Source organism: Trachemys scripta, chromosome 8, assembly GCF_013100865.1.
Source record: "Trachemys scripta elegans isolate TJP31775 chromosome 8, CAS_Tse_1.0, whole genome shotgun sequence".
Lineage (NCBI taxonomy): Eukaryota > Metazoa > Chordata > Testudines > Emydidae > Trachemys > Trachemys scripta.
In genome coordinates this window covers 65,901,861-66,046,039 of record NC_048305.1, presented here as the reverse complement: position 1 = coordinate 66,046,039, position 144,179 = coordinate 65,901,861, and positions in this window count along the sequence as shown.

Here is a 144,179-nt window from a genome sequence, read left to right as displayed (position 1 = left end):
CTGATTTGTGTCAGTTTGGAGTAGCAGGAAACACAATCAGTCCTGCATAGGAGGTGGAGGAGCACCCTTCAGAGGGCACCAGTGCAAGGATGAACCTTGCCCTGATTGTTTAGCTATAATGGCAGAGTGAAAAATGGAATTTAGGTTTCATGACTCCCACTTCCTTGCTCTAACCAATAGACTTTGCGGCCTCTGTTATCCACCACTTCCCCCCAACCTCTTGATTCAGCAAAATTGGGCTAGAAAATCTCATAAGAAAAGACTTTTTTGTGAGATTTTTTTCAGCACTTAGGATTCAGTTCTAGCTGGGAATACCATGGAAGCAGCCTATTTAATAATATTTTGATTTTTTCCTTTTTCTAATCAAACTGGAAATGAAATCTCCTATCAGTGTATTATAGAGCCTCATAAAGATATTCTAAAATGTTAGGTGTATGTGTATTTTTTTAACCAGTTTGCCCCAAATTGTTACATCTATATAAAAAAAACCCCAAATGGACTTAATATATATATGGCTCAATTTCAGATTTGCGTTGAGTGAAAAACTGATTAAATATGTTTTCCACCTGAGACTCAGGGCTGGCAGAGATGAGTAGGATTCAGTGACATCAGGTTATTAACTTTGATCAGATTTATGATAGTAAATAACAGGAAGGGACTTTTTTTTTTTCTAATCAGGATCAGTTAATAAAATTCTTGAAAATAGCATACCCAGGAAAGGTTATTAGTCAGTAGCTGAACAGCTCTGGAAATGTCCATGAGAAAGATGGTCAAATCATTTCTTTAAAGTTTTGTAGTAATGCACTTATGCTGGATAAACAGACAAGATAATTTTAAATACAAAGTGGTGAGCGTTCATAGCAATTTGAGAAAACAGTGAAGAAATTTGCCAAGGTCAAATACTGCTGAATACAGTATTTTGATCATCCCAATCTAATACCTAACTCTTCACTGGCTATCTGAAAAAACAGGATAAAATTCAAAGCTCTTCAGAAAATGGTCCAAGTTAGCCGAGGAAGCCTGTTTGTGTCAGATGTGCTTTGATCATAGTGTCTCATGAGAGTGACATTCCCCTGGAACTGTCAAATTCAAGAATGAAACTCGTGAGTCCAAGAGACTGAGCATTCTCAGTAACTAGCCCTCAAAACTGGAACACAGTCCTGGGTGAGATGATGATGAACATCAGGACTATAAGTGAAAAGGTCCATTGCTTATTCCCACCATACCTTTTAAAATAAATGAAAGAAAATACTGAAAACACAAAACACTCCATAACATAGTCCAGTCTCTCCTGATAGGAGTGAAGTGAATGAGAGGAAGAAATATCTCTGTGTGTGCAGGTCCACCCATTGTCTGTGTTCAAAGAGATGTAGACTCCAAATCTCTGAAAAATGCTTTCATCTACTCTGGTTTTGGGTTCTTCATAGATGTAGCCCCAGTTTTGGCTCTGAGATTTAATTCAGCCTACTCTCAGGGACAAATTTTCAAAGGCATCTTCTAACATTTCATCCATAAATTTTAGTTTTTGCACTTGGAAGAACTGGGATTCTCCAAGTAAATGGTGCTTGTGCATAAAAACTGCTGAAAATTCTTACTTACAATAAATAGTCAGGCAAGGGTCTTTTAAAGGCCTTTTATGAAAAATTAGCATTTCAGATCCTCATTTGTTGTCTAGTGAAGCGACGACTCACTGGTGTGCGCCTCCTGCTGGTCTTCTTGGGAATTAGCTTGTCCAGCACTCTGAGTGCCCTCTGCTGGCCAATGTCTCGCTTGCCTCAGGCCCCCGTGTCCCTCCCGGACACCGGTGCCCCTTACCTTGGGGTTCTGCCCCTTGGCAGTGCCTCCACACTCTGGGTCTCCCCGCCCAGGGGAACCACCAACCCTCTACCCTCACCTTGCCTCAGTGGCTACTGCCTGTCATCGTCTAGCCCCCATTCACTGGGGCAGATTGCAGTCTGTAATGGCCACTCATCATTGGCAAGGGGGTGGGACCAGCTGCCTCTGCCTATTCCCAGGCTGCACCTCGGTAGCCCCAGTGCCTGCAGCCTGGGGGTTTACCAGGCTGGAGCTCCCTGTCTCCCTTTGTCCTTCCCTAGCACTGCTCCACCTCAGGTACCTTGCTCCCAGGCAGCTAGCGCTTCCCACTCTAGGGCTAGAGTGAGACTTCCTTGTCTCCTGGCCTCACAGTCCTTTTATCCACAGTCCTTTACCTATGGCTGCTTCCCCAATCAGCCTAGCTTGGCTGCTTTTAACCCCTGTTCTGCAGGAGTGGGGCAGCCGCCCCACTACATTGTCCTGCTCAGATCAGATTATTAACCTAGGAAACATCTAGATTAAATTTCTAGTCCAACATATTGATGGTAGTAGTGGGCTATACTCTTTTTTAGTTTGTTCTGTTTTCTTCAAGTCAGAAGAGTAACTTATCTGGAAAATTTGCTAGAGTCTTTTGTGGCTGCATTCAATTTTGATTATTATGATTTTTTTGAGACTTGGGCATCAAGGGCCTGACACAAAGCACAGTTAAGTTATTGGGCATTGCAGCAGGTCCCAAAGCATATTTTTTTGTCTCCAGGCATTGCTGTAAACTCTCAGAACCCAACCCTGTAGTGTAATGAAATCCACACTGCAAGACAAAATAACTTAGGGTATGTCTACATGGAGATAAAAACCCAATGGCACTGAATCTCAGCCTAGGTCAGCTGACTTAGGCTTGCAGGGTTATAAAATTGCAGTGTAGATATTCAGACTTAGGGTGGAGCCCAGGACCCTCTCTTGTTACAGGGTCTCAGAGCCTGGGCTCCAGCCCACGCTCGAATGTCTACAGTGCAATTTTATAGCCCTACCGCCTGAGTCAGCTGTCCTGGGCCAGCCACAACTATACCGTGGGTCTTTTATTGCAATATGGAGGAGGACAATGAATTGAAAAGTGGCTGTGTTAAGAGATGGCCTTTGGAGAATTGCAGGACCTCTTACCTGGGGCTGACAGATGAAGAGACAGAGAGAGGGAGAACCAAAATGGATGCTACACCAGCATGGCTAGGTAGAATCCCCATGCTGCCCAATCTGAACTCTGCTTTCATCGTTGCTTCTCTGTGCTAACCTAAGGACTTCCCCATGCTGTGTTCCAGTTGACTAATAAACCTAACACTGTTTTGAGAAGGCTGCCTGGTGCTACTTGCTGAGGTACATCAATCCCAGGAGAGGGAAAAAAGTCTCTGACCAAGAGTCTCAGTTGGACTTGCTGGGCAGAGCTCGCAGTGTGAAAAAAGAGTGCTGGAGTCGGGAGGCTCAGTGGAGGTGCCGAGGCCATCTGGTCTACCCTTGCAGAAGAGTGGGACTCCTTGAGGTTTAAAAGCTGGGGCATAACACAGATCCGATGTGAATCCATGACAGCATCCATATATCTTGCATCTCTTGTTACGGGTACCAGATATGTTACCAACAAATCTTTTACTGTATTATTTTTTTAAAAACATCCTGATTCAGATGTTTGGTGAAGGGTTATTAGCACTGTGGTACTGGGTTTTGCTTGGTCAAGTTATTGTCTTGCTATTTTTAGAAACAAATCTGCTTGCACTGTGCACCATAGTTTGGCACTTAGATGAGTTTGAGGTAAGCAGATAATCAATCATATCTAGATAATAGACATCAGTGATATTGCTTTGCAAGGTTTACACTCTTTGATTTATGCTAGTGGATTGTTTTTTTATGGGACCTTTAGAATATTTGTGACTGAATAATGCTTTTATGACCAAGCCACAAAGACAAAGTCATTATTTCTTTTAAAATTGTCAATCAACAGTTTGATTAAATTTGTGCTTATTTTGAGAGCAATTGGGCTGCATGCCATCAGGCTTAGTAAGGGCAATGCACAAAGATATTTCAAAAGGAATAAGAATACTGGGCCTGATTCTCCATTACCCTGCACCATGTGCACCATTTGCATCAGATGCAGAGGGGATGTAAAAAGCTACCAAATCATAATGGTAGCATTTTACATCCACTCTGCACTCACTTTGCTCTGGTGTAAATGACTACATAAAGCACAGGCAATGGAGTTTCAGGCCCCTTGTCTACAAAGTATCAAGAAATATTCAGCTAAGTCATTTAAATTAATCTGCTTTACTAATCTTCAAGTGTACAGTTTTGTTTAAAAACCTTTAATTTGCAAAAACAGAATAGTATCTTGGCTTTAATAAAAGGTCCAATTTTAACCCCACGGCAGTGCAAATCAGGAGTAACTCAGCTTGTGTCAATGGACTTACATAGATGAAAAAAAGATGTATAATGAGGTGGTAAAAACCACCCATCCACAGTCTTTATATAGCTGCACAAATACGCACGGACACTTCAGCCTGAAATAATTACTACTGGGTTGAAATAAGCACTGTAGAATAATAGAAATGTAGGGAGGACCTTTCTCAAGGTCCCTTCCAGCAAGTCCAGCTCTCTGTGCTATGGCAGGACCAAGTAAACCTAGACTATCTCTGACAGGTGTTTGTCTAACATGTTCTTAAAAACCTCCAATGGTGGTGTGATAGGGTTTGCAGACCCCACACGGAACCAGAGCATGGCATGGAGCAGCACTACTACTTCAATACCTGCAGGACATGCTGCAGGTGGAGGAACAATTTAAAAAGGGCACTGGTAGCCCAGTCAGAGAGGGACAGGGCCAGTTCTAGTTTTTTTGCCACCCCAAGCAAAAAATTTGCCAACCCAAGCTCCGAGAGCACATCTGCCCAAGCAAAAAAAAAAAAAAAGAATGGCCAGAATGCCGCCCCTAGAATTGTGCTGCCCCAAGCATGTGCTTGCTTTCCTGTTGCCTAGAGCCGGTCCTGGAGAGGGAAAGGAGTTACAGGCTGTACTTGGAAGTGATGCTGCTGCCTGGACCTGCAGCTTTGGTAAGGCCACGTTGGGAGCAGTATATCTATATTCCTCCCCATCCTCTGGAGCCAAGAACCCACAAAAGGCCCTGAAAAATGGGACAGTGATGAAGCAGGTACTACTAGGACTGTGCCCATGCCCCAAATGGCGAAGCCCCAACCCGGTAGGAAGTGGCCTCAGGGGGAGTGGATCTTGGAGTGGGCCAATGAGTGGTCTGAACACTGCAACACCGCTTTAGGGCCCCGGGTTGGGAACCTGGTGGAGTCGGAAGGCCTGGGTCCCCCACCACTCTGTCAGAAGAAAGAACCCAAGTGGGGAAGAGAGGATACAAAGGAGAGAGTGAGGCCATTGTATGTGACCTGTGAAGCCACTATCTTACCACTAGGCCAGCTGGCTATCTGACTTGCTACTGGCTCCACAGCCTGTTTTGGAAGTCTGTTCCAGTACTTAACTATCTTTATAGTTGTAAAGTTTTTCCTAATATCTAAACTAAATCTCCCTTGCTGCAGAGTGAGCAGATTACTTTTGTCCTACTTTCATTGTTCATGGAGAACAATTCATCAGCATCCTCTTTATAACAGCCCTTAGCATATTTGATGCCTGTTATTAGGTCTTCTCACAGTCTTTTTGTCTCAAGACTAAATAGTGCCAGTTTTTTAATCCTTTCCTCATAGGTCAGGTTTTCGAAATCTTTTATTATTTTTGTTGGTCTTCTCTGGATTCTCTCCACATCTTTCCTAAAGTGTGGAGCTAGAACTGAACACGGTGCTCCAGCTGAGACCTCAACAGGAACAGCTCCAGCTGATTAGACAGGAACAATTACCTCCTGTGTCTTACCTAAAATACTCCTGTTAATACACTTGACCCCTATCTGGAACACCCTCTTGCTGTAGGCCATGGCATGACAGGCATGCATGCCTCAGTTCCCTCCTTCATATTCCCCAGAAATAGTCCATAGCATCTTCCCAAGTATAAATATCCTTGTGGGGTTCATTTATTACCTATCCCTCATGCACATAAATCATAGTCCAGAATCTCCCCAGTATAGTTCAAACAGTTCATATAGCCCCGGTGTCCCTCACCATGCCCTGGCTCAGCCCTCTCCTGTCCTTGTACCAGGACAGCCATTCCAGCCCTTCCAATTGGTTCCTGGCCAATGGGAGCTGCGGGAACGTGCTGGGGGCGGGAGCAGTGTGCGGAGCCACCTCCCCCCCTTCTCCTGGGGCCGCAGAGACGTGCCAGCAGCCAGCTGCTTCCGGGAGCAGCATGGGGCCACAGCAGGCAGCCAGCCTGTCTGAGCCCTCCTGTGCCACTGGACTTTTAGTGGCCTGGAGATAGCGATCAACTGACCAAGGCTCCAGGATCGACCAGTCAATCGCGATTGATGGGTTGGTGACTGCTGCTTTAACCTATTCTTTCCGTTTTGGCCTGTGTTCCTTTCCCCATGTTGTTAATATTAATTGTGTTTAAATAATTAGCCACAATTTACCTTTTAAGTGAACACTGAAGCAAAATAGGCATTAAACACCTCAGCTTTCTTGATGTCCTCTATTATTAGCTCGCCTTCCCTGCAATTCCATGTATTTAAAGAACCTCCTCTTATTGCCTTTTGTGTCCCTTGCTAGGTGTAACTCATCTTCTGCTTAGTCTTTTTGATTTTGTCCCTGCGTGTTTGTGCTATTCTTTTGTACTCCTCCTTAACAATTTGACCAAGTTTCCATTGTTTTTGTAGGATTCCTTTTTGATTTTCACGGCATTAAAGTGCTCTTGATTGAGCCATATTGGCTTCTTATTCTACTTCCTATCTATCCTTGGCACTAAACTTTGTAGCAAGTGTTGGCATGATCATGCATTAAATATGTCCAAATAAATATGAAGTTTGAGACTTTCAAATCTGTCTAGTAGGCTTGGATGCCTAAAGAGAGTTTTCAAAGGTACAAATGGGAGTTAGGTGCCTAGCTGCTATTTGTGCCTTTGAAAATCTCCCCCGTCCCCAATTCTCATTAATTTTCAAGTTTTTTTCTTTTATGAAACCTCTTAGAACAAACACTCAGTCATTTTTAGATAGCATATAATTTTCTAGACCACATGCTTTGTGTGCAAAATGGTTAAAACCTGTAGAAAATGGAGGTTTGGATAAGTAGGGGATCAGTGTAAGGTGCATGTGGATATGAGGAAGCAATGACCTAGTTTCTGATAATTGAAGTTTGGACTGATGGGGTTGGCCTGTACTGATAAGATAAAGATATTCATTACAAATGAAACAGTGAAGGTTCTTCAGTCTATTGTTTATAATCAAAATTAGCAAATTTTGACTATATCTTTGAGGAAGACTGCAGTGAAGTATGAAGAGGACAACATGTTCCTTGATGCTATGCAGAGAAGGCATCATAATGAAAATTATCTAACTGCTATATAAACTAGTGTTTCTTCTTTAATCTAACAGTAGACATGCTATTCTGATGCCCTTCTATTGTTTAGATTGATAATTCTGGTCCTCACAAACTGTACATTGCTTCATTCAATTGAGGAGCATCCTTCCTAAACAAGAAAATTCTAGGAAAAAACAACATAATTCTGATATTTTGCTAAGAATTACTGATAACCTTCAGTTGAAAGAAAATAGGATCGCAGCATTATGGCATTTAGCTTTGCACGGCTCTGAATCCAAAGCATTTACAGCAGAGCTTGGCGAGTCTGCATATTTTGTTCCTTCCCAGTCACTGAAGAACAGTCTACCAGTAATTCCATGTGCTTCTTTTCAAAATCTTGGTAATTTAACCCGTGGATTAGAATTTCCTCTGTCCCTCCCTACTGTCTTAAACTATGTCCCTGTATTTAGGATTCTATGATCAAAGACTCGATGTAGGAAGAATAGGCTTTTTTTAAAAAAAAACATACTGTTATGCTGTGAAAAATGTTGGTTTTTCTTCTGGTTTCCGATATTGCCTCTCTTGCTGTGTTATGTGGAAAGGAGGTAAAGGATTAAGTAATGGGAAGAATATTTTGGGATAATGAAGAGGAGTACAATAATTTAAAATTTGTGACAATAAAGGAACAATGTAGCAAAGTACAATGTAATTACTGCTTGCATTCTTGAGGTGCAGCTCCATCCTCAGGTATGTTACATGTGTCATGGTAACCAAACAGGTGGTGAGAACGACACATTCTCACATGGAGCCCCAGACCGATGGGAGACATGCATTTGCAAGAATGCAGCAAAACTGCAACTGGAAAAGCAAGGTAAAGATAGGGAGGGCACTAGAAATCTAATATACAACTGCTACTACTTAGCTAATAGACACTGAGCCACAAAACAAAAATCTTATTAGGAATAACTAAGGATATAATATATACAAAGGACGTAACAATAAATAAAAATACAAGGAATGGGATACTACCCAGTATCAATGCAATCTCTACCAAGAAGAATCCTAGTCACTGAGTACTGTAATCAACAACACATGATATGAAAACAGTATACTAGAAAGACTCTCAAAGGTACTAGAAGTTGCCATATGCACGCACCTTTGATCCACGTAGTCTTTGACCTTTCTTGTTGCAATGATGAACCTGGGACCCAGTTTGAAAATATAGATGCCTAAAGTTAGCCACCTAAATAAGAGGCCCATTTTTCAGAAGTGCTGAGCATCTGCAACTCTCCAGTGAAATCAATGAGAACTATGGGTGCTCTGCACTCCTAAAAACCAGGAAAGTTTTTATGTAGGAGCCTAAACATGGATTGAGGCTTTTCTGTACTTGGAAATTTACTGCACTAGCTATTCCAGAATAGTTTATTTTGGTATAAGCGCCTGTGTGGACACTCTTATTTCAGAATAACATGGGGAGTGATTTGGAATAGCTATTTCAATTAATTTCAAATGTAGACAAGCCCTTAGGTGCCTAGCTTTAGGTATCAAGGTCGGAAAACTGTGGCTAAGCACATGGGTGCTTCCTAACCCACTCAGGCAATTAGCATAGTGCCTCGGGCATGGATTTTGTTATTATCCATAACACTATTGCAGCTTGCACAGCTTCAACTGTGAATGCTGATATTTAATTCATTCAGTTTTTCAGCGAGAGAGAGAAATTTCTGAATCAGGCTGTGCCCCTCCCACTTATGTTGTCTCAGTTTTGAAAGAACAGAGAGTGAAAAAGCTTGGGGGACCAACTATTGATTATGAACTTTGACAGATTTATTGCCAGCACTATCACAGAACATTCCCAGTTGAACAGCAGGGACTGAGATAGATCAAATGTGCAGCCTATGTACATAACAGCTATATTAGATAGCCCTGACTATCCTTAATGGTTCACTGGAATGCTCTCTGCATTTTAAAAATAGTAATGGTAGGAACTGCTTGGGATCCCTAACTATTTCCTTGCAATCTGTCCATTCCCAAATTTATGACTGTGAACCATTTAACTATAGTTTGAATCCAGTGCCTCCTTGCCAAACCACATCTGTATGCTGGATATTATAAGGATGAGTAATATGTCACTGCAGGACATTGCATCAGCTTTAGTAGCTCTATTCCAAACCAATTCTCCATGATCACACAGGCACATTTTTATATTTGAATATAACCTCCCTGAACTCCTTAATTACCTCATTAGCACATTGTTACAATAAAAACAAAAAATCACTGGGGAACTTTGTGCTTGTGAAAAGTGCTAGATTGGCAGACCTGCTTCTGAATTCCTCCATTTATCCACAGGATGGGTACAATACAGCCAATGGTTGTGCAAGCTTCCCCACGTGTGTTCTTCAACTCTGACCTGGAAGGAACCACCTCTAGGCACATCAGTGCTGAATCTTCTCATGATCATTCAGTTCTTGGCCTTACTGCTGAAACTTAACACCATTACCACTTAGTGCCAACTGCAGTGTTGGCTTTTCTGTTACGGAGACCAGTTCATTGGGAACTGGACAAACACCATATTTATTTTCCATAGCTACTGAATAGCCATAAGAAGGTAACATCTTTAGGTAATTACTGACCTGGGCTGGAACTGAATTGGTAGTATTTCCTGTAAGAAAGAGGTGTATTATTAAAGGCACTCAGGTCCATTTCTTTTTGAATGTCCATTAATTTTTGATGCTTCAGTTTCCAGGTTCTTAACTTGATTTTCAAAGGTACTAAGCCCCATATATTTCCATTGAAGTTAAATTGGAATTGTGGAAGCTCAACACCTTTGAACATTGCTCTGTATCTCTTGGACATCTAAAATCAGAGGCATCCAAAATTAGTGGACACTTGAAAATTTAGGCTTGATTGGTATTATCCCAATAAAATTCACTTTGAATGGCAAGAAATGCCATCCAACACAGCGGGAACTTAAATGCTCCACCGTGATACCATTGGGTCTGTCACTGATAAATTAAAAAAGAAAATAAAAAATGTCCAATTTACAAACAGAAATTGGATATCTTCATCCTATACACACTTAAATATCAGCATAGTATTTGAGAAGGAATCAAAGACCTCAGATAAGCTGACCTCCCCCCCAGAATGCATCATTCTCTGATATCAAGGGCTGCTGAAAAACTGTACTGCAGCAGTGAGATGGCTCAAGGACACGGGACAAGATGTTCTCAGAACTTATGGTCTGTTCCCGAGCCAAGGTGGCACAGCAGACCCAGTGGAGGGAGAACATGTCGCAATACCTGCGATCACACAACGAACGGGACAGATGGCAGCAGGAAGACCAGCAGGCGACTCAAACGTTGCTTGGACTAATGAGGGAGCAAACGGACACGCTCCATCGCCTTGTAGATGTTCTGCAGGACCGGAGGCAGGAGGACAGAGCCCCGCTGCAGTCTATCGCTAACTGCCCTCCCCCGCCACAAAGTCCCATCCCCCCCTCACCCAAAGTCCCAAGAAGGAGGGGAGGCAGGGGCTGTGAAAACAGTCACTCCACCCCTGCAGACTACTCAAGTAACAGAAGGCTCTCATTCCCAAAGATTTGATACGTCCTTTCCTTCCCTCCAAATGCACCTCACCCAACCCCCCGTCCCAGTTTCATCCCCTAACTGTGTAGTTCTTAATAAAAAATACGTTTCTGTTAATTACTGTCTCCATCATGTTCTTTTAGAGGACAGTGTGTTTGAAGGGAGGGAAGGGGGTTGGTAATTGGAGAGGACAGTCACCTTTACCAGGGTACAGACACGGGGGCAGGTTCAGCAGAAGGTCACACACACATTGCAGTCAATAGGCACACTGGTCAGTCTGGGAGGTGGTTTTCATGTTCTGTGTGGGGGGGGCTATGTGAATTTGTGGCGGGGGAGGGCGGTTACAGATTTTATGCAGCGGTCCTTAGCCTGGATGACAGAGCCACGCAGCAGGGAATCTGTAACCGCCCTCCCCCGCCACAAAGTCACATAGCCCCCACAGACAGAGTCCCGAAAAGGAGGGGTGGCAGGCTCTGTTGAAACAACCAGTCCACCACTGCGGACCACTCTAGGAGCAGGAGCCTGTCATTCCTCGAGTTTAGAAGCGTCCTTTCCATCACTAAACCCGCTCCCCACCACGGTCTGTGTCCCAGTTTCAACCCTTTACCGCAAAATCCTTAATAAAGAAAATGGTGTTAATGAACAAAGTTTCATTTATTTTATTTTTAAAGGTGTGTTGGCAGGTGGGGAAGGGAGTTGGTAACTGGAGAGGATAGTCAACATTAACTGGGTAAAGAAACGGGGGCAGGTTCAGCTTCTGTTTAAACAAACGTAATAGTCATAGGTTACCCTGGTCACTCTGGAACCTAGCTTTCAAAGCTTCCCGGATGCACAGCGCATCCCGCTGGGCTCTTCTAATCGCCTGGGTGTCTGGTTGGGCGTAATCAGCAGCCAGGCGATTTGCCTCAACCTCCCACCCTGCCATAAACGTCTCCCCCTGCTCTCACAGAGATTGCGGAGCACACAGCAAGCTGCAATAACAATGGGGATATTGGTTTCGCTGAGCTCAGAGTGAGTCAGTAAGCTTCTCCATCTCCCCTTCAGACATCCAAAAGCACACTCCACCACCATTCTGCACTTGCTCAGCCGGTAGTTGAAGAGTTCTTTTTCACTGTCCAGGGTACCTGTATAGGGCTTCATGAGCCAGGGCATTAGCGGGTAGGCTGGGTCCCCGAGGATCACTATAGGCATCTCCACATCCCCAACAGTTATTTTGTGGTCCAGGAAGTAAATACCTTCCTGCAGCCGTCTAAACAGACCAGAGTTCCTGAAAACGCGAGCGTCATGAACCTTGCCCGGCCATCCAACGTTGATGTTGGTAAAACATCCCCTATGGTCCACCAGTGCTTGCAGCACCATTGAAAAGTAGCCCTTTCGGTTAATGTACTGGCTGGCCTGGTGGTCCAGTCCCAGGATAGGGATGTGAGTTCCATCTATAGCCCCACCGCAGTTTGGGAATCCCATCGCAGCGAAGCTATCTATGATCACCTGCACGTTTCCCAGGGTCACTACCTTTGAGAGCAGTAGCGCAACGATTGCGTTGGCTACTTGCATCACAGCAACCCCCACGGTAGATTTGCCCACTCCAAATTGGTTCGTGACTGACCGGTAGCTGTCTGGCGTTGCAAGCTTCCAGAGGGCTATGACCACTCGCTTCTGGACAGTCAGGGCTGCTCACATCTGGGTGCCCTTGCGCTTCAGGGCAGAGGACAGCAACTCACAAAGTTCCAGGAAAGTTCCCTTACGCATCCGAAAGTTTCGCAGCCACTGTGATTCATCCCAGACCTGCAGCACTATGCAGTCCCACCAGTCCGTACTTGTTTCCCGGGCCCAGATCGCTGTTCCACAGCATCAACATGACCCATTGCCACCATGATGTCCATGGCGCGGGGTCCCGTGCTTTGTGAGAGGTCTGTGCCCCTCTCATACTTAATGTCCTCACTGCGCTGCTGTAGCCTCCTTGCCCGATTTCTCAGCATCTGCCTCTGAAAAAGGTGGATGATAAGGTGCGAGGTGATGACAATGGCCATAACTGCAGCGATGATCACAGCGGGCTCCATGCTCACGGTGCTGTGGCGTCCGCGCTGTCAACCACCTGAAAAGTGCGCGAACTGATTGCCCGTCGGCGCTTTCACAGAGGGAGGGCGGGAGTGAGGGTTGAATGACGACAGTTACCCAAAACCACCCTCGACACATTTTTTGCCCCAGCAGGCATTGGGGGCTCGACCCAGAATTCCAATGGGCAGCGGGGACTGCGGGAACTGTGGGATAGCTACCCACAGTGCACTGCTTCCAATGTCGACGCTTGCCCCGTTAGTGTGGACTCACAAAGTCGAATTACTGTCCTTAATGTGGATACACACGTTCGACTTTGTAATATTGGTTCCACAAATTCGCTTTAAGTAAAATTGAACTACTTTCGTAGTGTAGACATACCCTTAGAGTCACTCTGTGACTTAAGCCAACATAACAAGAAAACAATAGTAATGACTTGGCTAACCATGGGGAGGAGATCTATGACCTTTCATAGTTTCTCGAGCCTTGTGCAGATTTTAAGACAAATCAGGTCCTATAATGTTGATTTAATCAGGTATCAAGAGGGACTCTCTGGTTTATGACATCAACAGGGGGAAAAAAGGAAAAATGTCTGGCTCTTTGGAATTTAACAACATTTTATGTCACTATTGAGACCATGTAGAATGGCAGAAAATGCTTTCTTTTGGTACTATAAAAAGCCCCATCAGTCAGAGCCGTTTGAGAAGGAAGAAGAGTTTAATGAATACCGTACAATGCTACCACCATACTAAGAAATCAGAAATTTTAAACTGAAATACATATTTTTTAGGGAAACATTTTATTGTTGTGGCATGTCTTATGCACTATATTTGTCATAGAGAGCTGTTCTCCATTCAGACCCTTCACCATAGTTTGTCCATGTGAAATGTCAGCTTGAGAAAGAAAAATGTGACATTACACACACATGGAGGAGACTAGATGCCAGCTGCTTACCAAGCTAAGGACAAAAGGAAAACTCATGACTCAGACAATGCTTTTAAAACTACTGAGATAACAAACTGGAATTCCTAAAATGCAGGATGTCCTGCTGCAAGCAGCAATGTTAAGAAAAAGGTGGAAGGAAGCAGGATAATCCCAAAGAGAACCATTCACAAAAAACTTGTCTTCAAGTCCAAATCCTATAGCCAAACATCCAAGTAAATACATAGAAAAGAAACTAGCTTCACAGTCAAATCTATCCCACCTCTTGTTTTAAAAGGGACAATGCCAAGCCTGGCAGTCTCAAAATATGACCTGAATTTGCTCTTTGAATAATTCAGTGTGTGTGTTTTAAATGCTTCAGTAACACTCCCCCCCAAATAATTATTAAAACAAAATTAAACAGCAGCAGACAAGTGCTTGTGACTGGACCAGCCATTACACAGGATTAACACTCATTTCAAGTTTCTAAACAAACTGTAAACATACATACAAAAACTGTCTCTAAAGATGAATGAAAAATAGCTGGGATCTGTTCCTACCCTTTGAAGTCAATAGGAATGTTGTCCTTGACATTGGTGGCAGCACAATCAGGCTTGTCGACTGATTTTTAAAATAAATATTTTAACTCAGACTTCTTCTTATTTTTGCTAAAAATCTGTTCATTTTATTTTCTTCTCATTCTCCAAACCGGCCTCCTGCCTCTGTTTATTTGTCTGGTTGCAAGGCCTCTGAGTCAGATACTGTCTTTTTTGTTGTTTGCTTCTACAGCACCTAGTGCAGTGGGTTCCTGATCCTTCAGTCAGGTCCCCAGATGCTATCATAATAGAAATAATAAATAACAGCTGATTTTAGAGCATGTGAATATGCTGGATTGATGATATTTGGAGAATTAACTACTTAGTTTTCCAGCAAAATTTCCCCTTATCATCCCATCAAGCTGTTTCATACCTCATCTCTTGATCTAGATAGATCATTTTTCTGAATAAATGAGGCTGATTTAGTTGCCAGGCCATCGGTCTCTTCTGCCATTTGTGGTGCCAATGCTAACAGTGTTTTTTGTGATGCAGAATGTGATGTGAATATAAACTCGACACAGACTACCACTTCATGGTGCATGGGTGGGTCACCAAGCAGCCAACAGATCATAACTTTCAGCTAATATCAGTTTGGGCTGCATTCAAACTAGTGATTTAGAGAAGAAAGCCTCCATATTCCATTATCATTTATCAGTCCCTGAGTCATTCAATTCTTTCAGTAGTGTTCCCTCAAAATGTTCACTTTTAATTAGTGATTACAAATTTGTTAAAGGACCATACAAGGGCTTTTGTGCCACCTTCATTGTTAGCCTTTGTTTGTTGTCTTGATACCCCATTAGTGATGGAGAAAAGTGTGGATAATATGGAAGCTGGCGAAGATGTTATTTTAAAAACATGGATTTTGTGCTATTAAATCAATAGGCATGCTAAATAATGTATCCATATAGAATTTAAACACTAAAGCAAAGTACCTAACAGCAGGCAGTTCAAACACTGCAATCAGGTATGCCTGCAGTGTTCTCACTAGCAATTGCCTGAAAAATACTTAGGGCCAATGTAGAATGGGATGTTTAAAGAATCGGCTAAAGTTCAGAAATTTGGGAATTTTGGTTAGCCCGTTGCTTTTAGAAAGCAATTCTTCATTAAGTTATTAATTAAGCTTGTTTAGGTGGAGATGCAACTTCCTGGTTTGGGAAATACTTAAAGGATTCCCTCTAACACAAGTAGATTGCATATTTGAACAAACATGAGATTTTTTGGGGAGAAATAGCATAGGATGGCACGAATGCTTCTTTAAATATACATATGAAAGACAACACAGAATCATTATGTAGCTCAGAACAGAATACAGAACAACAATTTGTTTGTAGCCTCAATGGACTAAAATACCGTCAAAATGTGGCAGAATATTAATTGTTTTTTTGTGAGTTCAGTAATTGTCTTCATTCATATTAATCTATTGGAAGCAGGTTTCCTCCAGCAGGCTTACTGATGTTCCCTTTATTTTGTGTGTGTGTGTGTGTGTGTGTGTGTGTATGTGTGTAATAGATATGGTAGACTTTTTTTGTTGGTTGAAGAGACTAGAATAATTTGGAAAAATATCTGGCTAAAGAAAAAATCCTGGAGTATTTTTAAGAGTCCTTTCAGTGTTCTTCTCAAATACCAAATGACAATTAGAAGGGCCTAATCCTTAGGATCTGCCTTAGAGAAGGGCAGTGTGGAATGCCAAAGTTCCTACCTTGTGATTAAATAAGCACTGCTAATAAAATTGCATTTAAGTTTCCATATGTAGAAATTATTGAAACCTACAAAGTTTCTCTGCCCTGTTATTTATGTGACTGAATCGTTACTGATGGAGCTGTTCATGTAACTCTTTACACACACCTAATAGAAAAGTGTGCAAAAAGCAGCTAGCAATTAAAATACTTCGCTATTTGTAGTTAAGGAAATTGAGTTATATTAGAATTTTTTTTAAAACTCTCCTATTTCTGATTACATGTTTTCTTATTTATTCTATACATGCAGAAAAGTAAAATAATCCATAGAGCATCAGTCATCCTACAGGCCTCATTTCCTCTGCAAGTGCTACCATTTTTTAGATTTTTCTCTACAACTTCACTTTGATAAGTATATAATAATGTTTAATGTATTTTCCAATTAAACCAGATGCAACAATGACTTTGCAATTGTATTCTCTCAACATATTTAACATACTAATGTGTTTTGCAAGATATAATAGGCACCTTCAGCATACAGAAAATGTATTTTAGCATCAAATAGCTGGAAAATTATTTCAGTTGATTACTAGACCTGTACTGTTCATGTCATATCCAGGTTGCAGCCACATATTTATTATATGCTGTGGGCCAGATCCTCAACTGGTGTAATTTACATAGCTTCATTGACTTCAGCTGAGCTATGCCTATTTACACCTGTCTTGCCCATGTTTAAGGGGTTTATAACTAGAGTGGATGAGTGATGTGTTCTCAACAAAACCTGATGCCATGTGAAACTTGCCATGATTCAGGTTCTGCTAAGCACTCAGCCATCAGAGCAGGTCTGTCAAAAAGTGTGGAAAGACTCATGATCCTTTCAAGTGAATCTGGGCTGATTTAATGTATGATGGTGCTCTAAAATCATGCAAAATTAGCATAGTTTCAATGCAAAAACAGATTAAATGTGCTGGTTTCAGATGAGATTTGCTTTTAGGTTTTTGGTCCATTTGAACATGAAAACAATGTAAAATCATATAATCTTATCTAAATTCATGCAGAACTTACTTGAAAAAATGTTCACATACTCATGCAAAATCAAATCTTTGATACTTTCACACAACTCTTATCATTATAATTCATCAAAAACATGCTCCTAGTCAGAATTCTGGTCTATTAAAACTCTTCCTAAAGGCATAGCTTTTTATCTAATAATAATAATAATTAATAAATCTCTCCAGCCTTTTAAAAGGTATTCTGGTTGGACTGTGCTAATATAAGTTTGACATAATATCAAATAAGCAGGGCTGACTCTTCATCCTTAATTCACCCTTTTGTGCATGGCTATTGTAGGGACTCTTGGAATATAGTCACTAAAAGCACAGTGGGATGGGTTCAGGGAGGACTGTAAACTTTAACTGTGGATGTCTTCACTTTTAGTCCCTGCTCCAACAAAGTACTTAAGGCTAGGCTTAACTTAAATGAATAAGTAGTCTTCCTAACTTGAATGGGCCTACTTATATGCTTAAAATTAAACACATTTAAGCACATTGCTGGATTGAGGCCTTGCCTGGCATGTGATATTACATTACATGTAGTTTTCCTGTATCTATATACTCTTTTATAATTTTTTATTTCATACAGATAATTTTTTTTACAATCTTATTTCTTTAACAGATGTTCATTTGAACTGCTTCCATTACAACTATATTTTCATTAATGACCAATGGCTTGACCTCTGAGGGTTCTACTGAAATGTCGTAAAAGCTTCTGGGACCAATTGTGCACTTCCTTAGTTAGTCATGCAGTGACTTCAGTGGGAGTTTTGCTTGTGTATGGAAATGCCATATGATGTCCCATGTAACCTATTTATCGTGCTTCTAAGTATGAGCTTCATACTTTTAGTTATGTAAAAATCTTATTACTCTTGTCATGACAGCTCCTAGACCATTTACTTATTCACTATATTGTCTTTAAAGGGGAAAATATTCTCCTTACATGCCTTTAAATGTCTAAGGAGAAAACATTGTGACATATATGAGATGTGCTTATGTATGATGAGATGGTACACTGTAGGAGGACCCTGTCAAACATTACTCTGCTTCTCAGAAAGGCATGGAAGTAGAAGCTCAGGCAATGTAAGGCAAATATTAGTATTGAATTGACTCAGTGAGTTGTATATTTTTCATACATTGCCTGGGCTTCAGGGTTGAAGTATGGAACATTTTCAGAGTATTTTAAATGGCTCGTGTGCTTTTATGAAGACTAGGTGATCTCTGTTCCAGATAATCTTTCCTTACCCAGTAATCATTTTGTGTATGAGAGGTACTTTTAGGGTCACGTAGTCTACGTTTTTCAGGTGCAAGGCAGACAGGATACTGCTCCTCACCCCTATTGACATTGTGGAGATGTGGGGAACTAGCCTAAGAAAAGAGGGATTGCTATTCTGCATCAGACCAGTGGTCCATCTGGTCCAGTAACCTGTCTCAGAAAGTGCCTAATGCTTGCTGCTTCAGAAGAAGGTGCAAGCAACTCTTTGCAGTGTGCAGTCATGGGATAACCTTCTCCCAGGGAAAGCTTTATCCTATCCTCAATTAGTTAGGCTTGGTCTACACATAAAAGTTATGTCAGCATACTTTCGCTAGTTAGGGATGTGAAGAAAACACCTCCCTGACTGACAGCTATGTGGACAAAACCCTCAGTGCAGACACAGCTCTGTCGATGGAAGAGGACTTCTGTCGATGTAGGTAATCGTGTCTGTGGAGGTGGAGGTCCTACACTGACAGAAAAACTCCTTCTGACAGTGCAGGCTGCATCTACACTAAGAGGCTATGCCAACATATGATCTGTGGTATAGACATAGCCTTAGAGAGTGGCTTATGCCACTGGTATTATGGTGGCTTATGTAACAGGTATTTCAACTAGCTGTTCTGTCATTTTAAAATGAGCTGCTGGTATGGAGATGCACTCAAAAAAAAAATCACAGCTGGATAATTAGACTATGGCAGTTGAAGTATTTTATGTACTTAAAACCAAAGTGTAATTGAACTTTAAAGAATTTACACTACTGCTCTTATTAATATGTTAATTTATTTTTTAAAAATACAATGATTTTTAAATAACTTCTCATTAGCTAGGTTTCATTTATGATGGGGCTTTATTGATTGTTTGATAGTGAAGCTGTATAGCATTCAGTATGTGTGAAGTGATTTTATAAATCATTCAGCCACCAACCGTAATAATAATGGGTAAACACCTGAGGTCCAGTTAGTGATCTTTTGTGAAAATACCTGCATAGGGCCAGGAAATATGATAAGGTTCCCCCATCACTATTTCCTCTGTATTCTTATCAGAAACCTTGGATCTGGCTCAAAAGCTCAGCAGCGCTGGGAATCTGCATGGGGCAAGGGGCATGCACAGAGAAGCCCTGTGATGCTGCATAGTTTCTGGGCCCTCTCTAGCTCTGGCCCTGCTCCATGGAAGGCATCTGGTGCTACCAATGAGGGCCAGACACATTTTCTCCTCCTTCCCAAACACCAGAGAAAAGGGTGGCAGAAAGCTGGTGGAGCCTGAGGCTCCACATTGGAGAAACCCTTTTGGGAGGTGGAGCAACAGAAGCAATTGACGGTAAATCTAGTTGGTAAGTTCCTTAAGCCTAACAGCTCTGGACACTTTAATTGCCTTTTTTGAAAAACTGGGAAATTAAAAACCCAAATCATATGTCATTGAACTGTTCAGCATTCAAATGTAAACACTCAAAAGGCAGGACATTTTAAAATTAAGGGATGAAATACTAGCCCTACTGAAGTCAAAGGGAGTTTTGTCATTGATTTCAATGGAGTCAGGATTTCATCCCAAATCCTATAGTAACCTCCACATGTTCATGTTATATGTACTTTAGATTGCAAGGTGGCTCTTCAGATGTGTATATTGATGTTTATGCTGGTAAAATATGCAGGCTGGCAACATGGTTGAGTTAACTTTGCTGTTAGTTCAAATCATAACATTTTAGTAATGTTATATGTTTGTAGTGTAAGGTTAAGATTTATCTCATATACCTAATTTAAACAGATTGTTTTACTACTGTATTTGTATTACAACAGTGCATGGAATGCTAGGTGCTGTATAAATGCATTGTGAGAGGCTGGCTCTGGCTTAAAGAGCTTACAGGCTAAAGAGTAGGAAGAGAAACAGCAGTGAAATAACTTGCTCAAGGTCACACAGTAGGTTAGTTAGTTAGTTACAGAGCCAGGAATAGAAGCAGGTCTTCTGATTTCTATGCTAGTATCCTAGCCACTAGATCACACCATCACCTACCTGTTGCTGGTGTTAGCCCAATGGCCTAACATCCTTGATCCTGAAAAATCTCACCTGTTCTGTAAACAGAAACTCAACCTTCTTCTTCTTTCCTATCACTTTCCTATTTGGGATTGGTGACTTTTACAGCCTTCTTCCAAAACTCATGATCATATGCCAGGCTGTTGTACAGATTGGTCTCTCTGAAGTCCACTGATAACTGCTCCGTTTACCGAGACTTTGGTCTCTGTCAGGTCATCTTGCATCTGTGATCATTGCAAGAGCATCCTACCAATATAGCTCTCAGGTCTCTGCTGGATAGGCCCATACCAACATAGCTTAACCTCCCCCAATTTGTCCTCAATTGGAGCAACCCACATTAGGCCTCTTAAAACTTCATTTTGTTTCCTAACATGGAGTGTCCTACCATTTGACCACCTGAACGTCTTCATTTCCAAGGTGGAGAACAAATTGATTTTTTTTCTAGTGGCTGGCCAAGTCTCTGTTCTGTACATTAGGAGGGGTTAAATTACAGTTTTATATACACCCTGCCTTTTAATTTTATTGTCATGTTCTTGTCACAAAGAACTGGAGTCAGCTCCCACCATTTGTACCATTAGTATGATGCTGGACATTACTCAAAAGGGCACCATTGTCAACAACTACTGATCCTAGGTATTTAAATTCTTTCACTTGTCTAAGCTCTCTGCCTGTGATATCCTTTATAGTGAGGCCTTCTCCCTCAATTATCATAGCCTTTATCTTCCCAACATTCATTCTAAGTCCAGCCTGCTCAAAACTATGTTGACACTGTTTAAAGTTGGCTTGCAGTGTCTCCTAGCAAACAACGTGTTCCAAGCTGGCTCCCTTTGTATATTCTCACTTATCACCTCCATGACAATTGCAAATAAAAAAGGGCTCAATAAAGACTCCTAATGCAGGCCAACATTTACTGAAAATTCTCTATTAGTTTTGACTATGGTAGTCACTCCATCATGCATATTCTGGATAAGATGGACATATCCTTCTGTCATACCTCTCCATCGCAAACTCCACCAAACTAATTCTTTTGGCACATGATTCTTATGCCTACTCCAGTCCACAAAGACCATGCCCTGCTGCTGTCTCTTTTTCTCTGAAATTCTCTGAGGATTCATAAGCCAAATATGGCATTAGTTATGCACCTTCCTAGAATGAATCCATACTGACCCTTCCAAATTTCAAATACTCCATGCAGACACCTTTCAATAATTTTCTCCCATACTTGTATAGCACGTGATGTTAGCTACATTCGATTATACTTAGGGCACAATGTAATATCTCCTTTATGTATGAAAATAGGCACCATAAAGCTTTTACGTCATTCATCTGACATTTTTCTCTTTTTTAAGCATATGATTGAATGGACTTGTAGATACTTGATGCCTTCCCTTCCCAGTGACTTCAGCTTATCCAAATTATCTGGCCCAGATGCTTTCTCCTTTTTCATTGTCCTAAGTGCCTCTGCAATCTTTTTCTCCTATATATAGTCTATATGTAGTCATATATAGGACTATTATCTAGACCACCCCTGACAGGTGTTTGTCCAACCTGCTCTTAAAAATCCCCAATGATGGAGATTCCACAACCTCCCTAGGCAATTTATTCCAGTCCTTAATCACTCTGACAGTTAGGAGGTTTTTCCTAATGTCCAACCTAAACCCATCCTTGCTGCAATTTAAGCTCATTACTTCTTGTCCTATCCTCAGAGGTCAAGAACAATTTTCCTCCCTCCTCCTTGTAACAACCTTTTATGTACTTGAAAACTGTTATCATGTCCCCTGTCAGTCTTCTCTTCTCCAGACTAAACAAGCCCATTTTTTTCAATCTTCCCCCATAGATCATGTTTTCTAGACCTTTAATCATTTTTGTTGCTCTTCTCTGAACTTTCTCCAATTTGTCCACATCTTTCCTGAAATGTGGTGTCCAGAACTGGACACAATACTCCAGTTGAGGCTAATCAGTGCGGAGTAGAGTGGAAGAATTACTTCTTGTGTCTTGCTTACAATACTCCCACTAATACATCCCAGAATTATGTCTGCTTTTTTTGCAACAGTGTTACACTGTTGACTCATATTTAGCTTGTGATCCACTATGACCCCAGATCCCTTTCCGCAGTACTCCTTCCTAGGCAGTCATTTCCCATTTGTTCCTTCCTAAGTGGAGTACTTTGCATTTGTCCTTATTGAATTTCATCCTATTTACTTCAGACCATTTCTCCAGTTTGTCCAGATAATTTTGAATGTTAATACTATCTTCCAAAGCACTTGCAACCCTTCCCAGCTTGGTATCATCCACAAACTTTATAAGTGTACTCTCTATGCCATTATCTAAATCATTGATGAAGATATTGAACAGAACCAGACCCAGAACCGATCCCTGCGGGACCCCACTCGATATGCCCTTCCAGCATGACTGTGAACCACTGATAACTACTCGCTGGGAACAATTTTCCAACCAGTTATGCACCCAACTTATAATAGCCCATCTAGGTTGTATTTCCTTAGTTTGTTTATGAGAAGGTCATGCGAGACAGTATCAAAAGCCTTACTAAAGTCAAAAATAATCACGCCAAACTTTGTTCATTGATTCACTATTTGTTTGCAATATACTATACTCATTTTCTAATGTAAGCAAACTCATTCACATGCCTTGTCATTTTCTCTTTTGTTTTGATGAGTCTTTAGATGATCATTTCTCACTCATAACCTCCTCCTTTATCCTGTCACAATACTTCTTTTGGTCTCCTGTTTTCAATCATATCACTGCTCAAGCCACTGGCCTGCCATTTTTCTGAAAGTTACCTTTTATTCCGCCAGCTGTGGTGCATACCCATTTACTGTATGGATACCACTCTCCTGCTGAGAGATTTCATCAACTTGTCCACAACTGTACTCTTCCCAGCACAGCTTAATTGTTATATGTTGATCTGACATTCTTGTAACCTCTATCACGTGCCTCTGGATAACTCCAACACTATTTCAGGAGGTCGACCTCCCCAGGTAGTAGATTTTTTTATCCTTCCAGCAGCATCTTGGCTTTTTCCATTTGGTCTCCTGTACACAAATCACGTTTACTCTTCTCTTTAAGACCTCACTTAGTTCTAAACTTCTTCCAGTCAACATTCCTGTGTTCCAACTTGCATATCTGTTTATTCACTCACTTCTTTAACTTTAGCAGTCCTTGCCCATTAGCAACAGTCGGGCAAGGCTGGTGCCCTCTTGACATGGACATCAGTTCACAGGAGCATATCTATTGGATGAACTTTACAGGTTGGTTGTCCAAGCCTGACACCTCTGGTTTGAAATCAGAGTTTTCCTTCTCTTAGATGAACTGCCTGCTGAAGCTGATGAACCTCACCTGCCCCAGCAAGACTTATTTCAAAGTTGTCTTTATTTTCCTTGACAACCTTGTCATAGGGTCTATGTGGCATTTTACATAGAGGTGGCCACATATCAGCTACTCCACCACTCTCCTGCTGGGAGATTTCATTAACTTGTCCACAACTGCTTATTGAATATTCAGTTGTCCTAAATATCCATAAGACACTTCCCTGTTTGCCACTTGGGAATGCACCTGATGGGAGCTGGTTGTTCCTTCACAGGACAGAAACTCAGCCTTATTCAGTGGAATTCACTCTGAAGGAGAGGCGCTTGCCAGCAGGACAGGTGGCATATTAAAGCTCCAGGATTGGCTAAGAAAGAAGCAGAACAGAACACATGTCAGGCCACAGCTAGTCCCATGTGCACACATTACCAGATAATGATGAATACAATCGAAGTGAACACTGTAATATTACTAGGAGCCAGTCAGAGTAGCACGGTACATGGCCATAAATTTGAAATGACAGTTATAACAGTCATCTCCTCAACAATTACACACTGGATGACTCTGAAAATGACCGTAAGCTCATTTGAAATGGCCTTATCACACAGTATTAGAGAAAGAAGAGAAAAATGAAATGAGGGAAACAAGGACAGCTGTTTCTGCTTCACCTTTTCCCATGTTGTGATCAAGTGTTCTTGAAGCTTGCATGGGTGTGCAGAGTGGAAGGTGTGTGTAAAGAGCATTTTGTGCACCAATAGTTCTTGTACAATGGCTTAGCGCAATCATCATCCCTGCATTCAGGGAAATGCAAGGGCTGTTCCTTCCTATTGGCCAAAAGGAAGCAACCTACTCCAAATGGGACAGAAGGTGATTGGGTGGAGGCAAGGCCATGGCCACACTGGCCAAGGCACACAGAGGGGTGAACACTACACCAGCATAAGGGACGCTGGGGCATATGTGCTCCTTTTATATGCCACATGAGTTACACTCCTTTCTAGAGTTCCCGCTGGGGCAGTGCAGCTCCATTCACCCCCAGCGTGGGCCAGTGCCTATCAGGCACAATTTGGCTCAGTATTTCCAAAACTGAAGGGAATTGCACCCCTGGCATGAACTTGATTCTAGTTAGCTGTGTGCATTCTTTTAAACATCTCTTTATTAATGGTCAAAACATCACCAGCACAAATTAATTTGGCATTGTTCACAGCCTTTGGCAGAAAGGCCAGGCAAGAAATAAATGGTGATTCTGGCAGGTCCAGGAAAAAAGGTCCGTCCAGATCAGAGTTGGGGAACATTGGTGGGGCTGATTATGGAAGCTTATAGTGTTCAGTGGGCTGGTGGGCTGTCAACCTGAAAACTTTCATGATGCCTAGTGTAACAGCGTCACCTTCCTGGTCTGCTGTATTGGGTCAGCTGCTGCCTTGGTTTCTTCCTCTTGACTCCTCAGTAACTTCACATAGGCTTTCATGTGTCAAATAACATACCTTATTTGGGTCTGCTTTATTACATAACAAAGTTCATAGGAAAACAGAACTCCCTGCTGAGGCTTTCCTTCACCCTACGCTCCAGCTTCTCTAGCTGGTACTGTGCCTTAGAGCTAAGCAGAGTCTGTGTGTACTGCAGCTCACATAGTTTAAAACCAAACTAGATATAGATATTTTAAACGGGGCATATGTGGCACTTAGTCTGGTAAACATTTGATACACTTGTTGCACTTCAAAAAAAACAACAACCAAACACTGAGGTCAAAATTTGCCCTTTTGCTCCCTGTCAAGCAGTTCTCAAGACTTTCTACGTGGAGTCTTTCTGGCTCTCCTCTTCTGTGCGCCACAGGCTTCTGCTTTATCTCCTCTTCTCCCCCAGAAGGCCTGATTTAGCCGCATGATGTGCCTGGTATGTGACATTACATCATTCTTGCCACCTGGGGAGGCGTGACAGTTGGGACCCAACTCCCCTGAAAAGGCCAGCTACTGTGTGACAACTAGTCACTAACGTATTCATATAGGGTGAAATCTTGGCCAATCTAAAATCAATGGCAAAATTCCCATTGACTGCAATGGGGCCAGGATTTCATCATTGTATCAGAACCCTGACCCGGAGGCTTCATCATCTGGCAGCAAGAGAGGAGTTCAGTCTCCATGCTCAGCCTATCAATGGCCTCTGATAAGAGTGCCAATAAGGGGGCTAATCAGTGTAGGATTAACCCTCCTCATTCCCCTCTGGCCTATTCTAGTCAAAGCATGAGGAAATAAACTTGTTCCCACCCTTGTAGACTTCCTACCATGCTGGTGCTGTTATCTGACAGACAAAATATCAAGTATACACCCAATGCACTGAATACAACGTTCACGTGTTTGGAGCACTGCTTTGATGATATTCTCAGTGACGTTTCTGGGGTCGGTATTTCCTAGAATGATTTGATTTAGGCGGTTCGTCATGCTACAGACCCAGCTCTTTTTAGAGCTGTTCACCCTGTTGACATGTGCAAGGTTATGCAAAAATCACAAGTTTTGTTTCATGAAAGCTTGCATGAAAATTGTCACCATTTAATTTTACAGAATTTTATACCACCCGAATTTTGCTTTATTCAAATTTTCAACAAAATGGTGTTGTCCACTTTGAAAATGCACACTGCTGCCATGGTTTTAATGCAAATGTCATATTTGTTAGAAACAGACATTTTTGCTTGAAAACTGATCTATTTTCTCTTTTGAATAGCACATTACAGCTTTACAATGCATATAACTCAGCAATGTCTTTTCAAAATATAGAGCCCGTTCTGCAACATGCTGTAGCAAATTTTTACTAAATATAGGCCAATTAAATTCATAATATTTTTTTAATTGTGTCATTTTCAATTTTGTATTCGAAATTTTGCACACCTTTAGTCGGGTGGTTGTGGGCTTATGTCTGATAAGTATACTGTTCATTTCTTAGAAATGTAAAGAACTGTGGCCATTTTTTTCATACTTGTACGCCTAAAGCTAAACATCTAAAGCAATGTACAGGCATTTGGCAGGCTGCACTGTGCATTTTGAAAATCAGTCCAGTTATTCACGAGCTTAAATATGGATTTATTTGTCTAAGAGTAGGACTCCAACTTTGCAAATTTTGACCTCAGTGTTTGATATTTTTTTTTTTTTTGAAGTGCAACAAGTATATCAAATGTTTACCAGACTAAGTGCCACATATGCCCCGTTTAAAATATCTATATCTAGTTTGGTTTTAAACTGCTTTTTTTCTGCATCAAATGTTGGCTCATTGTTGAACTATCTAAGTGATGTTATTTTGATTAGTAGGATTTTTATGTCAACTATGGGCAAAAATGTTTGTAGGTGGATACATAATTTTTGACAAACCTCAGGAGAAACATTTCTTTAGACATAGTACCAACAGCAGCGAGTTCCAGTATTCCATGGCATTTTTGCTTGAGGTTAGCTCTTTATCTGAAAACTCACTGGACCTTTGATCACTGGGCCACTGGACCTCTAATCTTCTTGCTTGTTTTAATGTTTTGTTTCCTTTTCACTGCACTTGCATGGACACACCAACCCATTTGGTACTTTTCCCCAGAATATTTCTTTTTTTCTTTCCTTTTTTTTTAATGTCAGTCTGTCACTATGAATTGATTAGAAGTGTGGTGCATTGGGAAGCACTCTCCATTTATTTCAGGAAGCATGGGTTCAAGTTTGACTTGGGACACAAGTGAAATGAGTCTGGTGTTGTCTCAGTCTAATGCCACAAACCATATTTGCTGATATCAGAAAATCACTGCTACATGGTTTTGGAAGACTAGCGGTCACAAAATTCACATGCAACTACTATTCCAGGGCGATGTGTTCAAGGTCTGAATGGAGGTAAATGTTCAAGGTCTGAATGGTGGAGTGGGAAGCTAACACTTGCTCACACTAACAATTCATCCAGTTCAACATCAAATATTGTTGAAAAGAAAAGAGGACCAAATCTAACTGTGGTGTAAAGGGCTGCATTTCACTGATCCCATTGGCATTGTGCTCTTATAGAACCAAATTCAGCCTGGGTGTGAAGTGGGTTCATATAAAACAAATAAGGATATTGAAGAAGGCAATTTGTATACATGATACTGGTATTAAAGGTCCTTTTATGAAGCCAATTAAGTCCTGGTGTAAGTAGATGCAATGAGGTTAATAGCATTCAGCCTACTTATACCAGGGAAGAATTTAGCTCTGTAAAAGAACCTTTAGGAAATGTATATTGTATACAAACTTCCTTCTTCAACATTACACATTTTTTTTTTCTTTTCCCCTTTAAACAAGTCTCTCTCTTTCTCATACCAGCAGATGATCTTCAGTTATATACAGGAGCTCCTATCCCCTGGGTTGCTATGCAACAAAATGCATTCTATCTGCATCCTTTCTGTGCTGTATCCCGTTTCCGTTCAACAACTCAAAATAACAAGCGTAGTGCTTTAAACATGTTACTTCCTCTTTTTTACAGAGTTGAATATCTATCAAGTATCTTCCTGGGCTTCCTATCTCTTCCTGTTACAGCCTTGAAAAAAATGTGTTTGCCCTACATTGATTTTCCTCATCACTTCCTATTTACACTGTCCTGTTAGTGCTAAGCCAGGCAAAACATACATAAATGAGTCACGCAGCTGCTGGCCCATTAAAAGAAAATGGTGTCAGCCAATTGTGTGATGTTTGAAACTAAGATTCTTCATTGTTGTCAGGTGTGGGGTTCCTGTTTGTCCCTTTTATCAAGGGTTTGTTTCCCTACTGATACCAGAATGTTGAAAACAATCTTTTTCCTTTTTTTAATGTACTGGACTTACGAAAGAGAAAAATATTAGTCTCTAACATCACACTAAGGGACAGGAGAATGCGGTGGAAACAGCATGACTTGCTTTGGTGTAGGATGAGGACAAAATTCTTTTTTTTGTTCCATTGTAAATCTTGCAAAATTTTTTGTTTCCTCAAGAGTGCCTTTCATTTAGTGCTTGCTACACCACTGTTTGCGATCATGTTTTATCATGTGTTAGTATTCTAAAATGCTTGTTCCTGGTTTGCATTTAGAATCATGTTAGTTAATACATGTGTGACAATTCTCAGGGTACCCAGCACTGAGAGTCATCTTGTTATTCCTTTTTCCAGCAAGAGGAAATCTTTCTTGTGGTACCTGAGTGTCAGCTCTGTAGCACCACCAGCCCTTCAGGCCACTCAAGCACTTCCTTCTGGGTTATGACAGCCATAACTTTGACTTGCAGGTTAACATAAGTGCACCCCAGTTCCTGAGTCCATCTGAAGCATTCCCCTGTGAAAGCCAGCCCCGGACACTGGCAACTCACAGAAATTCTGGATCCTCTGCACATCAAGGTGCAGTGTACCCCAGTTTTCCAGTTTAACCTTAAGGCACTGCTCCTGTAAACCACTAAGCACTTGTGAGCAGTTATCATAAGACAGAAGTAGGTTTATTTAAGAAAGAATAAAGATTTAATAAGAAGCAATGGGAAACAACTGTTTACAACACAAAACAAAATTGTAAATATGGGTCTACACTTATCAATAGTTCTATTCTATGTTATATAATAGTCTCCCCCCACCCCAATTTTAGTCTGTTGCAGAGACGGCTGTTTTCACAAGACCCAGGATCCATACATTGATGAAAGCCCTCTGCTCCTGAAGGGGATTCATCAGTGACTGGGTACAGAATGCTTCTCTGACCTCTGTGTTATATTGAAAACAACCTTTCCTATTCACAGATAGGGTGAGCCCCTGCCTTGTTGTAATGTTCCTCTTTCATCTCCACTATGGCTTTGATTGTTTGTAGTTGTCTCTGCTTGTTTTCAATTGATAGTCTTGGGAGGGAGCAAGGCTAGATAATTGAGCCTTGCATTACCTCAGTGGCTAAACAGGGTGGGTGACAGCTCACCCTTGTCCAAATATGTTATCACCAAGACACACAACTCCTGGTGATTCATTTTTACCCTAAGCCCATAGACCATACTTTCAATATAAATACATTATTCCTTCAATATTACCCATACCTACCTCTCACAGTGATTATGAATCTGGAAAGTTATGAGCTTTCTGCATATACCTTCCATGTTACTCTTTATGGATAAATATCTTGTAAGACGTGTTTTCTGTAGTGACTTTGTCAGTCTGAGTAGAGAGTTGTTTGCAAAGAACAAGAGAACCTGTGCCATGGGGTCTGTGTGTCACGACATATTTAAACACAATTGCATTATAGTGTGCTCTTCGGATGAACTTAAGTCCCACAATGGCTTTGTGTTGGCCCTCTGCATAGGAGTGAATTTCACCATTAGAGAACCTCCATTTAGCACAGATCATCCAGCTGGTGAAGTAGGTTTAGAACACTTACTTTTTGCAAAAGAGAGAGAGAGAGTTCCCATTTATTGACACCATTTGTCAGCATTGCCAGTTACAGACAATTCAGGCTATATTTTTGTTATATAGGAAACTATTTCAATTCTTCTGGATTTTCATGATTACTGTTCAGAGGACTTTTATATACCCAGATATGTCAATTTCTTTAGCAGCCTGTTTTCAACATGCTAAAAATTTATGCTTATGGAGCAGCAATGTATACAATGGAATATTTTTCAAATGGAAAGTTTAAAATGTCATAATGTCATTTAAAACAGGGTTTAAAGATTACATGTATCTAGAGCACTTGATTACCATGTGCAGAATGATTTCGCTGATTCTAAAAGCAACGTGCTATCACCAATAAGTTTCTACACAAATCTGAAAAATTCTTTCATTATATCCAGTTGTTTTTCAATAGACCAAGAGGAGATTCAGGGTGCTGTTTTTCGGAAATCCAACTGTTTACTCTATAATTTTCTGATTCTACCCTTTCCAGTATTCCAGCTTTGGTTCTTTGCATGCATTTGAGTATGATTTGCTTCCACCTTGTTTGTGTGTGGGGTTTTATATCATCCTGATTAGTAAATTCATACGAAGTCAGTACATCAGAAAAGGCAAATACAGTACAGTGGTTCTCATATATCTATGCGGATCTCCATCTAAGGAAAATTCTGATCACACACATTTAAGTTTATCATAAAAGTGGGTTACTGTTATACCCTTCTCTTCTTTCTTATCACAATTCTTTACTGTGACAATGGTACATTTTTTTTTATCAGATTGTGTTCTTATCAGAGTCTAACAAGCAAAGAAAAAGGCAAGAGAAAAAAAATACTATTTTCACACAATTCTAACAGAAGCAGAGACCAGAACAATACTGAAGACTGTCTCTTCTAGTATTGTGCTATGTCATTCTCGGCAAGATTAGCAGGGATGTTAAAACATGGCAAATGACAATAATTAAGGGACCTTGAAAACACATTGTGTAGCTAGGATCATCATTTTACATGTTTTCTTTAAAATGGCAAATCGGTAATTGCAAATCCGCTTGTCAACATTTAAAAGATAGGTTAGATTTACAACAGGCATTAAAGTTAATGGGGAGTTTAGTCTGAGTTACAGCTGGAGGATCAGACTCTAAGTGAAATGATTGAATTAGATATTTTTGCCTGTTGAAATATAACTTTTTGCCATAGCTTTTGCAGTATTTGGGTTTTTGGACTCTGTCGCTCTCTCTCTTCCAACTTAGGTTGTTCCACAAGGACACAGTCAAGCTTGGAGCATCACTGCAGTGCTATTGGAGCATCTCAGGTAGCCACAATTGTTCCTGCTACCCCTTTGCCCCAGGGGGTTAGTAATTTGGTACTGGTTTATGCCAGTACCAAATTACTATCCCCTTCACACAAGCTCAGCTGCACCCATGCCTTGCTCTTCCCAGCCCACTCCCTATCCACCTACTCTGGAGGAAAGGAAGTATCAGGTGTGCAGTGCCCATTTATCCTGCACACATGCATCCAAGGTTTAAATAGCCTGTGCATATACTTATTGCCCCTTACATTTCTGCATTGACTCACAGTCCAACCCGAAATCTAGTCCTTAGTAAAAACACCATTGAAGCATATAAACGCCTATAGGCCTTAATGAAAATCAATAATTTTGACAGAATAAAGGCAGCATGTACATGTGGTGGGTGTGTTTAAATTGTGGGGCCACAGGTTCTCTTTCCCCCTTATTTTCACTGTTACCCAAATCCCCAAAAGTGAATGAAATAGAATGAGTTGCAACTTGCCATAGAAATAAAATAATAAATGATGATGACTTTATATTGTGCATTTTTCAGAAATATTTTGGGCCATCAATGACACACATTAAAAACATTCTAAAATGAAGATATGCGATAATTGTTTTTTTTAAAAATGGATCCTCATAAAACCTTAAATAAAGTTAATAAACACAGCATGAGTCTTTTGATTCACAAGATGTAGGAAATATTGGGTGATATTCTATGGTCTGTAGTATGCAGGAAATCAGACTAGATGATCACAATGGTTCTTTCTAGCTGTAATGAACCTGTTCATTAAAAACACAGGTGGGGAAGAGATGGATGGTTATAAAGAACCCGGAAAATGATACTTAAAGTAATTTCTAATCTGACAAAGAAGGAGCTGAATGGATGTTGTGGGAGCAAATTCTACCTATGAGGAGTCATCACAGCAAAGGTAATATCTCTAGCTGATCTCAGATGTGCTGGCAGATCCCCACAGTCAGGGTGGTGTCCTACTCCCTCTACAGGACAAGATGCAAAATGGAGGTCTAGCTTGGGGCTATACCATTTAACAAACCACAGTGCCTACTGAGGCCTTAGTCCTACAAGCTGCTTCATTTAGGAAGATGACCCATGTACCCAAATAAAGCTCCAGATGGGATCCATACACGAAGCAGCTAGAAGAATTAGGGCTTTAAAGGCAATGAGCCAGGACATGGGCAACCAGAGCAAAGAATGCCTGCAGGTGTAATGTAATCATCGTGGCTTGAAGCAATGAGCAAGTTTGCTGCTGCATTCTGAACAGGCTGCAAGCATTGAAGATGCACTAGGAAAAGCTCTACGATGAACCATTGTGTCAATTGTATCAAAAGCCATGGACAGTACTGTCATGAAAAAAAAAATGGAGAACCAAGGCCTGCAGGAGATCTTTCATGCCCCGACTGGCACCATCTCAACTCCAAAGGGACCTACTGGAACTGAAACAGGATGTCACTGATGTCTATGTGCAGCAGGAATTTGCCACCAGACAATTTGTAAGGAATGAGGCCTTGTCTACACTTGCAGTGACGCAGTATGCGTAGCTGCATTCCACAGTGAAAAGCAGGCTGCGTCCACACTGTGTGCAGTGTAGCTCCAAGTGGCAGAGGAAGGCAATGGAAAAAGTGCTGGCAATGTATCATCATTACTACAGAATAATGGAAGTGCTGGTTGTGGGCATATTCAAGCTTTTCTTACTAAGATACTTCCTCTTAAACATATTCAATCTATTCATTTTCTGTTTAGAATAACTCATTTTCAAAAAAAGAGTTGTCAAGTCTTTATTAATAATTAGTAAAGCAGTACAGTGAACATATATTAGGGACTCTGCAACTAATTAATTTTTTGAAAAGAAATGGGAGTGCTGGGTTCCGTTGATGAATCTCGCAGCCAGTGAATGCAGAAATAGGGGGGGAAACAACATAGATTAGCACCTCATCAGTTCCCTTGTGGCAATGAAAGTCCATGTTTCCTGGCCTGGAAAAAAGGGTTTTCTTTAATGCTTTCCCTAGAAATTTCCTGATGCAATTGTTTTGCATCTGATCCTTTTTTAATTGTACAGATCCTTTTTCCTGAAGAAGAATATTATTTTTTTATAGAAAGCTTGACACTACTGTTGAAAATGGAGTCTGGCAAGTGAGATCTATTGTAGCTCTTACTAACGGCAATGAGCCATTTGTAATTTTGGAATTCTCACAATCTACTTTCGCAGTTAAGTTATTTTGGAAAGGTCAGTTTGCTGAGCTGAACGGAGGTCAAGTGAGCTTCTGCAAGGAAAAGGAGTGTTTGCTCTAGCTCTAGCCCTAGCTAGTTAGATAAATGAATTAAAATCTTAACCAGCAAGAAACCCATTAGGGAAAAAAAAATCTGAGCTGGGACTCTGTTGTCAGAGGAGAGCTCTTTCTGAAAGGAAACATTAGACATTTGCTGATATGCCCAGTGATATTTTATGTAGCAGTGAAAGGTTTACCAGCCCATCATTTATGGGCTTACTTTGTTACCAGTGCTGATAATCCATTACTAATTAGAAATGTGATTGGACAATAGGCAGGAACCACAGATGCTTGTACCTGGAAAAGGCAACTATTCATAGTTAATAGAAAGTCATCCACAAAGTAAAATTGTCTTGGGAGACACTCAGGAAAATTAATCCAAGTTATAACAAAAAGGTAGAATTAAAAGTGGATTAGTTAAAATGCATTGAACCCCTTTGTGGACATTCTCATTCAGAACTAAAGTGCCCTTAACTGGGTTTAGCTTATTCATAAGCTTTTGGATCACCAGTGAACACAAATCTGAGAAAACGAGACTATAGCCAAGTACAGGCCTTTCATACTGTATGTTGTGCCTTCATTACTGTGCGTCTGGGTGTGCTACAGATAGCAGCTGGTGAAATGCCTATCACTCTTAGAATGAGCTCCTAGACTTAATCTCTTGGGCCAAAGTACTTGGTAATAGCGAATATGGCAGCATGAAGCACATATATAATGTTAGTTGAGTATTAAGTGAAGGCTGAATAGGAGAAAAAAAATATCAAAATTCCCCAGGCAAATAGGGTACAGAAGTAGATAAAGATCTTAATGAAAAGAAAGGATTGAAAGAGACCAAAATCTATAACCATGGGAAAATACTGTATCACAGGAAACCATCCCCAACCCCACTCAAGGTAGACATGGAATTATATAAAAAATAAAAGGAGAAGACTGATAAATAGACAAGATATAGCAAATCAACATATTTGTGATAAGTGGGGACACTATTGCCAAATATGTACAGATGGCTCCAAAGAGGAAGGTACAGGGAACAACTTTCTGCATGTCTTCAGTGGGACTCAAGAAAGCCGTTAAGTCTAACTAACTCTGTAGCTCTCTTTATGGCTGAGCTAACAGGGATTATGCTAGCACTAAACTGAATTTTAGATGTGCGGCCAGGTGCCGTGGCCTTCCTGTCTGAATCCTTATGAGGGCTGCAGGCAATTTACAGTGGCAAGTCTGACAGCAAAAATGATATTCTTAATGAAATATTACTGCTAAAAACTGACCTGGCGCAATTGGATATAATTATAGTAATACCATGGATCCCAGAGCATGTAGGAATAGCAAGCAATGAAGTGGTGGACAAAAGTGCTCTTAAACATGAACAAGTTGACCTAGGAATTCCCTTAAGCAAACTGGAATGTAAACACCTAATCAAAAATGAGCTAAGGAAGGAATGGCAAGAACTGTGGTTAAACGAAACAAAGGAGAAAAAATGACGAGAAGTATGTCCAAAGTTGACAATGTGGCTATGATCCAATGTCCAGAGAAGAAGAGTGCAGTGGCTCTATTTAGAATTCTAACAGGGCATTGTGAATTAAATAGTATTTATTTCTAACTAACATGAACACAGATTGATTATGGGTAATATGTGAGGTCCAGGAAATGATGATATCTTTTTGGGATTGTAAAGGCTGTACCAGTGAAAGGAGGAGTTTAGATAGCAAATTCAGAGGCTATAAAGTAACAAAATTGTCCTTGCAACATCTATCAAGAATACAAGGAATAGGGGCCCAATAAAAAAGCTCTTCTGCAATTCTTTAAGAATACCAGGAAAGGAGCGAAACTCTAAGTCATGAACTAGATACAGAGTTCAGTGCCTGGTGGTCATAGACTCGGGAAGCGAGTCGGCTTATGCCACAAAAGTGAAGAAGAAGTTGAAGGAAGAAGATCCAGGAGAGAGGGAGCGCGCTGTCATGCTCATTTGCCACAGGAACAGAACTGGTCCCTTTGGTGGGCTTGGAAAGGTGGCAAGATTCAGTGAGAGATGCAGCAGAGGCTTATCTCCTTTGGAAATAAATCATTAGGAAGGAGCGTAGTCTCTGGTGGGAGGAGGCCCCGTGTTAGGGCCTACAATAGGTGGAAGAGCTGCATAGGAAGCAGAGCAGGCTCCAGTGGGATGGAGCCCTGAGGTAGGGTTTGTAAGTGACAGCTGAAGATTTCCGTAGCCCACCGGGGCAGAAGAATAATTTGGATTTACAAGGAAGGGGTTTGTACTTTGTGGCTTAGCCAGAAAGTCGAGCTACAGAAAACCTGGGGAGAGGCAGGAAGACAGAGGTGGTGCTGGAGCTGAGGATACCGGCAACATTACACACAGTTGCAAGGCGGAGCTTCAAGGGTGAGTACACCATCTCACAGTCCCATCCCACCTAAGAGGTGATAAAATGCTATCCTGTCATTTCGTTAATATATGATTTGCAGTAATTGTTTTCTGGTAGACTTGGTAGTGTATGTGTATGTGCGTCCATTGGGACTTAATTTTTTGGAACATTGCTTGCTATTGAACATATGCCTGACTTCCAATATATTACTGATCATTTTCAGTGAAAACATAGGTTTGCAGGGGGAAGATTGTACAACCAGACCTTAATACAGATGTCAATTACATCAAAGTGTTCCAACAGAACTACTAGCTTTATTACTGATGCCGTAATAGAAGACAGCTAACCACAGTAATTAGCAAAGTAATCAATTTCAGCACTATGTAGATTTTTAGCAAGTCCAAAGAAGCTGCACTCGATTCACATCACACTGATCCTTTGCTTGAGAAATGAAGCTATGTTAGGTCTCCTCCTCTGCCTGTTTGTCACTTGGGTTGATCATTTGCATAAGTTAAAAAAAAATCATTGTAGGATTTTCTACTAACTCTTATAGTGCAGCTAGAATGATGCTCAGATCTGTGTCAACATACCGCACTTTTTAAAAAGCCTAAACAAAACTGATAAAGTCAGGACAAATTCTAGCTTGTTCTGCAGGGATATGCACACCAGAAACACCCTGGCTAGGAAGGCAACCACAGAGCAAAAACTGTATTCTGGCTCCCATCCAAAACCATGGAAATGTGACTCTGCAGGTCCGCAGTGAATGTGCCCCTGATCATTTTATCATGAGTTGATTGTTAAAGGCACATTCATTTTTTGGTGTGTGGAATACATCCCTAACCCTGACTTGACTGTGATGGACCTAGCAGGTCCCAAGCAGCTCCAAGCCATGCAAATTACCCCCGCCCCATTTCCCCAGGAATGTTTTTTTAAGGGGGGGGGGGGGGGGTAGCATGGGGTTGCAGGCAGCCTGAACAGGACTAATGTGAATAGTGCAGCAAGAAAGGGGGTAAAAGCCTCTACCAGGTTGTTGGCTCCTCTGAGAGGCAGAGCATCCTCAAGAGCTGTGAAATCAGTGGACTTTCTACGTGCTCAGCACCTCCCAGGAGTGCTCAGCATGTTGCAGTAAGGAGTCCTTAAGAGCAGTGCTGCATACACTGTTACCACAGTGACTTGGCCCATTGCTGTAGAATATTATAATATTTTTGTATGAAGAAGACTTACTAATTGTTAGTTTAAATTATACTATTGTAAAAGCAATATAGCTGTATAAGTGTATTGTATCGCAGCCCAGGGTGGAATGAAAGACTCCTTGCTTGCAAGGATATATTTAAAAATATTTCTAATCTAAGCTCTATTCAAGGCCCTCACAAGGGACAGATAACTTAATATTGACATAGCCTTAAATATATTGAAAAGATATAAATCAGAGTAATGAGATTCACAAACCCTTTAATATTAATAGGGAAACCTTTTGGGAAGCACAGTGTAAAATCAAAGAAAAAAAATGAGCCTAAGATGTAAGTGATGATGTTAGTTAAATGAATAAAATTTTTTGGATATTTTGTTTCAGTGCTTTCTCAGGTCCGAGTGAACCATTACATTCCTTTTGAAAAAGTGCTTAAGCCATCACAAGCAACCAGATGACAAATTTTAGGAGAAACTAGTCATATTCATTTCTGAAACCCTCCTGGTAAACTTAATTGGAATTATTTCTTTTGTGCATCAGGGAATCAGGAAAGCACCATGAAGCCTTTCTTTCAAAAATTCTCTTTAAAATCAATAAACGAATTCTACACTGAATTTCAAGACAATAAAACTTTATTAGCAAGAAGAATATGCATATTCTTGTTCATTTGTCACACTACTATAGTTAAGGGTCAGTCAGCATTTCCTTTATAAACACCAATAATTTTACAGGGGATTCAGATACACACATAAAAATGCACTCCAGGCTGAAATTTAACAAAAGGGGCTCTTGGACTATTCTTTCTCTCCTCATGCCAGGTCTCAACATTAAATCTGTTTGGACATTTCACAACTTTAAGAGAAAACAGCCATTGAAGGTGCTGTTTTGCACTCTTGGAACCATGTACCACCCACGATCCACTGGCAGAATTCCCAGTGAAGACATTGATGACAACAACAGAACTCTTTATCTCCCCCATCCTCACATTTCCCCCTCTTGTCCCTTCTCCATCACAGTAGAGAATTCCATAATTCTTTCCTTTCCTCAGTGCTGTCTTTAACTTCTCACTCACTTAGCTCCCACATCCAAGCGATTGCTAAATCTTGTATCTTACTCCTTTGCAACATATCCCGAACCCATTCCTATTGGCAAATACTTGGTCATGGCTTGATAATCTCCCTTCTGGAGGATGTGAAGTGAACTTCACTGGTCCATACCTGGTTTATATGGATCCTGGCACGCTGGCACATCTGTGCTGCTCAGCATATTCAGGGGCAGAACCAAGATTCTACCCATTCCCTTCCCCATTTCATCCCCTCCTGCCCATCTGTGCAATGCTTCGTTGCATCTCTGCAGACTCTGGTTCTCTGCATGTGCTGTGCTGTGGCACCTTAGGCCCCTGGCACAATAGCTGGGCCATTGTTTAGTCTGGGCTGAGTCATAGCCCTGTTCTACACTACAAGTTTAGGTCAAATTTAGCAGCCTTAGGTCAATTTACCCCTGCACCCATCCACATAACCAAGCCTGTTTTGTTGACTTAAAGGACTCTTAAAATTGATTTCAGCAAGGGGGTTAGCACTAAAATGGACCTTGCTGGGTTGAATTTGGGAAAGTGTGGATGCAATTCGACAGTATTGGCCTCCGGGAACTATCCCACAGTGCTCCACTGTGACCACTCTGGACAGCACTCTTAATTCAGATGCACTGGCCAGGTAGACAGGAAAAGCCCTGGAAACTTTTGAATTTCATTTCCTGTTTGGCCAGCGTGGAGAGCTGATCAGCACAGGTGACCATGCAGACCTCATCAGCACAGATGACCATGGAGACCCAGAATCACAAAAGAGCTCCAGCATGGACCGAATGGGAGATACTGGATCTGATCGCTGAATGGGGAGAAGAATCTGTGCAGGCAGAACTCCGTTCCAAAAGACAAAATGCCAATATATTTGCCAAAATCTCCGAGGGCATGATGAACAGAGGCTACAACAGGGACACACAGCAGTTCCACGTGAAAGTTAAGGAGCTGAGGCAAGTCTACCAAAAAACAAAGGATGCAAACGGTCACTCTGGGTCAGAGCCCCATACATGCCGGTTTTATGATGAGCTGCATGCAATTCTGGAGTTCTCCCCACCACTACCCCACCACTGTCCGTGGACACCTGCAAGGGGGGAGTCTCACGCAACAGGGATGAGGAGTTTGAAGACGATGATGATGAAGAGGTTGAGGATAGCGCACAGCAGGCAAGCAGAGAATCCCTTCTCCCCAGCAGCCAGGAACTGTTCATCACCCTGGAGTCAATACCCTCTCAACCTTCCCATGACGGGCTTCCAGACCATGAAGCTGGAGACGGAACCTCTGGAGAGTATACCTTTGTAAATATAATACAGGATTTAAAAGCAAGCGTGTTTAATGATTAATTTACCACACCAAGCCAGTAGCAAGTAGTCTGGAATCATTGCAGAACAAAACTTTGCAGCGAATGGACCCGGGTTTTGGCTGTTTGCCTTTGGCTGAAAATAAATCTTCACAGCTGTTAGCCATGTGGTGGGGGGTGGGTTGGGATTAAGCAATCATCTCAGAGAATTGGATGTGGTGGGGGGATTTGGATTGTGCTGCAGCACATGTACCCTAAAACTGCAGCCCCTCCTTTTAAATGGCCAACCCAACGGGCTTTGCTTGGAATGGGAAAGGAGAGCGCTGCTGTTTGAAACCGTTCCCACATGTTATGAAGGTTGAAGAAGCTGAAACCCTTTGCCTAACCATGGCTGCCTGCAAGCTGAATTCTGTTGCCCAGCCGAGCATGTGTGATGTCTCACACCAATCTGGCAGGCACTCAGTATAAGAGGCAAAATGCGACCTTGTAGCAAAAGCACATGTGCTATGTAATGTGAATCACTTGATTCAGTGTGAAATAGTCTTCCCTTTGTTCTCTAAAATGTATCTTTTTAAATACTACTCTCCCTTTTTTTCCTTCTGCAGCTGCAAATGTTTCTATGCTCCCCCTATCATCTCTGTCCCAAAGGCTAGCGCAGATTAGAAGGCGAAAAAAACGTACTCACAATGAGATGTTCTCAAAGCTCATGCAGTCCTCCTGCATTGAAAGAGCTCAGCAAAATGTGTGGAGGCAAACAATGGCAGAGTCCAGGAAAGCATTAAATGAACTTGATGAGAGGAGGGAGGAGCACACTGAGACGAGGCAGGGTGCAATGCTAAGGCTAATGGGGGAGCAAACTGACATGCTCAGGCGGCTGGTGGAGCTGCAGGAAAGGCAGCAGGAGCACAGACCACTGTTGCAGCCCCTGTATAACTGCCTGCCCTCATCCCCAAGATCCATATCCTCCTCACCCAGATGCCCAAGAATGCGGGGGGAGGGTGGGTGAGAGGCTGTGGGCACCCAGCCACTCTATCCCAGAGGATTGCCCAAGAAACAGAAGGCTGGCATTCAATAAGTTTTGAACTGTAGTGTGGCTTTGTCCTTCCCTCCTCCCCTCATCCACCACCCCACCCGGTGGTTCCCTCCTCACCCACCCCTCCTGGGCTACCTTGCGAGTTTGTCCCCTATTTGTGTGATGAATTAATAAAGAATGCATGATTTTGAAACAATAATGACTTTATTGCCTCTGAAAGCGGTGATTGAAGGGGGGAGATCGATTGGCTTACAGGGAAGTAGAGTCAACCAAGGGGGCGGGTTTTCATCAAGGAGAAACAAAGAGAACTGTCACACTGTAGTCTGGCCAGTCATGAAACTGGTTTTCAAAGCTTCTCTGATGTGCAGGGCGCCCTGCTGTGCTCTTCTAATCACCCTGGTGTCTGGCTGTGCGTAATCAGCCACCAGTCGATTTGCCTCAACCTCCCACCCCACCATAAATTTCTCCCCCTTACTCTCACAGATATTGTGGCGCACACAGCAAGCAGCAATAACAATGGGAATATTGGCAAAAAGAACAGGAGTCCTTGTGGCACCTTAGAGACTAACAAATTAATTCGAGCATAAGCTTTCGTGGGCTACAGCCCACTTCTTCGGATGCATATAGAGTGGAACATATATTGAGGAGATATATATACACACACACAGAGAGCATGAACAGGTGGGAGTTGTCTTACCAACTCTGAGAGGCCAATTAAGTAAGAGAAAAAAACTTTTGAAGTGATAATCAAGATAGCCCAGTACAGACAGTTTGATAAGAAGTGTGAGAACACTTACAAGGGGAGATAGAGTCAGTGTTTGTAATGGCTCAGCTGTTGGTTTCACTGAGGTCTAATCTAGTCAGTAAACTGCGCCAGCGAGCTTTTAAACATCCAAATGCACATTCTACCACCATTCTGCACTTGCTCAGCCTATAGTTGATCTGCTCCTTACTACTGTCCAGGGTGCCTTTGTATGGCTTCATGAGCCATGGCATTAAGTGGTAGGCTGGGTCCCCAAGGATAACTATAGGCATTTCAACATCCCCAATGGTAATTTTCTGGTCTGGGAAGTAAATTCCTTCCTGCAGCTGTTCAAACAGACCAGCGTTCCTGAAGATGTGAGCGTCATGCAACTTTCCCGGCCATCCCACGTTGATGTTGGTGAAACATCCCTTGTGATCCACCAGGGCTTGCAGCACCGTTGAAAAGTACCCCTTGCGGTTTATGTACTGGCTGCCAAGGTGGTCCAGTCCCAAGATAGGGATATACGTTCCATCTATCGCCCCCACCACAGTTAGGGAATCCCATTGCAGCAAAGCCATCCACAATGACCTGCCCATTTCCCAGAGTCACTACCTTTGATAGCAGCAGCTCAGTGATTGTGTTGGCTACTTGGATCACAGCCCCCACGGTAGATTTACCCACTCCAAATTGATTCCCGACTGACCGTAGCTGTCTGGTGTTGCAAGCTTCCAGAGGACTATCGCCACATGCTTCTCAACTGTGAGGGCTGCTCTCATCTCATTCTTGCACTTCAGGGCAGGGGAAAGCAAGTCACAAAGTTCCATGAAAGTGCCCTTACACATCCGAAAATTTCACAGAGACGAGGAATCATCCCAGACCTGCAACACTATGCGGTCCCACCAGTCTGTGCTTGTTTCCTGGGCCCAGAATTGGAGTTCCACGGTATGAACCTGCCCCATTACCACCATGATGTCCAAATTGCCAGGGCCCATGCTTTGAGAGAAGTCTGTGTCCATGTCCTCATCACTATCGTGATCGCACTGTCGTCGCCTCCTCACCTGCTTTTGCAGGTTCTGCACATACTGCAGGATAATGCACAAGATGTTTACAATGCTCACAGAAGCAGCGGTGAGCTGAGCAGGCTCCATGCTTGCCGTGGTATGGCGTCTGCAGGAGAGCAGAGTTGCAGCGGAAGCGTTTATACTTCTATAAAATCGACCTAATTTCGTAGTGTAGACATACCCATAGTCTGCATCCCTAGCTGCTCCAAGGGCAGCACAAACAAGCATTCACTCTTGCTAGGGTGCTCATGGCAATGCCACAATTCAGGCTTCTGTAAAGCACCAGGAAGCTCTATGGTGCTTTTTAAAGAAGGAGCACAGGGTTGGGAATCAGGAGATCCTGAATTCTAATCTGGACTCTGCCATTGACTTGTTTTTATGTCCTTGGACAAATCACTTCACCTCTCTGCCACATTTTCTCCATCTGTAAAGCAAGAATCTTGTCCATCTACTTCAGGCGTAGTTGTAAGGATTAGTTAAAGTCTGCACAATGGTTAGAACATATAAACTCTTATGTAAATGCTAAGTATTATTTATCATTAAATTAATAACATAACAATAATAGGAAATATAGTGTCCTAGTGCCAAGAGTAATGTAGATGACCCTAAGATGTACCTAGATCAATAATAATAATCAACCTGTAACTTTAAAACCACACTTAGATCTCTGGAAGAACACACTCAACTGTCATAGGGTCCAGATTTCAGCTAGGAATCTGGTCTGAAACAGAATGAGCAGATGTTTTTGACTGATTGCATTGATTAAATTACATTAGGTAGCAACAAGCAAAAGGTCCAGGACCTTCCAGGATCTCTTCAATCAGCCAGGCCAGGACAGTGAGGAGAAACACCCCATGTTCCCTTCCTGTCACTGTTGAGCACAAGTCTGCAAGCCAGCTCACCTCCTACCCAGGAAAGGGGGGGTGTTGCTTGGCTAGGAAAGGTGGACCATTTTATTTTTTCTCTAAACTGTTGCACGCCTCCCTGTCAAAACCAGTACCCTGCATGCTTCCCCTCCCTCCACAACCAGGTACCCTTGGCTCGTCACTTTGAAAATCTCATCACCCTACAGCTGAAGGGTCCTCAGCCACATGGGCATAATGTGGGCTATGGATGCTCAAACTAGTGGACTAGAGGCCCAACATCTCACAGGCCCAGAACCAGTGTTGTTGGCCTTTGGCTGAGCAGTCTAAACTGCAATCATGTAGCGAAGCTATGGCTCAGAATGCCAAGCCATCTATGATGGATGCGATGCTGAAGAGTTACTTTACAGCAGATGTAACAAAAGGACTGAACTCCGAAGCTGCAACAGCACCTTGTGTCTTTAAAATAAAAATGGAGGCGCACCTTCTCAAGCTCACTATTAAACAAGTGCAATACATAGCCAAGCCCAGCAAATCATGGCTTGCTGAAATGGAAACTGTGGTGTAGTTAGCTACATAACTGGTATACCTGTTGTTTGTGTGCTACCCCTTTAATTCTGTAAGGCCATGTCTACATGGGAAAGTTATACTGGTGAATTTAAACCAGTACCATTATGCTGGTATAACCCTGTGTTGATCCTCTTATTCCAGCATAAGAGTGCTTTGTCACTTGGGATGAGGTTTAAGCTAAACTGAAAGAAGCCACTCTTCTGCTGGAATACATGTGTCCACATATGGGGTTATACAGGCATAATTGTACCAGTATAACTATGTTGGAATAACTGGTAAAACTCTCTCATATAAACAAGGTCTATGTAGTCTGCACATTTGCAACCATTTTCAGACTAGAAAGAGACACACATGCAGTGAATGCTTTATCATGGAGACCTTACTCTGGTTCCTGCTTGCTTTTTTGTTTTTTGTTCTCTTAATCTAAAATAAGTTATTCACACTGAAAATATCTCTTTAAGGATAGAACAGAAACTACAGTTTAAAAAATAAGTAAGCAGGAAATGTGTTCTTAACTTACTCAAGGATTTGTATTTTTAGGTCCCTTCTGATCTATGCACCAGAGTTAACTATTTCTAGTAGCGCCCAGTAGAAGCAGGCTGTGGATTATGTGTTCTTTCTCTGTTTACACACAGTGCATCAATTTTAATAAAGTGCATCAAAATCTTTGTAAAGAGAGTGTGAAAGAACGATGCCTAGCCAGCTGTAATGTCACTCCTCTTCCTTTCGCCCATCCCCCTGTTTACTGGCTATAAGTTAGCCATGCTTTCAGTGAGCCCTTCAAATGAGATCTCGTCAGAAGTCTATGTAGTTACATTCTGCAGAAACACCATGAAATGGGGGCAGAGCTCTTTGATAAATTGGCTTGTGCCAGCAAAAAGATCATGTATGAAGGGTCTCACTGTGGTGGGGAGAGAGGGATGTGGGATCTATATTATGATGTTGCCTTTTGGCACATCTATGTGAAAACTGGTTTTTCTTTTGATGAACTTATCTCAGTCTTGCTAACATTACATATTAGCTATTGCATCTGATACCAGGAGTAAGAGGAATCAACACATCAAAACACACCACAAACTGATTTTTATTTTGTGCTTAAAAACCCAAGTTCTGCAATAGCTTAGTGCTGTTTCTGACAACCAGTAGCCATATTCCAGGAAAAACTCCCATTGACTTCAGGGGGTGTTGGATAGACCTTTAGTACAGTTCACCTTCTGGTGGCTGGTTGTGGCTTCTGTGTTCCCTATACTTTATCACAGCTGAGCCTTAACCAGGATTCTGATCATCCATAGGCAGCAACTGTAGCAGGGGAATCCAAGGACTCTTCTGTTGTCTGAGTTAATTAGGGGCTGTGATAAGTGTGACAGGTTCCGTCACAGAGACCCCCTTAGGACTATCACCTGACATGCTGAAACTACCTCTGAGCCCATCTTACTTGCCAGCTTGGGACTTCAGAACCCTGTTTTGTTGAGCCAGACACGCAAGCCTGCTGCAACACAGATCCAGGGTCTGAACCATGCCCCCAAAGCTGCAGATTTAACTGAAAACAGCTTAGCAGGTCACCTCTCTCCAGCACCCAGACACCCAGCTCCCAATGGGGTCCAAAACCCAAACAGATCTGTTTTACTCTGTATAAAGCTTATACAGGGTAAACTCATGAATTGTCCACCCTCTATAACACTGATAGAGAGATATGCACAGCTGTTTGCTCCCCCCAGGTATTAATCACTTACTCTGGGTTCAATAATAAACAAAAGTGATTTTATTAAGTATAAAAAGTAGGATTTAAGTGGTTTCAAGTAATAACAGACAGAACAAAGTAAGTTACCAAGCAAAATAAAACAAAACACGCAAATCTAAGCCTAATACATTGAGAAACTCAATACAGTTAAATCTCACCCTCAGAGATGTTCCAATAAGCTTCTTTCACAGACTAGGCTCCTTCTTAGTCTGGGCCCAATTCTGTCCCCTGGTACAGTCCTTGTTCCAGCTCAGGTAGTAACTAGGGGATTTCTCATGACTGGCTGCTCCCTTTGTTCTGTTCCACCCCCTTTTATGGCTTTGGCACAAGGTGGGAATCTTTTGTCTCTCTGGGTCCCCACCCTTCCTTCTAAATGGAAAAGCACCAGGTTTAAGATGGATTCCAGTACCAGGTGACATGGTCACATGTCCTGTGAGACCGCCAAGCTGCCATTCTTTCCGGCCTGACTCACAGGAACACAGGAAGGCTTACAAGTAAACAGAGCCATTTACAACCAATTGTCCTGGTTAATGGGAGCCATCAAGATTCCAAACCACGATTTAATGGCCCACACTTCGCATAGTTACAATAGGACTTCTGAGTAACACTTCATATTTCTAGCTTCAGATACAAGAACGATATATTCATACAAATAGGATGAACACATGCAGCAGATTATAAACTTTGTAATGATACCTTACAAGAGACCTTTTGCATAAAGCATATTCCAGTTACATTATATTTATACTCATTAGCATATTTCCATAAAACATATGGAGTGCAACATCACACAAAGAATCTGGGTCTTGATTCAGCAAAGCACTTTAGCATGTGTTTAACTTTAAGCACATGGGAAGTCTCACGTAAAATGAATGAAAACATAAAATAGACAATTTAAAAAGCAAGCCAAGCCCAGAAGTGCCATTAACAAAAAGTAAGTTTTCTAGCAATTGGCTGACAGGGATAAGGTGCCAATCCAAATCACACTAAATCAATGGAGAGATGCCACCAGGGCTGGAAAAAATGAGGCTTCTGATTACCTCTTAGGGTCAGACCCTTATATAACAATTGTAACATATAGGGCCAAATCCTGCCCTTGGATAAACACAGATGACTCCTAGAGTGAAATTTACCATAAATGACTGGAGTTTTTAAGGCCAGAAGGGACCATTAGATCATCGTCACAACACATACGTGCCCAGGCATTATGGCCCAGAATGCTTGAGCTTTTATAACGAAAGAGGATCTTGGCTGTTGGTACTGATATATAAACATGCTTTTATCACAGTCATTCAGTGTAAGACTGTCATCTCTCTCTAGTATATCAGATAAAACAAATGTCCATGCTGACAAGTCCTAAAATAGACACTCTAATGTCGCTTGTTAATATCATGGCAATCATAAAGTTCAAAGTGTTTGCATGTATTTGCACTGAGAATCTCCCCATTTCTTAGTGGAACTGTCTAGTTACATAACAATACAAGCCAGAAAAATGTAAATGTTCCCCTATTTCTTATTTAAAATTCCCATAAAGATAATTCTCATTCATGTGGAACTGACTAGTGTACATCCATGTTTTCAAATCTCAAATCAATAGTCTAGCTGTTGTCAGAGAAAACTAATTAGTCTCACTGAGGGGTTACCTTGCTAGATTGAAAAAAAAAAATCCTCTGCTACAGTTGATCTGGACTGTAGAGTCACAGGATAGAAGCAATTTTTTACCCTCCTAGGAGGTCAGTTTGAGTGCTCTGGGCAACATATTAGCAATGGAAAAATACCCTCTTCTGCTGTTTCATTTGCAGCACATGTTATCACACACTCTGGTTTAATTGAGGGAAATGCATATTTCACTTAGAATGCTGACCCTGTATCCTTAATGAGAATGCATATACAGGACTTTTGTTTTTATCAAGATGGAGTGAAAAAGTCTCCATATTGCAGGTGGTCTCTATTTTTTTCACAGCCATTACTCGTTTGGCCAATGTTACAAGTCAGAACTTTCATCTCAGAGAAATGTTTCTAGCTTTTCTAGCTGAAAAGATCACTTTAAAGTGTGAATCAGTCAGGAGGCTTATAAATTTGCCATGTTGTCTTTTCTTAATTATCTCACAGTGATTCACAGTGTGTGTTGGTGGTGAAGAGATGGTGATGGACTCTTCAGTCCCATGAACTCCTCTCAGATGCCAGCTCTTGGATTCAGAAGACCCTACAGTAGCATGTTGGGAAGCCATTAACAGTGCCCTTCAGTCCCTCTGCCACCACCATCACTTCCCAAGTCCTACCCATGGTGATGGAATAAATGACTATGAAGATCAGGTGGGAGTAGGAGAGGAAAGTCTCTTTGCAGCCACTCCTTGGCCCTGAGGAAAATGTTGCTCCTGGAATATATCTAACATTCTCGCCATATTTGGAGTGGGGAAACCAGTTTTAGCCACCCCATCCTATGTGTGAGACATCAAGCCTCTGACCTCCCTTCTCTGTGCAGCAACAGGGACCCTTCAAAGGTAGGGAGCTGATGATACTCCACTTGAATCACAGTAAGGGAATTTTAAATGAGTGCTGTGTGAGAATACACAGCCTCTTATATTAGGTGCAGATAGCAGCAGAAAAGTGATTGCCCCACATACCCCATGCTGGACACTCAGATGGCAAAGTTTCCTTGACAAAAGAATGGGGCTTCATTGTATCCAGCATAAAATCAAACCAAAACAAAAGGAAGTTGTAGGCTCAAGGAAAAGGATAGAAAATTGCAGAGGCTGTTCTTTCCACAAGAAATGTATTTACCAATGGGATATCTAAGGCTATGATTCTAAGGAATTCAGAATTTTCTACCATAGGTAGAACTGGAAATGGCGGTCACAGGATCCACTGGCCTCTGGTACATCACCAGAATCCAGCCCAGACAGCTGGGCCCTGAGCTCCCTTCAAGGAAGAGAGAAAGGATAAGCCCTGACAAAAGGTCCAACGTTCTCATGAATAAACTCAGCTAAATGAGGCAGTATGGAACACTTGGGCTGAACATGAGTGTTGAGCCAGATATTCTTACCTTCTAATTCTGCCTGTAATACTGGTTGTGACGGGTTGGATCATAGATCCAGCTGCCAGCTGATGTGCTGAGACTACTTCTAACCTGTTTTCCCTGCCAGCTTGGGACTCCAGAACCTTGCCTGTTTGAGCCAGACACGCGAGCCTGCTACAACCCCAGACCCAGGTCTGAACAATGTCCCCCAAAAGCTGCAGGCTTAACTGAAAACAGCTTAAGAAGTGTTCCTGTCTCCAACACTCACATGCCAGCTCCCAATGGGGTCCAAACCCCAAATAAATCCGTTTTACTCTGTATAAAGCATATACAGGATAAACTCATAAATTGTTCACCCTCTGTAACACTGATAGAGAGATATGCACAGCTGTTTGCCCCCCCCACCAGGGGGGGCATACTCTGGGTTAAATAATAAGTAAAAAGTGATTTTATTAAATACAGAAAGTAGGATTTAAATGGTTCCAAGTGATAACAGACAGAACTAAGTGAATTATCAAGCAAAATAAAACAAAACATGCAAGTCTAAGCCTAGTACAGTAAGAAAACTGAATACCGATAAAACCTCACCCTCAGATGTTTCAATAAGCTTCTATCACAGACTGGATGCCTTCCTAGTCTGGGCATAATCCTTCCCCCTGGTACAGCCCTTGTTCCAGCTCAGGTGGTAGCTAGGGGATTTCTCATGACTGCAGCCCCCTTTGTTCTGTTCCACCCACTTATATATATTTTGCGTAAGGTGGGAATCCTTTGTACCTCTCTGGGTTCCCACCACTCCTTCTAAATGGAAAAGCACCAGTTTAAAGATGGATTCCAGTTCAGGTGCCATGATCACATGTCACTGTAAGACTTCATTACCCACTTATGTATACAGGAAGACTTACAAGTAAAACAGAGCCATCTACAGTCAATTGTCCTGGTTAATAGGAGTCATCAAGATTCTAACCCACCATTAGTGGCCCACACTTTGCATAATTACAATAGGCCCTCAGAGCTATATTTCATATTTCTAGTTTCAGATACAAGAATGATACATACATACAAATAGGATGACCACACTAAGTAGATTATATGCTTTGTAATGATACAAAGACACGAGACCTTTTGCATGAAGCATATTCCAGTTACATTATAGTCACATTCATTAGCATATTTTCATAAAATCATATAGAATGCAGTATCACACTGGTTGACAGGGGCTACATCCTTGGTCTTCCCAGAGATCCCCTTTGAGATGCTGGAGAGGCATAGGCACCCAAGAGAAGCAGCTGAGAATTCCCCATGCAACCATCTCTAGGGTGAAACATGGCAACTGCTTAACAGTGCATAGCTATGCTATACAGCAGCTTAGGACAGGAGATAAAGGAGCAGGACGTTGCCACTGAAACTACTGGGGAAGTTTAGGCTGGGCGAAAGTAACCAACCAAACTGGTGTTTGGCGAAGGTGAAAAAGTGAGATGGGATCTATAATGATCACAAAAGCTCAGGACATTGGTTTTATGTCTCAAAAGAACAGTGGCACATCTAGCAGTACAGAGCCCATAGGATTGTGCTGAGATCTTTCATCAGTATTAGAAGGAAGAATGCCACTGATCAAATCACTTCTTGAAATGCCCATGTTTTACTTGGAGATTTCCCATTATGTAACTTATGAGATACAATAGCACCAAAGAAGTATGATAGTATGAATGCCTTTACAAGGTAAAATACATTTCTTTAGAGTTTCTGAGTACATCATCTTGTGAATGGGAACATTTGAAAAACAAGGGCCAAGAAATCTTTCAGTCATCAGCCTTCTATCTGCCAATTAAAAATGTGAAGTCCCAATGGGTTTTTCTTCCTGTGAGTTTGCCCTTAATTCATCAGTCAGTGTTCTGTAGCTGAAAAATCTTGTTAGTTTTGTCTATCTTCATGAGCTATAGGTCTGAATTCTCCTCTGGTGTCCCCACAGAGAAACATAGCTTACAAACATTGCATTGATATTGATGGAATAACTGGTACTTAATAAGACTTTGATCTTTTTCAGCAACTCACATGTATTTAAATGCTATGTTAGGAGACTCTAGACATTTGTAAACAGAAAGCATTTTTCAGAAAAAGATTTCAATTTCTCTTCTTCTTGGGATGTACATAAAATGTTATCTCCTGTGCAGTATAGATCAAACATACTTTTATTATTGTGTGATAACAGCTAATAAAAACAAACAATAAGGATATTTTCATGATAAAAAATTCTAAAAAAATTAGACAAAAGTGGCCTGACATTTCCCACAAAGGGAACAGCACAGATGATTTCAAGCATTATTCTTATTTTATATTATACAATATTTCTTTTTAATGACGTGAAGGAAGAGGTGGGAGACTCTGAATTCTGAAATGGGATTTCTTTATCTTTTTCTTTCCTAACCATAGTTTATTTATAGACCTAAACTGACTTCAGTTATAGACAGGATTATACAGAGAGTTATCACATGGTAAAACTCCATTTGCTTTTTGTGCTTGAGGACAAGCAGACATTGCTTCATAGAAAAATACACTTTTAAACTGGCATAGTGTTCCATACAAATACTTTGAAAATAAGAAGTTAATAAAACACTATCAAACAATTTTTTAACATCAGCTTATTTACACAATCCAATCACTGTAAACCAATGCTGCTTTAAATGTGACTCTTTGGAGTACAATCAATGGTGGCAAACATTGATAGACAAGTTTCAGATCACTTCTGAATCACATCTAAAACTTCATGGTGGCCTCTTTGATGTGACCCCAAGAGGACTGACCACCTGTGTAGCTCTTACATGACCTAAGCAGTGATGATTTGTTAATCAGGAAAACAAGTAATACTATATGGCCTCAAGTAAACCTTTGAGTAATCTTAGATGTCACAGAGTTTTTTCTGATCTTCATATTATTGTCAACTTGATAAGGAAGTTATTTCATTAACATTATTAACTGCATGTCTTTATTTTTTACACCCACTGATCCATAAAGAACATGTGACTATATATATTTACTGCTGCGTAGAATGAACTGCTGTTGAGCCTGGCAATTTTTTTTAGAAGGGCCAGACAACTCCTGTTAGCCAATTCTTGCATACTAGTTTACAAATGTTGAGTTTACTGGAGTTTTCTTCACCTCACAGTTCATTATTTATTATTACACATATTGCTAAAGTGCCTATTATTATAGCATCTGGAGCACTGTTCATACTACAGCCAGCCTCTGTTCTGATTTTTTTTCTAGGATAAATGAATAGATCATTTGTGATGGAGAAAGTAAAGTCAGCTTTGTTTGCTAGGGATTACAAAAGAGTTGACCTTCAGGCTCTTTCTGAGCTCTGTCTCACCAAAGATTCACCGGCTATGTCTACACTGGAGACCTTACAGCAGCACGATTGTACTGATGCAGCTGCGCTGCTGTAAGATCTCTCGTGTAGCAGCTCTATGCTGATGGGTGAGAGCTCTCCCGTCGACATAATTCAACCACCTTCAATGAGTGGCGGTAGTTATTTTGGCCGGAGAAGCTCTCCTGCCAACATAGCGTAGTGTGTACTGCCACTTATGCTGGCAAAACTTATGTCATCCAGGAGTTTGTTTTTTTCATACCCTGGAGTGACATAAGCTTTGCTGACGTAAGTGGTAATGTAAACATGGCCACCTCCCTGAACCTGAATACTGATCAACAGCATAATGATAGATATTTCCCCCCTGTTATAAGGTCTATAAATCAAATGCTTTAACAGTAGCAAATAAAACTGTGTGGCAGCATCATCCTTTACAATTCCTCTAACATTAACAAGTAATAACCATATCCTTAACTAGGAAAACATATGAAGTTAGTGTCTTTAGAGACTGAATTTTAGTAATTTAAATATGCATTTTTAAGTATCAAATTGTTATATTAGATAATAAATTTGTCCACTTTTCTTTGTGACTGCAGAAGAAATAAAGAAAGAGCATTCAAGGTGAGCCTGCAAGACTATGCTAACAATAATATCTACTGGAGTTTGCCAAGGCCCTTCTAAATGGGAAGCTACAAACTTGTAATTAGCAGTAGCTATTTTCTACAATGAAATTCTAGCTAAATTCTTATGTTTTTTCTGAGCAAAAACTCTGAGGAAAAATATAAGAATTTAGATAAAATTTCACTGGAGAAAAATACTGTAATGGGAATCTTAGAACAATGGCATTTTTAGAGGGTGAGCTGAGATCATTGGGAGTTGGGGTAACGGTACACAGGGTTTTACACAGTTGGGCTTTTACATACTCATTCATTCACCCTCTGAAAACAAGGAACGCCCATTTAGAGCCCACCTGGGAAATGTCTGGTTTAAGACAGAGTCATATAGAAACCCTATGGTAGAGGTGAAGAAAGAATCCAATTCTCCAGGACACATTCAATTGTTACAAACATGAGACTAACTTTTCACTTCCTGCTGCTTCCTGCTGCATTCACACCTTCCAGCTTCTGCAACAAACAAAACAGGTATCTCCAGACAAAAGCCTCCTTTACCCAACCCCGATTCCTCCCCAGAGCAATGTCCATCCTGTGCACCAAATGAGGCTATGGGAAACTGAATATAATTAGAGACTGTGTCCCAATGCAGACAAACAAGGGAGCTGAATTATCATTGCGCTGGCAACCTTAATTCTGTTATTTCCTAACTTTCTGAGTGCTTGATTTTGAAACTTTTATGTTCTTTTAACATCTTTTTTGAGTGTGTAACTATATTAAAGGGCACCGTGACTGAGGGCTGCCTCCTACTCCTGGAGATACAGTTCAGCATTTAAGAATCTTCCTATTTCTTGCCAGATAAATGTGTTTGTACATAAATATTAGAGCAAACTCATTGAAGCCTGTGATCAGTTAGGTTAACATCTATTGAGCATTTCAGATGTCCTACTGCTTCCCAGTGAAATGTTGCCTTTCTGTCTTGCTTACTTTAAATCCACCACTGGGATTAATTTGGGTATTAAGTCTTAATGTAAATGTGTCAAAAGGGGAAATGTTTTTCACACTGAACTGGCACCATGTTCTTCTAGCGTGAACATTCTTTTCCTTTGTTAAAAAAAATCTTTTGATTTCTTATGCTTTCCTTTCATGTCTTTTAGGAGGAAAGGAAACTGTTGTTGAATAGTAAGATGCATGGAACCTCTGCTTTTCTTTATAGTCGTATATTTGCACTTTTCTCCAGGAAAGAAAAACAGCTTGTAACAGAGACTGCAAGGTAGATAAGTAGTTTCATGTTATTTAATTTTCAGAGGTCTATATACATTCCGCTCCATGTCACCTTAGGCTCCCTTTCCACACACTCGGAGCTCTCTGTTTATGTGCTCCTGCTACCTGATGGCTAATTTTACACGTAGCCTCTCCACTATTACCACTAACAAACATGCTGTTATTTTGGTAGCTTCTGAGGTGTGTTCACCTGTCCAATAGGAACTGGACTGCGAACATCAAATTCACTTCACAATAAATTTTATCCATCATGTCAGTTTGGAGCCATTGCATAAATTCAACAATTAAAAGATAACTAAACAACCCCCCTGAAGTTATCCCAATAAAATACAGAGCACCAAGCAACTGTCTGATGGCAGTGATTTTTATCACTACTTTTCTGAGCTACATTCAGACCAGTGACCAAGAGGTCAAAGACAGAGCCTATCACCCATCCTAGAAGCCATCCAATCTCCTACCCCACGTTTCTTATGTTGCTTTGAACAGTTGTCTGGCTGCCATGGGGAGCATGCCAAAGTCTTGCAGTGCTTACCGTGGTGGGCCAAGCAACTGTTCAAAGCTACTAAAATAGCGTTGAGAACCATGGAAAGAAGCTCTGACTCTTAAATTCCACATTAAAGTGGTAATGAACTGCACTTCTGTACATAGCTTTGAAAATCCCCACTGTGGAATCATGAAGTATCAAGGGTCATTTTAATAACATTGATTGTTTAAAGGCGCAGCTCCCGATGTAAAAACAGAACTCATTAGAATTCAAGATAAAGATAATTACAGATGAATGCATGAAACTGAATATTAAGAAGAACTGAATACCAGTGCTATATTCCAATGGGAAATCCCCAGTGTGTTCACTGCCCCAATCAGTAGTACCCAAAGGCAATCTGTACCTCTGTGTGCCTACCCTACTGGAGAGGGAACTCTGAGAGTTTGGCCAAGGGGGTAACAATAAATATTAAAACCTTTATTATCAATGTTTGATAGAAACATGAAACATTTATAGTTATGTACAAATTATTTTACAATGAAGACACATACGATTTTATGATGTTAATATTAAGTCACTTTAGGTTTTTTTTTCCATTTTCAGACAAAGATCTTATTATTTTCCCCCCAGATTTCTTCTGCTGTTGCTACCTATACTAAATAAAGAGTGAACCAGAATGGAATGAATAGTTGAAACCTAGCTTAAAGCTAAATAGTAGATTCTTTATCAAGGTCACTAGAACAGGCGGTTATGTTTTTTGTTTCATTTTTAATTTCCAGTCCCCCTAACCACTCTCCCTTCTTTTACTATTCAGCATGTGTATTTGTCACAGTCTCTCTCTTGTTTAGAAACAAATGTGTTCAGACATCTTTGACACTTATAAAAGCCTACTCTCAAATTACAGTGATCATTAACATAACAGTTATATATAAGAGTTACTCTAGCATGAATAAAAAATGCTGTGAAGCTTTCTAATTAGTATGTAATCTTTGACACAAAAATGTAAGGGGACCATCTATGTAAATGGGAATTTCCACCTTCCAAATAGAATTACTTTATACACTGTTAAGAGTCATTATATGTACATGGAAACATATTTATAAGATAGAAAACCTGCCCATTTTTGTGATATGTAGCTGTATGTGAAGTGGCATAGTTTCTAAATTTAAAATGTGGGTGTCATGACTGGATTGAAAAAAAAATACAATAAATAAAAGCATCATGTAAAATGTATTGTTTCAAAAGTCTAACACATATGTGATTACAGTAAATCAATATGAATTTCCTTTATTTGTACCTGTAGGATTAGGATTCATCCTGCAAATTTTGCATACTTTATTTTAAAGTATACATGAAATCAAATTGGAAATAGTAACAAGTGAAGTTATCTGACAGAGACCTCATCCCTTCAGCATCTGGCACGACAGGGCCCCAGGCTTGGTTGAAGTCTCGGTGATACCGTAATACAAATAATTAATAATAATCCCTTCTTTCTTTGTCCCTGTACAACTCTATTAACTTTATTATTACAGTAGTGCTTAAAGAACCTAACTGAGATTGGGGCTCCACTGTGCTACACATCATATGCACACATAGGTCCCAAGTGTCCCCCTCTGCCTTGAAGAGCTTATAGTCTAAGAAGTCAAGACAGATGGGAAACTGAGGTGCTGAGAATGTGTGTGAGTTGCCCAAGGCCACACAGCAAATCTTTGGCAGAGCCAAAAACAATTCCCAGATCTCTGGAGTCCCAGTCCAGAATTTTAACCACAAGACCATCCTTCCTTGAATCGTTCCCTTCTGTACCTCCTTCACACTAATTTCCTCAAGTCAGTTTCTTCCCATTCCTTAGTTTGTCAGACAGAAAGCACCTCTCATGGCTCCATGCTGAATTTGGGGCTACAATGCAAATTAGTTATGACTTCCCTAAACTGGCTCTGCCTTCTACTGATACATTAATAACAAGTAGGAAGCAATTTCCTTAGAACATACACAAAGATCAAGGCAGAAGATTCTTATGTGTTTATGGGGCTCTAGATGCTTGTATCTGGAGACATGCAGGACCTGATATAGGGGTACAGATTCCATTTGGCCAGTGGGTATGTATGTTATGCAGCATTGTTTCCATATACAGTGGTTACCACCAGAAATTCAACATTTGCTAACAAGTACCATTTGGTTACCACAGTGATTTCTTATTCTAAATACAGTGAAGCACTATAATTAAGGTGACATTATAATGCAAGGCTCCAACATGACCAGCAAGGAATTACCAGCAAGTTAGCCTTGGACATCTTCCTTTTCTGTATGTTTTATATTACAGTTGTCTCCCACCATCTCTGTCAGCCTGCTTGATGATTTAGTCCAGCTCTACTGAAACCAGGTCTAAATAAAACAGTGGTCAAAATTCTGATGATCACCGAGATCATGTTTGCAAGTGTATTCCCAGCTTTGGTACTGGTACCACTGGTGGAGGTATAGAGATGGTGGGGAATTTTGGAAAATAGGTCTTGTCTTTCTGGGTAGAGAGACAAGTCTTCAGATACCGATTAATCTTTCCCGTAGTTCTTTGGGTGGAACAAGCCTACTATCTTCCTGCTATGATCCCTTACTTCCTGTGCATCCAAACCTATGGAAGCCACAATGAGCTGGTGTCCCTGGACTCTTCCTATTTCCATATTTCAGCTGATAGTCCATGTGGGGAAAGTACCTAACACCTGTTATATTTTAAGGTAAACCTATGCTATTTGATACTTTGCAGAATGGTCTAAGCCATTTTAGTCAGAACTATTAAGATAAGATGCAAAGTATCATCTGTTTATAATAATTAATAATATGTAGAACTCTTCATTTACAGCCCTTAAAGCAATTTACAAACTTCAGAAATCATCATCTCCATTTTGCAGATGGGAGTAAAATGATGCACAGAGATTTAAGTGACTTAGCCAGCATAACACCGCAAGTCCACAGCACTCAGGGAAATCACTAGTGTGAATTTTTAAAATCACCCAAGTGACTTAGGGTCATTGACTTTCTCAAATCAGTAAGGTACTGTTGAAAATCACACCCTAGGTCTTTGACTCCTACTCCAATACCCACTACCATGCTACCTTCCTTGTAACCATTACAACCGTATGCAACGACTAGCGAGCGAGCGAGAGAGAGAGTTAGAGTTATCATTTGGCTATCAAAGTGCAACCAAAATGTACTGTACAGCTGCTATATTATGTAAAAACCTGTGGATTTATATATAATTTTGACCAAACTATACTTTGCTAAAACCACACTAGTCTTTCAATAGAGTAACACATAGCAATGCATTTATGATAACATTACTGCTGCTTTACTAAGACATTCAGTTACAGTGTTTCAGTTTTTCATTTAAAATAATAGATGCCATAAAGATATTAAAATAGGAACTATATTAATATCTGAAAAGCCATTTATATAAATCTCTCCTGTTTTGAATCCCATAAACAGTAGAATACATTATAGTGCAGCCTAGTACAAAGTACAATGTACTGTAAAGAGTTTCTGTAAATGTCCACAGTCCCTTTTAGCTATAAATGAATGATTTGAATAACAACAGTAATCTGATGGTAATTAAAGTAGTTTATGCAAGGTGCAATAAACAGCCATTGTTGTGTCTACAGAACATTTGTTTATGTGATTCGGCAAATGATGTCTTTTTAACCTCCTAGCTGTTTTGAAAAAAATTCAGAGGCTGCTAGTCTGAATGAAACAAGGACAAGATAAAAACTGGAGACACAATTAATCCCTGTGCTTCTGAATAGTACAAACTGTTATAACAATCACAGAAAAAGCTGCACAGAGGTTATAGAAAGATGTGTTCATGCATCATTTAAAAAAAAAAAAGAGACTTGAACCCGGAGTGTCAGATCGAAATTATAAAGGCAAAGAAATGAAAAATATGACTTAATAAGAAAAAATGCAGTACATTGTATACTAAATGTGGAGTGTTTGCACAAAATAGGAATTAAATCTCTGTTTTCTTGACTCTGACTCATGGATGAAGGTTTATATAAACTGTGCTTCTTTAATGATCATGAGCAAGTGAGGAGACCCATCAGGACTTGAAGTCAATGTGACTACGCGTGCTTAATGTCAGGCATATGCTTAAGTCAGGGGTAGGCAACCTATGGCACGCGTGCCAAAGGTGGCACGTGAGCTGATTTTCGGTGGCACTCACACTGCCCGGGTCCTGGCCACCAGTCCAGGGGGCTCTGCATTTTAATTTAATTTTAAAGGAAGCTTCTTAAACATTTTAAAAACCTTATTTACTTTACATACAACAATAGTTTAGTTATATATTAAAGACTTATAGAAAGAGACCTTGTAAAAATGTTAAAATGTATTACTGGCACGCAAAACCTGAAATTAAAGTGAATAAAAGAAGACTCAGCACACCACTTCTGAAAGGTTGCCGACCCCTGGCTTAAGTACTTCACTGAATTGGGGCCATAGACATGTGACTTGACTTCCCTGGGGCCAGGATTTCACCCACAGATCGAAGTGAAATATTTGAGGCTGCATTCTGTCCTCTCACAGGCACAAACTTCAGTGGGAATTACATAAGTGTATCTCAAGTCAGGATTGAATCTTTGGTGCTAGCTCCTGTCCTTGAATATGCAGGCACACATCATTATGTATCTTACAAAACCATCTTTTGTGCTTGTTTCCATTGACTGGTAGGACTGAGCTTTTGTTCTGTGTCTGAAAGAGGAAACTAATTAAAAATACAAATTCCTGTTTGTGAATGCACGGGGCCAGATCCTGCTTTCAGGTATGCTTTTTTCAACCCCACTAAAGTCAGTGCCATCTCTGCCAGAAGACTTACTCCACTGCCTGTCACTTCTAGAAATGTATGGCGTCCCTTCTGTGTAAAGTGTCCTGGGAAGAGTAATTGCATGTATGACCAAGTAGGAATCTGTGATCCTTTTATGAGTAATATGCATGGCAGTGACTTACTTGATGAGGGATTGCTAACAACTGGGTGCAAAAGGGTTAAAAAGTTGCTCTGGGGGCAGAGCAGGAGACATGACCTGGGGTGTGTGCATGTCACATAACTGTACTGCTAGGGTGCTTTGACTGGGTCACTAAAAGAATGGCTGAAACTGATCATGAATGAAGGATCTGGGAAGACAGTGGGAACCCCAGTGGTCTGGACATTCACACCCAGCAACCAGCAGCTAAGAGGAATAGTCTGTCCCCGCAATTCCGTATAGGGAAGCAGAGCAAAGGGCCTGAGTTGGAGAACAAAGGGAAAAGGCATCATGTGGTTGTGTTAAACACAGGGGGAGACACAACAGCTCTCACCTTGGACTGGCAGGCAAAGGTACACACAGAGAGAGAGAGAGAGAGAGAGAGAGAGAGGAAATGAAAATGGATTCTATAGCAGCTTGACTGGGTAGAGGCCTGATATTGGCTAGTCTGAACTCTACTGTAACCTTTGCTTCTCTGTGCTAACACAGAGAGAGAGAGAGGAAATGAAAATGGATTCTATAGCAGCTTGGCTGGGTAGAGGCCTGATATTGGCCAGTTGGAACTCTACTGTAACCTTTGCTTCTCTGCGCTAACCTAAGGACTTCCTGATGCTGAATTCCAGTTGACTAATAAACCCTACTCCATTTTGAAAAGGCTACTGGTGTCCCGGGAAATACTTGCTGAGGTGCATTGACCCCTGAGGAGTGCAAAATGTCTTTGAACAGGAGTCTATCTCCGTTGGCCTCTCTGGGCAGAGCTGATAGTGTGAAACAGGAATGCTGGAGCCCAGAGGTTCAGTCTCAGAGACATTATATCCTCGTGACCTACCATAAAGAAGAGTGGGACACTGTGGGGGTATGGCAGACTGAAGGGACTGTTTAAAAGCTGTGGTGTAGCACAGAGCCTGTGGATCCATGACAACATGGCAAGTGGGAAGTCTAAGTGTAGAGCCATCAGAATGGGAAAGGAAAGGTACCTGGGAAGGGCCACCTCCAGACTTCGATCTTCAGGAGATGATCCAAGCCCTAGCTGCAATGTCTCTGCTATCAGTAGGCTAAAAGGGATAATTAATGAGGGTAAATCAGAAACCTGGGCATAAATAAAAAAGTTCAGCCTCTGAATCAGAACCAGGTTGCAGCTGACCAGGTAAGCCGGGATCTGAACTGGAATTCGATTGTTGCTGACCCAGCCACTTTATAAAGTTAACCTGTGAGCAAAGGCAAGATTTATACGAGGGTTTTTTGTTTTTATTTTTTAATTGATTCTTAATCATTCCAAGAAATGTCTACTGATCATTGTGCATGGTAGGGGCTTGCTGGACTGGATACATGTCTCTCTTTATGTGCTGACATCCTGCTTACTACATATGGAGATTCTACAGATGTACAGAACTGCTGCACAGGATGGGCTGTTTCTTTATGGCATTTCCTTGTGCTTTAACTCTCAGACCAGTTTTCTGTGTGTGTTTTTATAGTGAGGCATTAAGTATAAAAACAAACTTATTCACTAACCAGCTTTGATCTAGCTTTCCTGTGATTTATCTTTGGCGTCTATAGCATGAACTGAATTCCTACCTGATTGTTATGAGCTCCCCAAATATTTATATCACTTCAGATAATCAATGCTTATCACAGTCAATACAGATGTTACTAGTTCCTCAAAGAAAGACACTGTCAGCATAATAACATTTTAATTATTGCAGCATGTGTTTTCGAATGGATCTTTTGTTTACAGTATCAATTAAACAGAACTGCTGTACATGTCTAATTAATAGACGGTGTTAAAAATATTGTACATGTAAATTATAGCTTTTCCCACCAAAGAGTTGAAGCAATAATGCAATGTCTTGGAGGTATTAATGTTCACTTAATTAATTTAAATCATGTTGCTAGTGCTGTGTTTTCTCTTTTCATTCCCTTGCGTTTGCACTCTCTGCAGGATGTTTTTCATTCAACTGCTATGTAAAACAAATTTGCTTGTGGGGGTTAGTGATATAAAATATCTGACTGGCACCAGTACATTAGTTATTCCACATGTAACCAGAAACATAAAAAGCATGTGTGGAAGAAGTAAAGATATCAGCCGCTACTGGTTCGTGAGCTTCAGAAGACACAGGCACTGTTCTCAAACATGCTGTTAACTCACTGTGTGACTTATCTCCTCTGTGCCTCAATTACCCAGCCACAAAGTGGGAATAATCCTACCTGCACCACTTTCCGATCCTTGGATGAGAAGAGCAAAGCACATGTTTAAAAAGAAATTTTAAAGTGAACTGCTGCCTTACAGGAGTTAGTCTAGAAACTTGTCAGGATTATTTCTGTTTTCGGGTTTTAAATTAAAAACAAAAAGGCTCTGCCCAGAAATGGAAATAATTTTTCTTAGACTTAGTATTTTTTAAATTGATTTACAGATCATGAAAGATGCCATAGTGACAACCCTGCAGTCTGAAATCCTGCATCTATCCACTGAATTCATGCAGCAGTAGCAGAGCAAGCATTCCTGCACCAACCTGCTAATGCCAATTCACCACCACCCTGGCCAGAAATGAACATTTCTAATCTGGAGAAGATAAATCCATCTCCATGGACCATTCAGTCAGTGCTCAGGCAAATGTAATTCTTGCATGCAAAAGATATCTTTGTTCTAGAAAAGTGTTTAGTGCTTAAAAATATAAAAATCTTTTTCTCCATTTGTACATATGATCTAGAAACTATTTCTAAATATACATTCAGAATTTTTAAAAAAAAAATACATTTAAAAAAAAAAACTTACCAATCACATCTTGCGTATCCATTCAGGATAGATTATGTCTACACTGGAGCAGGGGGTATAATTCCAAGCTCGGGGAGACATATCTGGACTACCTCTGATCAAGCTAGTGTGCTAAAAATAGAGTCTAGCTGCAGCAGCGCAAGTGGAGGGCAGGACTAGCTGCCCCGAGTAAGTGCCTAGTGTCTCAGCTGGGTATGTACTTGAGAAGGCCAGACCTGCTCACACTGTTGCTCATACTTTATTTTTAGTGAGCTGCCTTGATTAGAGCTAGTGCAGGTATGTCTCCTTGAGCTGGGACTTACACCCCTACCTCAGAGTGTAGACACCATCATAACCTCTCTGTCTGGAGTAGCGAGATCCTAAAGTCTGAAAATGCAAAAGTGCAGTCAAATCAACCACCACCAGTAAATTGTTGCTCATGCAACTACAAAGAGTAGTGACTATAAATATGCCATAAAGCAATTACAGTGCATCTGAGCCAAAGCCCACTGAAGTTAGTGAAAATACTCCTATTGACTTCAATGGGCTTTGGATCAGGCCCCTCATGTGAAGTTTCATCTGTATATAGGAATAGAAAATTACATATTTGATCAATCCAGTGGGCCATCTAGGCCTGTCTTCAGCAGTGGCCAGTACCACATGCTTCTGAGGAAGACAGTGAAGTCCCACCATGGACAACTATCCAATAACATGCTACTGGGGAAAATTTCTTCCCCTTACTCCAGATAGTTAGCATTTGGCTTATGTCCTGAAGCATGAGGTTGTTATCCCATAGGTTTCTAATTTCAAATAATATAATAATACTTATTTTTAAAGACTATTAAAATTTACATTTTATTTTAAACAAATATTGTATTTTTTTTCTGGAGTCACTGCTGCTGTTTCACCTGTCCTGCGGCTAAACCCAGGATGTGTGCAAGACTGGAAGACTCTGCCTTTAAAAAATTGTAATCTGGTTAGTGATGTGCTCCATTGAGCAACTGATTGTTTCTACCAGGAGTAATTCAGATTGGCCATTTTACAAGTGAACCTACACAAATGCTGAATGATTTCAAACACCCCCATGTTTGAAGTTACGATCCCTTACATTTGTCAAAGACAAGTATCTCATCTTCTAGATTTAAGGTACCTTGAGTGTATTGATGGTTTGTAGAGCTACATGATTTGATGGTTCCTCACATCTGTATTGATGGTTACTAGAGCTACATGATTTGAACTCACTCTACACATTTTTTTCACCAGGTTTTGTTTACTCTATGAATTTATCATGAACAGTTCTCTTTTTTTGATATTTGATATTTTGGCATGCCAAATGCAAACTGGCCTGGTGATTTAAGATCAGTCATGTGGCATCATGTTGTTTGTTCGATCAGAATAACTCTTAATCAGGCGGCTTGTTGGAAGTCGTCACTGGGTTTTGATTCTCACAAGGAGAGGGAGCAGTTTTGGGAATGATCACAGCTAAAAGGGCTTAGGCAGGGCTGGCTCCAGGCACCACCCGAGCAAGCTGGTGCTTGGGGCGGCAGATTGAACGAGGCGGCATTCCACCCAATCCTAGGGCTGCATGGCCGCTTTTTTTTTTTGTTCTGCTCCGGCCGCCCTGTAGGGGGTGGCAGCGCAGAGGACGGGAGCGCCCTGCAGCAAGTCCAGCAGGGCAGTCCTCGTCCTTCCCTCCCCGCCGACCAGAGCGGAGCCCTCCCAGCAAGCGGCACGGCGGGAGGGCCCGTGTGGCAGCGCCCTGTTGTAGCCCTGGCCGCCCCCCTTCTCTCTCTCTCTCTCCCTCCCTATCCCTCCTCCCCACTAGCCGGTCCCCCTGTACTCACGCTCCGGCCATGCCACAGGTGTTTTTTTTTTTGCTTTGCCATTCTGGCTGCCCTGTGGTTTTTTTTTTTTTTTTTGGCTTGGGGCAGCCAAAAAGCCAGAGCCGGCCCTGAGCTTAGGGAATAGCACCACATTCTAAACATTTCCCTTTCTGAGAAATATGGTCTTTGCTGGAGGTCTCACGCCTAGAAAACCAGGACTAACATAAGATTTTTTTTTTGGCTTGGTTCAGAGTTTAACTTTATTCTCCCATGATATGCACACCGAATAATTGCACAGGTGTGAGGATAGTTCTAGTTGCGATAGGTGTAGTTGCATCCCGTGTCTGATTTATTTAATTATGTCTGCACAAGGGGCTCTGCTAACCTTGTCTCCTGCTGTGTCCAAGGTGGATGCATAATCAGTTGAAAGACCCTACTCAAAGAAAAGTTATCAATGCTTTGCTGGCAAACTTGGAGGGCACCTCTACTGTGGTCCCATAGGACTCAATATTTACATTAATGACGTTGATAATGGAGTGGAGTGAATGCTTATAAACTGTGTTGATGACACAAAGTTGGGAGGCTTGCAAGCACTTTGGAGGACAAGATTAGAATTCAAAATTCAGCACCTGACAAAATGGTGCGAAAGCAACAAGGTGAAATTTCAATAAAGACAAGTACAAGCTGGCTAGGTGGCAGTCCTGCTGAAAATGATGTATGGGATAGTGGATCAGAAATTGAACATGAGTCACCAATATGATGCAGTGCAAAAAAGGTTAATATAATTCTGAAATGTATTAACAAGACTGTCATATGTAAAACATGGGAGATAATTGTTGCATACTACTTGGCCTCAACTGGAGTACTGTGTCCAATTCTGGGCACTACACTTTAGAAAAGGTGTGGACAAATTGGGGAGAGTCCAGAGGAGAGCAACAACAACAACAAAAAGATAAAATATTTAGCAAGCCAGATCTCTGAGGAAAGATTAAAAAATGTGGGTATGTTTAGGCTTGAGAAATGAAGACGGGAGGCAGGGCGGAGGGAGCTGATATGCCTCAAATAAGTTAAAGGCAGTTATAAGGAGGACAGTGATCAACTGTTCTGCCTGTCCACTGAAAGGCAGATAAGTAGTAATGGACATAATCTACAACAATGGAGATTTATCTTAGATATTAGAAAATACGTTCTAACTGTAAGGGTAGTTAAATGCTGGAATAGGCTTCAAAGGGATGTTGTGTAATCCCTGCCATGGGAGGTTTTGAGAACAGGTTAGAGAAATATTTGTCAGGGATGTTCTAGGTTTACCAGGTCCTGTTGCAGCACAGGGGACTGGACTTGACCTCTCAAGAGCCCATCCAGCCATACGTTTCTATGATTTGATATCACCTCTGGTTGAAGAAAAATAAATTTAAATATAAGCATTATTTTCAGGAAATATTTTTGGTAGAATTTATCCTATTCTGCTGGGTACCAATTGAAACATATCGTCCACTACTTCAGCTGAGATGTCAGAATACTCCTTTGTGTTATTAAAAACATAAAATGAGGGGTTCAGCTTTGGTGCATTAATCTTACATAAAGGCCCTGAACCTGCAAAGACTTAGTCCTATGCTTAAATTCACTGTGTGTCACTCCACTGACACTGATCTCAGTGAAAGCTTCAGCAGAACATGTGTGGTTCAATCATTTTTTGTTGAAAAATTATTGGTGGAGAATAATGTAAGCACTACTCAGCACTACTGAGCAGGAAAGTGCTAGAATGGCGTGAGATTCAATACTGAACCATTGGCTTCTTCCATCTGCAACTTGGTTCTCTTTAAGCCAGGATTCAGGTCACTTGTGGGGCATCATGGAGGGTCAATGAGCACCTGATTTTATTAGCCCTTGTGGTAGATAAGGAAGTTTCAGTTTTAATGGCTGCAAAATCAAATATTTGATAAAAAGTGAAAAGTAAAGAGAACAGAGCTAAAGTGCGGGCGGGGGTGAGGGGGTAGAGAAGAAAGAGTTTGGAAAGAATAAAACACAGGTTGCTTAGTGGAAAAGAATGCTGCGAAGGTCTCTGTGTGACTTTTCAGTTCCAGGCGATTCTGCCCAGTCCTTTTATTACTATTTCAAGCAACTAAGTACATATGGTATGTTTGCAAGTAAAGCAGTCAATGAAGTTAGTTACACCTCTGCATTTATTACCTTACCCCTGCATATTATTAACTTTTACATTCCCCATAAAATATAATTTATCACTTAAATAATTTGCTTTGTGTCTGGGTTCAGTGTGCTCCAGTGCTTTCCTGCTCATTAAATGAGATATTTTTACTTAATGAGCCAAGAAAGTCCTTTGCATTTAACATTAGAATTGATTTCAAACACTTCATTTTTCTAACATTTTTGTGTGTAATTTCAGAATGTGAGCTTCATTCCACAATCTTATACTGAAGAGAAACTATGCTATAACGAATAATGATCTGTGAATTCTACAGCCTGTCCCGTCTATGGGAGAGAGTAAGGAGGGGGTGAAAAGTTTTAAAAACCATCTACCTGAACATGGAGTTCTCTGATCTAATTTGAAAATTTGCTTATTCTTTAGCCTGATCCTGTAGTCATTATATAAGTAGGACTGACTGAAATTTTTCCTTTGACAGGACATCAGGAATTGATTGGAAACTATTAAACTAAGGCCTGGTCTACACTAGAAAATTAAGTCAGCTTAACTACAGAGCTCAGAGGTGTGAAACATCCACACTGCTGAGGGGCGTAGTTAAGTCGACCTAACCACTGGTGTAGACCTGCTAGGTGGATGGAAGCATTTTTCTGTTGACCTAACTACTGTCTCTCAGGGAGGTGGTTTACCTATGCCGATGGAAGAACCTCCCCCTGCTGTTGGTGTAGGTAGTGTCTATACTGAAGCACTACAGCGGCACAGCTGCAGTGATGCCACTGTAGCATTTCAAGTGTAGACAAGTGCTGAGATAATAGCCTAAATTATGCCCTTAGATGTGTGCATTTGAGGTTACTATTGATTCCAATAACAGCCATGAATATTTTCAATGGCTATATGTGGCTCTAAATTAATACCTAAAAGTATGCGCTCATAAAAATACTATGGACCAGCGCCTCACCTTGTCTAAATCAGCAAAGCTCCATTGAAGGCAATGGAACTATGCCATTTTACACCTGCTGAGAATCTGACCTAATGTCTGTTAGGAACTTATTCATAAGGTGTGATTAGAGAAATTCTCCGATGTCAAGTGGCACATAAATTGCTGGACTGAAGAACGAATGAAAAACTGAAAACTCAAAGCAATCCAAGAGCCAATGATGTATAATTATGACTAAATGGAATGATCTCAGCAAGTCAGGTCAGCGCTCCTTTTAGCCTTCCCTAAGCCCACCAACAAATATGTGTTTTTGGGATATATGTCTGTATGCATATTATAGGCAAGGCTGATAGTGCCACCTATTTATTAAGTTTGACCAACCCTGTTTGCAGTTATTTATAATCTTGCCAAACTGAATTGTTTGGGCTGAAATTTTCCATGCTGAATGACTACCTTGGGTTGAATTTTTCTGGAAAATGTCAAACAAGTGCATTCAATGTTTCTGAGAACAAGGTGAGGAAAAAATATGCTTTGCCCATGTTAAAAAAATTCTGGCACCCTTTCCCTTGAACAGCAATAGCATCCCATGCTTTGAAAGACAGACTTGAAATTTGGCAAGGTGGGGAGGTGATCTTTGTATTGGAGATGTGCTTTTTGTGAAAAGCACATCTCCTGTGAAAAGCTGCCCAAATGTGGCTAAATTATAAGCCTCTGAAGGAAAAATGCTGTTTGTACGTGCTCAGTAGAAACTAACAGCAAAAAATCTTCACAGGTGTCTGTGATTAATGTGGTAATATTTTAAGGATCCATATGTGTGCCTCAGTTTACTCTGCTCACTATGTACTGCTATACACTGAGTGTAAAAGGGAATGAGGCATGGCCAAGTGTCACAGAGGCTGTCTGGGTTGAGCCCAGACAACTTAACAAGCACTTGCTGGAATCAAGCTGTATAAATGGAGAAGCCAGATGATAAAATGGGAGACCCAACGACTGAACATTCAACACTAAATGATCAGGAAGCCAAGGCTGAGCATAGCATGGTTGCAACAAGAGACAAAAGGCCAGGGTGTGAACAGACTGCTGGGAACATTAGAAGATCACAAAGAGGCAACCACAGAGCTGAAGAGCCAATAAGGATATCAGAAGAGCATGGCATCTTGTGGTGCTTGCTCCTACCAATATCTGACTTGAGCTTGGCTTTACCATGCTGAGGACAGGACAAGAAGCAATGAGCTTAAATTGCAGCAAGGGAGGTTTAGGTTGGACATTAGGAAAAACTTCCTGTCAGAGTGGTTAAGCACTGGAATAAATTGCCTACGGAGGTTGTGGAATCTCCATCATTGGAGATTTTTAAGATTAGACAAGGTTGACAAACACCTGTCAGGGATGATCTAGATAATACTTTGTCCTGCCATGAGTGCAGGTACTGGACTAGATGACCTCTCAAGGTTCCTTCCAGTCCTATGGTTCTATGCTAACCAGAGGAATTTCTCATACTGTATTCCAGTTGACTAGTAAATGCTACCTTGCTTTGAAAAGGCTGCCCTGCATCACTGCGGATACTCACTGTTTGCATTGCTCGCTAAGAAGGTAAAGTCTATCTCAGGCAACCTTAATTTGCTTCTTTTGTGCATGGGTAACCTTAATTTGGGCATGTCCCAGATTTTCAGTGCTTGACTTTGCAACTTTAATAATATTCTTCTGATACCGAGCTTTTGTGTAATATGAAATATACATACATATATATGCCCTGTGTGTGCAGTCCTGGCCACGCCTCCCTACCTGATTTTCACTTGCAGTGTCCTTGTCCAGCCAGTCCCAGTTTCTTAATGTTTTTAATGTAGTTTTTGAGTGTAATATGAAATATATATACACGTATATACACCTTCAGTTAACAATATACATTAGATGCCACAAAGAGATCTTGCACAGGGGGCCACATGCTTTACAGTAGCACCCATATGGGGCATGTCCAGTGGGCTTTGGATCAGGCCCATTGTAAAGTAAAAGTGACTTAGGATTGACTTTTTTTGAGGCTGTATATTAAGTTCCTGGGAAATTCAGTGAATTTGTTTCATTTCTATAAGCTGGACATGATGAACTACAGTGTATATAGCTTGTATGTTAGGTGTTCAACTGTACTAGTGCCTCAGTATAAAACAAAGGCTGATTTAAAACTACAATTTACATTTTTTTAGTAGGTAATGCTTAGCAACATTTGCCAGCCTTAATTTGGATATATGGTATGAGTTTTAGTTAAAAAAATCATAATGTAAACTGTCAATAAACTTCAGCCAAGACAACTTAGCCTTGTGCTATCCAGTTCATGTCTCTTCAAACTTTGCCTTCTTTAAGCTATTCTCTTATCTTACATAATGGTCAAACATCAACAATGCCTATGCAGAGAGAATTAGCTTTACTCACATCAGACTTTGCACTGTGGGAATGGTACAGGTTCACTCATATTTTATTCATTATATAATATTTGTCAATGTGTTTTGCTATTTTAAACCTTTACTGTAAGAAAGAGCATTATCACCTCCAAAAATTTGATTGCTAGAGTGATTGTCAATATTAGTGAGTCACTCTATGTTCTTCTAATTATGCTCAATTTTTTCCACAAGAATATCTCTTAGGGTGTCAACACTGCTTCAATTAGTGTGGTATAAAGTGCACTTATTAGCAAATTTGTCCTTCAGAAAAGGTTTTTTTGTCTATAAGAAACAGCTAGATTGTGTCTTTCTGTCAGCACATGATACAGTAGAAATCTTAAATCAATAACACTTTTTATTCCTACACAATTGATGCATAACATCCTCCTTCACACAGAGGTTTAATGTGTTGTAAATTAATTATCTGGAATGAATATAGGGTCAATGGACCTTGGTATGACCAGGATGCAATGTTAAAATGTTCCATTTCCTCCCAACACTCCACATGTCTTTTACTGAGTCTTTTGTGTGTGTCAGTTATGCCATCTTCAGCAGTATGTTCCCTTAAGGATTGTTAATGCCCCTCTTGGGATTGATCGAGAAGAAAAACGTGCTTTATCATAAAGTTGCCCAACAATTTTCTTCCTTCCAGCCCAAAGCGAGCATATTTATTATGAATACTTATGTAATGTGCTCTATTAAACTGTTTTAAAAATATGTAAATTAAATACATTTGCTTTTACTTTAATTCAGTGTTGAATCTTAAAGAGTTTTAATGGACAGAAGTAGATTTTATTTTCTGCTATGTGAAAACAAATTAGTCATTGGTTGTTCAAGTCTACAGAGAAAGGAATTTTGCTTTACTGCTTCTATGCAGCAAAATAAATAGATGAGTTGAATTGTACTATTATGTATGAGAAATTATAGCAAGAGAGAAAGAGAGAAGTGGATTGGCAGCCATAAGCACTGTGGTTAAAAAGCAGGAATTAACTAAGTTTTAAAGTAGTTGATTTCATTTTAAAAACACAAACTGCGGAGGCAACGTCTATTATTTTTTTCCTCTAGTCTAGCTTGGCTATTAGTCGCTATAGTAACAAGGTAACCAGGTAGTGAACACAAGCCATCCACACAGCCCAATGTTACTTGTATCTAAGATGAGAAAGAAAAAACTAGCAACAATATTTAAATATAGATTTTTTTTACTATAGGATGAGAGATAAAATATCTGTGGTATACACATCCATTATTTTAAAAATTACTGCTACAATGGCTTTTCAATTCCCAGTTACTTTGGCAAAACAGATGACACTAAAATATTTAGGTAACAAACATTTATAGTCTCACTGTCAGACAAAAGATGCTACTGCAAGGATTTAAAATGTGGTATACTGGTGGGATTCTATCTAATGTACAGTGATATGTCAATGTCACTTTCATAAACTTTTTGCTGAAGCGCTTTTCCTACCGTATGTTGAATGATGTTGTCATGTTAAGGGGCAGGGGGAATTAACTACTTTACTTCCCTTTTGACAAACAGGTCACTGTCATTTGTAAATCTGCTTTACTCCCTGAGCAGTTGTAAGTGTCAAAGTCTGTCAGCTCTGTGGGACATTAGAACTGTGGTAGGAACAAGTATTCCTAATTCCCAGTTGGTAGATCCCAGGAAAAAGTCTTTGATCTCCATGTAAAATTCCCGTAGAAAGTTTTTCATTAAGGTTTCCTTCTGATAGAGTCTTTTGGATTTTCAGCTTACTTTGCCTTGATTGCAGAAATAAACAACATTTAAGTTTAACTGGATCCCATATGGTGGGCTTTCCTTGATGGCAACTTGCCATAGCACAGTTTATGCTGTCTACCTATTATAGCTGCACATGAAGTGGACCTCGCTGCTTTATTTTATTACGGTGAAACATACCCAGTTTTGGCAATAATTAAGGGTCTGCCTGCATTTCCATTATAAACCCCTGTTTGGAGTAATCAATCATTCTGAGAAAATTATTTTTCCAAACCATCTGAAAAATGTTTGACTTACATGAATGCAACCCGCTCCCTCCAGCTAAACAGACAAATCCCCTCAAATCAAAAGTTATGTCTCAGAACACCTTATTTACACTTGTGTGCACATGTAAAAGCACTATCTTATTCACTGGTTTCCTTCTCCTGGGGGTCAGCATGGTTTATGTGTGACCTACAACAGATGAAATGAGAGGGGAGACAGCTGGATTGCTGCTGGGGGAAGTCCCATGCCGAGTCTGATCAATTACAACATAAAGAGTTTTTGAAGTCTTATGCTGTGTCTGCACAGAAGATGGAGATCAGGTTCTTTGCATCCACAGTCTTGCATAGCTGACTTGATCCAGGTGGTCAATTACCTGGTTATTCCAGGCTTCATCTACTAAGATACAGAGTCCAGTTTTTCACACACTGACATATTTTCATGTCAGTTTGTAAATACATTTCTCTTGATCTGAACTGAGTGGTCTACTGTTGTGGAGACAGAGCAGGATTGAGAGGGCAAATGCTAAGGCCAAAATCCTCAGTTTTTTTTCTGCCTGTGTTTCAGCCAGTATGGCTCACTGAGATCCGGAAGGTGCTCCAAGTAAAAACCTGTGAGTTGAGCCCTTGTTTCACAATAGCCATTTTCAGATACTGGGCCCATTGTTGGGTGAGGTTGGTATTGTTTCATTACCTAGTGTGGGGGGATGCCAGCTATTCTTAAAGGTGACTTGAAGAGGAGAAAAGGAAAAGTTTAAAGAAGGTCTGTAATGTTTTTTTCTCCTCCTTCTTAAAAAAACCCAAAATGTAGAAATATCAAGCATGCCAAGTCTTATCTTTGTTTTGCTGGATGTTGACCTTGCAGGTCCCATAGATGTGGATTGGAAGCTCTCTTTGGCATTAGCTGGAGGGATGATCATGTGGAATCTTTTGTTTCTCTTGTTTGTGACACACCAGAGTTGAATAGGTACTAAAAACAAACAAACAAACAAAAATTAAAGAGTTGTAATCACCCTGAAAAAAATTATTTCCTGTTAATCAGGTTTCACTTCATTGTAAGCATAGGTATCTTTTTAAATGACATAAAATATGTCTTGATGATTATATGTACTTTTGCTGAATAATGCCCGATAAAATGTCATAGCAAAATTTACCTTTTCCTTTTTTATCATATGCATTTCTATTGTTTGTTATTAATAAAAAGCTAGCCACAGGTATTTGTACTTACACAATTAGAAAGCTGAATAGTTACATGTCATATCAGTACTAGTGTTTACTGAAGACTCACAATGTTGGACAGAGGGCATGTCTGAGAAATGTAAACAAACATCTTCCTTATCAGGCCATTTGCCATTGAAAAATAGAAAATAACATATTTCCATTCCCTCTGCTCCCCCATCCCAGCTATAACTCCAACTCTGTATGACTTTTATCAAGCATTTCTATATTTTCTAATTTACAGTTCTGCTGGACACAAAGAGAACGAACAGGTTCAAATATTATTATAGGATGATTTGCCTCTTGCAAACCTAAATTTGGGACAGGAGGATTGTTCCCCCATATTCACTTGTGATGGATACTTGTTCTCTCATGTCTGATTGAGCTATCACTCTCCTAAAGTTCTCTTGCCTGAGTAAGGACTAAGCAAAGGTTTAAGGCCAGATAGCGCCATTGAAATCAATGGACCTATGCCAATTTATATCAGCTGGAGATATGGCCCTTAAGGTTTGGGTCTAAACCACATACATTTATTAAGGGGGAGGTGAGGTTGAGGAGGAAGAATGAAATTGATTAAACTACACAAAACCAGAATGATCTACATCTGTGACAAACTTCTCCACCAGGAAGTAATTCTATACTGATATTTTAATTCACAAAAACTAAATGTATAACAAACTTTAAAACTGAAATTAACAGGCACTTTGAGTCACTTTACTTCAACCTTTTTAATGGATAAACAGTTAAGATCAGCTAATGTATCAGTAAGCACTAAATGTTTGAAGCATTCACAGCCACCACTAAAATGACATTGATCCTGCTCCTAAAGTGCTAATGCTAAATGGAAATTTCAGTGGATGGAATCTCCATGGTGGTTAACCTCCTGAGAAATGCAAGGGTTCCTCGTTCCCGAAATAGGATGTAAAGTGACATGCTCATTCATAAAAGCCAGGCACCAAAAATGACTAAAGATTTCTTTATTACCAAGATGTAGATTGGAATATCACGCTTATCTACTTCTTTTGGAATCTTTCTTCTTACCACTTCAAGTGATCTTTTATTACCCCCTCTCCCTCACCACACACATAATTAAGCCCTGTATGCAGCACCACATATACAGCATCTTGCATTATGGATAGTCATTATTTTGATGGATGATTTTTAATGGAAAAATTCTATGATACAGGTGAATTCCTTTATACAATATGGACTAAAAAACCCACCCCACATCAACATTACCATACACTAACCCTCCTCCTGCAATTGTGGGTTATAGTGCCACTATTGTCAAGTAATATGTGAATAAGAACAACATTCCATGTGCTTGAAAACTGCTATCAGATTGTAGTGCAGGAGTAAATCAAGATCAAAATAATAGCTAACATGCAGCAGCATTCTGGTACTTTCCCCATTGGCCGACTATTCTTAAATAATGGTAACAAATTAGCATTAAAAGCACTTCACAATGAGATGTGCTAAGAATGAGATTGTATGCTTGGTGACCACAAATTACTGTGCAGAGAAAAGAAAATGTAATACATTGCCCACTAGTGCTTTCAGCCACAGCTGCAAGGAATGTCAATTATGTCACCACAGTTTTCAAAGGTGGACCCTGCAAAAATAATAAATAAATAAATAAATAAACCAAGCAAAGAATAAACTCAGGGAGAGGAAAGAGGTTGTTTTGCTCCAGCGCAAGGTTTTCTTCAGCACAACAGGAGCCAAATTTCCCACTGTATTCTCTGAAGTGCCTCATTGCAGAGCAGTAATATTATATCTTAACAAGCATAACACTGTGAACTGATGCACATTTTTAAGCCAGACACATGGGAGGGAAACATATCAGAACAGAGCAGTGTTATTTTTAAAGGCGCATGTGTTTGTCTTGTAAGTGTGTCAGAAGAAAAGGAGCAGGTCTCAGGTTTCCTCTCACCATGCCTAACGTAGGATATGAGCTCCAACTGCCTCTCCCATTGACATCAGTGAGCTTTGATATTACAGATGACATGAGGACTGTCCAGATTACACTTACAACACATTCCTGCCCTGATATTTGTGTACAGTTGTGTCCATAGGAAGCTATCCTTAGGGTCAAAATTTAAAAAAAGCAAACTCAAGAACTGAGTCAGTCCTTGTTAGACAAAGGTTAACAAGCCTATAAACGGAACCTGTGTGCTCTTCCAGGACTGATGTAAAGAAATGGTACCGCTGATATGAAGTTCACTCTGAAGGAAAACATATTTCATTTCACTGTAAATTAGAAAATGCAGTTTCCAATACTGAATTAATAGCTGCCATGTAACCCATATGGCAACTCAAGCTATTTCTCATTCACAGCACTGAAACTAATATTTTAGTAAAAAAATGCCTAAAATGAAACTCCAAAGGGCATTTTGAACTTCAATTAAAATAAGTAATAGATTTTTAATAAGTCCTGGGTCAAGATGTATCATAAAACTATTTTCCACAGTGTACAGAACATATATCCTCTCCTGTAATATTACCAGATCTAGTCTTACGTCCAGCAGCCAGCTGAGACTGCTTGTCTATTATAGTCTCTCCCACCATTCCTAACAAATGAACAAATAACTAGATAGCCTCTGAAACATTTTAAATAGAATGGTCTCCTGGAAAAACAGTTACTGACAGAGGCAGGTTCGATCCAGACCAAGAGAATCTGCTTTGGGAAAAAGGAGATCAATACAGGGTTGTTGGTGGTTTTTATTTTTTTTTATTATTATTTTTTGAGTAAGAGAAAGGTAAGTATTAGGACAAATAAAGTAAAACAGAAAACAAGTGATCTATGAACTGAAGTGCATCCTTCTTATTAAACATTATTGCACTTTTAAAGCAGTAGCAGGAGCTGTTGCTATGAGCTTTGTGAGCTAAGGGGCTTTCAGGAGAGCATTTAAAACTATATCTTAGCTGGAAAAGCACTTTGTCTGCAAATTCTGAAAGAAGCTTGTCTATGTATTTGAAAAGGAACCAATATATTCCATGTCACAGTAAATTAGTCCCTCTCTTTTTACTTGTGAAGCTTCAGATCAAAATCCAGCACTGAGCACAAATTTCTTTAAATGGAATTAAATTGAGTGCTTCTCTGTTGCTTACAACCATTCTATGAACTGTAGTCTATAATATTCACTGCCCCATTTCTGCTTTCCTCAAATTCTCTCCTGCAGCGCTTCCTAGCATATACATGTGAATTGCATTCTTTCCAATACCAGCTGGAGACCTTTGGGTTTCAATCTCACTCATTGAGGAAAGCAACCCAGAGATTAGTGCACTCTAGATGGATCAAAATGATCATTGCTTTCATTTAATCTATTTAAATAGCTTTATTTAATCTATCTTTGCTCACCAATAAAAAGGCCAATTGCAAGGAAAGAATAGTCACTGAGAGTAAATTATCCTTGTAATGGAGAATTATAAAACAGAATTCTATGGGAATGTGGAAGTAATGTTGGCTGTAATAGTTAGCATTACAGCTACAACGTTCTACATAGCCTTTGGCTAAATCCAGGAATTCAGACTACAATAGAATCAATCTCTTACAATCCACAAGCATTAAATTCATCATTAAAATGTTGTTCTCCCCTGCCCACACCTTCAATATAACAAGCACCTCAATAAGATGAAAGGCATTTGTTACTGAGGACAGCCTTAAGGAAGGCAGAAAGAGCAAATCTGGAAAACATATTCATATTTTTCTGGAAATGAGTAGTATTCACAAAACATTTAGTGAGTTCAAGGTCAACTTGTTCTCCTTCTGTATACTATTCATAACAGACAGTTGACAACTCAGTGACAGTTGATCTAGGAGTTGAACTGAATATATTGGATCATCCAGGTTAAATAAAAGTCAAATCTCCATCATGGAACTAGCACAGCAACAGTGAAAGACTTTCCTGCTTCTGAAATTTCAATTAAAATCCAATAAATATGTCTTTATGAAATATGAGATAAGATAAATAGTAACATAAAGAGGACAACATATTTCCTTGAGTGGGGGTGTGTACAAATGCTATGTGTAAGTGGTAGGAGATTATACTCCTCATTAAAGCTGGATACCAAAAATATCTAAAGCTAGAGACTCAAATGTTTTCTTCCCTTTCAATAGAAACATTATAATCTCTAGGCCACTGCAGATAGCTCTAATGAAACCTCTACAAATTCGCATGACATGTTTTTACTCATCTTTAAGGGCCAGATCCTGTGAGGGACTGAACACTCTTAACTTCCATTGGAGACACTCAAGGTTCTAAACCTGTAAGAAATAAGAATCAAGATTCTGTTGATAAAAATTTAAGAAAACATGGAGACATACCAATAGCAACAACGTAACTATTCAGTATTAGAAAAAAGACTCTAAACAAATGCAGCTCATTGGTTACATTTGACTTCCCACTAATACAGATTTGATAAAGTTTGTGTAGTCAAATAGAACAGATAGGATTAATTTTATGGCCTTTAAAGCACGGTGGTCTTTTCTTAATTGAGCATAAACAGGTGGATTCTATTACTCTTGTTATTAGTAATTAATATTAGCTATTGCTACACAAAAGACATATTTTCTTAGGTACAGAATTTGAGAGTGTATGTGTATCATTCAGGAAATCCCTTGTTTTGTTTTTCAATATGTACCAAATAAGGAAATGCTAAATGCCAATAACATATCAATAAGTAGTTTAAATTTAAAACTAGAAATGCTTACTTTGCGTGAGCTTGACATCATGTGTGGCAGCATTCCATCCCCAATGCAATGTAGCACTGGATCTGATTTCCATAATCATCAGCGGTTTGGAAGTGCATGTGTTCTACTTCTCACCTCTGGTTGTGTGCCCTCTCTTTTAACCATGAAGGCTTTTAGCCTAAAGTAATAGGGTGACATTCAGGCCAGTTATAGTTAAGGTGGAATCACAGGATTTTTATCAAATTTAATAACTAGCACATATTAATGTAACAACATGTACCAAAATCTCAGATTCAAACACCTCTTAGCTTTCAGAAAGTTTGAAACCTGGGTGCAAATGCAAATTCTGAGATTGGGCTCATCTCTACTTTCCATTCCAGTTCTCACTGCAATTGCTGTTATGGTGAATCTCAGTTTTTAGGGAAGTCATTCAGCCTAGTTTACTGTACAACATGTAGAGTATGTATATACTCCAACCACAGCCATCTGTTATTAAAATAATCTCCTAACTAAATAACAGCACAAGATGATATGACATAACTAGAATACATCATTAATTTTATTTGCCTTCAGTACAGAAAATCATGCACAATCAGATTGTGCCACTACTCCACTGCTTGTAGGTTACACAGCTATTTCTGATGTATGAAAATAAAAGTGCATCATATTTCACACTGTCGTTTTCCCCTTCTCACTGTTTCACCAAGATATAAAATGAAAAACAAGCCAGCAATTATTTTGTGAGAGGTTATGTGTATTAAAGATCAACTCTAAAATGAGAGAGTATCAGATTCAGAATATGCTTTGTTCCTTTTTAGAAAGCTCTACTCAGTTTTGTTATTAAAGCTGCCACAAGTTTACAACATGATTCTTACACGAAGAGCTTCATTGCTTTCATCATGTAGTATCCATTGAATGACTATTGTAGAAGTCAGTATCAAATTTTTCTATAGACATTCTGCCTGACTTCTGGTCAGGGATTTAGCTAAAAGAACTTGCTAGAGGACTAGGCATGATCCTATTAACTTTTATTATTTTTGTTATCTTTCATCAGTTAAAATATTAAAGATTTATAGTATTCCAATCCACTTTAAAAAAAAAAAACCTTTAAAATCTGTTCTTTAGAAATGGCGTTCTGCAAACAAAAAGAAGATAGTTATAATGTATGTCGGTAGCCCAGAAAGATAGCTGAAACGCATGGCGTGCATTGCTGCATATTTGGAAACATCTGCTATTTTATTTTCATGATACACAGTGATTCACACTTCCAGCAGGAGGAACAGTTCTGATACAGACTGAAATAATTTCTTGTTAGAAATTATGACACCTAGTGACTGCTGTCTTTTTAGTTCTTCGCAGTTGTTCTCTCTCACACAAATTAGGACTGTACGAAAGTAAAAACGCCAGCAACATAGTCTGACTAAGGATGGCACAGAAGCTGCAAAATTTAGGCCAAGAGTCTTAGGGTCGGGAAGCTTACACAGTTTTATTAAATGCTCTAACAAAGGAGGCACACCAAAGACAGAAATGTCAGCAAATAAATAAGGTCCAGATTATCTCTTAGGGAGAAACATCCATGAAAGGGACTGAAAACTCAGTAAAGTTCTCCCTATTAAACAATTAATGTCAATGATGGATAAAACAATCCTTTTGTAGTTTGTAAAATGCTTTGAGCTGAATGGTGCTACATAATCTCTATTTTTGATATTATTTTGCATATTGGGTGAGGTGAATGAGTGTCTCATAGCATTGGTGTTATGCAAGTAAAGTTTTCAGCCAGGTTCTAATCTTAAATAGATGCTCCACTGAAGTGAATAGAATTAAACTCCTGGAAGTGATTCCAGAATCAGACCCATGTTTTTTTCTCCACTCACTATTGAATTTTACTGCTTAATTTAAATCGGAATTAATAGAGGATGTGGGAGCTTGGCAGAGCTAAGTAAACATATACATGGAGAGCTGTTAAGTTGCTAATGTGTTTTCCTAACTGCCATGTTTATGAGAGTATTGCTTGAAATTTTGGAAGTTTTTGATAAATAGGTATTCTGAGGGATTTCTTTGCCCTAATTTTTATACAACATTTTCAAATATACAACCTTGATGAAGGCCACGGGGGCAAGTTCCATTAATCTGTTAACTATGGACCTGAGCCAAAGCCCTTTTCCATGGACTTCCCTGGTCTTTGGATCAGGCCCCGTATATGCACAGAAGCTCTCTGGAGTACATTGTGGAAACTTGGTTTGGTCTAGTTTTCCTTACGTGCCTGTTAGAAAAGTGTAGGTAGGTAGGCAGGTAATCAGAGGAAACAATTGCTTTCCTTTAAAGGGGGGGCAACGGACGTGAGGGAATGTTATGTTATGATTCTGTACATAAAGAGCAAACAGTATTTCCAATGTAGAACATTTTTATTTCAGATAAAGAAGACAACAAAGAAAGAAAGAATATAAATTCTCCATGACAGAGAAAGCAGCGTGTATCTTTCTTTTGAAATACTCTTCAATTGAGTCTATCTAGATATTTGGGTGACCCTGCTCAGCACAGTATCTAAGCATATTGCAGTCCTGCCACTTTACATATACAAGAGCAAAATTCTTAAATTTAAAGGTCCAGAACACAAAGAAAAGAATCATAGCTAAACACACCACAGAGAAGGCATAACTTCTTTTTTCACCGTAATTTGATACTACTGGAGCCCACAGTCTTTGTTCAGAAAGATTAATACAGAGGACTTCTTGACTCTGAAGCTGCACTGGAGAAGCCAATCAATGTGGCATTTCTGAACCTCTGTGGTCAAAAGTACAGAAATTAAACTGTGCCATGAACAGAGTTGAAAATTATCACATATATTTAAATATAACAACAAATCTGGCCTTACATTTTATGCCAATATTGTTGATTGATAACAATCCTTTCAAATATGAAATATTTCACAAATGAAACAATTTTTCAAAGGACAAATCATATGTACAGACATATTTTAAAGGAAAGATCAATCTTGCTGGTTAGTCCAGTTGAAAGAATAATCAAGGAAACCCAAAGGGGAGAAAAAAACCAATAAAAGATTTCATAAAGTATAAAGACATGGAAAGAAGCTAATTAGTGTTGTTGAGTAGTTGTGACTCCTGGCTTGTAATGCACATCATTTGTCCTTGAGGAGTATCTCTCAGATTCTTAATAATTCTGTTGCTTTTTGTTAACCTTTTAACCAACTTTCAAAAAGATAAAATGTGTGTCAAAAGAAATCAAATATCTTTAACTGCAAAACATCCCGAAGTATACAAGGAGCATGAAACAAGTTCAGTGTGTGATAAAGGCATAAACAACACCAAGACAGTATATTCCAAAACACAGAGCTAGCGATAGAAAAAAAAAAAGAATTATTCCCTAAATCTCATTTAGGATATAAAAAAAGAATCAATACCTAGAAAAATCTATGATTTTACCCTGCGGTGAAATGCTAAGGTGATGGGAAAAGCTTTATTGTGAGCTAAGCTATGCAAAATCCTCCCATTTCATAAAAGAATATTTCATGATCCTTTTTCTTTACATTCTGTTTCGTGCTTACTTACATTATTCAGAAACAGCTTATGGCTTCACCTCCTAAACAAGTTGATATCACATTCTTCAGATACCCATACAGATAGAGATTACTGTTTATATTAATGTATTTTAGTGGGTTGTAACAGGGTTCACAACTCGCCCCTCTTCCTGGGGCCTGCTTGCTCTCCCCAATAAGGCTCAGAGAGGCTTCAGGGTTGTGCAATGCCCATGTCTTTATTTACTTAAGGTTGTCCCATCACCAGTGCCCATCTATATACAAGCTTTACAGGCAGTCACCCTTCAGCTAGGAGGCCTCCCGCTCCCTGACTGATTTCTCCCTTACTGCCTGCCCGCCCCCCCCGCCTTCTACTTCCCTCCCAGCCTTTATATTCCTTGGCTTCTCAGGCCAGCAGGTGTTGCCAATCCTCAGGCCAGCATCAGGCTTTTCCATCCGCCCCAATCTGCTTCCCTTGATTGGAGCTGACCAGGCAGGGGCTAATTAGGTGCTTTTGCACCAGCACTCTGCTACATGGGTATTTTAGGTATTGGACTGCCAAAATTCATCTGGCTACACGTGGAGTTTGCCAACCCCTAAACTTTCAGAGATCATGAGTCAGGATCCCCCAAAAATGCTGAGCTTGGCTTAAAAATCACACGATTTTAAAAATATCTAAATCTGGGGTTATTTTTGCCTTCTGGTTCTTGACCTTTAGAGTTCACGCTTTTCTCCTCAACCACGAGAGCTAGAAATAATGGTGCCCATAGCTATGCACATATTATGCATGGAGTGCACCACTGGCAGGGCCAGATTAAAGCATAGCCAACCTTAGCACATGCCTAGGGCCCAATTCAAGGTGGTGGGGTGTAACCTGAGCTCTGGCTGGTCTGTTTCGGGTACTGGTGCAGGAACTGCTGGGGACTGCCCAGAGCCAGATTATGATATTCTGAGGCCTAAACTACATCAAGTGTAAGAGGCCCCGTACCATAAAAAAAAATTATTATTTTCACAGAAAGGGCATTGAATATATAAACACCAAAGCTTTATATTTGCATATATACAAAAGCGAAGTTGTAAAAATAGAATAATTAACTAAAATACATCTTGCAATATGCCTATTTGAAGTATAAAATAGCTTCAAATTAACATTTTCATCTATGCTTTCTTAATTAGTAGATATGAAAACTTTATATCTACAGCAACACAAAAACAGTTACAGTTACACAGACCAGCTTAATGGGAGTGGTACAAACTGCACATCACATTAATTTTAACATTGTTTGCACATCACATTAAGTTTAACACTGAAATTTAAAACATTTTCTGCTGTGATTTTTGGAGAGCAAAGTCATTGATGAAGTCCTCAAATGATAAACTATGGAATTTGTCACTTTTGATGCACAGAATGCTTAGGGCAGATAGCTTTTCTTGCAGTATTTTCTAGGCAGACATCTCTCTTCACATTCGCTTCTCTATCCTCTGTCTCCCCTAAGACCACTAATTAATCTCGAGTACACACCTTGGACACACAGAGTGTCAACAAGCTATATGCGTGAAAGAAAAAGAAAATTTACCAGAAAAAAGACTGATAATCTCTAGACAGGCATTGAGAAAGTGAAAAAAACTAGCCCATATTCAAGCAAATAATATGAATATTATAGGCTTTAATAGCCTATAAATCATTTATGCACATAGTTTGAAATAACTTGCTGACCAAGTACTCAGAATATTTTGATATATATGTATATCTTCCTTCACTTCTCTCAAAACCCTCTATTTATCCTTTCGTCAACACTCTCTGATATTTACTGTGAAGGTTCCTGAACTGACGGAGGGAAGCTTACACAAATTTACCCTCCTCGAGATCCAGTCGACCCAAGTCCAAAAGATGATCACCTGCAAACTCAATCATATGAAGCATGGATAGTGCATGAAGCAGAAAGTGGCGGGCACACTAAAATACACAGTTCTACATATGTACAGATCAAAAGAAGAAAGAACACAATAACACTTAAGAAAACAAAGAAAAACAGGAGCTGGACTGAGCGTGCTGGACTGTAAACAAAAGATGGCGGCCTTCCGGCTATTTCCAGCCAAGGGGGGGGGCACTACAGATGATATCACTCCTAGGACGAGTCCTATACAAATATGAGCTTGGCAGCATTGCTTCACGACACTGCCGTCTCCGACCTCACATTTTCCCCGATTTTATTGGCAGTGAGATTATTTATTTATTTAAATAAGTTATGACGGCACAGTTACCAGTAGCAACTGGCCAACAAAGTGCTGCTTTAGGAGACTGATAGCAGACATACTCATAGAAATACTAATTTTACAAGTGCAATTATTGCTTTTTCTCAGCCCTGGCCTCCCACCTGTCAATAATGAACAAGTAATGAAAGGTAAGGGCTGGGTAAGGATATTTGTGTAGCCAAATGTGTATATTTTTGTCATATTTGAATGAAAATGTCTATATTTAAAGAAAATCTTCTTTTTCCCATATCTCCTTTATTTATCAACCGATTTTGATAAAATTTGCAATGGAGTCAGTTTTTTCTTTTTTAGAGGTCCCTCATATTGTGAGGCCCTAAGCTGCTGTTTAGTTAGTTTATGCTTTAATCTGGCCCTGGGACCTCCAGGGGTCTGCCTGACCTTGCCCTGCTTGCAATAGCCTGTGTCCTCTCTACTTTACCAACAGGACTTGCTCAGTGACAGCCTCAAGTTTGGGAGCTGAAGTGAATGCCTGCATGGGAAAGCCAGCTGGGAGAGGAGTGACGGGGAGCCCTACGGGTAGGGGCAGACATTAGGGGGCTTTGACTATGCAACATAATAAAGTATATATGTGGATGCCTTGCTAAGTTAAAGAGAGTGTGGTTCAGTTGTGCGTACCATGTGAAAAGTTTCTGGGGGAGCCCCAGCTAGAAACTTACTTTTTTTTAAATGGAAGCTGATACTGTCATGTAATTACATGATTCCAGGAACTGGCGGGTTAAAAAATAAAAGCAAATATTATGATTCCTGAGGGGACTGGGAGAGCTGGCAATGATGTATTGTGACCTTAACCAGATGATAAGCACCACTTCTGAAGGAGAATAGAAATTAAAAAAAAAAATACTCTTGCCTCTGCCAAGTCTGAATACATGGACTTTGCAGAAGGGAACTCCCTAACATTTCTTGTGGGAGGGGAAATCTTCGCCCTCAAGTCATGTTTCATAGCCAAACCCCTATGTCTATACCCCTATGCCAATACTCTATGGGGTAGGCTTTCAGAAAAATAATTCATATCCATGGACTCTTGGTATGTCTAAGGTTTCCTCCAAGAGCCATGTATTGTCATACTTTGTTGGCAAACGAAAAAAAAATACAGACACTTGAGTGTATTCTCACAGTGTGTGTAAGGCAGGCAGAGAGGTCATGTGGTTAGCTCAAGGCTACTAGGTTACACAATTGGCTTTGGATTATGCACTGATTGCTGTGTGATCTTACCCAAGTCATCTAAAGGGCCTAATTCTGACCTGACACTGGTGTAAATTAGGAGTAATGCCACTGAAATGGCAGAAATAACTATGGAGAATTCACCCCTATGCTGTGACCACCTTGCACCAGCATAACCGGGGCAAAATAACAAATCAGCATTAAGACTCTCCTCTTCCTCCCAGGGAATAGTCCCCAGCAAATGAGTCTCCCCCAACAAGATCAAAACCAGTATAGGCAGCTTTATGCCTACCAACCCCACCACAGCACAACTCAGGTACAGGTGGTGTCTCAGTTTCTGCTCTCCGCAGCTGTTTGAATAGCTCATATGGGGTTTTGCAGCTAGAGTGCAAATTAGGACAGCTCCCTAGGCTGATCTCACCTGCATTAGGGACCAAACTTGCTCCCAGAAGCCTGAGATGGGAGTGGCACAGTGCATTTCCTAACTGTCTAAGCACATGAACAGGGATGAGTCAGGCCTTTTGTATCGCAGTTTACCCATCTGTAAAATGAGCAGAATGCCTTCCTCACAGAGGGCTTGTGAGGCTTCATTAACTTGCGTCATATTTTTATAGCTGGGCAAGCAGATGGATAAAGGACTGCATGATTGGGCTCACTGTTAATAACTGAACTTCTAGAGCTCAACTTTCTCTTGCCACTTCTCTTCTATGTAAAAAAAGAGGGTAGGATAGAAGGAACTGATTTACATTTTCATGCAAACACTTAGAATGCCTCTTGCCAACTTAAATATTCAGCTTGCAAGTAAAAATTTAGCAGTTGTGAAATCTCATCCACCATTCCAACCAAGATTCGGGAGTTAATGTAGGAAGCAAGGCTGTATCACTTGTGCTATATATAATCATTTTGCTCTCAAATTGTCACTCTTGTGGATTACACATTCTCTATTCAAAAGAGAATGTGTAATCCATGAGAAACATGTCCTGCTATGTACCTGGATAGGTGTAAGACACATATATGTAACCTCCTGCTTCCTGTCTCCAATGGAATCAGCAAGGGCTAAACACTTGTTGTGGAAAACTATCAAAAATTCATTAGATTAAAAGTCTGAACAAGTTTGTATGTCAACTCACCAAGAGACAGAGCATCTCTCTCCATCCACAGATATGCAGGGGAGGAAAAGATCCATGATGATCTCCTTGCAAACTTTCCCCTAGATTATTCTTTTTTGGGGGGAGGAAGGGGCAAAGGAGAGGGCAGGGTTTGCTCCCATGAAATAAACTGGAGGTTCTCTGCCAAGAACCTGCAAATCCCCCGGGTGCAGGTAGATATCAGGAATCCTCCTGAGTTACAGGACCACGTGTGCAGAATCCCTGTGGTCTACACTAGGTCTGGGGCTACATCTTGTCTCCCTCTCCTCAGCTCTTTGGCAGTATGATTCCATTGGAGCAACACTATCAGGGCTTTTCCTGTTAATATTTACCTCTAGGAACATTTAAAATGGAAGTTTCTCCAGTATGGACAGGAAGCTGAACAGAGCTGGGGAGCAGTAGAATAACATAGCACTATACTATTGCTAGGGTAAAAAGATAATCCTTGATAAAAACAATTTTTTTTTAAATATAAAGGCCAAGTTCTCCTGAAACACTATCATATACACCACACAAAATATTTTGCTTATAAATGAATTTTCAAAAACCCTAATAAAAGAACTACCATTTTATTAGAGATGGGCAATTCCTAGCTGCAAAATTTACATCTGGGATTTTGGTTCAGCCCTTTGTAAAGGGCTCACTTGGGCATTGGGAGAAGTCCAGCGTCTCACTGCCTCATGGGCAGAATGTTCCTGGACAGCCAGAGGCATCATGTTTGCTGCTACATCCTTTTATAGGGTGCACATATAAACAGCTGGTTTCTTGGTCATCATTGATGATTGAACTTGAGGCCTCCAGTACTAGAACATGAACATGAGCTAGAAGGATTAAGTCCCTACCTGGGAGCTATAGCAGAGTCCCATCCTCTTGTGGCTTGGCATAGAACATGCAAATGTTTTACACTTGAAACTTACTCACCTTCCAATGGGTGTACAGCATCCCAAAAAGGGTGGGAGGAGATGGGACCATCATGATGTTTGGCCCACTTGGCAACATTGACTCATTTTTGGACACATTTCTTCCCCATTCTCAATTTCTCATACTTTTGCTATATCCCATCATCACAAGATGACACATGTCATGTATACCAGTGCTCGTTGCCACCAGCTCTGATGAGCTCCTACTTCTTTTTTCATGTACTTCAACCATTGGTTACTATGCATTAATTTTTAAAGTCTGGAAACAGAGATGGAATTGCCATAGAACTGACTGGAACATAGTTTGGGAAGTATCAGAGGGGTAGCCGTGTTAGTCTGAATCTGTAAAAAGCAACAGAGGGTCCTGTGGCACCTTTAAGACTAACAGAAGTATTGGACCATAAGCTTTCGTGGGTGAACGCCCACTTCAGTCTTGCGTCTGATGAAGTGGGCATTCACCTACGAAAGCTTATGCTCCAATATTTCTGTTAGTCTTAAAGGTGCCACAGGACCCTCTGTTGTTTTTTATAGTTTGGGAAGTAAATGTGAGACCTGAGCACACTGGATATGCTAGTATGACAAGTCCCACCACCAAGTCTCATTCTGACCAAGGATGGTGAGTCTTTGGCTGCATCCACCTGCATTTTTCTTCCTACATCTCTACAATTATTATCCCACATCCTCCATGTTTCCTCCCCTATCCTCTCAGTGTGACAGGCAGCACAAGGTGTCTTGGTATGGATGGGATGCTGAGATGGTGTCCCTATCTTTATGAGCTTCACCTGCCCCCATTGGTAAGACAAGCAGAAAGGAGATGCAGGAAGGGTGGTGGAGCAGAAAGCCAGTGAAATAAACTTCCAGCTCCAGTGAGATAAATAGTAATGGGAGTGAGTGCAGGTTGTTGACCCACTCAGTCACCACCTAGATGAATAGAGAGCCAATCAACAACCCCCAACCTTTGGTAAGAGAAGTGGCTGAGGGGAGGGGAAGGGATACCTACTCGATGACCCCTCTGTTCCCCAGCCCCAGTGACAGAAGTGGCAATGTGTATGGGTAAGAGAATGGTAACATCCTTCACAATTCCTTGTCTGGCCTCAGTGGGAGACAGGCCATGGGTAGAATGGTGAGAGGAGTCCAACCCCAGATGGTCAGTTCCGGTAGCAATTTTTTTCTCCCTTTCCATTACTGGGTGGAAGAGAAAATTGCACTGAAATAAAATAGAAGTCTTCATGTAAAATGAGGATAATATAACTCCGTGTTTCCTAATTTCTATAGCAATTTCATGATTATGTCTCCAGAAGAAAGGATGCATTTTTATTTTCCTAATTAACAGGAAATACATGTTATACATTAAATGCAACACAAGAGATATGAATTATGCAGTAAACTTGGTATGTGCTGATCAGCACAATGCCCAAGGCGCATTCAGCAGAGTTTTTACGAAGATCTGTAATGAGTTTCAAGTACATCGTTTCCTGATGGAGGATAAGAAAACATCCATCAATGCTAATTTTCCTACAGTTTTTATCTTTTATGAATACTTTACAGCTTACAGAAAAGATGACTTTCCAAATGCAATTTGAGTAAATTGTATCAGTAATCAGAGATGGGCCTAAGCCAAAACAGAGGTCTGAACTTGAGACATGGGACTGGTTTGGAATCTATAGCTCCAACCTTTCTTTCTCTCGTGGGCTTAATCTATTCTACCAATCAGAACACCCCAAACTGGGAAAATTTGCACTCTGACCAACGGTTTTGGTTCTGCCTATGGGAGAGGTAAGAAATTTGGATTGGGGTCCAGACTTTGGATCCATGAGTAAAGAGCTGCAGGACCAGGCCCTATAGCTGTTTTACAAGAAAAGAGAAGGACATTCAGTCTTACACTTTTCACAAGTCACCTATTGTGACAAACACAAACTTGTTTCACAAGTCACCTATTTTGTATCACTCACTATTTGAGAGTTTAAAATATTCCTTATAAATGCTACTTCTGCCAGAGAAGAAGTCTTCCTTTGGCCTGTGGCCTGATTCACAAATGTTTTGCCAACAGAAAAAAAGGGTTAAATTCATACTAAATAATATAAGCAAAACGTAATTTGGCCAACACTAATACTAATATACAAGTTCATACAAAACTATTTGCAGAACATAAAATAAATATTCATCCTTGAAATAGGATGAGCGCCACAAGAAAGTAGCACTGAATAACAGTCATTTACTGTTCAAGCAAATGAAACTCTTGTAACCTCATAAACAGTGTTACACTATTAAATAGCTACTGTGTAAAGCATTCATTTTTGATCTTGCATTATGCTAAAAAGCTGAAGATCATGTCAACATTTTCAGCACAAGTATGTCTACTCTTTGATCATCCAAGGTTTCTAGCACTATGGGTGGTCTTAACTAATAAGGAACTGTGATCTTCTTTTATTATTTGATTTCAAAAGTTAAGCAACAGACCACATACAATTAAAGCTTATGAATATCATCCTATTAAAACCAAGTATCTCCTGGCTACTCAAATAATTACAGATTTGTGGTCTACTTTAAAAGTCAGCATCTTTTAACAGTAAGTTTGGTGTACCTTATCAAAATTCTTATGAGCTTTATGTGAACCAAAAATACTTTGTTTCTCTGTTCAGAGTTTAAGAATTCTATAGACCTCTCATGATATTTATTTTTGAATGCAAAAGGTGTACAGGTGCTTGCTGTCTGGGGAACATATCAACAAGTGAAGGGCTCAGTTTGGCCCTTTTGAACACACACGAGTCAGCAGATCTCAGAGTAACAGAAAGTACATCACATGCTGACCTTTGATTTTCTGCAGATCTCTGTGTACAATTCTGGGTGAAGGAGGGTTCAGATCTACACTTCTGCCACCTATGGTCAGGTCGTAATTGGGTAAGCCATATTTAAATCCGTACACACATCTACACTTAAAAATCTTTATCCCTTTGGTGTGCCTTGTTTTGGCTTCTGGGCACTAAATGATAACCCACCTAGTCACGTCTTCACTGTAGAACACCACATTACAAAACGGGAATCCAATTATCTGAAGTTTATGCATATTTGTTCCGCTACACTTTACTAAGGTGGCTAATCTGTGCAATGTCTTGATTAAGGTATAGGATATGGTCTCTTAGTCTTAAAACATAAATGAGTGTGTATGAGAGATTGAAGGGTAAAGGATAGTTGTACGCTTGGGATCATGGTCAGGATTTAACAACTGTTTGGTGATGAAGCAGAGAACTGAGTAGTAACCAGGATTATGCCAACACATGTATATTGTTCCTGTGCTGATTGAGACAATATGAATACCTATCTGTCTAGAGTTCTCATTTAATGTGCATTCGTTTAAAAGGGAGACGAGAGTGGCTGATGGTAAATTACAGTCGTTATACCAGTGTTCACAAACTTTTCAAAGCAGAGCTCACTTTCAGGAAACTGAAACCAGCCCTTCCATATGTAGTTAACTTAATGGGATGGTATCCTTTATCTATCTTCCACAATATTCCTGCCCCACTCTCTGGCTAATCTATGAGCATTAAACATCCATTACAAAATTCTGAGACAGTAAAGGATGAAGGAGATGCTAAACATTTTCATCCAGATAACTCCCTCTGGGCTACACATATACAAACTCACATGCATACACTATTCTGAATGAATTTATTATCATTTCATTGCTTATAGAAGCAACTATTGTTGAGAGCTGAGGGGGGAAATAATGTAATGTCCATGGGTCAAGCACACCGCTTTTCAGAGGTTTGTCCTCATAAACATGTAGGACAGGTGGATGTGAGGATACCTATCAGATGATGATAAACACCTGTGGGTTTGTATTTCAACAATATACGTTGCTAGAAGCCTTTTTGATGCATAACTTATTCCAATTTTTGGGCTGAATTGTATTATACAACCTGCCCCGAGTAAGTGCCAATATGTAGCATGTTTCCCCAGAAGCAGATCAGGGAATGAATTGTGACTCAGTCACAATTCAGTCGCTGGTTTACCTTTTCCTATAGCAGGTACATAATCTGTGCCAGTCCTTTACTGGGCATGGATTATTTCCCTATTTGGACCATTTTAGGTACCCAATTTAGGAAACTTTACAAGGACCTGATTATCTGAGAGTGGTGCTTATCATGTTCTGAAAAGTAGGACTCTTTAAGATACCTTAAGTTGGGCACCAAAAAAATGGAGGTACCTAAAATCACTAGTAATTTTTAAAAAAGTTGTGCCCCTCCACTTTCATGGCACTATGTCCCCTTCATTCAACCCACTCCTTAGAAATTTGTCCAATAATCCCTTGAGACTGTGTGGTAAATGTTATTTCAGTTGTCAGTTTGGGGCTTTGATTTCCTTCTATTTAAATATATATGTATTTTTAATAAAGGGAAAAGAAACAGACTCAAAAGAGGGAAAGTATCTGCCCAAAGAGAGTCTCAGCAGATGACATAATGGATTGGTCTGTATTGTCAGGGATCATTTAAAACCAATGAATTTAAGATCAGATAGTCAGCGAGGGCTATAATTTATAGTACTCGAAGCGATAAGGCCTTTGTGTTTGTATTAACAAAGAAAGCATTAACGACAGTGATTTTTGATTTTTTTCTCCTACCAGGGAGAAATGTGAAACTCAATTTTACCCCTGGTTGAGAAGGTGCTAATTTGTCTGACAAGTTGTTGGAATCCCAGCATGTATGAGATATCCTTGATGTATCAACACCTTCATGCTGAATGAAGGATGCTTTTAATGTGCAAATGTTTAGTACATATCCTATATCTCATTAGGCAGAACAATATAAACCACACACAGGCAAGAGGGGTCAGAAGCAAGGTCCATTCAAACAAAATATCTTTTAACTTCTAATTAAACAAGCAAACATTTGGAATACATTACAGTTGCGAAATACTTAAATAAAAATGCACTTGATCCACAGACTGATTCATGTTCTAAAGGTTTGATGAGTCTAATGCCAAATGATGTTTTCTGGATTACAGAACTGCATTTTGATGTTGATGTCCAGTCTTAAAGTTTTGTTATTGGACGCAACGTCAGGAAATCTTTATTAAGAAGGCTCATGAAAGGAGATGTTGATTGTAAAAACTCAACGGCCTCTTTTTCAAATGGTTTTTACTGCTAGATTTAGAGTTTTAAAAGAGAGAATCATATAACTTAATATTAAATGGCTCTGTTGTGGTAAACCTGAACAATTTTCTAACTGGAGTCTTACATTAGTTAGGCATGAAAAAGCAAGCTGAAGTCTCCATTTGTATTTTATATTTTGGAATGTAAACACAAAGTCAGGCCGATGAAAAACAGCATGTTTTTTAAATCTGGCAGAAAATTAGGTGTAATTGTCATGAATTCTGGCTCACGAGCACATGGAAAGCATGGAGGTCAGTGGGGATAGACCCCAGGTCCTAAACCACCAACACCCAAAGTACCCTACCACTTGAGTTAAAGGAGTAATTTTGATAGCTGTAAGCAAGCAGCAGGCTTTTATACTTAAGAGGCCAGCCAACAGCGGGAGACATGGTCTTGGTCACACATACACACAGCTGCATTATAGGATTTCTCCACTTTATACAGAGAGATTTTCTTTTTTCCCCTTTACAAGGCAACTCAAAACTCTGGGCAAAGGGCCAGGCCCAACTACAATTGGCTTCAAACTAGTTTCTAGCTCATCAAATTCCTGTACCTCTTCTTTTACTTTCCTATAGGCCCCCTGCATTGTAGATCAGATATTTCTGAAAGGTACAATAGCCAAATACCCACTGGGAACTTAAATAAGTGGCAAATAAATCTGTAACTGAACAGGGGATAAAGGACTGGACCAGTCTCAATGCTGCATATACCCCCCCTCTACAACCAGCCAGCTCCACTGCCTACTGCAAGCTGTGGAGTGAGGCCATACCTCCAATTCCAACACACACCTCCCTGCCACTGCTGGAGCTAGTCTATCTCCGTCTTTGTTCTTAGGGGAGCACAAAGAATGCCATTGTACTGGGCCACTGCACAGGAACACCAGAGGCTGGTCTGTGCTCCCAACACCCCTTGCACACTGGGTATGGGAAAATTACAAACTAGCCTTTGACATTTTTTGCCTAGGTGAAAGGCTAATAACTCCCCCCCCCCCTTCCTCAACTCCTCACTGCAACTTAAGGTGTAATACCCTGAAAAGAGGAGGGAAGAGTAGTTCTAGACAGGGATGCTGGAAAAATTTGCATAGTAGGGGGTACTGAGAGCCATTGAACCAAACTGTAAATCCTGTATATAATGGAAACCACTTCAAGCTAGGGGGTGCATCAGGGGAGTTCGGATAACAATACTTTCCTGCCCCCCAGGACAATTGTGATGATAAATTCATTAATGTTTGCAAGGAGTGTGTGTGACTATATTACAGTAAGGGCCATATACATCCCTTTAGAGATTGAGTGCCATTTATCTTGCATTGGCGACATAAAATATATTTATTAAGGGGGGTAAAAAGATTTAGAACTATAAAACATGTGCAAGGATTTTCAAAATGGACTAGTTGTTTTGGATGCCCAAGTAGAGACACCCTAAAGAGGCCTGATTTTCAAGGGTGGGTGCCTTTTACTTTTTGAAAATCAAGTCTCTTTAAGGCATCTCAGCTTGAACACCCAAATATTGAGGCATCCAGAACCCACTATAGAAAATCTTGTCTCTGGCTTGCTGATATTAAAGGGAAGTACATTTTTATCTCATATAATTGAGAAATTGCTTAAGAAGAGGGCCTCCATATGCAAAGACCACCCTGTAAGGTTGATAAGATGCATAAAGATTATCTGCACCTAGATGCCAGTTATGCAATTTGCAAAACCAAGTATTTAAAGAGTTATCTAAGTTCTGAGTTTATGAATTTATGCAAACTGGTTGTTTGGTTGGCTAGACACGTTATTCCCCTTTCCCCACCCCCATTCTCTTTTTGAACAGATACCTGTAAAGTATGAATGCCAGGTGTGTGTTCTAATGTGCAGCCAAAACTCTATGTGGCTGAATTCCATCCGTGCATAAAATAGACGAGGGAGCCACTTTTCATTACTATTCATCCAAATTACACAAAAACCCAACTAATGTGGCATGTCAGTCCAGTTGGAATACAGCCTCATACTGGTGTGTGAATTCACTCATTCTTTCTGTTTCTTTTTCCAAACACTGACCTCTTTGCACTGTTGAAACTTGATGACTTGTAATCAATAGCCTGTAAAACAATAAGGTCAGCAATGCGAAGATTCAGATTTTCTGCCTCTAAATGTAATAGGATCAAGATGAGTAGGCTGAGCCACTGAGGTGAATCTGATCTTACCTGACTGCTTGATAAAAGAGCAAGACAGAAAGGAAAGATAGAAGAATAACTTGGAACATGTAGAGCTGTGAATGCAGCGTCAGTCCAGTGTATTTAGCTATGGGAATACTGCTGAATTGGATGAAACTGGTAAATCCCTCATTTTGTCAAATATTATATCACTAGCTACTGGAAATCAGCATTTTAACCACATATTGCATAAGCCTTGCAAAATGGTCATGAGCATTTACTTGGCCACTCATAAAATCTGTTTGCCAAACCTTTACAACAGTAGTGAAAAAATAATCAATAGAGATTTTGTTTACCAGTAAAATTATATTTATTTGTTCTGGGCAAGTAGAATTTTACCAGGCTTGTATTAATGGTAGAGATAATACCGCTTTCATCTGGAATGGATGTTTGGATTACATTTCCAAGAGGTGCTAAATCCAGAGATTTCTGAACTGAATTTCATAATAAAGCAGACAGCAGCAGCTTTCCCAGATTTGACTGACTTCAGTGCCAGGTAAGCATGTTACATAATTACATATGGTACAGAAACTGAAATCGTACTCACCCCATAATCTAACCTTGTCATCTCTGAACAGAACAAGTTTTGCTAATACCCAGCTTTCATTGTGGCTTTTCTGAACCCCTGAAGACTACATATTGGCTTAATTACCCTTGTGTTCTCGTTTCTTTGGCAAAAGAAAACAAGCTTAAGGATCAGGTAGTCAATCAATGAAATGAAGCAAAGGGACAGATTTCTCCCAAATTCTGACAAACTGTTTGGCATATGTCTGACCCAGAGGTGTGCTGAAGTATTCACAAATGATTCATACAGTTGGCAAGCTATTCTGTCTTCTGCTATATAAATGGTACAGAATGTATATATATGTGTTTAATCTGCATATCAGGACTGGGACAGGACTCGTGGGGGAGGCCTGGATTGCGGTAGGTGGGGATGCCTAAATTCAGAATTGGACTGGCAGAACGGTGTGAGAATGTTGCACATTGCCTGCTCCCAGCCTGATTTCAGCTAGTGATATTAGCAGAACAGGGTGAGCTATTTACAGACAACAATTTATATAGTGAACTTAGCCCATTTTTAAACAAAAACAAACTGTCCACTGACAGATCATGATTTCTGAACATTTAATGTTTGGTCAAAGTTATTTGATTCATGTTTTATGAAAACATCTCTTATCTAACAGATTGCTGGCAAACTGCTCATTGATGTGAATCTTCCAAGTTCACAATCAAAATTTTCAATCTGATTGGACACATAGGCCATGTGCTATGTTTCTGTTCCCTGTGTGGACGCGTTAACTCTTAGATTCAGATTACCATATGAATACTCATGATCATAAAATTTGATATTTGCTTTCCATGGTCATTATGTGATACTAATTCACTGTTTCAGTAAATGGTCCTATCAGTGAACTTCCTTATTATGAAGTATTTATGTTACAATAGTGTCTAGAGGTCCCAGTTGCATAGTGTTAGTCACTGTACAAACATATAAGAAGATATGGCCCCAAAATGAATTCAAGAGACCTGATTTTCCTTTCCGTTACAGTACATGAATACACCAAGAGCAACTCCAGTGAAGTTAAACTGCTGAAAGTGAGAGGAAAATCAGACCCATATAAAGTAAACAAAAGAGTGAGGCAGGGAAACAATCAAAGCAAAACTCTGAGCATGAACAAGTTTTTGCAGCATTCATCCAGTGGTAACCACTACTTTATGCTGCTCTGACCTATGTTTACCTAAAAACTACAACAATCACAACAATATTACTGACAGCAAAATGTTTGACTTTCAGCTAACAACTTAGGGTCTGATTGTTCTCTTTAAGTACAGCATCCACAGACAAATTCCCGTTTTGTTTGGGTGTAGATAGCATACTATTGCGTGTAGATAGCAGAATATCCACTTGGGGTCAGAACCTGATCTCAAATGTGTGGGCATTTATTGCCACAGATTTTGGAAGATTTGCAATGGTGCTTGTGTATGAATTGTGAAATTGGAATTGACTCCTTGGAATTGCTAACTTGCTGTTCATGATACAGTAAATGGAACACTGGTGTTTTCCTTTGGCTCATTTTTAGACGTGGCTTTCTAGTATGTAGTGCTAAATATTAACCTGCTCATCGCGAACCCCTCCTACATTCTCGTATACAGCTGCACGTTCTAAACACTATGAAAACAGAATACAAGGCAGACAAAAAGTGGAGCTAGAAGGTCCATGATAAATTTGAGGATGTGCATTCATAAAGGGCAATATATAAAGTTCATATAAGTTCACATTACACTAAATCCTGTTCTGCGATAGAAGTAAAAAAATAAAAATACAGGACAAACAGAAGATCAGTATCTTTGCTTCTGCTAAGCATTTTGGCCAAAATATCCTAATGTAGATGCCTAAAATAAGTTCAAGAACTCACCATGTCTGTAGCACCACCTTTCACTGAGGGCATCTGCCCTCCCATCATTAGGACAGTCTGTAGCTAATGGGCACGCTCTCCATCTGTGCCAAGCTCAAGTTCAATGCAGCTGAGATGGGGTAACAAATGTAGCTCTAAGCCACCTTTATGCCTCTCCTGATTCTCGGCATGTGGACCACCTCTGAGTGCAAGTTAGTGTAGCCACAGGGCAGATCTAGCTGGGTGGAATGATCATCAAGGAACTGTTCCGCTGGTGAAGGATTGATGGAGTACATCATGCTCCAGCTTTGCCTTCTCCCATACCCAACTAGACCTGACATGCTTCCTGCCCAAGAGGAGTTGGTGTAAGGCTATGCCAGTTCCACGCCAGTCCAGAATTTCCCGCACTGGGACAATACTCATTCTCCCTTTAGGGCAGCATTAAGGTTATTTTGTGCTGCTACAGTGATTCAAAGTGAAGTTAGTGGGGGTGGAGGAGCTGAACCTAAGTTTTCACCTGGATTCCTCATTGTTTTGGGATATCTAACTAGACATTGTTATGAAAAATCCCTTTTCCATCGCCGGACAGTAAGACAAGAGTGTACCCTCCTATCAGATCTCGATTTGTGTATCCAGACAGTCAGGACCTCTTGGCTTTTCTACTGTAGTTCACTGTTTCTAAATAAGAAAGCTTTCAGAAAAGCTTCAGCTGATTGAGAACATGGCTGCAACAAAGACGGCCAGGAATACATCACTTAAGTGCTCAACTCTCCTAGCTGTTTCCCCATTGAATACTAAGTCAAAAATCAAGGCTTGCATCAAAGTCCTCCACAGGATTGTCCCAAGTTAGCATAGAAACCACCTCACCCTGTGTGATCATGACCTCCCAAAACATCTATGTTCTGTTAGAGCAATTAAACAACCTAAGAAGCAAAACTTAAGTGTTTGGGAAACAGAGATTTCTTAGTGACTGGCCACTAATTTTGAGCTTGCCCTGGGAGAAAATTAGAGTGACTGTGAAGCTCAGTGCCTTCGGAGCAAAATTTAAATCACACTTCTTTGATGTATCCTTCCCGTTAAAACACTATACCAATATCCAGTCCCTGTTCCCTGGGGGGAAGGGGATGGGGAGTGAGCGAGAAAGAGTGTGAAAGAGAAATCTCTGTCTCTGTGTACACTTCATTAATTTGAGATACTGTGGTGATGGGGGCCATATCTGAGAAAAAGAGAGGAAGTGCTTTTCACCTGTTCTGTTTCTCCTGCAACAATTGATGACTTAACACCTGAAAGAGTGCAACTAATTGCAACGTTAATTCTGCTTTGGGGGTTTGTGATGTTGTTTTATGGAAAGAACAAAACACAAAACACTGAACTCCGGTTTAGCCAGAATTTCAAAAATAAAGAACTGATTTTCAACTATTTTTATTTAAACATATTTTTATGATTAAAGCTGCAATCTTGCAATGAGTTCTGTACAGGTTCAGGGATCATCCATCCTCCTGGAGCTCTTTGCAGGATCAGTGTCTAAGTTTGCACAGGTACTTGATTAGAGGCTTAGGGTTTAGTTTCGTTTTCTAAAGCATTTCATTTAATCTTTAAATTCAGAGGGATTTAGATCCCTTACTGAGTTGCTTTGATTACATTTTTAAAGTTGCTGAATTTAAAAAAATAAAATCATGCAGAGACTTATTAATTAACATGGATGGGAACTTGCTATGTTAGTGCCCAATTCAGAACCGGGTGTGTAACTCTGTTACTAATCAGCAGAGCTGATAAAAAAATAAGAATTCCTGTCTTGTGGGAAATTCCAATATTTTTACATTTGTTTTCATCCTGAATCAGGATTAAAAGATGAAATATTTTACAGAATGAACAGTTCCAAAATATTTCCATTTGAAAATATCAAAATATTTTCTTTTGGTTTATCAAAATGACTGGTGGGTCTTGTTGACATGCTCAGAGTTCAACTGATCACCGCATTTGATGTCGGGGAGGAATTTCCCCCCCCAGCAGATTGGCAGAGACACTGGGTTTTTGTTGCCTTCCTCTGCAGCATGGGGCACGGGTCACTTGCAAGTTTAAACTAGAGTAAATGGTGGATTGATTCTCTGTAACTTGAAGTCTTGAAATCATGATTTGAAGAGTTCAGTAACTCAGCCAGAGGTTATGTGTCTGTAGGAGGGGGTGGGTAATTTTCTGTGGTCTGTGGTATGCAGTAGGTCAGACTAGATGATCACGATGGTCTCTTCCGGCCTTAGATGAGTCTATTTCAGAAAATAGTTTGTCAAACTGATTCAAAACATTTCATTTTGGCTCAGTCTGATGTTGATCAGTGTCTGCCCGAGCTGCCACAATGCCTCATGGGAACTGTAGTTCAGGTAACTCATGTACTCTTAGGCACTTTCAAAAACCCCACACTATTACTTTCCTGATTGCTTGGGAGCTTATCAAAATATTTTTTCAACTGAAAATGTGACTTCCACAAAGCTAAGTTTTCCATAGGAAAATATTAAATTTCCATTTTGCTGAAACTTTTAGACTTTCCATCAGAGAGATGGAGTCTAGCAGGGAACTCAGCCTATAGAGGAGAATGGGGGGTGTAAGGCCCCATGAAAGCTCAGGCAGACATAGATTAATGACAAACTGACCCAAAATGAAACATTTCAATTCAGTTCAACCAAGCCAACTGTTGCGATGTGCATTGCGTCTACAAAAACTGGAATATTTTGCTTTTATTTTCCTGATAAAAAAATGCTGGACACTGGCACAACTGAAATCAAGCATTTTCCAATGGAAAAAATTGATGTTGTGGAAGCCACATTTTTCATTGAAAGAACCTCTTCAGTGGAATCCCCAAGAAGTTCCACTAGTCAGGAGAGTGATTTGGGTAGCATTTTTGAAAATGTCTGAGGCGAAGATCTTCAAAGGTATTTAGGCTCTTAACTTCCATTGATTTCAATGGGATCTAAATACTTAAATACAGTTGTGACTTTAAAGGTAACTCCACAACCACCACTGGGTCCAGATTGTCAAAAGATGTTAGCTTCTATTTAGGCACCCAAGTAAGGGCCAGATTTCCCAGAAGAGTTCAGCACCCTGCAGCTCCTATGGACAGATTTTTTTAAATGAACACAGCACTACGCTTGCTGAGCGCTTTTGAAAGTCTGGCCACTTATTTTAGTGCCTAAATGGGAGCTGGCCTACATTGATTATTTGCAATAAGGGGTGGAGGGGGGGGAGGTGGGGAAGCAAGAAGCATCTAAAAGCCATCTAACGCATTCTGTTCTAATGTTTCACCCTGTACAGAACAGCTAATGCTTTTTCAGTACACACCATTTCTTTCCTCACCACACAGGGGCTTTTCCCTCCTCTTCTCTGTTAGTCTATTTGCTAACTCAAAATGATAGGAAAAAAAAACCCAACCCCAACACAACCCCCCATTCAATTTAAAAAAAAACGAAGCTTGACATTTTTATTTCAAAAGCACAACAGTAGTTTACTGTCAAGATTTAAGTTTATCAATGCTGTTCCATTCAAGGTGTTATACTTAAGAGTGTTTTAGTGTTACAAGCATTGTATGGAGCCAATTTTTTATTGCTTTGAAAGCTCTCTACCCAGGAGTGAATCCTTTTATATATATAAAACCAATTGGTTCAGCCATTTTGAAGTTCTTGATTAGAGCAAAAGAGGAGTTCTAGTACATCAGCCTTTTACTTTTTTTTTTTTAAAAAGAGCATTGTTACTCCTTAATCACTTTCTTTCTCCCTTCATTTCCCTCTGCTATGCTCTCTTCTTCTCTTCTCTATTCCGTAACAGTAGCCAGTAGTCATATGACAGGCGTACTACCCTCTTCTAAGGGTACATCTACACTACAGCGGGGAGTCGATTTAAGATACGCAAATTCAGCTACGTGAATAGCGTAGCTGAATTCGACGTATTGCAGCCGACTTACCCCGTTGTGAGGACGGCGGCAAAATCGACTTCTGCCGCTTTTTGTTGGCGGCACTTACTCCCACCTCCGCTGGTGGAGTTAGAGCGCCGATTTGGGGATCGATTGTCGCGTCCCGTTGGGACGCGATAAATCGATCCCCGAGAGGTCGATTTCTACCCGCCGATTCAGGCGGGTAGTATAGACCAGACCTAACACACATATCAGGTGATTAGTGCCAGAAAACAAAGACCAGTCTCTTACAACCTTGCTGTGTCTCTTACTTATTTCACCTTCCTTTTATCTCTTCAACACCCTTTCCACTCCTTTTCCCTGTCTTCCAGATTTGTATTCCCTGTTTCTTCTTGAACATTTTGCAGTGATGTTATTTGCTATTAGGGCTGCTAATCCTGTGATTAATTACATTCCCAAATTGCCACAACTGCCGGTGTCTGCTGTCATTGATGACAAACACTGACTCTTTTGGTGCCTGTTGTAAGGGTGGATAGCCTGGGATCTGAACTGTGTCAGGACTCCAGTGTCACGAATATGTGCATCAATTCTTCACTTGCACCAAGTGGATTAGGTTGCATGCAGGTTCTGATATTCATATCAGGGGGTTTAATACCTGGATTCATAGTAGAGGTTGGCCTAAGCTGTCCAGCCTGGATTTAGAACAAAGCTTCCCCAGAGTTCAGGAGTTAAGATGGTTGAAAGGGAGGGGTTGGTTTGGCTAGTTACAGAGCTAGTGGACAAGCCCTAGTGTCTGGCTCTAAATCTGGATGTGAAGTTAAAAGTTTGAGTTAGTGTGGATCTAGGGTTGGTTCTGGCTCATCTCTAGGTCATATGTGCCTAGTTTTTATGAACTGCAGAGAAAGAAAGACAGAGAGAGAGACTGTTTTACAATGATGTAACTCAGCTGAGTTACACCAGCATAACTATGTCCAGACTTAGGCCCAGAGACTTTTAGTTCACCCTTTATCTAACCACTAAGAATCAATTCAGGAAAACGTTAAGTGAAGAACCTATAGCAGATGCAATATCTGCAGTCAAAGAGTTCTTCAGAATGGATGAGTGCTTCTGAAGTGTGGAAATGCCACGAGAGCATAAAGCAACATAAGCAAAAATTCACATATTTGTCAGCTAGCTCAGCACCTTTGACATGCATTTCTCAGGAAGAAGGGCTTCACTATATTAGCATACAAGATGTTCCCCTGCTATTTAGTTTAGTAAATGTGGATAGAGAGAAAACAAGTAATGATAGATAACGTAGTGCTGTCACTGTAGTTGCCATCACTTCCTTGATTAAATATTTGATGTAGGAAGAAATAAACAAAAAAATCTATTTGATAGGTGTTTACTTCCCAGACAAGTTTTTGTATTTTTTCTGATTGTACAATTTTATTAACTACACTCTTTACAATGAAAGAAAATGTGCAGACATTAGAGAAAGTGTTATTTTATTTACAACATTCAAAGTTAATATAGGTAGAAAGTGTATTCAAAAACTAAATTTAGATGCTGTAGTCTCCATACACAATACTGTCTGTTCTGTACAGAATCAATTAACCCATATTTTGTGTATCTGGAATGTGAGTGTATATTTAGGGATGAGATGTGGAAGACCTACCAGTAACTGGTCACACAGCAAACATTTAATCCAAATAAACTCTGAGACTTGCAAGTTGATTGTGGATAAAAAGTAATGTACTTAATGGGCTCATAAGTAATTGAAGTATCACACAGCAGATGATAAATGCCTTGCAAATACTGAAAATGGATGACAGTTTTCCTTTATTAAACTGAATGATCTGATGAGGTACATTAATATGTACCTCAGAAAATCTGTTGTGATTATTTCATTAGGAGTGGGAAAGAGTTGAATTAAATCATGATTTGCTTTTGGTGAAACCAGATAAAGAACTTAAAATGGACTTTTTCCCTGATCAGTGAAATAGAATCAATATCCATTTCTAGGCCCAGAATTAGAGAAATCTGTGCCAACTCCAAGATAACCATAACACACAAGCTTATATGACAGAAATGTGCAGCTCAGTTAACTTTGTTTAGGTATTGAATCAGACTCCTGGATTTGTCAGAAAAACGAAAGCATATTTAGTTGACTTGCAAATTGCTGTTTTCACATAAGCATAAAGGAGAAAAATTGTGGGTGCAAATAACTGTGGATGAAAAATTGCCACACAATTTTTCATATGTACAAAAGCCGAAGGCCACAGAAATACTGGTATGAACCCAAGGGCTGAACTGATTGTAAGGGCACAAAACAACCTCCAGTATTTACAGTACTTATCTCACTTTTTGGTAGGGGAGTAAGTTAGGGGTAAACCAGCACCCAAGCCATAAATAGGAGAGACACCAGAATACATACCTTTGGGTATGTGTGTGCACGCATGCCTATAGGTACTCCCCAAAATACCTAGCAGCCCAGGGACGAATTGATCCTACAGAGACTGGTGCATTTTAAACCTTTCCCAGAAATACTGTCTCTGAAATACAATGTTTTATGGGCTAAAAATACAGCTTCAGCTACTCAGTTTTAGATGTACTTATGTCATTTCCTCAAGTAGTATTTTCTTCAGGCCAGTATTTAATGATGGGGCAGCATTGTTGTCCTGACAGTTCCTTAGAGTATAAAGTAAGTGCCAAAATACATGATTTTCTACATCTGGCACCTCTGCATTCACTGGGAGATACAGATATCTCTAAAAGCAACACCCTGCCTCCCTAAAAAACATCACACTACACCCCTATCGTCATGGGGGGAAAAACACACAACCAAATTCCTTTGGCAGGGGAAAGAGTTTAGTGTGATAGAAATATCTAATGCTATATGCCTCTGGCATGTGCATGTTGAATTAGGATGCATCACAGGGAATTTTTGTTTACTTTTTCAAATAAAAACTGCTATCTGCCCATTTGTATTCAGAACGTAAATTGATGCTAACTGCATGACTGACATCTAGTGGATGTTTGCCAGTGTTGCTGTTTACAATTATAGGCCCTCTTCCCTCCCCGCCCCTGGCCTGTAGTACACACACAATGATACTAAAGATATGAGCTAGATAGTCAAATCAAATTGGAAAGATTTATTATTTGTATTAAAGAAGCAAAGGACATAAAGGAGTAGATGTGCCTGGCTTGGGTGTGGTGCTCCATCCCTTTGCATATTGATTTGATAGAGCTTGTTTCTTCGATCAAGTCATTGAATCTTTTCAAAGGCAGAGCTGATACTAAACATGGATAAAACAGACAAACAAGAAATATGAAAAACTGCCCTATCTTAGTTGCTGGAGTGCTACTTTAGGTGATTACTTAGCTGTAGGCAATTCTCAACTGCTAGCAATAAAAATGTTATGGCCTACAATCTTGTCAGGAACTAGGCCTAATGGGAGTCCTTGCAGTAGGATGATGCAGGGCTAGTGCCTCCACTGGTGCTAGCCTGTGCACATGCTGTAATGGGAAATGAAAACATGGCTATTCCCCTCTCTGAAATGGCCAACAGAGCAGGTTCAAATGCTGGCTGAACTCTGTGGGGGCTTCAGAAGGCGTCGTACCTACCTGAGGCAGAAAGTTATGAGGAGTCCTGCTAGGGCTGTGGCTTTAATGCCATACATTAGCCCCCAATCTGACATCTGAAGTACTTCAGTTCCAGGAATGGAAAAGTACATTGTGCAAAGTGATTGTATTCTGATCATTTACCATCAAGCAATTTAGAATGGGAACATAATACTTACATTTAATAGCAGAGGTAAATTCAGCTGACAACATTTTTACTTTGTTTATGCAGTGCTCAGAAAGAACCACTTTAGAACAAGTCACAGATAAAAGAGCACACTTTTTTAAGATTAATTTTCTATTGAAAAATTTATTATACTACTACTTCACTGGCCTTTTTTTCCATTATGCCAGTGAAGTTCCTTGTACTCCCTAAGGGCCTGAGGTAAAGCTCCCATTGACTTCCCATTGGCTCAGGCTGCCAAACACGTATGCTTATGACTAACTTATTCCCATACATAAGTATAAACAGGATCTTCAGGCCCTAGCTTTAATAAGACATGTGTAAGAGTACTTTCACCTGCCTTTTAATTTCAATAAAATATTCTCTATTCTTATTTATTATAACATTTAAAGGTCATGATATTTACAAACATGATAAGAGATCATTAAAATGCTAAGTACTCTATTTTAATTTAGCATGTCCTTTTTGTATCTATTTGATAAATATTTTGAAATCTTGAAAGAGTGAGGATGAAAACTGCATTTATGAAGATGGAATCTGGTAACTTCACAAAAGTCAGTCTTTTCAAATGAAGAACTGATATTAAGTATGGGGAATACAGACAAACATGAATGATCGCAAATGGCGGCGCTGCTGTAGGTCATTGTACTTCTCAACAACTAGCAATAAAAAGTGTTTTGACATGCAGTCTTGTAGAGAATTCACTAAGTTTCCTAATAGAAGTTTTCAGCTAAAGACATTACATTTATTCTCTCCCCGCCATGAACATGAAAATTTCAAGAAGAGATACAAGTCTGTGTTTTAAAGGGGACCCTGTCAGTGACAGCAATCTGCAGAATATCTCTGTAAATTGCATGTAGAGAACAGTCATGTACAGTATAAGTGTTTTATTTCATAATAAAAACCCTTATCACTGGGGCCAGATGGTTTTAGCTTCTATTCACAAGTCTGATCAGACGAGACTGTACTTACAATGGAATATTTAGGTTCTAACATTCTTGCTTGGCTAGTTAGAGTGGAGGGAACCATGGAATAGTCCTTTCTCCAGCCTTGGCTATAAGATGGTTGATCTGGGAATTTGGCCAGTTTCAGAGGTAGCAGGATCAGCAGTATCTGGAATCTGTGTGAGTGAACCCTTATACTTGCACAGAGTCCCACTGAAATGAACAGGGCTTTGCACAGACAAAAAGATCTGCCTTGCATAGAATCATAGAATCATAGAATCATAGAATATCAGGGTTGGAAGGGACCTCAAGAGGTCATCTAGTCCAACCCCCTGCTCAAAGCAGGACCAATTCCCAGCTAAATCATCCCAGCCAGGGCTTTGTCAAGCCGGGCCTTAAAAACCTCCAAGGAAGGAGACTCCACCACCTCCCTAGGTAACGCATTCCAGTGTTTCACCACCCTCCTAGTGAAATAGTTTTTCCTGATATCCAACCTGGACCTCCCCCACTGCAACTTGAGACCATTGCTCCTTGTTCTGTCATCTGCCACCACTGAGAACAGCCGAGCTCCATCCACTTTGGAACCCCCTTTCAGGTAGTTGAAGGCTGCTATCAAATCCCCCCTCATTCTTCTCTTCTGGAGACTAAACAATCCCAGTTCCCTCAGCCTCTCCTCATAAGTCATGTGCTCCAGACCCCTAATCATTTTTGTTGCCCTCCGCTGGACTCTTTCCAATTTTTCCACATCCTTCTTGTAGTGTGGGGCCCAAAACTGGACACAGTATTCCAGATGAGGCCTCACCAATGTCGAATAAAGGGGAACGATCACGTTCCTCGATCTGCTGGCAATGCCCCTACTTATACAGCCCAAAATGCCGTTAGCCTTCTTGGCAACAAGAGCACACTGTTGACTCATATCCAGCTTCTCGTCCACTGTGACCCCTAGGTCCTTTTCTGCAGAACTGCTACCTAGCCATTCGGTCCCTAGTCTGTAGCAGTGCATGGGATTCTTCCGTCCTAAGTGCAGGACTCTGCACTTGTCCTTGTTGAACCTCATCAGGTTTTTTTCGGCCCAATCCTCTAATTTGTCTAGATTCAGGTGCAGGATCAGTCCTTAAGATCCCAACTCAGCAAAGCACCTAAGCACTTGCTTAACTTTAAGGAAGTGTTGAAGTCCATCCATATTCAGCAAGGCAGCTTAAGTCTAAGCGCACATTTAAGTTCTATTGATCTCAGCCCCTTTGCTGGATTGGGGGTGCTATCATTCCATGCTACTCTTGCCAATGGTTTTAACAGTCATTCCATTTCTGAATGGAATAAATCTGTAAGTGGTTTAAAGGTTCAGAGTTTGGTTTTGGTTTTGGAAAACATCCCGACGTTTGGGATACTTAAGGGATGGAAATGATTGGTGGACTAGACTCTCTGGGTATTTCTGTCATTTCACCTCTTGGCTGGAGTCAGGGAAGCTCACAATAATGAAAAATGCTGAAAAATAAATCCAAACACTTTTATACCTGAAGGGCAGCAGTTTTCTTCAGGTTCTTTTCAAGTTTTAGGCAGATGCTCAGGTCAATTCTCATTTTAGCCAAATCAGTTCACCCATCCCTATGTAGATTTGAAAATGTTCACTGCACTTTCCTTTAAAATACCACACAAGTGACATTAATAGCAGCCTCTGGACTCAGATAACTGCCTTATTCCAATTTATTTGGAGTGTGCAGATGTCCTGATTTTATAGGGACAGTCCTGATATTTGGGACTTTGTCTTATATAGGAGCTTATTAACCTTCACCCCCTGTCCCAATTTTCCACACTTGCTGTCTGGTCACCCTAGTGCTGCAATATAACTAACTTCTTGGTTCACTGTTCTCCCTCAGCCCCACTCATGCCCCACCCTCTGGCCAGATCCTAGGCGGGAAGCTGGAGCCAGGCAGTGAGGGGCAGCTGCTCTTCTAGCTGGTGGTGCCATGGAGTGGGCAGTCATGGTATTCCCCCATCTGCTGCTGCTGGTGCCCAGGGTTGCAGCTGCTCCTCAGATCCCAGCCCCCTTTGACTGATCCTGCAGCTGGTCAGAGCTTCCCAGGTGGTGGGACCCGGATCCGGGGCCTGGAGGAGCCCTCGTGGAGCAGCCACCGGCACACAGCGTCTGACAGGTGGGTGGCCTGCGAGGTCAGACAGGGGGTGGAGGTGGCACTCCCTCCCTGGAGTCTGCTGTGTGGAGCTAGCCTGAGCCCTGCCAGCCCTTGCCCCCCCCAAAAATAGAAGTCAAACTACGCCTATGCCCAAGGGTCCATTCCTGGCCCAGAGCCCTAAGTCCCCCACCCCCTACCCTCGCTGGGCCCTGGAGTTTTTATAGCATGTTGGGGGGAAGGGGGAGGGCTCAGAAAGAAAAAGGTTGAGAACCCCTGCTATAGAGGGTGATAAGCAGCCATCAGTTTTTGATCAGCACCAAATTTTGTAGCTGAGGTAAAATTCCATGATGGCTTCCACAGTCAAACTTCAACTGCTATAGGCTGTGATTTCAGTGGCTTCTTTACATGAGACACTGTAATTCACCTTAGCGATACATGCAATCACTACTTCAGGATGTATTTAAGTGCCCTCAGTGCTGTATTGTGGCCTACAGGCTTTTCAGTGAAGCTCTGCTGCTGCCTTGGAGCCCCTTGCTGGAATGTGGACTGGTCCCTCCTCTTCTCTGTCTGTGGATCACAAGAGTTTACTCTCCCCAGGGCTGTAATACATTGTCCTAATTATGGTTGTTGGTTTGGTGTGGAGGGGGCTATGTGCTGTTTAGTGCCCTGTGATATTCAGGAGATCAGACTAGATGATCTGGTGGTCCCTTCTGCCCTCACACTCTATATGACCTAAGCAGTCTAGGGCACTGGAGAAATTGTGTCACATTTAAGAACCATTTCATTACATTAACAGCAGTAAATGGAGCATAGCATTAAGAAGATGCATTTATTTTATACTGATTTTATCATTTTTCACACCTTGAGTGGAGCAGTACTCTGGCTTCTCTGGTATTAAAGCCTACTTTACAACCAGATGTCCTGCATTGCCCACTGTCCTGTATTTTCAGGATTGCCCAAGAAAATCAAAATAATGTCAAATCTCAGAAGTTGGTGTTCTGGGACATTCATGGGCCCTGAAATCAGTTTTGGGCTCTCAGATTTAATTACGTTATGACTTGATGATGTTTTGACACAGTCTAATGGTGTCAGGTCAAAAGGCTGTTGCATAACCACATGTTATCATGAGGTCATGACAGATAGACACTTAGCAGTATTATGAATATCTAGTTCTTGAAAATTTTGCATTCAATCCAATGGCATTCTCTCACACACCCTGCACTGATATGTAGAGTATTTTTAAAATATCAAAACTGCCAAGTTTAATCCCTCAGCAAAGGTCTTTTGTCTCATTTCTGTATTTTTCCATGCTCCACAAAAGATCCTTGCTTTTCTGCTGTCTTTGAGGTCAGAAGAGTTGCAGACCATCTGGTAGCTTACAGAAGAGTTCCTTGGTAAAGAGATGGGGCATACCGGGGCCTCTCTGAGTTGATTAAGACTTACCCTAGTTCAACTGGAGATGGTTGGGTCCGATTCAGGAATTACTGTGTGAAATTATATGGCCTGAATTATCCAGGAGATCACACTTGATGATTGTGATAGTCTCTTCTGGTCTTAGACTCTGAGAGGCAGGAGACTGGGTGGGTTTTGAAGTTGTTCAAGACAGCTGAGACTCATGAATATTTCCAGGATGTGGAATGAGTTTAGGGTTGGTAATTAAACCTGAATGCCAGAGGAGTTTGGTTTGTTTCAGATGGTTATGAAATATTTTCCAGCTTTACTGGAGACACTTGTAGCCAAATTCTGCTTTCAGTTATACTGTAGTAAATCCAGAGTATCTCTATGGATATCAGTGAATAGGGATCTTCAACCTGAGGATGTTCCCTCACAGAGCATGAAAGGCTGAATTCTGCTGTAAATCACCAACAATTTTCTGGGAAAGGAAGAGGGGGAACAGAGATATGAGGACCAGTTGAAGAATCCAGGAACCATTGTGCCTGCATTGGACCTGATGGTTTAGGAAAATGGGGGTGTGGTAGTCAATGTGTTTCAGCTCTATTTGATGCTCTTCTAAAAAAAGAGAAGTATGTGCCCTTTCCTTCACCCATTTCTTGCAGCAGATTGAAGCTGGTATGCAGGGCACCTGAGAACATGCTTACACCTCATCTCAACTGACCACACTCCCTCAGGGCTGTAGACCAACACCAGATACATCTGTGACATCAGATACTTTGCCAGGTGCACACCTTTAGCACCCAAGAGGTAACAAGGAGTGTATCCTGGTCTGCTCCCATGCTGGTGCACTGGGGGTCAGAGGGTAAGGGGAAAAGGCAAATGCTCCTTGTATCCTCTTCCTCACTTATCCCTCCTTACAACACTATTAAAACTACAGTTAAACCATCTTTAAACAGAATGGAAACAAGACACAGCCTTGTCCATTGGGTTCTTGTGGCACCAATGTAATAAGTGAAGACAGATTCCTGCAATAGGGTTAGCAATGCCAACTGCAATCAAAAGCTTTTAAAAAACACCTTTCACAGCCTATTCAACTGCTTTTTAGCATTTCAACTGATGAACTGCAGTTTAACTTCTGTCCTGGTGTTGGAGCACATGTGGTAGTGAGATCACCCAGCATTCCACATGGGGGACTGTCATCTATCTTAATCACTGACACACAAATCCAGGAGTTTTCCAGTAAATACAACTGGAATAGTCATAATTCTGAGCTGTGTTTTTCTGTGTTTAAATCATGTCTTAAAGTTACTTTAATGAAGATTTTTGCAGCTGAATACATACACATACTTCACTAAGGAATTAAAAAAATATATATTTACATGTTGTAATTAAAGTGGGACTAAATTTATCTCCGGCAGATTATAGCTATACAAAAGTAGAGATTCAGAAAACACCTTCCTTTCTAAAACAATAAAACCCACCAATAACCTGTCAGCAAAAAATGCAAAAACGTACATTCTTTTTCTGTCAAAGTATTGTGCTCTTTAGTCCAGCATCACCTTGTTTAAAAGGCCCGTATTGCTCAAGAGGTTCTATTCTGTAATGCTTTGAACCAAAAGGAACACATGCTGTTGTATTGGGCTATGTTCCACAGAAGTAGGCACTCTATTTAAAACGTATATGTTTTTACTGGGTATATTGTACTGTTCTGTATAGTATAAGCAGGAGGGAAAGCATAATATTTTATTGATTATTGGAAAAGACCTCAATGGGCTTGATTTTTATCAAGTTTTATACATGGTTAATCACACTTTACTCTGCACCAAATGCTTATGCTTTATGATCAGACTTAAAGTTTACAACTCATTCTCTGCTATAGTGATCACATCTGTGGATGATTAAGTCTACATTATTCACTACCAAGTTTTGGAGCCACTGAATCAGAAACTGAATCCCAGCCCTGATTTAGACTTAAACCTGAATTGAACCAAAACTTGATCCAAACGCTATATTTTTAGCTTTCTCTAATAAGAATACTGGTTGAAAGGAATATACAAAAGAGGGGGAATAGGGTGGGTTTGCAAAGCTATCCAAAAATCAAGTGCAAGCTAACGCAGTTTTAAGTCATGCTGTCCATTCTTGCTCAACTGCAGTGAGGGTAGATTAGGGATAAATTATGTGGTGGGTAAGTGTCTTGTTTTCGATAACACCACCCTTTTTGGCACTCTGCCCTACCTTCACCCTATGGACTTGGCTCAAATCTTAATGGCAGAACTCGTGCAGCTGGCAATTTTATGTGTCTGAGAGGGATGATTTACACAGTGCTCTTATGTTAGTTATTCAGAAACTTCAGATACAGTATGTGGTCTGTTTCCAAGAACACAGACACTGGCTTACAAGTTGCGAATGGTTTTAGAGACTTGGCATGGCAACAAGCGAGATTTTAAACTGTTTAAACAAGAAATTATTTTTCATGCCTTTTACATTACAGTATGTTACGAATGCTGCATCTTCAAAATAAACACAAAATGCCTATTTTAAAGCAAGAACACAATTAATGCTTTGGCAAAACTAGTTCATAATTCTGTCCTGGAAAATGTACTGAGATGAGATACTTACCAAAATCTATTTGATTTAGTTTGGTATCTGAGTCATAAACATGAACTGTTAATTTCATATTGCCCATAAGAGAGACACTGGGAATGTTTGCAGAGTTTATAGGATATTAGTTACAAATGTGATTATACCAACCATTCCTCAGGACTGACACCAGTTTCAAATTAGAAACTGACAGGCCTCACCTGCCCCTGAGTTCACCCACGGGTCATCTTCTTGTCACTTCGCCTATCCACCCATTAAAATGACATCTGTGTTCATAAAGAGACTGAGGGGGACCGTAAGTTGTTAGAATTGTTAAGGAATAAGAATATGGTGTCATCTACTCAGATAATGTAGTGTTCAACTTTGGCCTTTCATATGGCTAGATGCTTGTAACACCTGACTATGTTTCCAAATACAAGAATAGATAGATCTGAGGGGTCACCAGTTGTTCTTCATACAACCTATGGATGCTATGTTTTCAACTTACTGCAAGACAGAGAATATGGACAACTCCACAGGACTGACATAAATACATACAATAAAGAGCTAGTCAACTGACTTTCCTTTTCTGCATATAGTAGTCCCTTAAATTAAATAATCTTCTCCCTACATAGGGCAGTATCACACATTTAGCTTTTAAAACAAACAATCACAGAAATGTAAAAGGTAAAAATAGCACAAGAAATCCTGCTAGATAAGATAAACTAAAATTTTAATATAGACTTGCTGAACTTCTACATTGATCTAATTGCATGATAGTCATGTGAAATGAACTAAATATAAGCCACAGTTCTACATTTAAATACGCTGACTCCTGAAATGTGAGTTCATCATATAAATTCATTCATTCCAGTCTGATTTATCCAGTATATTTACAATTGAGACAAGCCCGAGCTAAATCCCTAGATCCAAATACCTTTGAACACTGAGAAAGGTTATCTCCATATGCAAATTTGTACATTGTGACTGGTTCTTATCTCTGTGGCTGGCCAAACCAAAATTCCAGAGCCAAACATCTCCAAACTTTGGAGAAGTTTGGATGTGGATTAAGACTGCATATTGACTCATCTCTAGTCTATATTTCTGTGGTCAGTCACCATCACCATATTTAATGTGTTACACACAGAACATTGATATTACTCTTCACTCAGGCTTCCGGTAAGCAAGGAACTTAACAAATGTATAACTTTAAGCCTGTGCAGATTCCCACTGAAGTGAATGAGACTAATCAGGTACTTAGAATTAGGCTGAATATTTTGCTGAAGCAGGGCCTAAAAATAACAGGAGGATTTTCTCTTTCCTTAACAGATGTAGAGTAAACCTTGTTTCTGACTCAGCCAATTTAATTATAATAGCTGTGAAATAAAAGTGCATTTATAATTGAGATTCTAGCTATCATGCTCCATGACCTACATTTCTCTTTCTGCCCCGGGATGCATTATAAGATTGTCATTTCATCAATAATAAAGATACTTAAGGTGTAAATTGGCGTGACTTCTTGGTTATTCATAGCTGCTGAGAGTCTGGCCCTTAATATTAAAGGGAACATGTTACAAAAGAATAAACAAAACTAAATGCTTTTTATAAAATCTCAAATGGTTCACATGGAAGATGATTATCGTCTCCCCCCACCCTCGCCTTTTTTTTTTTTTTTTGCTAGTCTGTGTAAAGAAGTGTTTGGTACTAAAAAGAAAAACCCTAAAGTAGATTTACAGAGGCCAACACATTTTTTTTAATGATTTGGGTATTGATCACTTTTAATCTTCTGCTCAGAACAACTAGGAGATCTATTATAGTTTGAGCCAGCCATGAAAAGCAGGTCTGTTCTTTAACCTGCCCCAATTCACTTGGACATATTTTATATCTCCAGGGATTCAGCCACAAAGTCCATTAGAGCATCAGAGGCAGTCAGGTCAAATCAATTGTCCATACTGCAGACAAGGTAACTATCATTTACTGTAATTCTCCCCCATCATGGTAGAGGAGAGGAAAGGTTAAAAGCTGTATTACCATGAGAATGTCTCATCTATCTTTCAGTATATTGGTAATACCTAAATATCGTACATTCAGTTCTTTAAGCAATCTTAAATCCACATTAAATTGGATTTAAGGGCTAGAATGGCAGATCAAGAAATGTTGCTAATGATCTTTTCTTCAAATCTGCTTATAAGGAGGAATGGAAAAATGCCATCTTCTTTAAAACAAAAACCAACAACAACAAAAAACAGACAAACCCCAAACAAACAAACAAAAAAACCCCTACCCTGTAAATAATTTGTCATGTCTGACAGGAGATATGAAAAGTCAAACTAAACCCTCAGTGTCAGAATTACCGGAACGACTGATTTTTGACCGTCTCGACAAGGAGATATATTTATCTATGAAACAATTTGCTGTCATATTTCAGTCTAAGTTGAAGATGGTAAGCCAGGTCCCAAACTAGGGTAAAGCAAATTTAGGATGTATGTTATACAACCTCAAAATCAAGTCTTTTGTAGCCCAGAGTGGGCTATCCTAACTGACTACAAGAATCACTATTGCGGGAAGTCAAGCAATCCTTGCTGTGTAGTAATGGAGGGTCCATTCTTGTGCTGTATTAGCTACCCCAAACTCTATTGAATTCAATGGGAGCTGAGGGTGCTGATTACCTCACAGCTATGGGTCCTGAGTTCAGAGCCTTTGCAGGACTTGCACTGAGAAGTGAGAGAACAGCAATCAAGCCAGGTCTTACAAATGCCCATTTGACTACTAGATTTTCTAGGTTAATATTCCATCTCTCCCTGGATTGTTGTATAATTTTGAGCTGTTTGCTTTAAGGTCTTGATTGAATACAAAAATATCTGGGCCTTCCACACCACAGAAGTCTGCACAAACCTAGGGAACACTATTTTCCCCTACAGCATACAAGCTGAGTTGCTGAGTATATTAAAAAAAACCCCAGAACCTAGTTAATCAGTAATAGAACTTAGAAAGCCACTCCTTACAATAGCATAAGCACATTAAACCTATCTGCAGCACTGATATACAGTCATGACATGTTTTGAGGAGATAATGGGCCAAATTCAGAGTTGCTATGTAATATGCTATAAGTTACAGGTCAGTAACTGAGTAAGTGTATCTATGGGAGTCTATCTGAACCTGGGACAATTTACACTCGGCGAGACCAGAAGATATAGCTAAAGTAATGTGTGAGACTTAAAATGACAACTTCATACACCCTCTTGTTAGCTGCTTTTTCTCTTCTGGACTCGCCTTGTTTTACATTATCAGACTTCATTAGGTTCCCATCCCTTTCACTTATTTACTGATGTGTAACTTGTAACATTTTACACCTGACCTCAGAATTTGGCCCAGTGCATCTCCAGTCACGTCTCACAGCATTGGGAATGGGCTTGTAGTAAAGCAGCCCATCATAATTTCATAAGGTGTTCTCCTGGGATAATACAGCATGCCCTGAAATTAATATGAAATCACCACTACAATGATAACATTGAGTAACTCTTTACAGAGCTGAGCACTTAAATGGCTCAAGGTTTTATTAAATATTCGAATTCTTCAGAACTACACGTAATTACACAAAAGAACAGCATCTGGAAAGAAGTCAGGGTCTAAAATTTTTTTCTACTTTAAAATAATGCAAAAGGAGTGTGGGGGGGGAGGGAGGAGAAGGGGTACACTTCGCATGTTCCAGTGCTTTCCTTGCACCTCCCATTCAGCAAGCAGATTACTAGAACCCTATCTGCTGTACATCTTCTACAACACTGATTTGGAAGCTGATCTGTCTGGTCATTTAACTGAAACTGGAATCTCAAAAGGGCCAAGTGAGCATAGCTGCTCTCTGGATATGATGGACACTCAGGGCCTAATCCAAAGCCCACTGAGGTCATTAGAAAGGCGGTCATTGATTCCAGGTGCTTTGGATCAGGAAAAAAATTCTGCTGAAATCAATGGAAGGGAGAGCAGTTCCTTGCAGCTCCAATTTCCATTGATTTCACCTCACAGGATTGCACATGCACTTGGTAGAAGCTAACATTAGCTCTATAATGTCGGGTCATTTAAAAAAAAAGATATCTTTTACTCTGTTCCACATATTCAATAAAGTAAATCTAAGCTGTCCCGTGGATGTGTGTGCACTGTATGTTGTGCCAACATTACAAAGTCAGAGCAGACTTTTGAAAAATGAGTATTTGATTTTACAATAATTCCAGCCTACACAGCAAAACAAATGTATTTTAAAGGAAATCTGTTTAAGCAGCAAAATCACTAAGGAATTCCTCAAAGAGTTATATATAGCTTTCAACTGACAGACTTCTTAAAGAACTCCTTTTTTTCTGTCTGCAGTAATTAAAATAAAAGTTGCCCTTTCACTATTTGCCGTTGGCAAGATGTATTTAGTTTAATATTCTCCAAATGCTAAAGAGGTTGCTACACTTATGGGGAAGTAGTTAGGTCTCGGGAACATAAGAGAGAGTAATTCTATGAGCTTACCATAAGGTAATACATTCAAGCAGACATTCCTGATGGAATAATGATTGGCTGATTGTTTTGTTCATTGTGGGTGCTCTGGAGAATAACAGTGAAAGTTGCATCAAGTGGGATACAATGGGATGAAACTCTCCTGTGAGTGTATCAAGGCCCAGAACGTTCCTGAAGAGGTGGGCATAGTTATGTAAAATGATGGCAAAATCAGAAGCAACTATATTGCCCTGCATATTCTCACCTCTTGAAGCCATATACAAAACCAGCACATGTACAGTACAAAGCTAGGCAAGCCTTATTTCAAATGCTATTTTTGTTGTAGGAGAATGTTTTTATGTTAAAGATGAAACAACAATATCAAGATGTCACCAAATTCATCTTTACTTGTCAAGACAACCTTGCTTTTTTGAAGAGACAAATCATAATAATTACAAATGAGAAGAGTTCTCCATCTATATCAGGCACAAGGTGCTCCCTACAGTGCTATAATGTTACTTTCCATCAAGAAAGATCTATGTGACCCACCTCTGCCTTCTTCTGATACAAAACTCAAATGTGACCATTTTACTATACCAGACTGAAGGAAAATACAGACATAAACCAAAGAGGTACAGGCCCATTTCTCTGTGACCATGAACAATCTTACAGTTATAAACAACAGGGCATGTTTATAGGGGCTGTGTATGATCAAAAACCTGGAGTTCTAAAAAGGTGAATTTAGCTCATAAAACTCCGGACTGCATTTACCACAGCTAATGCTTCCATGGTGGCAGGCCAAAGCTGACCAAGGTTGTACCATTGTATTTTTCCTAATGTTTTTAAAATTCACTGATTCACTGAAAAGTGGACCAGTCAGTCATTTTGATGTTCTTTTTTAAAATTTATTCCCAAGTTGAGCTTTTTGATATTGAAAATGTGTTGTATACTGTGAGGTGCTGATTTCCACTGAGCTTCATGGGATTCACAGTTAATGACAGACAAATGTTAAAACTTTTGGAAGTTCATTTTAGATAAGGATGCACCTATTTGATACATTTTTAGGGATCAATTCCACCCTGTGTTCAAGCTCCATTCCAACCTTTCCCTAGGCCAGGACTCACCTCCGCTGGCTTTATGCAAGGGGGTAGTTCCCTTCTGCAAAGGGAATTTCCATTGGCAATTTCTGTTCTGAATCCATCCACTTTGTGCCATCTGAGTGGTGCAAAATGAACAGGTAATAGCAGAAATTCTGGACCTGAACATTTATATAAATCTCAAATCAGGCTTTTTTCTGGGTGTGTGTGTGTAAAATTGTTCCAGTTACTTCTGAACAAGCTGGGAACATGCCAAGATTATTATTTTGGCACTTGTGCTTATGGCTAGAATCAAGATGTGCCAACCCAATCAAAAATTGTTAAAAAGTTAACTGAACTTTTTGAAGATTAAAAATGATTTGGTTAAAAATTGGTATAAACGTTCATCAAGGGTCTGAAGGATAATGCTGGAGATCGGTGGAAGAGGGGTTCTTCATTTGAGTCACCCATCCTTATTTACAATTCCCTATTAACCACCTTTCATGCCAAAATATAGCTGGATTTTTTTGTAAACACACACAGCCAGAATAAACACACAGGTGGAAAATATATCCAAGTGAAATATCAGCCTTGAAAAGTCTTTCATTTTGCTACATATTCAGTTTGAAGGAACGCTGTCAGATCAATTTAGGAACAAAATTTAGTAGGAGTATACAAAACACAAGCGCAATAAAGATGTTTCTGTGTTTCTATTTGTTCTCACATGCAAAGCTGAGTTCAATTTGAAGCATTGTGCTACTGAATGAGAACCTGTAAGTGAAATTGACTAGAAACTAAAGTAAATCTGATGAGTTTATTTTCACTGTCCAGGCAGAGAGAAATGAAAATTGCATTAACAGGAAAAGAAATATATTATTGAAACTGGAAACATTTTAAAAGCCTAACATATAATTAGTAATAAGGGTAAGGAAATTAGCTGGTTTCAAAACTAGGCAATTTGTCCCTTAAACATAGCAACAGCGTTAACATTAATCTTATTTTTTGTCATCTACAAAATCATAAATGTTTTCTCACAGTCAGAATTTTGCTGGCATGATCACATTTTTGCCAGTACAAGCCAACTTATGGATTTTTGCAAGCTGCTGGTAATAAACTATGTTCTATGATTAGTTAATTAGTAATCTTGACTGTCTCACCAGTGAACTCATGAAGAACTACAGTGTTGAAAAGCACTTAATAAATCAATTACAAAAAAGCTGAAAAGATATTAAGGATTTGTAAATATAAGCTCCCTTTACTGGGTTTGTCTCTCCTCTCACTTTTTTTCCTGAGCCTTTGCTCCAATTATGTCTAATTCTCTTTGAAAGAAACCAAAGAAATGGGAACTCAGATTTGTAGTAATATTAGTTATAGTGCTCATGGATATCCAATACCCTTTCTTTTTTCCCTACTTCCTCTTACCTGGCCCTTTCATAACTCACACAGTCCCTTAAGTAGCCTGAGCTTGGAGCCAATAGGTCTTGAAAATATACAGTAGTTGATGATTTAAATGGCAACAAACCAAAGCCATACTTTTTTTAGGTAACTCTATCTGGATGTCATTAATGAAAACTCTTGACTACAGTAGAAGCTCTTTTTAGTAAAATCATTCATTTATTCATGAGATCCTCCTGGTCTTTTCCAAAAATACTTTAGAACCATATGGCTACTTAAATGCACAAGTACAAATAGGCTGTGGTTTTATATTTGTTGATTTTTGTTCAGTAGATTTGGGCTAAATCTCATCAGCGGTAGTCTGCTTGAAGATGTTAGCCTGCCAGATGCCATGAGGTAAACAATGCAAAATGAAGTTCCATAATTTATTCATCCTAAGGTACACTGGGGTTATGTATTTGTATTTTTATGTAACTCCGAGAATGAGGAACATTTAAGTACCCAGTTCTATTTCACCAAAAAAGACAATGGCTGTAAATGAGAAAGTGGTTGCAAATTAGAGTGACAAGTTGTTTGCTCACTTGTGAGTAACAGTATTGAGGCTTTGCTGAAATCTAGGTCTTATATGGCTCTGGGTAAGACAAAGCACCAGTTCTTTGCCTCAAACAGATGATCTGAGAAATCTCACAAGGGTAAAGAATCTGGTTAAACTCGGTTGCCTCTACTTGGAGACAGCTGAGTCTCTCTCACTATGAGGCATTTGCATGTTACTTTGTGGATAAAACTATTCAGATTCACATTGCCAGACAACCTGTTTCTGTAGTTTTAGGACAATATCTCCAGGAGATACAACGATGTTCCCACGCCCTTTTGCACTTGACTTTTGGCCATTGTCACTCACTGAGGTACTGGAGGTGATAGGGGAGTTCAGTGTCTCAACCAATGGCTAGCACCCTAAGGCCTTCCCAAAGAGAGTCAATGACAAAGTGAGAGAGATTCTTAAAGAGGCATTGATGGGGATGTTTACTTTAAAAAAATCTCTGGCTCTGACAGGGTTGTGAAATCCACATATATCTCCTCTTATTTGGGGGAAGATCATTAAGAAGTTGTGGTGAGGCAAGCCTGGCACTACCTGGAATCCTAAAATTTCCCTAACCTGATTGAACTGGGTTCAGACCTGCCTATTGGACATAGACTGCATTGGTGGAATTGGTCAACAATTTCATTTTTGTGGTGGATAAAGATATAAGCATATTGACCTTTTAGATCTCTTAGCATACTATTGACTATAAGGAATTATTGACTCCTCTGATGTCACTAGTGGAAGTGGATAGAGTTTCTTTTGATTGGCTCCCCTCTCTTCTTTTTATATGGGATGCACCAGAGGGTAGAATTGGGCAATTGTTCCTCCAACCCAAGGGATCTCACATGAAGGGTGATTTGGGGGCTTATGTATTTCTTCCCCCTATCATGTTCACCACATTTGAGGCCATTGGGGGTGTTAAGAAAGACAACATAGATGCAGTGTAATCCAGCTCTATAGATTTGTTTTGCATGGCTGCTGATGCTGTGGAATGAATGACCCAATGTCTCTATGAGATTCATGCCTGGATGAGAGCTAGATCTTAATGTCAGTCTAAGTAGGACATTAGCATATTTGTCACTGAATGGGGAAGGGACACATAGCTGAACCAAGAGGGGTCAATACAGGGAATAGTGCTTTCTGTGGCATAACAACCCCTATAAAATTAGCATGGATTTCCCCATGTAATATGGATTTTCCCATCCATTCAGCACAGGGACACAAAACAGACTTATGCAGTTTCTTCCTCTGTTCTTAGGGTGTGTGTGTGAGAGAAAGATCAGGACAGATCCAGCTAAGGGAAACAATAAGTGTACAGCCCCTGCGGGAGTTGCACAGCCAGGAGGGAGGGGTGATCAAACCTGAAGAAGTAAACCTCTCCCACTGGGAGATGATCTCAGCAAATTGAAACTCTCAAAGTTTCCTACCCTGTAAATAGACTTTTCTCTGTACAGCATGATCTGGGCCTATCTTTTGATGAGCTGCTACCATTATGTTGTTATTTGTTTTATGGGAGTTCCTGGAAGCCAGGACTCTGTTGTGCTTGGCATGTGCAAACATAATTTAGTATTAATATCCAAAACAAGGTTCCAGTAAAGACTCCCCGGCCACCTTGTAATAGAGCTCCATTCTCTGTAACACACATAACCCACATGAATGCTATTGGGAGTTGTATGTATAAAGGAAATAGAGGGCCTGACTGCTCTCTTGCAGTGTGATGAACGAGGAATAATTCCACTGAAATCGGTTTTGCTTCTGTGTTGTAGAACTGCTGTAATTGAGAGAAGAAGCGGGCACTTTACAGTGCTGTAAAGGATTGGGCCTTAAAATATAGCACCCTCCTCCTACCAGACCAGATTTTGCACTTACTGAGCCAGCTCATTCCCTGAGGTAATTCTGTCAGACTTCTCTCACAGAATCCAGGGAAGCAATTTCCAGCTGGGTTAGTGGGTTTATTTTAAGCCTTCTAAACAAAACAAATAAAAACTTCACAGAATCTTCCCTCAAAAATCTGTGCAGGCTGAGTAGTCCCTTTCCCTAGGGTTACCATATCTATTAAATAAAAAAAGAGGACCCTCCACCAGCCCTAGCCCCGCCCATTTCCCCACCCCAGCCCAGCCCCAATTCCGCCCCTTCCCCGCCCTAACTCCGCCCCCTCCTCCCTCCCACTCCCAGCCACGGGGAAAGGGCTGCCCGAGCGCTACTGGCTTCATGGTTTGCCGGGCAGCCCCCAGACCCTGCGCCCCTGGCCGGCGCTTCCCCAGTGCAGCTGGAGCCCGGGAGGGGAAGTGCCCAGCCGGGGGCGCAGGGTCTGGAGGCTGCCCGGCAAACCATGAAGCCGGTAGTGCTTGGGCTTCGGGCAGCCCCCTTGCCTCCGGACCGTGCGCCCCCAGCCAGACACTTCCCTTCCTGGGCTCCGGCGGCACAGGGTCCGGAGGCATGGAGGCTGCCCAAAGCCGGTAGCGCTCGGGCAGCCCGGCTCTGTTTAAGTGCCGGCTTCGGGCAGCCCCCATGCCCGGCTCTTAAACAGAGCCGAAGAGTCAGAGGAGGAGCAGAGCCGCGGAGGCTCTGCTCCTCCCCTGACTTTTCGGCTCTGTTTAAGAGCCGAGCTGCCCCAGCGCTACCGGCTTTGGGCAGCCCCCGTGCCTCCGGACCCTGCGCCGCCGGAGCCCGGGAGGGGAAGTGCCCGGCCGGCGGCTGGGGTCCGGAGGCAAGGGGGCTGCCTGAAGCCCATAGCGCTCGGGCAGCTCGGCTCTTAAACAGAGCCGAAGAGTCAGGGGAGCAGCAGAGCCGCCATTTTCCCGGACATGTTCGGCTTTTTGGCAATTCCCCCCGGACGGGGGTTTGAGTGCCGAAAAGCTGGACATGTCCGGGAAAAAGAGGACGTATGGTAACCCTACTTTCCCAAATCTGTCTCTCACACCAGTAACTTCAGCAACCAAAAAACTTCCCGGCTCTGACCTCAGAACATCAGGAACAAAGCCTTCACACTGTCTCCCTTAGTCCATTTGGTTTCTGGAGCAATTCTTTTCTGCAGTAGCTCCAGTAGCAGTCCATTAGGAACATGGCTCCTGGCCCCTTATCTTTCTGAGGGGTGTTGCAATCTCCCCCTTCCATTTCCTGCTGCCCTCTTTTCTAAGGATCAGCTAATTAAGTTCCAACTCTTTTCTCAGGTGCAGCAGCCAGGGCTAATCAGCCAGCCAGCCAGCTGCAGGCCTCTGACTGCAAAGGAATGATAGGCCTTATACCTTCACAAGTACCTCTAGAGCCACCAAGGGATCTCCCACCTCCATGGAACAGTGACATAAGCACGTTAGACAAGTCACAGAGGAGGTACATTACACTATAAGCCAAGTCATAGGGCCAGGACTATAGCATTTTAAGAGCTAAGTTCCCTTAAACATATTTTTCACTGAAGACAGATGTTTAACACAAGTCTGTGTTTTATATTCTACTTGCTCAGAGTATGTTACTTGATTTAAAAACCTGGTGAAGGAAAGTATGTTTCCATTCTCTAGGTACTGTGCTAGGAGAATTAAAGATAATTTAGTATATGTCATTTCATTTCATCAGCCAAACCACAGATTTTTTTGGGTGACTGCTACATTTATTGGATACTGACCTGAATACACCCCAGTTATTGACTGATCCATCTTTTTATGAATAAAGTTGGATTTCCCCCCTTCTTAATTCGTTGCAGAGTTCCCTGCCATCCTCTGCACTGGTCTTACAGCACTTTGCTCGCATACTGTTAGTTTATGTACATCTTGGGGCTTACTTTATGAGATAACCAGATGAGATAATGATATTTGACTAAGCTGTAAAACTAAGGGACAAAACATTAGGAATGATTTGCTTTGCTCTGTTTTACCAAATTAGGGCCACGGAAATAGCTTTGATTTTTAAAAATGTATGTGTTAAGGAGAGAGACAAGGTGAGTGAGGTGGTGGCCTTACAGAACTGTTTGGGATAAAATCTGTTTCTAATAGTGTTATAATGAGAGATACAAAAGCATCACTGATAGCACTGACAAATGAAGCCTTTCATAATACTAGCACTCACCATCTCCTTTGGTATTAAACAGAAAGGATTATTGTAGGAGAACATCATAAACAGACATCTTCTGTGTCCTAATCCCACACAGTACCTCTTCATGCTTAGAATTTAGCTCAGTGAGTTTTGGGGTTGTGACCCTGGAAGCCCCGTGTCACCAACTGGCAGAGGGAACAGCATAACATAACGCATATCAGGTTTGTCGTGCTCCTTGTCCCAACTCTCTACTGTCATATCCTTTATCTAAAAGGGGCAGGTAAGGTCTCATAATATAAAACGACGACATGCTGATCATTAATATGGTTGTGTGGTGTGGTGTATGTACAAGTGGTATATGAAGAAATAGGTGCTGGAAATAAATTTTTAAAATGAGTTTGGCAGGTAAGGCGTAAGTCACACGATTCTAGACACAGGAAGGTGGTTCCACCTGCTTGGATGTTTCTCCAATATGAATTGAGCAAAGAGAGACCATGAAATTACATTTACATGAAGGGTAAACAAAACTATCAGGCAAACCAATGTGGAAGATTGCCACTTAACCCTCTCAATGGCAGATGGAAGCTGCAGCTCCAGGAAACCTTCATGCCTCCTGAAACAAAGTCATTGAACTTTGGAAGATATAAGCAAGGACAGAAAACCATGCCAGCATCCATTACTGGGCAGATACAAGAGGCCAGAGCTCATGTACACCTGAGAAAAGTGGAACCTTTCAACCAAGGGGGTGGAGAGTCTCTGGAAACTGAATATAGGTGAGAAACCTGCTTAGGCCAAGAATGTAACTTGCTGCAGTTAAATTTAGTCACTAGAAAGTGTGTGTTGTTTATAACTTTTCATCTCTTTCACTTTTACTGAAAATCACTTAATCCTATGTTCTTTGTTAATAAACTTATTTTTAGTTTTACTACAGGCCATCTCAGTGCTATATTTTGAAGAGAGTGTGAGTCCTCAGCTAAATAACAGGTTGGTGCTGTGTACTGTCCCTTTAAAGGAGCAGCAAACTTAGTAAGTTTGAGAGTGTTACAGTCAGAAGGACTGGACACTATTGGGTAGATGGTTTGGGAGAAAATTTGGGACTGGGAAGGTGTTGGTGCCTCCTTGCACGAAGTAACCAGGCTGGTGGAAGCCAGTGTGAGGTCACTGTGCTGTAAGCAGGCTGCTGGTGTCAGGGCTCTGAATCAAAGCGACACAGCACAGAGGCATCCAAGGTGTCAGGACAGGTGGTGACACAACACCTTGCTGGTCTGGGTTGAACCCCAAAGTGTCACAGGGGGGAAATTTAGTTAGACTGTCTAAAAATGCTTATTGGTCTTTAGGGATTTGTGCTGAATTTATTTAATCTATTTTTTAAATATACTATATGCAGTTAATTAGCCTCCAGGTTATTGCAGGCCCCAAGGCACCATCTTCGAGTTGTCATTGCTACTTGCAAAGATCAGCAGTATTTTATCCTTTGCTATACAAAAGTGAACTATATGCATTTATTTGTTACTTCATTGTTTCTAGGTTCAAATTCTAAGTTAAAATTTCTCAGACTTTAAAGAAGGTGTAAATCAGGAGGAACTCAGCTGTTGAAATCAGCTGAGTTAAACTAGTGTAAAACCGGTTTCAATTGTCAGAGAATTGGGACTGAAGACAATAGAGCTTCTCCAGATTTATACCATTGTAACTGAGAGCAGAATTTGTCTCTGCAACATAAGAAATGTTGAGTAAATAGGATTCAAACAAACTCCTTTGGAGTAGGACAGATCTAAGGTTCTTCATTATTATTGTTTTCTAAGGGAACAATAACATGTGGCCTGCTTTGTTTGATAACCCTGTTTTCTCAGAAAATGCCACATTAGTGGTAGCAGGGACTTTTTAGTGGTTAAAGAAGTGGCAGAAGGTTAAATCGTCTGACTTCAGTGTTATGTTGATCCTTTATCTTCGGTGTACAGTAACTCTTACAAAAAATGAACAGAGAAGTCCATGGATTCATTATTGGACAAATGCAGCTGACAAGCTGTAGGTTCTGTGACTCTTTAAGCTACAACCAAAGTGCTTCATTTATAATGGAGATTACGGTAAGAACAAAATGAAGTTGTCGAAAGGAAAATGATGTCCCATGAGTCTTTATTCTGGTTTGGCCACAAGTTAATAACGTGACCGGCACTTAACAGCAAAATGCAGGACTATATTATCTTTTAGCAGATGCCAGTTATGTGCAATCCAAACAGGTCAATTACTAGCAAATCTCTGAAGATCTCCCTAAATCTCAGAAGAGTTACAGATGCCAAGAAAATGTCTAGATGCACAGAGACACAGGAACAGAAATAGGGCACAAACCAATTTGTAGAAATGGAACTTAACCCTTAGAGGGAAGAATCCAGCCTGCTACATATTCATTTCCATTTCATTAATTATTTATAGAGGAGACATACATGTAACATAAAGCTAAATTATAACAAACACTAAAAATTCACCACTGCTTCTCTCATGTTTTATTCTTTTATTTCATCACACATTTCATATCTAATGGGGAGAATAAATATTGTATATATTGGGGTTTTTCTTCCATTAACTATATTCAGTATCATTGAAAGAATTATTTTGCACACTATGTTTCTAGGCCAGCAAAAAAACAATATTACAGATGCAATGACAGTTTATTCTACATTCCCTCAATGCGCATGTCTAACTCCCATTAATATTAATGAAAGTTGCATGCAAGCATGTGGGGATAATTGACCCCATTAAATTCCATTTACTCAGGAGCTATTTTATAAAGCTTGTTCTTTTGTTACTGTATTTTTCCCAAGGATGGGAGCCTGAATAAGAAGGATTTCAAAAATATATTTTTAAATAAAGCAAATACCCAATTAAAATATATTTGCACCAAACTTCCATATCAAATTTGACAGCAAATTTACCCGTTTATAGAATTCGCCTTCTTTTCTGTGCTAATTTATATACGGTGCATTAAACAATTCTCTTGGTTTCTGATCAGCTTTTCTATTCATGGCTGACAGACTGTCAGCAAAGCCTTGTCATATGAAATAGGCTTGAGTTGTAAAGCCCAATTCTTCCCACAAAGTACAATTTAATAATATAAGTTATAGAACACTAACACTCTTCCTAATACTAACTAGTCTCTGGGATGTCCAGGGCCCACTCTCTTCAGCTACCAAAATTCTATTTATATGGTCATTCTAGAAATGATGATGACAGTGATGACACATTGATCAGACTAGAGAGCATGGTAATCAGCATAGAAATCATGGTCAAATCTCAAATAAAGTCAATGGGAAATGTTCTGTTCACTTTACTGGGACCAGGATCTGGCTTAAAGAGAAGATTTAGGATCTCAGTCAGGTAAAGCACAGCAGTAAAATATAAAACAGCACACAGTCCTCAGAGTTTAAACCACTGGCATACGTTGGGAGTACTGCAGAGTGAGTCTTCCTCAGTGGGAGGACTCAGAAAGATGGTGGCGCAGAGCAACAATGTACATACTTCTCTGCTTACTGATGGAGATGGCATGGGGCATCTACTTCCTCTCCACACCCATGACTTTGGGGTCGCTAGGAGTGTGAGCCCCATTCATTCCTTGCTATCAGATGGGCTCTAGGACTTCCCATGCACTGGGGATTCAAGGGGAAGGAAACATCCATGCAGTGATGTGAGACAACCTGGCCCTTAGGAAACAAGGTTCCTGTTTCTTATAACATACACATTCTTAATGTATGGCTTATTAAGAAATTTTTCATTTTAAACTTACGGGGAGAAAAAAGAGATTCAAGATTACTGCATAAATGAACATTATTGACTATACTGTCCTCCTTTTTGCTGTGGCAAGACTGCTGGAAGAGGTGGGAAGTACAAGATGAGTGGCTTCAACAGCACCTTTTATAGCTCAGTGTGGGAAGCTACTTGCAAGGGAGCCAGTGAGGGACAAACAGTATCTTCTGATGTGCAGTGCTCAGCTGAAATCATCAGGAAGCTTTGCTCTGCCATCAAGCTCTCTTTCTCTGAGGTTCCAGGACTTCTGTGAGCCAGGTAGCTGGAGAGGACCCCACAAATATCCTTGCCCTGACCAGTTTGTTTGGTTTGTGGGCACATACTGTAGAGGTTTCCTCTCCTATGGTTTCTTCCGGTATGTGCTCTGAGAGTTTGCCCCCTACACAGATGCAAATTGGAGCTCAGACTTTCAAAGCTGCTTAGGGATATGCACGTCCAGTTCCCATTAATTTTAATAGAGCTAGGCAGCTTTGAAAATCTCAGTCTGGCTGTTTTATGTAGGGGATATGATATCGTATGAAATGTCATTTCCCACTGCAAGGCCCTTGCTTGAGGCTGCGTATATACTGAAAGGATGATTAATGTTTAAAATATGTACCTGGGTGTCCTGTCTTTGTGTCCTTTGTCTTGCTCTCTGGGAATCTTGCCTTTTGCTCCTTTGTTGACTTTTCTTTTCTTCCTTCTTTTTCCTGTGTTTTACCTGTCCAAAGAGCAGAGAATGAAAAAACCAAGAATGAAAAAAACCAACTGTCCCTTTATTGGTTAAACTCTAAGTATATGAAGGCTGCTGATTTAGTTCACTTCACCACAGAAGACACAGCTAAAACTTTCCCCTTACTATGGCTACAAGGTTAATACATAATCATCAAATAGGAATGAAAAGGTTTACATAGTAGGGATCCGATAGTGCCTGACTGCTCTCTGGGTACATAAATGGGAAAGGAAAGAGTTGCCCCATGAACCAGACAAACACAGGTATAGTGCCCACAACCTCTGTAGGGCAGGGATTGCTCCAGATAACTTTACAAAAAGGCAATTCCTAACTTTTGAGTGCTCAATTTAGCCACCTTAATGTTCTTTCAACAGTTTTTGTATGTAATTTCCTATATTAGTTAAAAAAGCAAACCGAACACCTGCCCCCCGCCCCCCAAAATTCTATCATATTGAACCATCTCCAGCTCACATGGTTCATCAGTAGGGCTGGGATCTTTAGATCTACAGTGCAGGCCCTAACTGCTTGAGGTAAGGGAATAACTGATTGCAGTAATAGGTTGCTATCCTCTATATAGACCATCCACTAGAGGGAGGTGAGACATTTTGGCAGTGGGTTTCACAGATGTTTGCTGACAGCAGAAGAATGTTGAGACTCAGAAGTGAGAGAAAGTGCTACTATTGAAGTCTATACCACCTCAAGATTAAGGCAGCTGGAGCAGAGGCCAGGGTCAGATTAATCTCCAGACATGTATTATTGGCAGAGTAAAGCTAGAGCAGCAGACTACTGACCCAAAGAACAAAATAAATTTGACAATATGTACAGTGGAAAATTGGATCAAGAAAATTCACTCTTGGCATTGGCTGTATCCTGGTAAAAACAGGACATACTTATGATCAACAAGGTCAGACTCTGCAGACCAAATGTCCAGGGATGAACAATTGCACTAACAGTATGTTTTCTCTCTCTCTAACTCATCCATGTTATATCAAATGCTGCTCATGCAGGACACTTGTGCAGCTCACACAGACTTTACAAGCTTTGGCTTACTGTCATCAACAACATTTCAGAAGTAAAAGTACAGAGAATTCCCTTCAAATATAGACAAAAAGACAAATATTAGTTATAACTTCATAAGACATTCTGTAGCATTAACTTCACAAGTTCACCTATCAAGGAAAACAGTACACATCAGGCCCTCTGTTAGTGCCTGTTTAAACAGAGAGCTGTTTAAGTTTATTTGTAAACTAGAAACATTCAAGAAATGTCTTTGTCCCCATGAGGGTGGTTGAAACTGTACAAGCCTAGGTTTTGCCCATTCTGCAGAAACCATAGCATTTCTGGACCTGCATCACACATTGCTCAGAATTTTTTAAAACAATAGTTGAAAACTATTTCACCTTTCTACTCTCCGGGCAGCTACTAAGATTCTGATCCTAAAAAGGCCTGATATTTCCAGCCCCAAAGAACTGTAAAGCAGAACTTGGTCATTCATTGCAGTCTTGCAATCCCTGGAACAATAAATTGATATTTCCATACCTTAGAGATTCAAAGCAGAATCTGTATATCCCTTTCCTGTTAGGGATATACAGCAGCTTATCTCAGCAAAGCTACTTGACTTAATAGACAGGACACTAGACTGCGACTCAGGAGATTTGGGTTCTTTTCCTAACCTGTTGCTTTTGCTCACCCCTGTGAGCCTAAGCTTCCCCGTCTGGAAAATGAGAGTAATAAAATCTGTCTAATTTATAAAATTCATTGAGATCTATGGATGAAAAATGCAGTATAAGAGCTAGATATAATCATCTGTCCTCTCTGTGCAAGTGTACTACAATTTACTACAATCCACTAGCTATCGATCTAGCATCAATAAGCTTGGAAATAAACTACATCCTATAAATTTATAGACTCATAGACTCATAGACTTTAAGGTCAGAAGGGACCATTATGATCATCTAGTCTGACCTCCTGCATGATGCAGGCCACAAAAGCCGTCCCTACCCCTTTCCCTTGACTCTGCTGTTGACGTCCCCAAATCCTGTGGTTTAAAGACTTCAAGTAGCAGAGAATCCTCCGGCTAGCGACTCCTGCCCCATGCTGTGGAGGAAGGCGAAAAACCTCCAGGGCCTCTGCCAATCTACCCTGGAGGAAAATTCCTTCCCAACCCCAAATATGGCGATCAGTAGAACCCTGAGCATGTAGGCAAGATTCTCCAGCCAGACCCTCATTGGCCATTGATACTATTTACCAGCGATGGCACGCTGTTTATTTGACTAAAATCATGTTATCCCATTAAACCATTCCCTCCATAAACTTATCTAGCTTAATCTTAAAGCCAGACAGGTCCTTTGCCCCCACCGTTTCCCTCGGAAGGCTGTTCCAATATTTCACCCCTCTGACGGTTAGAAACCTTCGTCTAATTTCAAGCCTAAACTTCCCCACGGCCAGTTTATATCCATTCGTTCTCGTGTCCACATTAGTACTGAGCTGAAATAATTCCTCTCCCTCCCTTGTATTTATCCCTCTGATATATTTAAAGAGAGCAATCATATCCCCCCTCAGCCTTCTTTTGGTTAGGCTAAACAAACCGAGCTCCTCGAGTCTCCTTTCATACGACAGGTGATTATAATCTAGCTTCATCCCACCTGAAGCTGAACTAGTAGTTTAGAGTAGTTATATGAACTAAAGTGAGATGCAGGAAGAGGGGTGAGCAGGATAGCATCATGGACCATACCAATGCATCAAAGATCTGCTTTACCTAAGAGTCTGGAAGCAGTAAGTGGTGAAATATCTGTCTTTAATTTGCTGTAACTAAAAGCATCTGGCAGTTAGCTGCACGGGTAGGGGGCGCCTATTGTTAATTATTCTTTATTATTTGTAGTGTGGTAAAGCCCAAAGTCTAGTTTTTGGGATCAGAACTCCATTAGCTTTGGTGCTGTACACACACAGACACACAAAATCCCTAACCCCCCAGGAGTTTACAGTCAGAGATGTAAGATTTAGTTTTCACTTTTCAAAGATTGTTGGAAATAGGATAGTCTTTGCTCTTTGGCAGCACTCAAAGGGAAGATCTGGACTCAATACTTTTGTATTAAAATTGGTTTGTAATAAAAGTATCACATTAACTGAATTATCCAATGACTGCATCGAAATGCCTGCATAATGAAGACATCTGCATTCACCCAGCACAGCTGCAAAGAATGCATGATTGTTTTATTTCTGATCATGAAGAAGCCATATTCAGATTATAATCAATTATAACTAAAGAATTTATTGGGGTAGCTACATATGAAAAACTAAAATAGCATTATGTTGTTGCTGTAATTTGAGGGAACAGCACATTTCTCAGAAGAGAGGGTCAGATTCTGCTTTCCATTACACCAGTGTAAGCCTAGAGTAATTCCATTGTCTATAATGAAATTTTTCTCTACTAGTGTAACAGATTAAAAATCTAGTACAGGATTTCTTTGTTAGCTTGTTCTGCCATTATACAGTATTATCAAATAAAAGTAATACTGTTATCAATATTGAGTTTGACAACAAATTAATGGATTAAAATAGATTCATATAGTGCAGACACTGGGACTTGAGATTACTTATTTAAAAGGAATCAGTTCAGAGTTCCCATCCTATTCCAAATAAAAACTATAAAGATTAAAGGTAAGGTCCAAAGTTACTACCTCCTAGGTTTTGGCTTACATTTACTTAGGTAATAAAATGCTTCAGCTTCACGTTTGTCCCAAAGCTTGATTACTCAGAGTTCCACTGCAGAACTTCCTCTAGCCCAATCTTAATTCCTTCTAGCCAGAAGTCCAACCCAAATTCCTTTATAACCTGGTTGGAGTGAACAAGATCCACCTGCCAGCATGACTCAGCAATAATTACTCTCCATCCTTATGCAAGGTCCTTGCACCTGAGTTTAGGGTGACTCAGAGGTGTATTACATTCTTAGGCTGAGTCTTAGGACCTACCATCATCTTACGTCCCTTTAAATTCAAAATTTTTCCAAACATTCCCAGCACTCTACTGAGTCAGTTCAGCAAATCTGAAATAGGAAACATCTGAAATCAAAGCTCCATCTTATTCCCATTCAGTTTGGGGTGTGTTTTGATATTAGACTTTGAAATAGTTCTTAATACTGAATGAAGTAGGTTGATGTGTTTAACACAGTAAGGGCCAAATTGTGCTGTCAAATCCAACCTGTGCAAGCCCACTGAATTCAATGGAGATGAGGGTCAGATCAAACTTTGCACCTAAAAGCTCAGTGTTTAGCCTTCGTAGAAAGTGGTGTGAATAGAGAGGAAATTATAGCAAAAGAAAATACATATGGAAGAGGGTTATTTTAATTAGAGAGGAGCTGTACAGGTAGAAGCTGTGATAACATGTAAAATGTGAGAACCATGATGATGAAAATGGGAAATTGAATGTAAAGATATGGAACCATGTGCATCATAGGTGGAATAATGGTCTGGGAACCAAAACAAATACATCCAGATCTATATACTGGATCCAAACCTCTTTGAACTCTGGGGAGTTTTGGATCTGAATGTCTCAGTTCTGGTTTGAAAAGGAGGTAAAGACTATATGCCATAGGATGGACAATCAGAGCAGGCAATATACTAGAAAAAAATTATTCTAGCTGGAACATATATAAATATGTATTTACCTGGCATACAAGAATAGGTAAATTGAATGTAACGCCATATGTATGTGCATATGTACAAACAAAACTAGGGCAACCTCAGAACACAGGCTGTTAGCTGCTTAACTTCCACTAATGGAAAAAGGGATTTGAATGGCTAAAATCTTGTACATCAAGCTGAGATGAAAATATAATTCTAAATATGCATTTTCCTGAGAGACCAGGACTGGAATAAAGAGGAAATGATACCTGTTTCATAACTTGAAGATATTCTCTACCCCCACTTTGTTAAAAGGACACCAAAAATCAATATAAAGTATGCGCATGCACACACACACACACACACACACACACACACACACACACACACACACACTTTCTTGTAGTTCAAAAATGGTTGTATTTAATAAAAGAACAATAAATAGTGTAAAAAAGAAGAAACATATAGGAAACAATTGCATCTCACAAAACAACACTACATACTATTTCTAAAAGAAATCCACACATTTGTACTATACTTCTAACATTTCTATTAGTCATATAATAGGTGAAGAAGCAAAGAACAAATCCCATCAGAATCTCCGAAATTGTAAGAAATCTTAAAAATGTACTAGTACCCTGTTCCTATCTACCATCTGAAAAAATCTAAATTTCTCTCTACATAATAGCACAAATAATAATATTTTGGACTTCTGCAGTCCCTGCCACTAGGATCTAAAAGTTCATTTCAAATCTTAATCAGTTTAGCTTTACAGTCCCCTTGGAGTAGTAAATTCATATTATCATTCCTGTTTTACAGCTGGGGAGATTGAGGCCTGACATCACAAAGAAAATCTGTGACTCAGATTACAATACAGGTCTCTTGCCTCCCAATTTTGTGCATTTATCACAAAGCTAGTCAAGAAAGAATACTGCATGTAAGAAAATGAATTTCCTGTCTATTCTATTTTTTCCAATCACAAGATAACATAATAATAATAACATATGGTTATTTAGATGTAGAGATGGGAATTTAAAGTTGATGTATGTTTGATCTATTTCTTCAAGAGCAAATTTTGCCTGTAGTATACACATGCAGCTCACGTTAACTTCAGAGGTACTTTTCTCTGTAATCTCTTCTGAACTCCACCGACTCCCCGAGATCCCTGGCTGGTGGCTCTTGCCCAGGTGGGGGGCACAGGTCCTCACTGGGCTTAGCTGCTCCTGGGACACCATGGGTCTGACACCCAATGAGTGCCTCCTGGGGTCCCAGGTGAATCCCAAGGCAGGTCCCATCTCAGCAGCATCCCCTTCCTGGTGGGTGTGTCCAACAGAGTGTGAGAAAAGGGGTCTTGCTTGCCCCACAGCTTCCACCTCCCTTCCTCCCCGCATGAGTCCCACAGCATATCCCTCAGGGACTTATTGGAGTGTAGGTGGTGGGCTGGATTCTGTGACTCCCACAGCAGGAGGATCTGTGACCATCACGGAGGATTGATTTCAATCAGCAAACAGAAAATCTGGATTGAAATCTTGTTCTGCCATCGTATTTAGTTCTTTTCCTACAAAGGGTGATTCTCATTAGTTGAGAACCATTAAAACATGTTGATTTGTGAAAAAGCGAACAGAATGTTGGGAATCATTAAGAAAGGAATAGATAATAAGACCAAAAATATCATATTGCCTCTATGTAAATCCATGGTATGCCCACATCTTGAATACTGCGTGCAGATGTGGTCGCTCTATCTCATAAAAGATATATTAGAATTGGAAAAGATTCAGAAAAAGGCAACAAAAATGATTAGGGGCATAGAACAGCTTCCATCTGAGGAGAGATTAATAAGACTGGGACTTTTCAGTTTGGAAAACAGACAGCTAAGGGAGGATATGATTGAGGTCTATAAAATCATGACTGGTGTGGAGAAAGTAAATAAGGAACTGTTATTTACTCCTTCTCATAACAAGAACTAGGGGTCACCAAATGAGATTAATTGACAGCAGGTTTAAATCAAACAAAATGAAGTATTTTTCCACACAGCGCATAGTCAACCTGTGGAACTCATTGCCAGGGGATGTTGTGAAGGCCAAGACTATAACTGGGTTCAAAAATGAACTAGATACATTCTTGGAGGATAGGTCCATCAATGGCTATTATGGTTTGCCGGAAGCTGGATTTGGGCGACAGGGGATGGATCACTTGATGATTACCTGTTCTGTTCATTCCCTCTGAAGCACTTGGCATTGGCCACTGTCGAAAGACAGGATACTGGGTTAGATGGACCTTTGGTCTGACCCAGTATGGCCATTCCTATGTTCTAATGAAGGTCAGTGGGGTGGGAAGGGAAGAGCGATATATGTACACCCCTCACTGGCCTGCCCTCACCCAGTGCAGTTCACCCTATTGCATCTCCCTTCCTCTTATGTGACTCCAGACCCCAAGTGGAGCTGTCTGCAGGGTGTTTGATAGAGGAGCACTGTGCCATGAAGGCTGCTGACCCACCCCTCTACACCAGAGGGGTGAAATCTGCTCTCAGGACGGCAGCCTCTCAGCTGGTGTAAATTGTCATGGCTCCACTGAAATCTGTGGAGCTATGACAATTTACCCTAGCTGAGAAGCTGCCCAAGAGGGTCCCATCCTGTATGTGGATTTTGGGGGGAATGACCTGGTCTTTTGTTCTCAGTAGGTGTTCCCTTAATAGAAAAAAATGCCTCTTTTCTCACTGAGGTTTACAAAAAAGTGATGCTAAAATGCAGCCTTACATCTCCAGTCTCTGGAAAGCAAGAGCTAACAGAGAATGGCCTTACGCTGTCCATAGTCTGTGGCAAAGACATGCTTAAATACACATTTCGTATGATTTCCCTTCTCTTCGTAGCACAGTGTGGAATTTAATCATACATACGTTAGAGTCCAACTACAATAATTTTGACAGCTGTGGGGGAGGGGTGTTGAGCTTTGGAGCTGAACTCTTCACCCGTTCCCAGGGGGGGAAAGGAGCACTGCAACTAGACAGATGGCTCCTAAGGAAGGTCAGCAGAAATGTTCTTGCATATTGGACACTTTTTTGCACAACATCCATTAATTCAAACAGATTCTGTGGCCCCCCCTCCCTTTTCCTTTGAATAGGAATGTTATCATGTTTTTATATCTTTGCCAGTTTAAATGTGGCCGTTTTAATTTCACACAAAGAGGTGCAGGAGCAACGGTTTCAATTCCACTGGATAAACATTGGACTACGTGCTATTTGTGTTTGACTCTATCAACCACGAGCTCTGTGAGTATGAAGTCCTGCCAGGCAAGACATAAATCTTTTGTCAATGAAAGGGGCACATTATTTGCTACATATTTGTTTCTTTTCTAAATATCTACCTAAGGTTTAAGATAAATATTCAACATGGTTATTTAAAATAAAAAATAACATTTTCTCATTCTTTGAATATTTATTAGCAGGGATCAATCCTCTGTACATGTCCCAAGTCAATTTAGCAACACAGTAGTACCGTGAAAGGATTTCTAAAGGAGGGAAACTTACTGTAACTTTAGTTCTACCATACCATGTACATTTTGATTCAGTCACTCACAGTTAAGGAGTAAAATTCAGTCATAAAGTAAGTGGGTGAAACTCCACCAAGTCAGTGAAGTGGTATCAACTTATCCAGGATAGAGTTTAGCCCAAATATGGAGTTCTGAAGATGGTGTATGCTAAAATTAGAGCCAAACTCTTTATGGTCAGATAATATATTTTTGTTTCCAAATACTTTCTGACTGAACAGGGAGAAGAAATTTAGTTTGTGACCAGTCACAGCCCAGTAGCTTAAAGGTTCCTGGGTTTGCTGGTTTCTTCATGAATCAATTTCCATCTCTTTCTCACCCAGTTCTGACTTCAAGGCAACTGCATCGCTGACTGTAGGCATAGACAGTACAAAGCAAAAGTTGCACATGGATGTCTAGATTTATGTGCCCAAACTGCATGCTCCAGCACCTTGCTGACCTATTTGGGGTATGTAAATGTAAAGGCTACTTTGGAAAACAAAGCTCACAATCTCTAGAAAGTAAAGATGGGTCTGAGTTACAAGATTCAAATTTGCATCTAAACATCCCCAAAGTTCAGGGGACAGTGGCATTCCAGCTTGGCTCTACTTGTGTTTGAAACTTAAGCAAGAGGTTTATCTCACATCTCCCTTCAGGACAAAATGAAAGTAACTGAGGTGAATAAAGAGCACAAAGGGTAAAAGCTATGGGTAGATTATGATACCCTTCTTCTTGCTGAGTACTACCTGACTACTTGTGGAGTAAGGTAGTAAGCATGAGTCACGGGCCCAGAGTCTGGAACATGCAACAGGAAAACTAAACTGCTATTAAATAAGAGAACAGCTTGGTTGGGGCAACTAAGTGTTTTTAGTTTGAAGGTGTATACAAAGGCAGAGGTCAATACCTGAGTGGATTACAAGTTCACAAATGACAAGGCACAAACTAGAATTTAAAAAAAAAGAGAGAGATGAGTTTAGGAGAAATTTCTTTGCATAGGGAGGAGTGATTCCTATAAGGAACAGGCCACTAAGAAAACAACTATTGTAGAAGCTGTGGATTAGATCCTTTGAGGCAAAGAAAAACATTTCAGTGTAAAAATACCAGCAACAATAATAAAATGGATGGACTTAGAGTAGATGGGTCTTTTTATTTGCAGTTTCTGAAATTGGAGTTATGGATATATGATATGTAGCATTTATGTTACAGAAGGTTTTATACCCTTGTATATGATTTTGGAATTAAGGAACATTAACCAAATGAATCATAAAGGAAGCAGTGGTACTGATGGTACCGATTCCATGTCTTCCTCCTTGTACACTGAAGGAGCTGGCTGGCACATGGGGAAGGAATGATAAAGACTCCTGCAATGATGTTGTACATCTGTGGTATGGGTCCCAGGGGCTCCAGTAGTACCAGAACAAGGGTCCATCATTCTGGGTGAACCCCACGGGAAGTGGTACCAGGGGTCTCTGGAGGGTGTCATGGCCAGGCCAGTCAGGGTGCCTTGGATGTCTGTCCAGGATCCTGCATGCTGGCAGAGATGTTGGTGGTACTATGTCCTGGGACTCCTTTGAGGTCAGATGATGTTTCCGTCAGAAATGGCAGGACTGTCGATACTGGAGGGCCCCGAGCCGATGGATGAGGAAAGGGCTTCTCCTGTAACAGGAGTAATGGTTCATCCTCGGGCGTGGAGATGTCCCAGAAAATGGACAGGCCTGAGAGGAGCGGAGAAAGTGGGTAAGGCAGGAACCCCTCCTCTGGTGCAGGAATGTACATCACAGTCTGCGGCGTGCCCATGAAGACTCTGGAGGGACCTGGTTTGGTCATCAGAGCTGGCCAGTCTGTGTATTGGCGAGGTGGCACTGACAGGATATCCAGAGCTGCACTCATAGACTGGTGTGCCATGTGTCCAAGCACCAAGGTCACAGGCAGTACTGACTGATCCTGCTTCTTCTTTGCCGTACCCTCCAGCCCTGGGGCTTTCAGTGACAGTTCTGCAGGACCCACACATGACATCTCACCTGACCAGGCACAGCTCGGGATAGGAATGACTCTTTTATGAGCAGTCCACTGTGGGGACCTGCTCTTATGCCAGCAAAAGTGTTTCTTACTCTCATTTGGTCTTCACTGGGCTTCAGTGCCGGTGACTCCACATTATGGCTCGTGCTCAGAGGGGCACTACCGGTCAGCAGAGGCCGCTTTACAAGAAGGGCTCCCTGGCCTGGATCAGAGTGAGTCCAGGGTCTCATAGCCTCTTCCATCAGGAACTTGTGGAGTCAGAGCTCACAGGCCTCTCTAGTTCTGGGCAGGAAGAACTTACAGATGTTGCACTTCACTGAGATGTGTGCCTCACCCAGACAGTAGAAGCACCATTGATGCTTATCACTAATGGAAAAGGAATGAGGGCAAGAGATGCAATTCTTGAAGTCCAGAACCCTGGGCATAGTCCCCGGGTAGCAAGGGTTCTGCCACTGAATAGGGAGGTTCTATGCTAGCCATACTACACTACACAATACTATACTAAACTATCTTAACTAAGCTATAAAAACTGTGAAAGAACTATTTATATGAGTATACAACAACTCTCTTATCGAGATAAGAGTGAAGGAGGAATGGGGTTCCGACCCCAGCCAGATGGCAGTAAGAAGAAACTGGAGGGGGGTTGATCTGCAGCACCCCTTCTACCTTCGGTCGGGAGCATGACGAGACACACTGTACATGTGTGGGTCAACAGACATTGCTTGGAGAAAACTTCTGGACTCAGATGCATATGTGGAATACAAAAAGGGACCATCACTTGAAGAAGAATCATTAGAATTTTCCTTGCATTTATCATTTTCTGTTGGGAGCAAGGTTATAGCACTGATTAGGAAACAATATGGCATGAAACTCTTTATTTTAAACACTTGAGTTAAATATCAAAGACTGTACCAAATTCTCTGCAATTTTGGGTTTAAAATCTTTCCAAAGTTTTATTGAAACTTTTGGCAAGTTCCTGCAAATTTTGTTCAAGAGGGATAAAAGTTAGCTGGAGTTTCCTACATTCTGTTAGCATTTACATCCTGGTGTTTAGGTTTTAACTTTCCAGGGAACAATATCATTGTAGATCAAAGTTAAGGTGTTATATGTTTATTTACAGACCCAGGTCCAGTAGAGATGTGCATTTGTCAGGGTAACTGATTTGTATTTAATTCTAAACCTTGTTTTGGACAAGGAAAATATGAGTTTCATTTCACTCAGCTCTGCTTTGAATTATAATTTGACAAAAGAAATAACCACATTAGCTATTTGATTTGCCAGAACTTTATCCCAACACCACCTGTTGAGCCCTCGGCACTTGAATCCTGACATATAGCAGAGAACAGAATTATGCAGTTGGCATACCTACTAGTGAGGATGCCAACAAAAGCATAATATAGCCTTTGTACTCGAAATACAACAAAAAATATATTAAGCTACTAACTGTAACAGTTTAAGCAAGCCACATTTAATTATACATCAACATGTCTTTCCAAGAAAGAATTCAGCTGAAAATGGTATGGGATTTTAAACAGACACATTTTATATGGTTTGGATTGGTAAATATTACAAGCTTAAAATAAACACGATTTCACAATAACATAGTAGGTTTACATTGGAGATGGCAAGGAGGTAGCCCACTTGTTTATAAGAATTGATGAGTTCAATACAATCAACTCCTCAGTTTAAAAACAAAATGGACCATGTTCAGTTCTAACTAGGATCTAATTAGGGCCATATCCTGTGCAGTGAAGCTAGAGGAAAGAGAGGGTGCTCAGAACCATGCAGAATCAAGGCTTTTGATTACACTAATGACTGGGAGACCTGTTGCAAAGTAGCAGGGGACCAACTGCATCCCTGAGATCCATGTATGGAAAGGACCTTCCATGTGAGAATCTCCACCCTCTGAAAGGAAAAGGGTCTCATAGCTGCCTTCATGGCAACATCATGCTCTTCCCTTTGACCCCACAGACAGTGCTTTGGAGATCTGGGACATGTGCAGGGGAAGGAACAGACAGTGAGGACAGGTGGTTTCAGGCTGGTGGGGATTCACATTAGACCCCTCCAGAGGTCACTGTAGAAGCTAGAGACTGTATTCATCTCCAGTACTCCCCTTCAGAGTAGCGAATTCAACCTTTAAGTGGGATCCAGAGGACAGGCACTAACTGAGAGTGAGGTTGGGGGAGCTGCCAGGGTCCAAGTCTGGAGGCCCTAAGTATCATGTAGATTGCCCTTGCCTGGGAGCTGTGGGTTTGGGTTTTCCCAAAGGAGGAAGCTGTTGGAGACAGAATTTTGTGACTCAGGATTAGATCAGCACTAGCAGGTCCTGAGCATCCTCAATGAAAGTAATGGACACTTTGCACTTCACAATGGCTACTCAGCACCATATGGGAGCAGGCCCCTCACAAGTTAAAAAATCAGCAGGTTTGCACACAAAAAAAAAAAAAAAAAGAAGAGACATCGGTTTATCCAGAGTGACCATGGTATCTCTGGATGAAATGTACAAAAAGCCTTTCATGGACAATGACAAAATACATTGACATCTGAATGGGTCCTTCCTAGCTGACCCAACGATGATAGAAGCTATATCATTATTGAGTTGCTAAGGAAAGATATTTTAAAAAGCTTTAGAAAGGCGGTAATGGCACTTTACAATTCTCTTATTTCCAACCATTGACCCAAGAAAGGAAATTAAATGTCAAAATTTTACTATCAGATGTTAAGTTTCTAACTTAAACAGAGAGTCTGGGAGATCAGCCAAAAAAAGGGGAAAAAAGTCTGTGCACAGAGGGAGGAAGAGTAGCAGGTTCCAAGAGTGTGGCATGTGGGGAGGGAAGCACAGGATCTGCACCTGCTCCCATTGAAGTCAATGGGAGCTTTGTCAAGCAGAAGCAGGCATAAGAGATATGGCAAAGGAGAAGTTGGTGACTGGACTATGAAGAAGCAGAGAGCAGTTTGGGAAATGTAAGGGAAGGAGAGCTTGTACTACTCTCTTACTATGTACAGTATTTGTACAACACCTAGTGCAGTGAAATTGGGCAGGGTCCCTAGACACTATTCTAATACAAATAATTAATAAGACATAAAATTATTTTGATAAGTAACCCAAATTTTGGAGGTTAAATGGAAGCTCTTCAGTCAGGGGAATATCAGACACTTGAGAAGATAAGATACAAAGTGTAGCCTTACAGTTTAACTTGTAGGAAATGTTTTGTAATACCTACAAACCAGCTAAATTAAACCAGTGAGCAGCCAAAGGATTCCACATCAGGTGCCAACATCTTGAGTCAGCATAACTTGACTGATCAAGTCCGGAGAAAGGGAGACAGACCCACGTTCCAAATGTGACCCCATTGCTTGGTTGGAAACTGGCCAAAGGGTCCAAGTAAAATTGCAAATAGTGGAAAATGTTGCTTCACAATTTTGCAGAGCTCTTACTGAAGAAATCCATGGACAAACAACCACTAGAACTGTGATTGTACAGGACTCATAACAATAGGGCCCTGGGCCATGACATAGTCTCCTAGACACTACCACAATACAAATAAAGAAATAATAGAACTGCAAAGTCTAGTTATAATTTTTTTTTACTGACTTTAGTGACTGGGTAACCAGGCCTGTTCTCCATTGTGCACATCCCTACAAAGGACTAAGTGTTCTTATACATGAAGATTATAAAGCAAAACTCCAAAATTCTGTGTAATAAAAAAAGACTACTGGAACAAATCTATGATTACTAACACTTCATGACGGTCAGTATCCTGAATACTATAGTTATTATCACTTCATTGTGGTAACCAGGATAAAGCTTATATATATATAAGCTTTAAAGGAGGATCTCTGATAGTTGTCATAAATATAGGTCCATACCCACAAAACTGCAAGGAATACCTTCTTACCTAGGCATGATCCATCCTGGAATTAAACCTTGGATAACTGATTCTTGCATTATTCATGCGTAATCCAGAAACCTTCATGAGTGTGATGGACCTCAGACACATATGTGAACAGTTCTAATTCCATCCAGTGGAACTGATGGTACTTTCACATATCAAGCAGATCATTACTATTTACAACATAAAGTCTTACATTCTGATATACAATGTATTAAAAATACTTCAACAAATCAAAAATAATTCTGGTATAGTAACATTTTTTCTGAATTGAATTTTGTTTTACAAACCATACAATAAAATTTATTTTTTAAAAGATCGTTTATTTAAAGTGTCTCATTTGAAGTGTGAAGGAATACAGTTATGAAGACCAGTGTTTTCCCCAGGAATTGAAATTGGGGGGGGGTGTTTGAATTTATGGGGGGAAAGGGATGGGTGGGTCAGGGCCGATGAGGGGTGAGACCACGAGGGTGAAGGTGGACTATATGGCACCATAGTAAAAACTGAAAACTGTTTCATGACCATTTTATTAGATTTAACTCATGTTTTGAAATCATCACACAAATTAAAGTTGGCTACTCAAGCATTCTATGAAGCACGACATCTACATCCTTCTTGGTTTCTTGTTATAATTTTGTACAACTCTGTTAATGAACTTCTTGAATGCAACGCGTTCATCTTTGGTGGCTTCTCATGTGTCCAGTACTTCCATTCCTTCAATTGATATGCTCATTAGTTTATTCACATGGTCAGGCAGAAAGCGACTTCTTTCAGAAGACAAAATTCTATTCAACAATGAAAAAGAACACTTAACTGTAGCTGTTGTGACTGGGAGTATCAAGAGATGAATTCCTACTTCTTTCATCCCAGGAAACATAGCATAAAGATCGGGTCGAGCCACTAGTGATGATAAAAAAGAAGTTGAAGTCAAATCTTCATTAATTCATCGTATGATACTCCACTCTGTGTTCAAATTTTCTATTCTGTCCTGAGCAAATGGCAGCCCCATTGCCGGTAGTGCCTCACTTCACTCAACTGTCAGTGTTTTATAGGACAGGGATCTGTAAAAGCTACATAGAGGTTGGGTAGAATCTAGAAGTCACTGTTGTAGATTTTTAAGAAAAAAGTCTGTGTACTTTTTCAGTTGTCTTAAACACTTCTTGTCCTCTTCACTTAAGGATTCAATATAAATGCTTTCATTAGTCAACTTCTGGACTGAGGTCTTTGCTTCTTCCAGTACTTTTTCAATGGATAGCTCTCTGATTGATCCAAATGTAGCTTCTATTGCTGGACAAAGATCTACTACTGTTGTAGCAGATGGTTGGATGGCATTTTTTAATGACCCAAGTGGTTTCAACAGTAGACTTACAAAGAGAGAATGGCAATAGACTTCTCTGAATGTAGTAGCAAAAGTAATCTACCAGCCTCACTACTTAGATCCATCCCGTCTGGTTAGATACTTTCCAAAGTCAGTAATAATGGCTGGAGTAATTCTAAGACAACAGCCAAGGATCGTTCATGAGAAAGCCAGAGGGTTTTTCCAGGTTGGACTAATTTGAACTTCAGTCCCAGTGTATCTTCTATATTTTCCAAGATATTCAGTCTTTTTGGACTCTTGCTGAAAAAAGAATATAATGAAGACATTAAATTTATAGCTTTTTAAATGTCTTTTGAAGAGTCTGCAGCTTGTACTAGTGCTAGTTGGAGTAGATGGCTTTTGTAGTGTGTACAGGAGAGATTAGGGTTACACTTTCTCTGAGCAAAGCTTATACTCCTCCATGTCTTCCAGAGACGTTTGCAGCACTATCAAATGCACAAGCAGCCATCTGTTTGGGGTCCAATTGACAAGCATTTAACTCTTCTAAGATGTGGGTTGTCACAGATGCAGCAGATTGTCTTCTATAACTTGAACATCTAGAAATGCATCTACTGGCCTACCACTGACATCAAGATAATGTACACAATGTCTTAATACTTGCCCATTTGCATCGGTGCATTCATCAGCCATGTATGCAAATTTTTTGAATGTAGTGAGAGAGTTCTTTACTTTTTCAACTGTTGAGTCTTTCACTGTTGCACCATATGGTTCTAGTCAGTCAGTTGAGTTTCTTGCAGAAAGATAGCGAGCATTTGCTGGTCTGGTTTGGAACCAGTGTTCAACTTCAGGATAAACAAGTGACAATGCACTTAACATTGGCTTCCAGTTTGTAGTGTGTGATATCTCTTGCTTAAATAGAAAGTATGATGCCATACCCATGTTTGTTCGCATGTCTCTTGAGGTTCCACCCAGCTCACAGTGATTTCAGCTGAACTCTCAGTGGGGGAACCTTGCTGCTAGTGCAGACTGGGCCCTCTCTTCCACTTAGACCTGATTATCAGTGATTTCAGCTGTAGTGGTCAATTAACAAAACAAAAGACTATCTATGGAGCCTAATCAGCTCTGTTTTTAAACAGTGGAGGGGGCAAGTCAAATAGTACTTGTAACTTAGGCAGACCATCAAACAAAACATCTGTCCCCATATTCTCTCTTGATGCCCTCAATCAGCACAGGCTAAGTATAGTTCTACTGCCCTTTTTTCATACAATAATAACAACAACATTTCATTCCCACCCCCACATTCAAGTGATTTGTAACCCAACCTCAGCCAAAATCTATTACTTGGGCAACACAGCTCTGTTTGCTGGATACCTAGGTAGATTAGGTGTGACGGTAAATACAATCTGGTCCTGAAGCCTTTCCCCCCAGCCCCAGCTCATCACTAGCTGTCAGGGAGAGCTCATTTAGACTTTACTTACAAATCATAATTTGGCCGACATCACTGAAATGAATGCACTGACATCATCATAAAAACAAGAGCTGTATAAGGAAGCTAGTCTATGTTCATACTTTTCAAATCTATTATACTTTTTCAGATACACGTATTTTATCATACACTTTATATGCTTTTAAAGTATGTATTAATGTTTCAATTTCAATTCAAATTTCCAAACAATCACTAAATTGGCAACACTGCATGTAACTAATTCACAAAACTGGGGGCAGGGGAGGTGTGTGGTGAAATTCAGGGGGGGGTAGGGGAGGTGTATGGGGTGTGTATAGGGAAATCCCTGATGAAGACACACACGTT